Genomic DNA, 143,483 nt, shown 5'->3' with positions numbered 1-143,483 from the left:
TGGAACTTCCCCTCTGCCTCTTTCTGTTGCTCTTTTGAATTATTTCAAGTTTTAACAAAAACTTATTATGTATGAATGAGGGCAAGCTTATTATCTAAACATGCAAATTCCTAGCACTTTTCCCTGTGCTGCTCAGTTGACTATGCTAAAGAAACAGGCCATTACTCAGGTGTGTTCAGCTACCATCAATCCGAGAGTAGTTTCTCCCAGGTGACAAGAGTCTTCAATTTTCTGCTGAAATTGTATTCACCCTTCCAGCTCCAATTCATACATCACCCGCACGCTGTAACTGTACAGGGTTTGCATTTGTTTATAGGCCACAACCACTGTATAATGGCAGCATATAAAAAGGAGAGACTAAGCAATAGCCTGTATGTTCTTTACCATTTTTCACGGGGCAGAATGGCTGATAAAAAAAAGCACTTGTTTTCACTTAATTTGTGACACACATACATACACACACAAATCACAATCTGGAGGTGGATTTTAGTTTCACTGTCTGGATCACCGAAACATTACTCTTGATGGAGTCACATGTTGAAAGTGCAAATCAGTTTCAGTTAACAAAAAATATTTACTTAGCAACTGTGAAGAGCTGTTTATCAACAGCACTGTGTCACCATTTGTGCCGCTGCTCACTGGCACACAGAACCAACGGCTGACTGCCCAACAGCCAGTTGTTTGCAGCAGCTATTTGAGCTATTTTCTTTTACTCAATCAGTAAAAATGCAGACTTACTAGGTAATGCTGACAAAAAGTCACATCTTTGTACTCAAGACATACAATCCCATTAATGGCAGGTTACAGTACCAAATCCTTTTAGTGAATGCCCTGGAATATTATCAATATCAATGGAAACCTGGGTGCATGGAAATGCTTTGAAAGCATAAATACAACTACTGCTAGTCAAACTTATTTGTATAGCAGAGCGTATTCCATTACTGACCACTAGAAATGGATAGTGCAGGCGCAAAAGCACAGCTGTTGCAGCTTGACTTCGATTCAGCTGCCTGCTGCTGTGTCTGGGAAGCAGTGCAGGGCCACCCTTGTAGGAAACCTGGATAGAAATATGGGTTCCTGGACTGTGCCTAGACTAGCCCTGGCCACTGCAGCCACTGGGGAGTGAACTGGTAGAGAGAACTCCATCTCCTTCCGTCATTCTTTCAAATAATAATGAAAAAGCGCGTTGTTATCTACACAATGCAAGCTTGTCAATGGTTTTAGTCAGACTTAAAAATGCATTTTAAATTTTTTCCAAGACCGTTCAAATGGTGTACTGACCACAAGAAGGGAAAAGTTGGCTGACAAATGCAATCTATAAAGAAACTGCTCTGACTTAATGTTGTCATTATGGGAGACTTTCTTAAAATATGAAAAAAAAAAAAAAAGCTACATGGCATACATTTGTCTTCACTGGGAAACTTACATGCATCAGACGACCTGGTCTCCAGGAGGCTGAAGATAATTCAGAACTTTAAAGTTTGGATTCTACTAATACGCCACAAAACGACCAGTTTAATAAACGTAAGCCATACTGTCACTCTCTCTTAACTTTAAAGCCCCAGGGCTCTCCCCTCAATCCCCAATCACATCACAGAGCAGCTTTCTGCTAATCAGTCTTAGCTGTCACCTGAATATGGCAAATTTATGTAGATTAGAAAATTACAAATTTCGGGCCCAGTGCAGTAGCCTAGTGGCTAAAGTTCTTGCCTTGTACAATCTGGGATCCCATATGGGTGCTGGTTCTGGTCCTGGCAGCCCCACTTCCCATCCAGTTCCAAGCCTGTGGTCCGGGAGAGCAGTTGATGACGGCCTGAAGCGTTGGGACTCTGCACCCCCATGGGAGACCTGGAGAAAGCTCCAGATCGGCTCAGCTCTGGCCATTGAGGCCACTTGGGGATTTTATCAACATCTGGAAGATCTTCCTCTGTCTCTCTTCCTCTCTGTATATCTGACTTTTCCATAAAATAATCTATGCCCATTAGGGATGACAGCACCACAGGCTGAGTATTAGCTTACTTTGCCATTGCACCAGCCTCAAGAACTATGGTGTTTCCAATAATAACAAATTTTTTTACAAATCTCCCAGATTCTCACACGGACTTCAAACACCAAAGAAATAATCTACTGAGATTAAGCAATTTAAAAAATATGCTTATTTCACTTAAACCAGTTTATACTACTTAAATTTCTTAAAACACCCCAGGGCACATTAAGCTGGAAAACACTACAAATAATCAAGTTGCCTCCCATCCTTCACTTTACGTCCCTTTTTTGGGTTGCTTCCACAGAGGCCATGGATCAACTTTGAAAGCAATTGGATCTAAGGGTTTTAAAAACGCTGCACAAGAATGACTATCTCATTGTTTAGGCTTGAATTAAGCAGGCTTCCTTTATACCAAATTAAAATTCAATACTATCTGTAATTTGACAAATCTTAAGGGCCCAATCAGGAACAAAGTGTTGGATTTTACCTCATCTTGGCAGACTCTCTGGTAAGCAGGAACACATCTGATATAAACAGATTTAACAGAAACTCTCCACAATTGAGGCAAGCTCTTATTTAAAAACCTAAGGGGACTGAGAGTGGCGGTATAGCAGGCTTAAGATGTCTGCAGTGTAGGCATCCCCTGTGAGAACTAGCTCACCAGCGCTTCCTATTCAGCTCCCTGCTCACATGTCTGGGAAAGCAGATGTCCCAAATACTTGGGCTCCTGCACCCACGTGGGAGATTTGGATTTGCGCTTGGCTTCTGCTTAGTCCAGCCTCAGCCTAGTACTGAGTAAACCAGTGGATAGCAGCATTCTCAGTCTGTCTTTCAAATAAAATATTAGGGAAAAAACCCCAAGGGAACATAATCTAAATCTTATTCTTCGGTATCCTCATGTACAATTGGGGGTGGGGGTAAGGGCAGGATTGGATCTGCACCACCACATGGTTAAGACAAACCTCTGCCTAGGGTGCTGGCACCCCATACGGGCGCTGGTTCCTCCCAAGTTATTTCACTTCTCATGCAGCTTCCTGCTTGTGGCCTGGGAAAGTGGCAGAGGATGGCTCAGAGCTTGGGTCCCTTACCTATGTGGGAAACCTGAAAGATCCTGGTACCCGGCCTCAGACTGGCCCTGCTCCAACTGTTATGCCATTTGGGAAGTGAACCAATGGATGGAAGATCTCATAACTCTGCTTTACAAGTAAGATAAAACAAGGTGTGCGTGGAGGGAGGGTGGTAGTGGGAATAACGCTAGGAAGCTGATTAGGCAACTTTATATAAAGTACTCCACCAATCTCTGGGTTTGAAAAAGAGGTAACAGGAGCACTAGAATTTAGCCATATGAAAGTTAAAATGAGGTTTAGGTCCTGACTGCAAAATTACACCTAGGGTAGTCTCACACATGTAAGCAGCTTGCCTTTAAAAGGCTCCTGTTTGACATGCACCTTATGTTTTTTTCTTTTCTTCTACTGTGAGATAATAGGATATCCCTGTCTTCCCATCACAGGCCTAAAACCAGTCATTCCTCCAGGACCCTTAGCTCATTTGTGCTTAGCAACCATATACGTGTTACTCTTTCAGCTATGTCATTGCTTAATACTCTCATTGCTTCTGAGTATACCCCAAAGACACACACAACAGACTGGATAGCCAGTCTGGAGATCAATGTATCACTAGGGTGATGTTTTATCTTAAAATTAAAAAAAAAAAAAAAGTGTTATCTAAAAAGGACAGGCACTTGATACAGCAGTAAAGACGCTGCTTGGCACATCCAAATCCTATATAGGAATGACAGGGTTTCAGTCTTAGCTCAGCTTCTTATTCAAGTTTCCTACTAAGCCTCACCTTGGGAGAAAACAGGTGCTGGCTCAATTTTGCGAGCACCTGCCATCCATGTGGTTTTGGACTGGCCAACCTTGGTTGTTAAAAACATCTGAGGAGTGAGCCAGTGAATGGAATATATACTTCCATTGTCAGCAGTGCTTTTCAAGTAAATTTGCCATCAATAATACTCCAGAAGTGGAAGTTCTTGCGGAACACTTCCAAGATATTGTGAAGGTGGTATTCAACTTCTTATTTACTTATTTGAATGGCAGAATGACAGAGCGGGCGAGACAAATCATCTTCTATCTGCTGGTTCATTCATCAGTCAGCAGCCAATCCTGAACCCCTCCAGATCTCCCACACTGGTGGTAGTGGCCAAAATACTTGTTTGTTCTTCTGCTGCTTCCCCAGGTATATTAGCAGGGAGCTGGATCAAACTGGAACAGCAGGGACTTGAACTGGCACTCCGATATAGGATACTGGCACCACCTGCCCCACTCACTCACTATGAGCACAGAACAATACCCTCATTTTTTACTTGTGTGTACCATTTACTTTGCTTTTCCTCACATTTTAGTCACACACCAGTCAGTTCTGGTTCAAGTTCTGGCCAATCTATTTTCTATCTAACTTCCTGCTGATCTTCATGGGAAGGAGATGATGTTGATGGTTCAAGTACTTGGGTTCCCTCACCCATGTGGGAGATCTGGTTGTAGCTCTGGTTCTGGCTTCAGCTTAACCCAAAGCCAGTTGTTGAGATCATTTGAGGGATAAACCAGTTAGAAACTCCTAGAATTTAAGACTACTGGTAATGCAAGGACTAGCAGAAATAGAAAAAAAAAATCTCTTAATAAAAATGTTTTTGATGGAAAATAATAGCAAATGCAAACTTCCATATATCCATTTATAGGCCATACGAGCATAAGCACAACCATATGGGGGAGATAACCAGTCTCTCCCTTCATATATATTCTTTTTTATTTTCTCATTATACCTTCCCAAAACAGACATTCAACAGTAGTTAGAATGGCCATCTCCCAACATTTAAAAAAAACTGCACCCCCCAATGGGTGAACAAAGTAAAGAGTAGTAACCTAGAGTTCAGCTCAGTAAGCCACTGTGGAGCCTTAAGTGGTGAGGTCTTCCAATTTCAGAGTGATGTGTCTTCAACTTGTATCATCATTTTAGTGGAAAAACATAATTTTGGTGAAATGAGATTCATTTCCCGACAGGATTAGTAACAGCATTCACTGCATTTCACATTCTTCTTTTGTGAACTGTGAAGAAAATGAATGGTAGCTAGAAGATCAATGGGATTCCAGCTCCAGCTGCAGATGGAGTGACAATATACCAAGACAAAAAACACCTATATTTTGATTTACAAAGCTAACAGCAGTTTTAAATCTGCAACTTAATTACAGACCAACTACACCACAACCTTTTCAATGGCAAAAATACAAAAAAGTGTTACAAAAATATCTCAGAAAAAGTGCATAGTCTAAGTGCATAGTAAATGAAAGCACTGAAAAATATCTTGCTAGAGGGAGTTCAGCTTGGAAAAGTTCTTACCAAAGCTAAACAAATTTATTTTACACAAACTATACTCAAAAATAGCTTTATGAGACTGATTTCTGGCTAAAAGTATCAAAGGGTTTATTAGTCAAGAAACAAATACCTTAACTGACAAGGATGGTTAGAAAAGAAACAAAGAAGCTGCCTATCCCCAAATTCAGATCTACTAAGATTTCTTCAGCATTAAGGTCCACACTAACATATTCCTTCACGGCAGAATGTGGTGGTTAACCCATGGAATTAATTATTGCTAAAACAGTTTTGAATGAGAAATAATTTAAAAAAGAAAATTAAACCTGATACAATCTGACCAAACACATGTCAATTTACAGTTTCCAAGATTTTACAAAATACCTACATTTACACAATAGGCTCCTGGCAGCATTTCAGACAAGTATTCTTTTTTAATTTATCCTGATGTGCTATAAATGAATAAATTACACTATTCAAGGAATTATCATCAATACATTTCCTTTCTCTTGGTTCAGAGAAAAGAGCGCGCCAGTCAGATTGAGGGGAACGCACAGAGAATGACGGAGAAGCAGGGTGGGGCTAAGATTAGAGGGTCAGCACTCACTTGGGCCTCACACAGTGCGATGCTTTCCAAGGGTAAGAGTCCACTGCCTAGAGCCATTTCACATGTGGTTAAAAAAAAAAATCTTGTAGTCAAACCCTTTAACGCTTTCATTCTTACTCAAAATCAGTCCAGCTGTTAGTCAGCTGTAGCAGCAGATTCAATACTAAGTTCTGGCAGTTGCAGAACCAGGTACTGTATCTGCAAGTCATTAAAAAAAAAAAAAAAAAGAAAAAAGAAAGAAAAAAATTGAAAGACTGCCTATTCCCTTCAGAGGGGAAAAACCCAAAACATTTTTAAAATTAAAAAAAAAAAAAAAGTTTTTTTTTGAGGAAAAGTCATACATTTAATCTAACTCAACTTATCAAAGGAATATCATGTAATAAATGGCTTGAAGTAGTCTTATCAAAAAATCAGGGAGTTTTTATTTCATAGTGAGTCAGCAAGGCATTTTTGTTGTTGTTTAAAAAAATCTCATTTCCTTACAGAAACAGTTTTTAGTTTTTAATGAACTTGTAAACAAAAAAAAAGCTCCCATTTTCAAAATAAAAACAAAATCCCAGATCGTATAGATGTTTACAGTGATTACATTTATCTAAGCAACATACATACATGTTCAATTGTAAGATGTTAACTAAATTTCTGTGACAAATATGCTTTTTTTTTTTAATACCAAGAACATTATAGAGTTAATGCAGAGTCCTAAGGATTATCTAGTAGTCACTAAGTTTTTCTTAAGTCTTCACTTTAGATGCTGTTATTTCTAGCACAGTTAAGCAGGCAGAGTCTTTCATATGCTCAAACACTGGAATCTTTGGTTGCTACCATATCAGCTGGCTTGCAAACAGGAAGCCAGCCATTTTAAGAATGTTTTAAGTGAACAACTTGCAAACCCCAGGGGTGGAACAACCCTAAGAACGAACAGCTGTGAGAATTTACAACCATCACAACTGCCACTGAAGACTGTTCATGCCGTTCTTCTGAAATGAGATTTCAAAGCAGTATAGTTCAAAATAAAGGATCTTAACAAAAAATTGGCATATGCACAATGTCTCCACCAATTTGTGTGTGTCAACCATTTAGGTAACTTTTCCACTTGAAAAAATGCAATAGAAAACCGGACACCATGTTTCACTACCTCAGTTAATATTCACAATTACAGCAGCTACAACTCAGGATACAGCATCACCAATGCTGCCCAGAGCCAGTTTATAACGAAATTAAGTTCTTTACACCAAGTAAATGGTTGTCCACAACCACCGGCTAGTGCACATATGAACTAAAATTTCTAGATTTGGGGAGAAACAAATGCTGCTCCGATCATCTGCTCTGCTTCTTCTGTTCCACAATTCATGCTTAGAAACCTGTCAAAATGAAAACAGAAAAAATTATTAATTTTCCATGTAACAAACTACCCAAAACTAAACCCAAAAGAGAAGTTGGATCAAACTAGGCCTAAAATCCATCCTTAACGGCTCAGTTTTACTCTTTGAAAATCATTAGCTCAACTTTAAAAAACAAACAAAAAATAAAACCCTGAATCTATAATTAAAACTTTCCTGCTTGGGATGACTCAAGGAGTGGTGTACAGGGAATCTAAGCCACCTCTAACACCCTGTTCTCAAGCTAGGTAATTCATACTAATTCTAATGAGTACATTCTGTGCATTACACTGTTTCTAATACCTAGATTATATTGTTTGTGTTCAAATGTTCACTGAATGGAAAATTGCTTTACAGATCGTTTTGATCTTAGCATGTGCATTGTTTCTAACACAAAGTAATAATGGCAAATAGCAATAATTATGTATCAGGCATGTATATCAGCTGTTCCACCGAATGCAGACCTGAGAAGTTTATGTCTGTACAGAAATCTAAAAAAACAAAACAAAACAAAAAAAAACCCAACAACAACAACAAAAAAAAACAAAAATTAAATAGTTTTTAACATATATTAGTTGCTTTGAAAAGGCAATTTTTTTTTGTCACTAAACTGAAAATACACAAAATGATGTTTTGGGGGCTTACTTCAAGTCTTCCAACTCTAACCATTCTCCCTCTCCTCCCACTAGGGCTTCTATATAAAGGCAGGTTTGAATACAAGCGAACTTGTCTTCAAGGTAGATGTACACATTATCTATGATCAGTGGCAAAGACAGGGAATATGCCTGTCAGCAAAAACCTGAACATCCCACTGTCTTCTCTCACTTTGTCACATTTTCTTTGAGGCATTAATGTTTCTTTGATCTCTTTCAAAAGCTTTATTCACAACCAGAGCATACCTCATTATAGTCCACTGTGACCTGTTTGCTCACATCTTTAGCACAGAACATGTTTTAGTAACCATAAACTGTTCCTTGTATCTTATTCCTCAACACTTCATGGGACACACTATTTAATAAATACCTGTGCCAAGTATTTGTGCCAAGCCCTGAGGACAGATATGAGTACTTTATTCCTTTACTTTTCCAAAGTACCTAACAACAGAACAGTAGGATTAGAAAGGTAAACCTCAATAACCTCAACAACTTATATTGGACAATATTCTCTAATTTTTCCAGTATGAAAAACCATAGGTTAAAAAAAAAAGACTAGATTAGCTAAACAGAAATTACCACCTACCCAACAAAATGATTACATAATGTCACTGTTCTTAAATATGAGTGTACTCTTAAAGTTATTTGTTGGGCTTTCCTTTATCATAGCCTGTTTATGTGATTATAGTCTGACTGTTCAGTATCTTTCAAATGGAAAGTTATGGTTATTAACTAAAAAGATAAATTTTATTATCAGTCAAAATATTAGAAAACATATCTTTAATAGTGAAGTGCTAGATAAACTGTTTAGCCTTCAATAAAACATGTGAGGAATTTTTGAGTCAATTATTCACTACAATTCTTTAGGGACTGCTTAAATGCTGGCCTAATAACATTCTTTGTAGAACAGAGCAGTCAAATCTTTACTCTTCAGGTGGGCCAATGGCAGGATACTCCAGAGTTATCAACTTTTTCCAGAGAAACGTCCTAAATTGTTAGTACAGTTTGTTTGGAAGAAACCTCAGCAGGAATATCCAGCAGCTTTTCAATACTTGCTCTTCCAGCACTTAGGGCATTATGCATTCTCTGCTCCAGTGTCCTTTAGTTCTTCCCTCTTCCTTTGCAGATTCGGTGGCATATCTCCCAAGTTCCAAAAGTCCAAACAACAATTTTGAAGATAATATTATTTAAAATCAGCGATGAATCCCTTTGATCCTAAAACAAACAAACAGACAAAAGGTGTGTGTGTGGGGGAAGTACAAATTAGGACAGGATTATTTCAGAATCTCTAGCTTTCCAGTCCCACATGATAACCTAGTGACTGGAGTTCTCTAGCTTTGCATGAATGTGCTGGGATCCCATAGAGGCAATAGTTTATGTCCTGGCTACTCCACTTCCCAACCAACTCCCTGCTTGTAGCCTGGGAAGGCAATAGAGGAAGGCCCAAAGCCTTGGGACCTTGCGCCCTAACAGGAGACTCAGAAAAGCTCTTGGCTTTGGCTTGGCTTAGCTCCAACCACTGCAGTCAGTTTTGGAGTGAACCAGTAGACGAAGATTTTCCCTCTGTCTTTCCTCTGTAAATCTGACTTTCCAATAAAAACAAATAAATCGGGTCAGGTATAGTAACCTAGTGGCTAAAGTCCTCGCCTTGAAAGTACCAGGATCCCATTATAGGCTCTGGTTCCAATCCTGGCGACCCTGATTCCCATCCAGCTCCCTGTTTGTGGCCTGGGAAAGTAGTTGAGAATGGCCTAAAGTCTTGGGACCCCGCACCTGTGCGGGAGACCCAGAAGCAGCTCCTGGCTCATGGCTTTGGATTAGCTCAGCTCTGGCCATTGCAACCACTTGGTGAATAAATTAACGGATGGAAGATTTTTATTATCTTTCCAATTAAAATTATATTCTTTTCAAATTCCTTACACAGGAGGAGGGGACTGTGTTTATAATTACACAGGAGGATTTTATGATGATGATCTATAGCCCTCTATTTGAAACAAACAAACAAACAAACAAACAAAAAAGAATATTCCATTCTTCAACAAACTCTAAATGCTCTTGATTTTTTTTTTATTGGAAAGGCGGATATACAGAGAGGAGAGACAGAGAGGAATATCTTCCATCCGATGATTCACTCCCCAAGCGGCAGCAACGGCTGGAGCTGAGCCGATCTGAAGCCAGGAGCCTCGGGCTGTCCTCAACTGCTTTCCCAGGCTGCAAGCAGGGAACTAGATAGGAAGCAGGGACTGCCAGGATTAGAACCGGCGTCCATATGGAATCCTGGCGCAGGCAAGGCGAGGACCTTTAACTAATACGCCATTGCGCTGGACCCGCCCTTGATTTTTTTTAAGCAACAGAATTGACAAGCAGTTCAACAGAATGGTTAGGTAGCAGCAAGAATTGTAAGTTTGTGTGATGGGGGTTTGAATTCTATGATTCTTCCATAAGAGATACATAATTTTCAGTTATTTTGATGGCCATTGTGGCCACTTGGTGAGTCAATCAACGGACAGAAGATCGAATCTCAATCTAAGTGACAAGGTAAAGTTAAAGAAACAAACATCCAAATAACCACAACCCCTCTTCTTAAATCAGGAAAGACAAAGAAGTCCACAAATGAGATGTCAATTTGAGTATATCAGATGCACAGCACACATCATTTGCACTAAAAAGGCAGATTGAGGATTTGAACTCCTTTGTATTTCATGTTATAGCACAGGTTCTGTGAAGAAATCTGTAGTTTCTCAGTTTTAATACCTGTTGCAACTGATTCCTTCCTTCTTCAACTGGAAGGCGGTCTGCATCACACACATTGCGTCACAGCAACGCTGTATGGGTCTTCTTGTAGTCGTGAAATAATCCAGACAACTTGGTAGTTGCAAACTTTGGCAGTCCCAGTAAACCTTGGAGATGGAGCACTAGATCACCACAAATGAATTCCTGTGATTTCATCTTCAGCTCCTCCTGGGTTATTTAGTTCTTTTGTCGCCAGTTCTACTGTCCACAGTAAAAAAAAAGCTGACAAAAATTCAAGATTTCAGCAAGCAGATGCAGTTCCCTGGTACTTCTTTGGATTGAGTATACTTAAGGCAAATGAGTCTCTCCAGGTATTTTCAAGTTCTTCCCCTGTAGGGTTATATTGCTGAGTGACCAGCCACGCTCCTAGCAGCAATTGGTGGAAGCCAGAAAAAAGCTAGACATAAATGGTAGGTGAAGTCCAGTAGACATTGGAAGGCAATTCAAGGAAGATCATGGATATGGTAGGTTAATATGATGAAAAAATATTCCTAATCTTTAAATGCCACCAATTTGACATGTACTTCTACTATTACATACAATTTGGACCTCTGGCTAGAGGTAGTGAACAAGAGTGAAGATAATGGAAGTAGACCAGAATTACACAAAGCTCTGTATTTCGCTTCACTGCTTCCTGAATGTTCCACCACCTCCATTCTTAACTAAAGAAAAGATGAACTATATTTAAGTGTCTTAAAAATGTTTGCTTTCCCTTTGTTGCATTTTAAATGTCTTCAAAAGTAGTTTTTCGATAACCAAACATAGCTGGAGAGAATGAAATAGATTTGAAAGTGTGTCAGCTATGAAGCTATATATACTAATTAAGAAAAAAGGAGATTTTTGACATTTCTAGGGAATTGTTGGAACAACTTATGGTTATTTCTCTTGGTAGAAACATTCTTCAAAAATAACTGTATAGAATACATAAGTGAGTGCTATTATTGGGAGTGTTTTTCCAGGAAGCTATTCCTGTATTATAGGATGCATGTACAAAACTCATTCCAGGGGGCTGGCACAATGGCTCAACTAGCTCATGTTCCACCTGCAAGCACTGGCAGCCCATATGGTTACTGGTCCCCACTGCTAGCCTTCTAATCCAGTTCCTTGTTTACAGCTTAGGAAAGCAGTGGAGGATGGCCCAAAGTCTTGGGACCTAGAGCCCACCTTGGAGACCCAGAGGAAGCTCCTGCCTCCAGACTGGCCTTTGTGGCTATCTGGGTAGTGAACCAGCAGATGGAAAAATCTTTCTGTGTCTCTCCTTTTCTCTGTAAATGTACCTTTCCAATAAAAGCAAATAAATCTTTAAAAGAATAAACCCATTTCAGAGATGTAAAGCATCTTAAAGCAGTTATGGAAAACAAAAAATAAATATAATGTTCAAAAAAAAAGCACCTTCTAGGGTTGACACTGTAGCACAGCTGTTGACATCAGCATTCCATTTAAGTGGCAGATAAAGTCCTGCTCCTCCACTTCCTACCTGGCTCCCTACTAAGGCTCATGGGAAAGCAGTGAAAGTATCTGGGCCCCTGTCACCCATCCAGTAGACCTAGATGGAGTTTCAGGCTCCTGGCTAACACATGGCTGCGGCCATCTGGCTAGTGAAACAAAGGGAGGATTTGTTTCTTCCTCTCTCTCTGTAGTTCTGAATAAATAACACCTTCTTAAGACCTAAACTAGAGAAAAGTAATATTGTATTTCCATCATCATATCAAGGATTTCCTGAGCTCAATGAATCACTGAGTTTTCCTTAAACACAAAAAACTGCTGTGGTAGAGATTAGGCTTTTAAACACATTGACTGCTCAAGAACTGTAATTAGAAACAATACTGAGCAATTGTTGTCAATTCTCAGCATCCTAAGGGATTTCTTAAGGGATGACCCAGATAATGAAGTGGGGATGGAGATTAGGAGAATAGCTTTCATTTATGCTACCATCAAACCAACTATCCTTTCACAACTTTATATACAGACAGGAGCTGTGTAGGACTTGCTTTGGGCATTGAATTCTGTACCCAAAATAATTCAGATGTTTTCAAGAAGTCAAAGGACACAGAATTCTGTTGTGTATATTCTATGGAATGCATATTTTAAAAGCAAGCAAGACTCCACTAAGAATGGAAAAAAAAAAAAAAATCCTGAACTACACATCTTTGAAAGCTTAGAAAAAATTCAATTTTCATAATTATAATTTCACATTTATAATAATATGACTATCATGTCTAATGAGGCTACGCAATTCTTAGAATTTAAACTTACTTTTATGAAAAATAGCTACAATACAAAATAAGGATTTAACTTAAGTTTAATTGCAACTTTTTTTTTTCGAGGAAACATACTAACTCAGTGGATCCAACTTCTCATCTTTAGGACCTGGATAAGGCAAAAATTACGCTTGTTTATTCAATGACAAATACACAGCAAACTAACAATCAAACTAGCTTAAAATAAGGTGAATTCTTTCTGAAGGCTGCTGAATGCCTGAATGAAATGTTCTAGGTCAGATGAATTTCAATCTAATTTTAGTTCCAGAAACCACAACTCGTGATGATCCTATTATCCCAGCTAGCTTAGGCAAAAATTGGTTTTGTGAGAAAAAAGCACATCAAGTGTCAAAATCCTTGGTTTAGATTCTATTATTGATAAGACCATTTCTCAGTGCCCCAGCTACCTAATTCAAATCAACTTCCTGGCATTATGACTACACGGTGATGAAAATGCTCAAAAGAGGCAGTTAATTCCATACCGAGATGCAGAGGAAGATAATTAGATAATTCTATCCTGAACTTAAGTTTTATCACCTAAGAACACCCATTACAAAATAAAATAAGAAAGGGAAACCTATCCACTTCACTCCTAGTGATGAGCTGCTGGGATGAGGATGACATCAGTTGGTTTTACTTCTTGAAAGGTATTACCAGGTAAAATTCTATTTTTAAAATTAAAAATCACTTAAACACAACATTAGAAAATATTGATCAAAGACTAACTTGTAAAGGTCAAATTCAGACTAGAGCAGTAATTCAGAATTAAATTAGAATATAAAAACTCAATCTTTTTCTGCCAACCATTCCAAGTAGGCAGGCATTAAAAGTTAAGCCCCAGAAAGGGGGAAAAACAAAAATAAAACAAGCCATGAAAACTGGAGTCAAACTATATGGCAGTAGCAATTAAGAAATGGAGCCACGCCCACCAGTTCCTCTCCTTAGAGACAGAGTGCCAGAGACAAAGCATAAGACCAGTGGATCAATGGCATTAGCCCCAGTTATCTTCAATTGGGTAGGCCCAATAGCATACTTCCATTCCAAAATGAACCTTAAAGGCCTGATGTGTGACATTTAAAAAATAAGGCCAAATGCAAAGGAATTCTTTTGAAATTAAGGATTTCCATACTTAAATAGCAAGTAAGATGTTAATTTTTATGACTAATACAGATGCGTTGAGCTTTGTAGTCACTTGAGCATTTAAACAAAGCATAAATAGGATGCTTTGCAGCTGACAGACACTTGGGGGGCAATGCCACACTCCCATCTTCAAATTACACCAATTTCACAATTTTCCATTTTAAATGCTAAAGCACTGACATGCAAAAAAAAAAAAAAAAAAATTCTTAATACCGTTAGTCCAGAAGAAAGTCAAAATACCATGGCTAACCAGATTCATTAAAAATCAACAAGTGTTAGGTCTAGGATTTTGGATTGATTGATTATACCACATTCCCAGCACCAAATGTTTATTTTGGAAAAGGGTTAATGAATGAGTAAAAAAGATGCAATTGTTAAAAATGACCCAAAATCCCAAGAGAAATGATAAAATATACACACATATATGTATATACAAATACATATACATATATATATGAACAAGGACATTTGGGTTTAAAGTTAGTAGTCAAATTTTCCAAGGACGTCTTTTTTTTTTTTAAACATACAGCCAAATTTTTATGTTTTAAAACCACCTCCTTGATCTAACACTGTTAGAAATGAATGAATTACCCAATTTTGTATTCAAATTTTTTTTTCCCTGTAACGTCACTTGGTTCTTGGCTACTAACCTTTCATGTTACTCTTGGTTTTGTCAGTTTGCTTGCCTGTGGGGGTTTGGGCCTGCTGACCCTGCCCACTGGAAGATGCTGCCTGCTGTGCTGCTTTCTGCTTTAACATTGTCCAATCAAATGTGTAGTCATATTGGTGGTTTAGGGTCCTGAAAAACATAAATTTAAGCAAGTTATGCATATTACTTTTTAAATTTTGATATTTAATAGGGTTCTGTCTGCACCAAACATGGAGAGTTCCATGAAGCATGGATTAGCCACAATGATTTAATCTGACTTTCAGCTCCATAATCATCCACATCAGGGGCTGACACTATGGCCCAGTGGGTTAATTAAGCTGCTGCTTTTGATACACACATCCACTATTGAGTGTCAATCCTGAGCGCTGTGTTTCCAGTCAATCTCCCTGCTAATATGCCTGGGAAAGCAGTGGAAAATGACTACTATTTGAATCCCTGCCACCCATAAGGGAGACCTCAATGGAATCCCTGGTTCAGAACTGACCCTTGTGGCTCAACTAGAGTGAAACCAAAACGAAATACATACACACACACTACTGCTCACTTTTTCAAATAAATAAAAAAAGAAAAAGCAGTAAAACCCACCTGAAAAGGATGCGGAATAGCTGCCTCAGATACATGTAATCCGGGGCTTCTTCAAAGCGCAGCCCACGACAATAGTTTAAGTACATGGCAAACTCTGCAGGAAATCCCTATAGGTCCAAAAAATAAAAATCTTTTTTAAGACAGAAAAAAATACATGCATAGAAATATAGGCTTTTAAAAAAAGGAATATAGGTAAAAGAAAAAGAAAAAAATTGACTTGAGTAGGATATCTGTAAGAATATGAGTTAGAATAGCTTTAATCCAGTTTTCTCATCTTCTCATAAATTCAAACAGTATCTCATCATCCTACTCATTTAATTCTGTGCAGTATCTTGTTATACTGGTAGAAGACATAAACTAAATGGGCACTCTTCCATGCCTGATAATGCACTTTCTTTTATACAAAGGCTGGAATATATATATATATGTGTGTGTGTATGCTTAAACAGCAAAGCAAAATCACCAGGAGTGTAGCCTACAAAGCAAGCACTGTTAACATTTGTAATATATTACAAGTAGGCTTCCTCCTGGGCCTGGCATGATAGTCTAGTGGATAAATCTATGCCTTGCATGCACTGGGATCCCATATGGGCACCAGTTTGCATCCCAGCTGCTCCATTTCCCATCCAGTTCCACTTCTTGCCTGTGGCCTAGGAAAGCAGTAGGTCGGTACAAAGCCTTGGGACCCTGCATTTCCATGAGGGACCCAGAAGAAGCTCCTGACTCCTGGTTTTGGATTGACTCAGCTCTGGCCATTGTGGCCACATGGGGAGTGAACCAGTAGACAAAAGAAAGATCTTCCTGCAGTTCCTTCTCTATGCAAATCTGCCTTTCCAATAAAAAGAAATAAATCATTAAAAAAAAAAAAACCCATATTTCCTCCCATAAATATATCACCTTTTCTATTTATACAATTGTTACTATACTGCATTTATAAAATATTCTGCAGTTTTTACTAACACACTGCATGTTATCTCCAATAACTTCTGAATGGCTGCCTAATTAGTATATATACCCCATAAAAATGTATTCATTAGAAGGCACAGACACATAAATAATAAAAGCCTCATAATATTTCAGTTGTTGGCTGAACATATGAAACTTAAGTAACATATATAGTTCATTCATTAAAAACAAACAAACAAAAAAACCTTAACTGGACTTCAAAATTTTTATAAATGGAGGTTAGCATGGTGGCACCCTGGGCTAAGTAAGCCGCTGCCTGCAATTCTAGCATCTCATATTGGAACACTGTTTCCTTGCTATTTTAGCAATTTGAGCAGTTAGTTAACCAGCAGATTGAAGATCCCTGTTTCTCTCTCTCTCTCTCTAAAAGCAATCAATTAAATGAGGGGACGGAAGGAGGAATCTCTAAGCCTACAAAACCATAGCAAGGAAATAATAATAATAACAATAACAACAACACGACCACACAAAAGTAATCAATTAATTATATAACAGTTTTAGATACATCCATGATCTGTGAAAAACAGCATGACTATGAGACTGAAGAAAACCTTATTATTTGGTATAGTAGTAACTCATATCTTTCTGTGCTAATACCACCCTGCATTAATTATTCATAACTAATCTAGAAACACTGACAGAGTGCACAACTTGTTGATCAAAATTAATTTAACAGATGGTATTAAATTTTTGGTTTTAGTTATAAAAATGGACGAATTGCCCAGGAAGTCAACTGAACGTTTTGTATGGAGCTAGTGTAGTACTATTTGTTTCCTGCAAGACAGATTTCAAAATTTGTGGGGCCAGTGTTGTGACATAGCTGGCATCCCATAACCGTACCAGTTCAAGCCCTGGCTGCCCCACTTCTGTTCCAGCTCCTAGAAAAGGCAGCAAATAGCCCAATTATGTGGGCTCCTGCCACATACATGGGGAGACCCACACGGAATTCCTGGCTCTTGGCTTCTGCCTGGCCCAAACTCAAACTGTAACCGTTTGGGAAGTGAAACAGCAGATGGAAACATCTCTTCGTCTTTCTCCCTCTTTCACTCTGTCTCTCAAATTAATCATTTTTTTAAAAAAGTAAAAGTATTTGGATTGATTTGGTGCATTTATTAACCTAGAATGTAATTCATAATTTGAAATAAACTCAAAAGGTTCAGAAATGACAGAATCACAATCTCCTCCCAAACATCTCTTCCTCCATTGTAGACTCAAAGAGGAGGGAGATCAATTTGCAGATGGCGAGACACAAAGACATCTTCGTTTTCCCCTTCCACAAATCTGTTTCAGCTCTCACTGATTCTTCTGTTCTGTCACTCAATTGCTCAAATATACTTTAATATTTTTTAATTAATCTTACGTATGCAGTTCTTAGGATCCTAAAGTCTTCTTTCTGTGAAAATCATGATGATTCATTACAACACCAATCTCTCCCCATTTTAAATTCACCTGCCTTTCTATGAAGAATGAGATTTCACTGAAATGAGTTTGACTCAAATTGGCTTCTATATTGGACAACAGTTTTTTGTGTTGCTCCAATTTATCTGTATCTGACTGTTCCTTGACACAGCAAATGCTGATTTTTTTTCGGGCATCAGTATAGCAATATGAGAATTTCTTCATTTTCCTCACAGATTGATGGAGTTCTATTATAAAAAGTTTACTTCAAATTTCTACTATATTTGAACCTTTGTACCCTAACTAACTAACTATGTAAAGATTTTCAAAAATAAAGAAAAAAATTTATACCAAAAAATTCCTACTATAAAAAATTTACTTAAATTTGCCATGTAGCCAATTAGAAAGCACAAACCAGAGACACAGAACACAAAAAGTCTCGCCAATCACGCGGGAGACCTGGACTGAGTCCCAGGCTTCCAGTTTCAGCCCAGCCCAGCCGGCGGTCAGCAGTTACAGAAATATGAGAGTTCTCTGTCTCTATGCCCACTGTGTGTGTGTGTACACGCCGAGGATTGGAGGAGGGTGCCTAGGTCATTTACGCTCAAGCCAGTGTCATAATTAAAGCTATTCTGAAATATCAAAACATGAAATTTAAAATGGCAATAGCTACATCAAGTAGGATGTTTAACTTCTATGGCTGACAAGCAAAATGTTGTTTTTGTTCCTGGATAATTTACACTTAGTCAATAGTTACCTTACATAAAACTTCAACAGGCGTAGACATCTTCTTTTCACTAATCTTTTCATATTTCTGTTTCTTTGTTGCAGCCTATGAAAAAGAATCATATCACACAGACATGTATCAGTGAGAAAAAGTAGCTCAATACACTAGACTGATAAACGTACACTTGAGATTCACTAAAAAGAAACCTCAACCAACAATAGAAAATAAATTAAATACAATGCTTCTAATACTTTTTTACTTTTGAAATGACAGCTAATAGTGAATTCAATACGTGAGATTTAACTAAAAATATGTGGGGTTCAAGTTTGAAAGGAATTCCAACCACTTCCAACATAACAGCCAGCGTATAAACATGGCAACACACATAATAAGCCTATCATTTAGTTACACCAATAGTTAACCAAGAGTTACAGTTAATTGTGTAAATCAAACTAGTTTTCCAATTTGAAAACATTGATTTTGGATAAAACTACTCCTACAAGAACTGAATGTTTTAATTTAGTTGCTCAATAAAGTACAAGTTTATTGAGTGATACTACAAAGTCTTCCTATCACTAGTTTTACAACACATTTTCAACACAGTGGCAGCACATCAAAATGACAGTCTCATTTTCTTTGCCTGTGTCAACTTCCAACTACGTAATGCTAGTGACTGTCGACTCGTTCCAACTTACTATCTCAAAAGAAACTGTTCTTCAGCTGTTAACAGTGGACCTTCCATTAAGTTCTCACTAATCAGGTTGCTTTCAGTTACCAAATAAAAACCAAAATAAAGTAAAGGTTGTTCAATCTCAGATATGCAAGAGACCTTAATGGCTATCTTCTCCAATAGATATTTTTCTTAAAATACAAAGCAACTGGCAATGAGTCCTATTTACCTTTAATCCTTGCCATGGCAGGCTGGTTCTATTAAAATACATCAAAACATATCCTAATGACTCCATGTCATCTCGGCGACTAGAAAGAGAATGTAAAATATTATGAACCAGAATTAATATGAAAAAATATTATTTTGGAATATATATATATATATACCTAATGCATGTAAGAGGCCCTCAAAAATCAATGAAAAAAAAGTATCATGAAAAATTCCATTCTCAAAATATTTTTTACACCAAAACAATCTTCTAATTCTCTATTTCCATAAACATTTTCAAGCACACTCATATAATTTAATGTTTAAAACAAGAACAAAATAAATTTAGTTAAGTAACTAAATGAGTTGAATACAAACTTAAAACCAAGTAGGACACATTTGCAAGATTTGTAAGATTTGCACAGTTCATTAAAATAACTTCAGGGACACCAAAATCAATCACTGCTTTAAAGCTAACAATGTATTGATAAAATAAAGGAATTGGGGGCCAACGCCGTGGGGTAGCAGGAAGACATTGCCACCTGCAGTACTGGCATCGCACAGAGAAACTGATTTGTGCTCTGGCTGCTCCACTTCTGATCTATCTCCCTGCTAACATGCTTGGGAAAGCAGTGGAAGATGGTCCAAGTGCTTGGGTATGCACCGGGGAGACCTGGAAGAAGCTCCAGGTTCCTGACTGTGACCAGTCCAGCTCCAGCTGCAGTAGTGAACCTTTCTCCATCTGTCTATCCCTCTCCCTCCATAACTCTGCCTTTCAAATAAATAAATCTTTAAAAAACAAAGTAAAGGAACTTAATACAATAACATTTTCCATGTAAAAGCAGTTGATGAAGACACTTCAAAAAGTTTGGGGAGAAATGTAATAAAGTTTATTGTTCATTATTCTCATTTCCCATTAACTTCCGAAGACCTCAACAATCTCACCTAAAGCTGAACTTGCACCACTAAGATACATCCCTAAATTCTTAATATTTTCTTCCCAAGAGAACTTTCAATAAAGAAACAACAGACCTCTTGTAACTGGCTTCTGTGTATTGGCTAAACTAGCAAATAAAATAAGCATCCTTCAAACTCCCAGCCAAGATGGGTTTCAACACAGAAATGTAAACATTTAAAAAATCCAGCAATGATTTTGTTATGAAGTTGACAGCTTATTACAACTGTCAAACTCACCTTTGTTCAATACCAAGATGTGCATTGATGCTGGCATATCGGGCAGTGCCAGTGAGGTTTTTATCTTCTCTATAAGGTATATGTTGCCTTGTCCTGTTGTCTCTGTACTTTTTGGCCAAGCCAAAATCAATAAGGAATAACTTTAAAAGAGAAATAAAGAGACATTAGGTTTCCAGTCTTGTTGAGTAATATGCTTATTTATTTATTTAATAGATTATATCTATACTATGTATTCAAACACTTTAAAACAAACTATCCTAGGTGAAACAAGCAATGAACAGACTTAACACTCAAATATGCTTTAACTAGAGTTCATCAATAAATCTTTAAAAATACCATTAAAAACCAGTAGGTTTTATCTTTTTCATTTGTACAATTTCATAGGCCCATTTCATTATATAGTCATGAGCCTGACTTTATAAAGTAAAGAAACACATACATGCCTGATGGCAAAGTTGTCAAGTGTGCTGTTTATCATATAATGAAAACTCATTATATCCTATTACTACTGGCAAGCAAGCATGGAGTTTAAAAATCTAAACATAAGTTTTTTCAAAGCCCTCCTCTTATAAAGGCCACTCTTCATCATGCTAATAGAACGCTAAATAGCTAAAATAAGACAACCCTAAAGTAATATTGCCAACAAAACCAAGCCTTTTTATTATCAACCCCCCCCCACAACCAAAACCAAACCAAAAGCCTTTCCTAAACAAACATGCATTGCATTACATACTACTGCTTTACTTTACACTAATGTTACACAAGTGATCAGGTTAAACTTGTGGAAAATATGTTTCAAAATCTAAAAAAAAATCTCTTAGTATTAAAAGCAAGGCGGGTTTTAATGACCAATTTAAATGAGCCAATTTTTTAAAAAGCTAGTATTTTAAAATATTTTGTGCTATTCTGTCTAAATGGTACACAGAGAATAAGGTACTGATCTACAATGCAACTGATTTTTCTAAGTAATTTGTATTTATTCTTCAGAATGAAACTTTTAAAAGAAAAAAAATCCCTATTCTTAATAAAAAAAATCCAAAATATATTCTCATGTGTCTAATTTGTAAAGCAAAATAATCTTTATTCAAAATCTTGGCCAAATCTTAAAAAAAAAAATTTTTTTTTTTAAACCTTGGAAAGTGAACCACCAGATAGAGCAGATCTTTCTGTATCATCTCTTCTTTGCGCCAGGTAGGTCTGGGTGCCCTTGCATTATAGTTCTATGATTTGGTTGTACTCCAGTTAAGCCTAGATTTTATATTTTACTAGTTTACTAGTTCCCTTCTGCCACAATGCAATCTCACCTAACCTGTTAATAAAATAAAGAGTTAATGGGTCATTTAAGTTGAAAACATCTGAACAGGTGCCTCTCTTAAAGGGGGATGAATGACATCTATTTTAGCAAGGCTACAATCTATTCTGTTTTACTTAGGATGGTAGATATTAACATCTTAATTGCTGTTACCATGCCAACACTTAGTTATTTTCATTTGGTCTACTGTAAAGTCAAATGATTTGCAAAATGCAAATGAAAGATGAAGACTCTTTAAGTAGTAAGATTAAACTCCATGAAAAACCAAAATATTAAAAGGAATAAGGGAAAGTCATTCTTACATAAAACATTGAGATAAAAAATTTACACTGCAAAAGTTTTCAAAATGAAAACAAGTTCAATACACAAAATTTAAAAATGACTAAAATACACTTCTACCAAGCAAAATAAAAATTATACGTGTCAGCATACTGAGAAGAAAAGTATGGGAAATATAAACACAAAAGGAAATTCAGTATTTTTTAAAATAATAAATAAAATAATCTATAGATGTCTTCTAGGGTTATTTTCTGAGATTGCTTCCTCTAGCACATCAAAACAGGAGAGAAAAAGGAACAGCCCTGAAATGAATATATCTAATAAGTTTCATTTATGTTTAAATTCTACTTTCATAGCTCCATTTACAACTAAAATAACCACTTTCTCATAGCCAAATATAGCTTTAAATAAAGTAAGTATTCAGTAGAGGATTCTTTCCAACACTAAAGAGACTGTATTTATTAAAAAAAAAAATTAAATATGTGAATGCTACCTTCTTGAGCATTTCAATTTTTAACATTAGAAAAACCAACAGTGTAAGCTAATCAACATTAAATCTCCCCATCTCCTTGCAAAAACTAAAGAAATATCACTGCTGAAGAAAGGCATTTAATTTCCAGCAAACAATTAAAAATTACTTCCAATAAAAAAATTTAGAAAGCTTTTTGCTAAAGCTTCTTTAGTAGCTTTCCGAATACTTTCAATTTAAACAAATATCAATATGAATGATAACAAGGATACAAGCAGCTGTAACCGTTTTTAAAAGGTACAAATGAGAAAAGTATCAAATAAATATGAGAAATACTTTTTGTAAGCTTCCATATTTAAAGTAACAGGCAAATTCTTGGGTCAAGCTACTTTTCAGTGGATTTTTACTAATTTGTAAGTAAAATGTGTGCCTGTTTGAAAAAATACTGCCTGCTTACTTTTCAAAGGCATGTGGAATAAGTTAATATTTGATAAACTATGATAATTCATTCAGCAGAGGTAAATTCTCTTCAGAAACACTATTTCTAATTTTAGATTTTAGTACTAGGTGCAATTTTTCTCCTAACCAGGGATCATACTTCTCTTGATCCAAATTTGCAGGATCTCTTTATCTCACAACCTTACTGAATTTTATGTACTGAATATAAACAAACTAACATGTCAACTTACCATTAAATATTTATGTTGCTTTAAATTGTTAGTAAAATGTGTAAATAAATAATCTCAAGGTGTAAAATTCTGCCTTATAATGTATATCTTGCCTGACAAAAACTAACCATCAGATTGCTGGGAACTAAGAAGTGACAGACTGAGATAAATTCTACAAACACTAAATCTGAAATCTCATCTTACCTGAAGTTCATTAGGGAAGGGGAAGAGAGGTGAGGCACAATATGTTCATTTTACAGCACTGATGCAACTGAATTTCCGTGTATTAAGTTCTGCAACTCCAAATACATTTTTAAAAACTAAACAAGCTATCTCAAATTTACTATTAGATAAAGCATTTCAATACTAAACCAACACAGCATTTCTTCATATGAATGTTAGATCTAAACATAATATCCTATTTTCATTTAGATTTTCTCTAAAGTTTACAAATTTAAGCAAAAGCCACAAAGAAACATCTTAGTAATGTTATGTTTGCCAAGTATGTCTGAATAATGCCAACGTAAGAGGTGCTTGAGCAAGATCTACAATCTCCAGAAATTAAAACAAAACAAAATAATCGAAATAGAACAATAAAAAAGAAAAGCACATGAATTTGGGATTGAGGTTGGAATAGGAGACAGTTTCAGACCTGGTTTAATCCTGAGAAAGATGGGTCCTGAGAAGTACTAACAGTCATGCTTCTTTTCCTCTTCCCCACTGGAGATTCTAAACACTAAACAGACAATAGAGGGTGGCAGTGCATCAAACAGTATTGCTTACATTGCAACAATGGCCGGCGCAGACAGGCAACACCGAGGCATTAGAGAAAGAACAGGGTAGCCAAATGCCATCCTTCTTCCACCAAGCACTGTAGCTTCTCAGTTTTCCAAATAAGAATCACATGCTCAAGAACATTTGAAATCTAGAGAATACTCAGTTTTTTTAATGCCACTATATTGTGTCACTGCCTGAAACAGGGAGAGCAATGGTGACATTTGGCTCTATTTTTCTTTTTTAATCAAAAATGGGGAATTTGGAGCTGTAATCTTTAGTACCACAATCTGCCCTTCCCCGAAAAAAGTTTGTACAGGGGGAAAAAAAATCTTCAGTAAGGAAGAGGTAGAAGGCATTTAGTCACCTTAAAATTTATTTTCATAAGCATGCAGGGCTGATTACTGGAAGAAATGAGCAAATTCACTAACATTGGAGTGGCCACTCCTAAGTATCAAATTCAGAACAATTTTCCAATTAGAAATTTAACTTTAAAAATTTACCTCCAAAGTCCCCCCCAAATCTCCCCCCATACCCATGAATAAAAACTACTGGAATGAGCTGACCAAAAAAAAAAAAAAAAAAAAAAAACCAGTTTCACTTAACTGACATTTTTCAAACTACAATATAGGAAACACTAAAAGCCAACTAGGTAAACAGAAAAACAGAACACTAAAATATTCAAGAGCAACATTTAGTATCTTCACTTCACTTCTACGCCACAGACTCTGAAACAGGCAAAACAGCTCCACAAAAATCACGAAATTATTTTATTTTCTGTAAGGAGGACACATATTCTAAAAAGGTATTCACAACTAAGCAACATAAACTTAATAACACAACTACATATTAAAAGCTATTCTTGAGGGAAAAAATTATCAAAACAGAAAAAAGTGGCCCCCCACAATGCAAACTCCCACAGTATTATTATCTAATTCAAACCAAAAATCATGCACTGCACTGTCAACATGCAGAACAGGGATTAAATGGTGGAATACAGTCTTCATGGATAAAAATATGGTTGGAAAATGGCCAAAGACTGGAAGACAAACTGACAAAATTGCTACCCTTCCCCCAATCAAGACCAGCAAATTTTTTTTTCTGGTTAAATTACCAGGTTTTCACCCGGATGCTTCAAATGGAAAAATGTAATTTGGGGATGACAAAGCATGTCTATTTAAACATAATTCATTAAAGTTCAATGAAAAAAAATTATTTTCCTAAAACTTGATCATCTCAAGATTAATATCTTACACATTAACAAATAACACCGAGTCTAATGGCAATGACTCCAAGTTGGCATTCATACAGGCAAACACAGGTAAACATTTGTAGCTAGATCTAAAGTACCAAAAATTCCCTAGTAAGTTTAAAGAAAACAAATGGGGAAATCTTCCTTCTAAAACCAAAAGAAAACAAGAAATCCTAAAAAACAAAAAAATGTTCCCAGGTTGTCCTGAAGTTGAGAATTTCTATCAGGTCATCAGATTAGAACATGCTTAAGTGCACTGCCAATGCTGCCTGTCTGCCCGAGCTCAACATTGAATCAACAAAAAAAAGCAATTCACTCACATAGCTAATCATTGAAGAAATATATTTCAATTAGTTACTGTCTTCAACCATGCACCACTAGCTAGAGCCCAATCACCCATAAATTGAACCATTCTCAGAAAACCCAAAGAACACTATTTTGTGGTATGAAGGTTCATTTCACTTCTACATATTTTTCTTTAAAAGGAGGGAAGAAAGGCTGGAAAATTCACCCAACTTGGCATCCAAATAAGAAACTGTCAACTACTTTTGAAACAGGCCTAAAAGCTAGCCCTTTAAATACACAAATCCAACGACTGAAGAATTCTCAGTATCAACCATGCTGAGTCAGCAAATGTTAACGCCATGGTCACAGATGAGTCAGTGGTTTCCACACTGGCACAAGCACATATATTGTATTACAAAAACACACACTTCAGTGTCAAAGATTAAAATCTGATTTTCAGCATTTAGGAAGAAAAGTATATGGGGTCTTTCACTATTCAAGTGAATGAAAATTGGATACAACTATTCACCAGTTAAATAACAGACCATTATAGTTCATTATAAAGACCCTGGAATTTTACGTACCCATATAGATAACTAACCTTGGTTGGATAAGTTGGATAAAATTCATTTCAAGTTACTAAGTTAATAGAGTTAGCTTAGCTGATTAACTTTCTAGCATATTTTTAAAAGCAATTATCAACAGCCAATTTCTATTTTTTTAAAGACTGGAGATTTACCAAAGCAATTCTTGTGGATATTTTACTCGTTCTTCTTTCATGCAAAGAGCATTTGACTAACCTTATTACAGTGACGCCCAATACCCATTAGGAAGTTATCTGGCTTAATGTCTCTGTGTATAAAATTCTTTGTATGCACATATTCGATTCTACTGATCATCTAGAAAAAAAGGGGGGAAGAGACAACTTATTTAAGTGATAAAAGAAAGCAAGACATTACTTTAACTATTGTAGTATCTCATTTCCTTGAAGTTCACAAACATTAGAAAAAATAGAACAAGCAAGCACTACAATTATTTCTTCACCGACATATTTTTGTATACACCTGCAGCGTCCTCTGGTTCACCCTTCCAGGATTAAATGGAAGACTTAGCATTTAAAATGTCAAAATTTTAAATTTGCATTGTTCAAATCAACTTCTACAACAAAAGAAATAAAGTAAAAACTTTCTACCCTCAATACTATGCCTTAAAGTAGGTCCCACAACTATAACCATGCTAACCTTACATATAAATACAGACACAAACCCAGACTAATACACACACTTCTGAAGTCCCTTTGACATGCTGGGTCACTTTTTGTACTTTCTTTTTCCATAGTTGTATAATCAGATTCAATAACTGAACATTGAACAAATTGTTTTTTTCTCTTTTTAAAATAATATTCTTTAAAGGTTTATTTTTATTGGAAAGGCAGATCAGAGAAGGAAAGATCTTCCATCTGCTCATTCACTCCCCAAGTGGCTGCAACAGCTGGAGCTGAGCCGATCTGAAGCCAGGAGCTTCTTCCGAGTCTCCCATGTGGGTGCAGCATCCCAAGGCTTTGGGCCATCATCTGCTGCTTTCCCAAGCCACAAAAGCAGGGAGCTGACAGGGAAGTGGAGCAGTCATGAGAAGAACTAGCACCCATATGGCACCCTGGTGCTTTGCAAGGTGAGGATTTAGTCACTGAGCCATTGTGTCATGCACTGAATAAACTTTTCTTAATTTGTTGGGAATTATGTCAAGTTTAATGATATGGCTCTTACATCTGAGATCTTCAAATCACTGGCTCACTCCTTATATGTCTGCACAGGCCAGTGCTGGGCCAGGCCAAATCCCCATGCTTCATCCGGGTCTCTCACATAGGTGGCAGGAGTCCTAAGACTTAACCCTCTAATGTTGTTATTCCCAAACCATTAATAGCACTAACAGGACTGCAAGTAAAGTAGCTAAGACACAAACCAGCACCTACATTGGATGCTAGTCATTAATGGCAGCAGTCTTATCCACTATGTCACAATTTCAGTCCCTCTAACGTTCTTTCGAACAGACACATTCTGCTATAGTTTTACTATTATTCCCGTATGCACTTGGTGGCACTTTAAAATAGTATTTTAAGGTTCATGGAGGGCCCAGCATGATGGATCAGTGACTAAATCCTCGCCTTGCACACCAGGATCCTGAATGGGTGCCAGTTTGTATCCAGGCTGCTCTACTTTACATCCAGCTCCCTGATTGTGGCCTGGAAAAGCAGTAGGGCAGACTTAGTGATCTGTCAGTGTTCAGGAAAAGGTATATGCAATTTCTAAGCTGTGAATTGGTAAAATATTTTTGACTCAGAAATGTAACAGGGATTGGGCTTGGCACGATAGACTAGTTGACCAAATCCTCTCCCTGTACATGCCAGGATCCCATATGGGCACCAGTTCATGTTCCGATGCTCCACTTCCCATCTAGCCCTCTGCTTGTGGCCTCAGAAAGCAGTAGAGGATGGCTAAGGGCCTTGGAATCTCACACCTGTGTGTGAGAGACCCTGAAGAAGTTACTGGCTTCAGATCAGCCAAGCTCAGGCTGTTGTGGTCACTTGGGAAGTGAACCAGTGGATGGAAGACTTTTCTCTCTGTATCTCCTTCTGTCTATATAAATCTGCCTTTCTAAAAGGTTCTTGGAAAATGGAGCTAAAAGATGAGATTATCTTGGTAATTAAAAAAAGAAATCCATGTATACAACTAATCTTTAATTATGGATTTAAAAAGTTATTCTGCAAGTCAAGCTTAGCATTGTAGTGCTATGGTTTAAGTCACTTCTTGTCACATACATATACATCTCATAGTGGTTTGAGTCCCAGTTTTCACTTTTCTTTTTTAAGATTTATTTGAAAAGTGAATTTTTACAGAAAGAGGAAAGATATGGTCACAATGGCTGGAGCTGAGCCAATCCAAAGCCAGGAGAGCTTTGTCCTGCTCTCCCACATGGCTGCAGAAGCCTAAGGAGTAGGACTACTGTCTGTCGCTTCCCCAAGCCATAGAAGAAAGCTGGACTGGAAGTGAAGCAGCCAGGACCCAAACTCCGTTAATATGGGATGCTGGCACTAACAGAAGATTAGCTTGCAGCGCCACTGAGCCAGCCCCAACCACTCAACTTCTAATCCAGATTCCTATTAATGTGTCTGAAGCGGCAATGGAAGATGGTCTCAACCAGGGGAAACTGAAAAGGAGCTCCTGCCTCAGCATGGACCAAACTTAGCCGTTGAGGCCATTGGGGAATGTTTCGTTCACCAGTTTACCAATAAGGTATACCGGGGCGAGGAGGGGGCGCACAATCAAACACAGCTCAAAAAAAAAAAAGCAAAACAAAAAAAAGCAAAACAAAAACAAAATTTACTTGAAAGGCAGAAATACACAGAGAGCAAGACAATAATCTCCAATCTCCAATCTGCTTGTTCAACTCAGCCAAGTCTCCCTTGTGGGTGGGCAGGGATTCAACAACTATTTACTACTTTCCAAAGTGTGCATTAGCTGAAAGGTAGAATCTGAAACAGAGAGGACCTGGGTAGGTCCTCTAATATGGGTTGCAATCAACCCCAACAGCATTTTAACTGCTATGCCAACTACTCAGGCCCAAATATGTCTTTTAATTCCATTTTTCAAGAACTTTCTGAAATACTCCTGATTATTACTGTTCCCACTTGTTCACTATAACCAATAAACAACGGTGCCAATGTATTCTTACTTATTGATGCTTTTGTTTCATGGACTAAAAATTCCATATAATTATGCATTCAGTTGGCTTTACTGACAACAGGTATATTTTTCATTTTGATAATGTCAGACTGCCTTTCAAAATCATCTATAAAATTCTCATTTTTGCCAACGGTATAGTCTATACAACTAGCAAAACTACTTTAGCTGGGTTTTTTTAAAGATTCATTTATTTTGATTGGAAAAGAAGATTTACAGAGAGGAGAGAGAGAGGGGAAGATCTTCCAACTACTGGTTCACTCCCCAAGTGACTGCAATGGCTGGAGCTGGGTTTATCTAAAGCCAGGAGCAGGAACTTCTGCTGAGTCTCCCATGTGGGTGCAGGGTCCCAAGGCTTTGGGCCATCCTCAACTGCTTTCCCAGGCCACAACCAGGGAGATGGAAGAGAAGTAGAGCAGCCAGGATACACACTGTGCCCATATGGGATCCCAGTGCATGCAAAGTGAAGACTTTAGCCACTAGACTACTGCCCCAGGTCCAACTTTGCCATTTTGGTAAGAAGACTTGTCCTTTTTTTTTGTCAATATTCAGTTCTCTGTGCTCTGGGTTTTTATAGATATAATTTTTAAAAAATGTTATTACTTCTGACATTTGTGACATGTACATTTTATAATTTTTGAATTATCAAATTTTCCTATAAGATATTTGCTTAGGAAATATATTTTTACATATATTTCACACCTAAAGACTATCAATAGTATCTTCCTAACCATATGTTATTGCTCCCTAGTAGTACACGTCGGGATTATATTTTCTATTTGTCCTTTTTTTACCCACAGCTTTTTATTACTCTAGACATACAGATTTTAAATCATACTTCTCAATCTTGACAAGTACCAGTCAAAATTGGTAATCTCTGGCTTAAATTACCATACCCTGAAAGAAATAACTGTATATAATGTACAAAATAACACCTTTAGGTACAGCAGCAACTTATACTTTAAAGGGAGTAAAATAAAATATTTAGGTCACTTAATGTGCATGCTTGTCTTAGTTAAGTAATACCCATCATTAAAACTGTTGACTATTAAATCACTGGAAAAGGGTGAGTAAAGAATAATTAATGATACAAATTAGAGACTAAGTCAAGCACTATCTATATGCAAAGTAAGACTTGGTTGGTAACTGCCTCAGAGCAAACAGTTTATTTTTTTATCATGTTACTGGTGTGCTCAACATAGACTTCCAAAAGATCTTGGTTAAATACAACCAACAGCTAACAAACCTGTACTCTAAAAAGCACTAATCTGGCCAAAAAATATATTAGTTATTTAGTTATTTCAGCACAATACTTTGTCTTAAAAAGAGGAAAGAAAAAGTGTTTGGGGCTGGTGCTGTGGCAGATAAAGCTCTCTCCCAAAATGCGGATATTCCACCTGGGTGCCAGTTCATGTTACAATTGCGTCCACTTCCATTCAACTCCTTGTTATGGTCCTGGGAAAATCACAAAGAATGACCCAAGTGTTTGGGCCCCTAGAAGCCATGTGGTAACCCAGCAGCTTAAGTCCCTGCCTTGCATGCAGCAGGATCCCACATGGGCGCTGGGTTGTATCCCAACAGCCACACTTCCCATCCAGCTCCCAGCTTGTGGCCTGGAAAAGCAATGGAGGATGGCCAAAGCCTTGGGACCCTGAACCCTTGTAGGAGACCTGGAAGAGGCTCTGCTCTGGGCTCCTGATTGGCGCAGCTCTGGCCATTGTGGTCACTTGGGGGATGAATCAATGGACGGGCAATCTTCCTCTCTGTGTACTTGACTTTGCAATAAAAATAAAATCTTAAAAAACAAAAAACAGAGCAAAACAAAAAAACACCTCTTGGCTTCAACCTTGCCAGCTTGCCAGCCTCATGTTGTAGCCACTTAGGGAATGAACCAGCAGATGGAAGATTTCTGAGTTCTGCTTTCAAATAAATAAATAATCTTTAAATATATAGATACACATACAGTTCTCATAAAGTTTCCATACATAATATAATTACATTCAAATAGATCTTACAAGAAAACCTGCCATATCAAAGACAAACTCCATCAAAAGGAATATCTTGGAAACTAGTCCAGAGATAAGTAATAAACCAATTTACAGACTAAGTCATGTTAGAATGGCAAACTTAAAGAATACACCCAGAGAAAATTAAGACTATAAAACAGTCAACAGAAGTATTCCCAGTATTTTACTCTCACCTACCTGGTCAGCCAACATAAGTACAGTTTTCATTGTGAACCTTCTTGAACAGAAATTGAAGAGGTCTTCAAGGCTGGGTCCAAGAAGATCCATGACTAGCACATTATAGTCTTTTTCCTGTCCATACCACCTAAAAGAGCAAAAGGAGAGAATGAAGGGGAAAATTATCGTGAACAGCTGATCATATAATACCACCAAACTCCAAAAATCTTCATATTTTCCTGGATGCTTTCCTTTATTCTCAGATGCTGAACCCACTGATTAAAATTATCCAACACAAAACAAAGCTAACCATACTTTCCAATTTGTCAAGTGACCTCAATCTTGTATGGATAGGAGAAACACAAATAGCATTTATACAACTGTTACAAAGGCAGCTGAATTCCACTGACCATGGAGGAGGAGCTGATCCAAAGCCAAGAACTTTTTCCAGGTTTCCCATGCGGTGACAGGATATCACCATCTTAGGTCAACCCCCACTGCCTTGCCTCGCATTCTGGGAACCCATGTGGGTATTGGTTTATTTCCCAGGGTCCCTGCTTCCCATCTAGCTCCCTGCCTGTAGCCTTGGAAAGCAGTCAAGGATGGCCCAAAGCTTTGGGACCCTGTACCCACGTGGGATACCTGGAAGACGTTCCTGGCTCCTGGCTTCAGATCAGCTCAGCCCTCCTCTGTAAATCTGCCTTTCTAATAAAAATAAGTAAATCTTAAAAAAAAATTTTTTTTTTAGCTCACACTGAATTTCTTTTTAGTTCCAACTATGGCCAATACCAAGGTTTACCATATTTATACAACTGAGAAGGCAGAATACAACCTAGGTTCCAGAATCCCTGCCATGGGGGAGACTTAAAGCTCCTGGCTTCAGTGTAGCCCTACCTTGGCTGTTTTATTTATTTGGAGAGAAAAACAGTGGATGGAAGATCTCTATTTTCTCTCCCTCTCCATCATCCCTGTTTGGCTCTTTCAAATAAATAAATCTTAAGGGGGGGGGGGACAAATTAAATTAATTAAATTGAATTCTATTGCTTTGTATATCTTGCTTTTTTTTTTTTTTTTTAACTTAACTGCAAAAGCAAATCTGCCAGACATCAAGAACTGGCCCACAGAAATGCTCACTACTATTAAGTTACAGGAAGAAGAAAAACTGACATTTACTAATTTTATTGGAAAGACAAGTCTACATAGAAGAGATACAAATAGTATTAAGATCTATCCACTGCTTCACTCCCCATGTGGCCACAACAGCCAGAGCTGAGCTGATCCAAAGCCAGGAGGCAGGAGCTTCATCGGGGCTCCCATGCAGGGGCAGCATCCCAAGGCTTTGGGCCATCCTCCACCGCTTTACTAGGCCACAAGCAGGGAGCTGGGTGGGAAGTAGAGCAGCTGGGACACAAACTGGTGTTCATACAGGATTCCTGGCGCATGCAAGGTGAGAATTTAACTACTAGGCTATCATGCCGAGCCCATATACTTAACTTTTAATGTAAATGTAATTTAGGTGAAGAAAATGAGAACATCAAATAAAAAGAATTACATGAGAAGACACAAAAAGTCAAACCAGCCAAAGGGAAAACCATAAACCAAATCTCAAAAGACCACATATCTCGTATCTATAGATTCCCACCAATGGCTCAGACACAAAATTACAACAACAATTCTATAACCATCAAAGGCTTAATATAAGTCTGAAATGAAAAATGTGGTTTACAGCTTTAGGCAATGGATATCATAAAGTATTTATGATCATTTCATTCATTCATTTATTTATTTCAAAAATGGAGCGGCAGGAAAAGAGGGAAGGATCTCCCAGCAGCTGATTCACTCCCCAGTGCAACAGCCAGGGCTGGTCCAGGCTGACGCCAAGAGCCTGAACTCTGCACAGGTCCTCCCACCCAGACAGCAAGAGTCCAAAGTGAACATATCATAACACTGGCCCTTTGATAAAGCACTTTCAAAAAAAAAATATATTCATACCCTATATCTCTAATTAGAAGCTGGGAATCGGATAAATTGTGAAACACACTTTCAAAAAAAAAAAAAAAAAGCCTAACAAACAAAGAAACAGGTTAAGGATAGACAATATAGAACCACACTGAAGTTACTATTTGGCAGCATTGTGGCAGCCGGTAAAGTCCTAGTCTGCAATGTGGGTATTCCATGAGTGCTGGTTCCTGTTCCCTTCTGATGCGCTTGGGAAAGCAGAACGTGGCATCAGTGCCTGTTCCTCTGTATTCCTGTGGGAAGAATGGAAGAAGCTCCTGGCAGAGCTCTAGCTATTGCAGCACTTAAGGAACAAAGCAGCAAATGGAGATCTTTCTGTCTCAACTGTGCTCTCCCTGCCTTTCAAATAAAACAAATGGATGTATAAAACAAGTTACTGGATATATCTTTCTGAGTAAGTGTATCAGCATCAGACATGGTTATCACCCATTTCTCTCCCATTCCCTCCTCCAAAACCGAGCCAGAATAAGAATACTTCAGAGGTATTTTTCTCTAAAGAGCAACCACACAGCTTTAAGATAGGTCTCTCTGATCCAGAGACTGGTACTGTCAGCCCCTTAAGCCTAAGAGACAAGTGTTTCTACCTTTAACACTTCCTTTTGGTCTCAGGAATGTACAGCTAATTCCTCTAAAGCTAACACTTCAGTCTTTCACACGGACTTATTCACTCAGACATTTTTACAAAGATGGGGAACCCAGAGTGATCTGCTCAACCAAACCCTACTCCTTCTTAGTTTCTACCTTCACTTCCCTGTTTTTCATTTCTGACGAATTCTCTACTACCAATTCCAACAACCAAAAACTCAGATTAAAAAAAGTGAAAACCAACCCTTTATCATTTCAGTCTCCTATTTCATAGAATCTGCTCAGTAGATGCCGTGAATCCACAACTTAACCACCCAAAACAATATAAAACTTACACATTACTTTGGTGTTTGTCTGTACTCTGGTAGCATAATGTTAACTATTTCATTTTGAATAGTCTTTATGAAACACAAATAATGGACAAGCACTAACCTAATTCTGAGGTCACTTTAAGTTTGTAGACAGTCTAAAACCTCACTGCTAGCCTCCATTTTCCAGGAGCCTTGAAGCTAGAAATCAGCAGACGGAAGATCACTCTTTAACTCTATCCATCAAATAAATAAATCTTAAAGGAAAAAAAAATGATTGGCACTTATAGGGAGAATATTTGGCCGACTGGTTGGTACAGATTAGAGGGCCAGCATCCCATAACAGAGTTCCCAAGTTTGATTCTGGTTTGATTCCAGCTTCCTGCAAAGGCAGATACTGGGAAACAGCAGTGATCCCGAGTAACTTGGGTTTCTGCCACCCATGTTGGAGACCTAATCTGAATTCCCAGTTCTGGGCTTCCACTCTCCCTACTCAGGGCATTTTGAGAGTTAACCAGCCAAGGAATTGGAATTTGTAATTTTTTTTCTCTCTCTTTGATACATAAATAAAATGATTTAAAAATAAAAAAGAACAGAATTTTTGAAATGGTCTCAGACGCAGAACATTTTTTTTTTTAAAGATTTTTTTTTTTTTATTGGAAAGGCGGATATACAGAGAGGAGAGACAGAGAAGAAGATCTTCCGTCCGATGATTCACTCCCCAAGTGAGCGCAACGGCCGATGCTATGCTGATCCGAAGCCAGGAGCCTCTTCTGGGTCTCCCGCGCGCGTGCAGGGCCCCAAAGCCTTGGGCCGTCCTCGACCGCCCTCCCGGGCCACAGGCAGGGAGCTGGAGGGGAAGAGGGCCCGCTGGGATAGAACCGGCGCCCATATGGGATCCCAGGCGTGCAAGGCGAGGACCTCAACCACTGCGCCACCGCGCCGGGCCCCAGAACATTTTCATTAAAGAAACACAATATTGCTAACTGCTGCTCTGGGAAACTAGAGTAATCAGATTTAACAGTAAAGAAAATGGACATTGTGCAGCCTAAATAGCTAGATCGAAAATATAGATTCCACTGATTTTTTTTTTAAACTGATTCAGACATGAATAGAAGAAAAGACTTTTGTTTTTTAAGATTTATTCATTGCTTTTCAGCCGTTTACCTAAGATCAAGTGAAGAGTTATTCTATTTTTATTGGAAAGGTAGATTTACAGAGAGCAGAGACAGAAAAGTTCTTTCATCTGCTTGTTCACTTCCCAAATGGCTGCAACAGCTGAACCTGGACCAATCCAAAACCAAGAGCTAGGAGTCCAGATCTCCTACATGGGTGCAGGGTCCCAAGGCTTTGAGCGATTCTCAACTGCTTCCCAGACCCCAAGCAGGGAGCTGGAAGGAAGTGGGGCTGCCGGGACATAATATGGCACCCATTTAGGATTGCCATGGCTAAAAGAGGAGGATGAGGCAATTGAGCTATTGTGCTGAGCCCCACCACAATCTTAGACGTGAGTATGACTGATTTACCTGATTAATAATTCTGAAAACAGAAAGGCTTCAAGTCAGTTTAGATAGTAACCCAATCTTCTATGACACTGACCCTTGCGCAGGGTTGCTCAAACTCACAACTGGATGAATCCACCCTTACCTCTGCCTTAACAATGTTACAACCCCAAGGAGGGCAATAACAAACATGCAAGTAATTCAAAACAATACAGTACTAGAAAGTGAAAAGTGGCACAATGGTTACACCAGTAAATGATCTGCCTGCAAGCAACAACCATCCCATACCGGTGTTAGTCGGGTCCCAGACACTCCTTATCCATTCCAGCTCCATGTTTATGGCCAGGGAAAACAGCAGAAGATGATCCAAAGCCTTGGAACCCTGCACCATATGGAAGACCCAGAAGAAACTTCTGGCTGCTAGCTTTGGATTGACTCGGCCTCAGCCATTGTAGCCATTTTGAGAATGAACCACTTGATGAAAGATCTTTCTGTCTCACTTCCTTTGTCCCTCATCTTAAAAATAAATAAATAGGGCCCGGTGCGGTGGCGCAAGTGGTTAAAGTTCCCGCCTTGAACGCCCGGGATCCCATATGGACGCTGGTTCTATCCCGGCAGCCTCGCTTCCCATCCAGCTCCCTGCTTGTGGCCCGGGAAAGCAGTCAAGGACGGCCCAAGGCTTTGGGACCCTGCACCCATGTGGGAGACCCAGAAGAGGCTCCTGGCTTCGGATCGGCATAGCATCGGCCGTTGCACTCACTTGGGGAGTGAATCATTGGTCGGAAGATCTTCCTCTCTGTCTATCCGCCTTTCCAATAAAAAAAAAAAAAAATAAAAAATAAATCCTAAAAAAAACACTAAATAAATAAATAAAGGTGGGGGGGTGAAATAAAAGAAATACTGAATAAATCAATGCTGCATCAAGCACGTCAAGCATGTCATAATTCATTAAACTTGTCAAAACAAGTTGTATGTGATAGTGAGGCAAGAGCTAGCGGGGTTGGATAATTCATTGTACTCTAATAGTTTTTAAATCTTTCCAGCACAACAGGTCCTCCTTAGGTAGTATAAGGAAGTCTATGCATCTCTTCTCAAAATGTCTTTTATTTATTTATTTTTAAGATTTATTTATTTTTATTACAAAGTCAGATATACAGAAAGGAGGAGACAGAGAGAGAGATCTTCTGTCCGATGATTCACTCCCCAAGTGAGCACAATGGCTGGTGCTACAACGATCTGGAGCCAGGAGCCAGGAACTTCCTCCAGGTCTCCCACACAGGTGCAGGGTCCCAAAGCCTTGGGCCGACCTCGACTGCTTTCCCAGGCCACAAGAAGGGAGCTGGATGGGAAGTGGAGCTGTCAGGACCAGAACCTGCGCCCATAAGGGATGCCAGTGCATTCAAGGCAAGGACTTTAGCCGCTAGGCCATGCTACTGGACCCTCTTCTCAAAATGTCTTAAATGCAATATAAAGCAAAGCATTTAGAGTGAAATGCAGTTACTGCTACCATATAATTACTTTCTTTTTTTAAAAAAAGATTCATTTATTTTTATTGAAAAAACACATTTAGAGGGGAGACAAAGATCTTCCATCCACTGGTTCAACTCCTCAGTAACCACAATGGCCAAAGCTGAGCTGATTCAAAGCTAGGAGCCAGGAGTTTTTTCTGGGCCTCTAACATGATTTAGGTTGTCAAGGACCTGGGCTAACCCTGTTGATCTCCCAGGCCATAAGCAGAGAGCTGGATCAGAAGTAACGGAGCTAAGACTCGAACTGGCACCCATATGGGGTACTAGTGCTTGGAGGTGGGGGATTAGCCATTTACACTATTGTGCTAGCCCCATAAATTTCTTCTTCTTCAACAACAATCAATTCTAGGGGAGGACAGTAGATTAATGCCCCAACCAGTATTGTTAGGCCTAAAATCCAGCCCTACCTCCACTTCCACTTTTGAACCTTCTTTTTACTAATGTGCCTGAGAGGGAGATGATGATTCAACTGCTCAAAATCAATTTTGAGATACAGTAACATTTATGTTCTCCTTACTCTTTTATAAGGAGAGAGATGGTGAGAAACACCTTCCATACACTGGTTTACTCCCTGAATTACTGCAACAGCAATAGCCACGCCAGATTGAAGACAGGAGCTTGGAACTCCATCTAGGAGGGCAGGGACCCAACCACTTCGGTTATCATCTGCTGCCTTCCCAGGAGCACTAGCAAGAAGAGTATAATTAAATACATTTCCTTACTGGGAAATAGAAAACGCCCCTATACTCTTCACAATATTCACTGCAAAAGTATGATCAAAAGCCTAGGATTGTTCAACTGGCTAATTCTCCATCTCCAAACCCTGGGATCCCATATGGGCACCAGTCCATGTCCCGGTGACCCTGCTTCCCATCCACCTCCTGCTTGTGACCTGGGAAAGCAGCAGAAGATGGTCCAAAGACTTGGGACCCTGCATTCACACTGAAGACCTCGAAGAAGTTCCTGGTTTCTGGCTTTGGATTGGCTCAGCTCCGGCTGTTAGGGCCACCCGCGAAGTTAAGCAGTGGATGGAAGATCTTTGTCTCCCTTTTCCCTGAGATCTGCTTTTCCAACACAAAGAAATAAATCTTAAAAAAAAAAATTCAATATTTTCTAATAATAGGTGTATGTACAGAGACAGATCAGTGGTTGTATGGAAGTGACTGCTAATGGATTTAAGGTTTCCTTTTGGAACAATAAAGTATTCTAAAACCGTACAGTATATTATATCAATGACGATACATTTACTAAAAACCAAATTATACAAACAGGTCAGACTTTATATAAGTAAATCATCAATAAACCTATTATGTCTTAGTTTTTTAAACGAATGCCTCAGAGACTTTAAGGTGGATTATGTCAACCAGTGGATTATGCAGCAACCTCATCGTGCTTGAAATGGTGAGACTGGCAGCAATGCACAACTGTTGAACTATCAAAGCCACTTGAGCAGGACCCTTGGAGCATGCCCCACATCAGGAACCTGGGATGGATGGGAGACTGTGTGGGGCTTCTTCCTTTATCTATTCCTTTACCCCAGATGCAGAAAAAACAAATATGGGGGGAAAAAAGAGAAATTTGTAACTATTAAAAAAAATGAATGCTTCATTTAGCAATGGGTTATAGAAGAAATCATAGAGAAATTTTACAAACTTTTTCCTTTATCATGAAAAATACGTTAAACTGACTTTAGGGCCCGTTGTAACAGCTCATTAGCAATTATCTGGGCAAATGGAAACTCTTTAAGATGGACTATATTGGTAAACGGACCTTGGAAGGATTCCCTCAATCTTAGAGCAGTGAATCAATGGCATCTCAGAAGTACTGAAACCACTTGAACAGTATCCTCAGAACATGCTCCATCTCGGGAACCCTGGCATGACATCGGGTGGCCGTCCCCACTTCTGGGTACTGATGTGGTTGGGCTGCTGGGAATAGCTCTCTCCCCTTCTTTCCTCACTTTCCCCAAACAGAGGCAAAAACGGATTAGAAACAGTTGTCTCATCTACTTCCCCCATTCTTCAACCCTCCCCACCCTAATGGATGGTCCACACAGACATGCATCCCTCAACTATGCAAACATCATAAAAGAAATATTAAAACACAAAATGTATAAACAAGTCAACCATGGAAATCAGCCATCTGAGTAAACCAGCTAACGAAAAGATCTGTCTCTAGCTTTCAAATAAGTGTTTTAAAAAGTAAGGAAACCAGGCCCGGGGCGGCAGCCTAGAGGCTAAAGTCCTTGCCTTGTACACCCGGGGTGCCATATGGGTGCTGGTCCATGTCCCGGAGGCCCCACTTACCATCCAGTTCCCTGACTGTGGCCTGGAAAAGCAGTGAGGATGGCCCAACTCTAGCCATTGCATCTACTTGGGGAGTGAACCAGGAGACAGAAGATCCTTCTGCCTCTCTTTCTCTCTGTATATCTGACTTTCTAATCAAAACAAACAAACAAATAAATAAATAAAATTAAAAGTAAGGAAACCAAACAAATGCCTTTCAAAATATCCCTTACTATACTCCCAAGACACCAGAGTTGCACTTTAAATTATCACTGGGTTGCTGGCATTGTGGGTCAGCAGGTTAAGCCTTACTTTCAATCCAGCTCCCTGCCAATGCACCTGGGAAAGCAGCTGAAGATACTTGGTCCTTTGTCACTGATTTGAGACACACAGAAGAAACTCTGGCCTGACCCAACACTATGTGCCATCTGGAGAGTGAATCAGTGGGTGCAACATCTTTCTTCTCTCATCTCTCTATTGCTCTGCCTTTCTAATAAATAATCTAAATCTTTTATTATGCTATTTGCAAATATTCTGGCTGGCTGAGTCAACAGCACAAGCATATCCACCAACACAGCACCACGAATACTTGACTAACAACCAAAAACAAACTCTAGTCCTGGCTTTATCATGTTTTTGCTCTGTGACTCTAAGTTGCTTTTGTCTGCCGCTCAGATTCCGACCACAACCCTGTCAATGTAAGTACTTGGTAAATTAGAAAGTATTACACAAAGAAAGGATTGATACTTTTCCTACAAAAAGCAATCACCCAACAATTATGAAATTCTACTTCCAAGACAAACAGTATTTTCTTAAGAAAGTCTGTGCTCACTAAAATTTCCCACAACCAACAGCTCCATATAATGGAGTGCCAAAAAACTCAGTAAAGAACTTCTCAAAACATATTCCTTCAGCAAAAATTATACAAGGTGATTTGTTAACCTACATTTTTTTCAGTGGTGGGAGACTGTGAGAGATTAATTACTTTATTTGAAACATACAGCTACAAAGAAAGGTACAACCATTGGACTGGTTCAATCCCAGATGACCCCAACAGCCAACACCAGACCGAGTTGAAGCCAGGAGCCAGAAACTCCACCTGAGTGATCCAGGTGAGCTGGCAGGGACCCAAGTATTTTGGGCCACTTTCCACTGCCTTCCCAAGCATATTACCAGGGAAATAGAAGGGAGAGCAGCTGGGACTCCAACTAGTGCTCCTAAGGGATGCTGGTGCTGTAGGTGGCAGCTTAACCTGACATACCTATTACTGGCCCCTGTTAACCTACATTTTTAAAAGATAATTATATGATAGGAGTTTGAGAAATGGTGACTCAGCAGTACCTACATGAACACAGAGCTGAAATGTAGATCAAACCATTACTAGTAACAGATGCTAATATGAGAATTCTTCAGAAAGTTCAAAGAAAAAGAGAACTAAACACTTTCTAAGAACTCTTTTTTTTAAAAAAAAAGATTTATTTTTATTATTTTTTCATTGGAAAGGCGGATATACAGAGAGGAGAGACAGAGAGGAAGATCTTCCATCCGATGATTCACTCCCCAAGTGAGTGCAACGGGCCGATACTATGCCGATCCAAAGCCAGGAGACCTGGTTCCAGGTCTTCCACGCGGGTGCAGGTTCCCAAAGCTTTGGGCCGTCCTCGACTGCTTTCCCAGGCCACAGGCAGGGAGCTGGAAGGGAAGCAGGGCTGCCGGGATTAGAACCGGCGCCCATATGGGATCCCGGGCGTGCAAGGCGAGGACCTTTAACCACTTGCGCCACCGCACCGGGCCCTCTAAGAACTCTTAAAAGCAGCCAGGCCTTCTAGTGGCTAAATCCTTGCCTTGGACATGCCGGGATCCCATATGGGTGCTAGTTCTTGTCTTGGATGCTCCACTTCACATCCAGTTCCTTATTTGTGGCTTTGGAAGGCAGTAGAGGATGGCCCAAAATCTTGGGGCCCTGCACCTATGTGGGAGACCTGAAAGAAGCTCTTTGCTCGTGGCTTCAAGTCAGCTCAGCTCTGGCCTTTGTGGTCACTTGGGGAGTGAACTGGCAGATGGAAGATCTTTCTGTATTTCCTTCTTCCGGTATATCTGCCTTTCCAATAAAAAAGTAGCCTTGTAGGTACTTCACCTGATGAACATCCATAATCCTAAACCTTTGCTTTGAAGTTAGTTTGAACACAAAAGATTAAAAAAAAATGAACACAAAAGATTTATCAGAACAATAAGAACTTTCAAGAAATTTCTAGAATGCATCTGTACGAAAAATCTCAGTATGAAACAAATGAAGCAAATGGTTTCATACATTGGTTTTAGTCATTTGCTTAGTAATCAAACCATTTGTTTGGGATTACAGTATACTCTCCACTACCATGCTTCCTGATACAGGAATTCCTGGATTAATATAATTCACAGGGAGAATCATAAACCCAGCTTTATCAGATTACACTTCTAGGAAAAGGTGGATGGGTGATGATGGGTGGAGGTGGGTAGGGAGGCATAATCACCCCACCTCCAAATTTGGTATAGTATGTGGTTCCTGGACTTTGCACATACCAGAGTCACAGGGTTCTTACCAAAACCAATTAAATTAAAATGTAAGTTGAGGAGTTCAGTGTCATTTTTTTGTCCACCCTCCACTCCCGTGAAATCTATTGTGCTACAAATCTTGGGAATCATGGCATAGATGATTGAGGCAGTAAGATCTAGTCAAATTATATATTAACTGTGTGATTTAGCCTCTTACAGGATTGTCACAATGATTAAATGACCCCATAAGCTATGCCAAGATAATGTGATTCTTTTTGTTGCATGTCAAAAGGAAAAAGTGTTAACCACAATGAATTCAACCATCCAATCCCTTATAGCAATAGTATTCATCAATATTATTTGCAAATAAATAATTATACCTTAAAGAAAGAACAAATCTCTATGGAATACAAATCATCTTTAACCCTAATGATCCTATCAATTTATGAGATGTATCTAAAAACTACTGTTACCCGTTGATCTTATCAAATCCCATGGTACATGAAAATTAATATGGAACATTTTAGGATCCATCCTACATATCAAATCTTTATGATATGGCAGCATCTCACCAATGCCTTTCTCATTTTCTTTCATTTTGAGGATCAAAATGTACTTTCCCCAACTAAACATTTTTGTACAACACTTCCAAAGTCCCCATTAAAGTGGCCACAACACAACTCCTTCTCCATCCAGACCAGAGAGCATTCTTTTTTTTTTTTTAAAGATTTTTTTTTTCTTGGAAAGGCAAATTTACAGATATGGACACATAGAGCTTCTGCCTACTTGTTCACTACCCAAGTAACCACAAAGGCCAGAGCTGAGCTGATTTGAAGCCAGGAGCCAGGAGCCTCTTTCAGGTCTCCCACATGGTGCAGAATCCCAAGGCTTTGGGCTATCCTTTACTGCTTTTCCAGGCTACAAACAGGGAGCTGGATGGGAAGTGGAGTAGCTGGGACACAAACCAGCACCCATATGAAATCCTGGCATGTCCAAGGAAGGATTTATCCACTGAGCCATCAGGCCAGCCCGAAGGCCATATTCTAAGTGTTTAAACAACAGGGCAGAAATATCAATAACCAGAATATTCCCCCCACAGCCAATTAATTATTTTGTCAGATAAATCCTGTAGTCTATTAAATGGTAAGAGACTAAATTACTACTCTGCATATAAGCAAGTCAACACTAATCTGAAAGAAAAGTTTGGTTGCCACAAAATGTAGCTTAGAAGTAATTAGTTGTGTGGGTGTATTAAAAAAACTAGGATACTAGAACTCTGATACAGCAAATTAAGCTGCCACCTTTACTCAAATGCCGTAATGGTGATAGTTTTAATTCTAACTGCTCCATTTCTGATCCAGCTCCCTGCTAATGTACCTGGAATAGTGGAAGATTATTCAAGTATCTGGACCCCTGCCAACCACACAGAACAAGCTGCTGGCTGGCTTCTGGCTTCAGCTTGACCCAGCCCTGATCATTGTGTCTGGGGAGAGAATTAGCAGGAAAAAAAAAGATTCTCTCCCTCCCCCCATCTGGCTCTCCAATAAACATAAAAATCTTTAAAAATTCAAGTATATTACACAACACATGGAAGTATGGATTATTTGTCAATACAGATCCAAGCATACATCTGTGTGTTTTATGACATGTAAATTTCACCTCAGTTTTTAAAAATTCCTGAGAAATCAACAGTCCATGTTATGTTAATACTAGCCATACTAAATTGACAACCCTCTGAGACTGTACAGGGAACAAAAATTAACAAAAGCCTTTTTAACAAGGTATTAATTCACTGAAAACTACAAAAATCTTCAGAAAACCACAGAAAAACTGTTAATAACTGATGCTAAAGATTTCATTTATAACATTTGTCTCCAATCCTAGTTTGTTTACAGAATTCTTGACAGCAAGATCCCCTACATGGACAGATTCCAGCCAATGATACTTTTTGTTACAGCCTAAAAACCTTCTGTAAGAAAATGACCCTGCTCTAAAAACAAAGAAAGACAGGAAGGAAAACCATACAATTTGCATGTGTTCAGAAGTATCTACTTCAAGACACAAATTAATCATCAACAAAGTTCTCATCCTGCAATCTATGGATTCAAAAGGGAGAATATCCTCAACTATAAGCATCGAGTTAAATGTGAATTAATAGGCTACATACATTTAAAAGCTTTTCAGCTTCTTTATATAAAGCCAGATGTCATACAGTGAAGCAGTATAGTTCTTGAGCTTCAAACGGAAAGGTGTGGAATATTATTATCAGTCATCATCTGACCCTAACATAAAGGTGATAATGGCTCTCAAGAGAACTGGAATGAACACTGGTAACCCCTTCGACTCCCAATAGTCTAAATGGATGAAGAGTTGAGCTACATATGCCTACATCTTTCAGGTTTCATCCACCTTAAAAAACCATGCAGGGCCTGGCTTAGTAGCCTAGTGGCTAAAGTTCTTGCCTTGCATGCACCAGGATCCCATATGGGTGCTGGTTTGTGTTCCAGAGGCCCCACTTCCCACCCAGCTCCCTACTTTTGGCCTGGGAAAGCAGTCAAGGATGGCCCAAAGCCTTGGGACCCTGCACCTACACAGGAGACCTGGAAGAAACTCCTGGCTCTGGCCATTGCAGCCATTTGGGGAGTGAATCAGTGGATGGAAGATCTTCCTCACTCTCACTCCTCCTCTGACTTTCCAAATAAAAATTAACAAATCTTAAAATCACATCTCATACATCTAGTCATCTGTAACATGTTTCAATGAAGACACTAATACTGTTGCTCATTTCTGTTCTGACAACAGCATTACAACTTTATTCACAGGGCATGTTTACTGCCAAAAAGATTAAAGTGTATCATGTAAGTATCTTTTTAGAACATTTCACATTCAAAAAGTGGGACAAAAAGGCATTTAAAAAACAAGGTAACAACAATTTTCAAATCCTGCCCCCCCCCCATGGTTTCTGGAAAAAAGTACATTCTAATGTTTTATTCCTTCTAAACAGTCAATCAACGGTTTACCCAAGCAGATAATGTTTTTAGGTTGTATGGTCTCTTGTTGCTAGAATTAACATTCAAATATAAGCTCCAGACATAATTCCGATCAAACTCCAGTTACTAAATTCTTTCTGGCTGTTGTCCTCTGGATAATATTACAATTCCAGATATGAAAGGTCTGCAGTCAACTAGGTCAACAACTTTATTATTAAAATAAAGAACCCAACTTCTACTCAAAAGCTCAGTATGTGAAGCCCAATGGAAATGAATAGCTTTCCAGCAATATACCCTTTCCCTCCAAAATTAAAAACTTTGTAAAATTCTACTTTATAGATGAGAGCTTGGTAAGCCCATAGAGGTTAAGACACTAAGAATTTAACACAACCAATATCCCATGGTAAATCCAGAGCTTAAACTCCAACAGCTGCCTGGTTAATAACTCCTTTCTGTGTACCATAACCATTTACTCAGGGGACATGCTAATCTAATTCAGAATGGCACAATGAAAAGCAGGGGTGTCGAGAAACGCAGTAATTGAGTGCCCAAATGTCAATTTGTAAGGTTTAAGGACATAGAGTGTCTTAACAAGACCCTGGATGCTATTTCTCAACAACAAATTCCTAAAATTTACAAAGAAAGATTGCATTAGGCAGGCCAGTTTTGTAGGTCACATAGTTTTCAAATATATTTTAGGATATTTTAAAAGAGTCTTAAAGAAAATCCTATAAACAACAAAATAGAAGGGGAGTGAGGTTGGGAAAAGAAATGTGTACATGGTGATAAGATGCAGCAACTGTAAATTTTTAAAATTAGTGTCAACATTTCCAAAATGGTGAATAAAACACACTACACCTTACTTCATCTAGCTAAAACTACCCAGTTAACTTAATTCAATATTTATCAAGAACACTAGGAAGGGTAAAATAGAAATAGTGGGGAATAAACTAGGAGGTTGGGACAATACTGCCACCCAAGCAGAATGTTGTACATTTTAGCCTTTCTTCATGCTCCACCTCAAAATAAACGAACCGCCTTTGTCTCTATGTACCTGCCCTACCATTACTAAAATAGTTGCCCCCCCCCCATTTCTACATTCTGCTTAAAGACTACTTCCAGAAGTCACACACTACTCTCAAGCATTCCCCAACCAATTCACCAAGCTTTCACCTTAGAGCCAAATTCTGAAACCCCTCTCCTCTCCCAAAGAACCTTAATTTGAAAGCCAGATCAATTTATTCAACTCCACCCACAACTCTAACTACCATTAACCCTCAGTACTCTCCATCTTATAACACGCCCTCAGCAAACGTCATTCATTCATGTGCCAAAGCAGTATATTACTCATTGTCCTCACTGGTCTGTTTCAGTGTTGTTCTTAAATAAAAGCTAGCAGATAAAAGGGTATGTCCTGAACTTCAGCAATGAAAATGCCGATATGTTTAATGCGTTTTGCAAATTATTTAAAAGATATCTGTTTCAGCCTGATTTGTAAAATCTGTAAACACTCCTAAATTGGGTGAATTTCAAAAGCATTATGCTAAGTGAAAGGTGACAGACATAAGTGACCTCATAGTGGATGATTTCATTTATATCAAATTCTAGGAAAAACTAGTGACAGGGAAAGTACATCAATAGGCACCGGGGGTCTAATTTTCCCACAGGTTCCCCCCCTCAAGGATAATAAAAATTTTAAAATATCAAATCTGGATCGTCTCAAATTTCACATTAACCTTTGTCTCATAAATGTGGGATTTCTTTCCAAATATCTTATTAGTTGATAAGCAGTAGTACATTTCACCATTCTATTTTACCACTGGAATGTCCACTTGCATTGAAATAACTTTCAACAGTTATTTAGGTTGTTCCCCAATCAGAATTAAATAAACCTGCTCTGAGTTCAAGATTAGAATAAAAACTGAAGAATAAACATTCCATTTAATTCTCAATTATCCTGGATCTTTTTGCAAGCATTTTTGGGTGCTGCTGGAAAATGATTGGGCTCTAAACTATATTTGTTTATTAAGTAAATCCAGAGACTACAATGCCATTTTTATCTGGTCACCATTTATTTTGATTGCTTCTATTTGCTTTCATCAGTATGCCATACTGCAAAACTGCTCATTTCCCTGATATGGGTTTTACCGACAAAATTACTCACAACATCAAAATGATTTATGAAACTGTGGCTAAGTGATTAGTGTTCGAGCTTTCTTAATAAAAATGACTTGAGCAAATCTCAGCATAGTTGGTGTTACTCAAACTGCCTTTGCCATTACCCAGAAAAATTTAGTACAAACTGAAATGTACCTATTACCATCACTCAGGGAAGAAAACAATACTTAACATCTTTAAGAGGAACACAAAGGATTTTACATTGTAAAATTTAACAATTTGGGGTCGCATCTGCTGCAGACAGCACAAATATACTGTCAATATGCCATATCCCTCTTTGAACCCCACCGCCTCCTGGAGCTTAATTCTTGGGCTTTTCAAAGGGCTAATCCACCCAAGGCTGCTAGGGAGGAATCAAAGAAGCATGACTTGTGAACTCAAGCTGAGAAAGGGGCAGGAATATGGGGTTGAGTCATGTCGTTCCGCCATTTTCTAAGCGGAGGAGGAAGACATGTTGGAACAAAAACACAACAAAAGAGCAGCCATTTCCCAAGCCAGCTCCAATAGCAACCAGAACTGGCAGAGTCCGGTCAGTTCAGCACCTTCAAATACATTTCACTGGCCAACCTAAGAACATCAGAGGTGCCGCTGAAACGCGAGCAGCAGCCAGCCCTTCAGCGGAGGGATCAAAGACGACCTGCAGCCTTAGCTGCAAATAAGCCTCGGGAAGAGGAGGAATGACGGATGCTAAATGCAGCAGGGCGTAACAAGCTGAAATGTTAAACTAAGTTGGCAAACAAATGTACTCAATGACTGCGGTGACACGGTTCACGGAAAGCCACTCAGTATAGGGACCCGGATTCCCTGGTGCGTGTCCCTGCCTGCCCAGGGCCCTGTTCCACCTTCCCTCAGGGGTCGCCTCGGTGCTTAGGGGTTCTTACCGTATGTGGGGGATGCCAACCCCACCTTGAAGAATCTTATAGAGTTTGCTCTCGTACAGCAACTGGGGATGCCTGGCCTTCTGCGATTCTAGTTTCACTGCCACTTCCTGCGGGGGAAAGACGGGATGGTGGCATCAACAATCCCCGCGGATTCAATGTCACTCGGGTAAGGACGGGGGAGGGGGCAACAGCAGAGCTCTAAGTCACTACTACGAGCAAGTGAAAGGATGGGACGAGAAGCTGTCTTGGTAATTACAGAAGGAGGCAAAATAGCCCCCAAGGCTTCCTCGGGGGGGTAATGACGAAATCGGCAGGAAAATGATGCAGGCGAGAAAAAGAGGCAAAGCTTCACACGAAGCTGCAGATTCCGGAGGCACCAGGCCAAAGGAAACGGCCCTGAGGGGACCGAGAATCTTGTGGAGACACGAAGGATACAAAGAACAACACGGGGACCACAGGAATAGGATTTTGACGATGGTTGCGGAGGGCTGTGTGATGTGTGTGTATGTGTGTGTGGGGGGGGGGGTTGTGGAACGTTCCATCAGGGCACCTTTTCAACAAGCTGTAAAACTTAGTGGTTCACTCAATCTTTCTATCGGGTTCTTTTCCTTTTAGGGGAAAAAGAGTGGGGGAGGCTCCTAAGCCAGGAAAACTGGCTCCGTCCGGACTCGCCGCGGCGTGCGTGCGAGCAAGCGAGCGAGCGGGGGAAGTGGCCGGCCACTCGGGGAAGGGAGGTGGGGAGGGGGCCAGCCAAGAACCCCACCCCGGGTGATTACCTCGCCATTGGTGATGTTAATCGCCAGATAAATGTCCCCGAAGGAGCCGGACCCGATCTTCCGTACCAGTTTGTATTTCCCTCCGACAATGAATTCGGCCTTGGAGCCGCTGCTGCTCGCCATCCTGAGAGACTGGGGCAAAGCCCCGACACCTCAGAAGGGACGACGGAGGCCTCTGAGGATGATCCGCCGGGCAACGCTGCGGAGGAGAGAGGCAGCAACAGACAACGGAGGCCTTTCCCCGGCGTTACAGGGCCCAGAATCGGCCGACGCGGATCCCGATCACCGCAGCTCAGTCAGGGTTCTTTTAGCCCAGGCGCCGATTGTGAGGCAATTCTCGCGGTTACTAGGCTGGACTGGTTGTTTCTGGGCGGCTGCCGCTGTCTCGCTTTCGCGGCGACGTCGCGGGCTGGAAAAGGGGCGCGGTGAATTCAGGGTGGCGAGACCGCTGCCACCAGTGCCGCCGGCTCCGGCCCGAAAGGACCCCTGTCACTCTGCCGATGCCGCCATCTTGTTCCTCCGGCTCCAGCCAACACAAAATGCCCCCAGTCCCCGGGAGCCGCTTCTTCACAGCGCAGAGCACCCTGGGAAAGGGATCTCGGGCACTAGCCCCAAAGGGTCGGCAGCGAGAGAGAGGGCGGAACCGGATCCGTGAGAGTCTCAACCCACGCTCAGAGCGTCACCCCGCTACAGTCCCGCTGCGCATGAGCGCGGCTGCTCCTGCTGACTGCGCAGGCGCGCCGTGGCCCGGCCCCTTCTGCCCCCGCCTCCCCGAGAGCACGCTTCCACTTCCGTCCGCCGCAGGTCGGCGCCTATTATCAGCTAGCTGCGTCCGACCGCCCGGTGCCAGGCGTGTTTCGTGACTGTTGGACTCTTCACGTCTTCGACGTTAGGGCTTGAATATGGACTTGGGACGTCCGAGGAGGTTTTTAACCTTAGCTTTTTCCTCAAACTACCTCCCGGGACCGACCTTTTCCAACCCAATTCCAGTCAGGAAAGTGGCGGTCGGGTTTGCGGGACACGTTCAGGGCTTCTGGTTCAGCAGAGCCTTGCCGGATTCTCTTAATAATTGGAATTCTGCGCTTGGTTGAGTCTTAGAGATCCTGTTTTCACAGGAAGGGGAAAGGAGGAAAAATCTTCCTCACCGTTTTTGTCCTGTTGCCCCTACTGACACATTTGTTGGATCTTCGAGAATAAGACCTGCTTCAGAATGTTAGTGATAATTGAAATCAACAGAAATAAGGGTTGACAACAGTGTAAGTAAAACATAGCACGTACTACAACTTAGTAGAGCCGCCCCCCACCAAAAAGGGGGGAAAAAAAAAGACGAAGCCTATCTATTGTAGTAATGGTGAAAAAAAAAGGTGAAGAGTAGAATTAAGTTTACAGACTCAGACTGACAACATTGAAAACTTTACAACGTTTTGGGGTTTTTTGTTTGTTTGTTTAAACTCTAAACAGTCAATCAAGTCTTAACCACTTCTGGGTTTACAATTCTGAATTGGGAAGGTTAAGCGTTAGTGACCCTCACAAGAGAACTCCATGGTTGAGAGGCGTGTTTTTAAATTTACTGATAACGTATTTGAAAGGACAAGGACATGAGATCTTCCGCCGTGCTGATCTCCGCCCTACATGCCAGCCACAGCCAGGCGGAGCAGATACTCCCGAGGGAGTGGTAGGTATCAAAGTTCCTGAGCCATCAGCTGCTCCCTTGCGGGGTGCACGTTAGCAAGGAGGTGAATCAGAACTGAGTGAGAAGTGGAACCCAGGCCCTCCGTTCAGCACACGGGGATCCCACACAGCAGATGTTTGGCCTCTGCCTAACGTCCAGCCCATTAAAAAAATAAATAAATAAAACTTTAATGGAACCACCTCAAGTAAATTCCCTAATGCAGAAATGGAAACTTTGAGACAAAAAAGTTACAATTACATCTCTGAAAACTGATAAGGTAGTAATTAGCGCTCATTTTGTTATTTTGGTTAAGCCAAGGGGAAGAGACTTTTCCCTAAGGTTTAACATGAAGCTTTGAGGCAGTACCAAAACCCGGAGTGCCTGATTTCCAAGTCAGCTGTTAAGATGTTCTCTTCTGATGACTCAGAAGCATGCTGTAACTAGTTTAATACCTTGTGCTCTTAGATGCTGGCCTTAAAGATTGTTTTAAAGCATCTGGAAGTTTTCAAGAAATACTATCGACACAGCGATCCAGCATTTGTGCAATGGGTTCTTCAACTTGAGGAGTTCCTCAGGGAGATAGAGAGGAAGTATAGGTTTAAAGGTTTGATATTTGTTTAGGTGTAGTGGATACACATGCTCAATTTGTTGGAAGGTGGGTTTACATGATACTAGTAATTTTCATTAAAATGCCCTTTTATAGGTGCTAGTGCTTGATCAAGTCCTAGCTAATGTGCCTTGAGGCAGTGGAAGATGGTCCAAAATACATGCACCTGCTGCCTTCCTAGGTGTGCATCAGTGGGGAGCTGGGATCAGAAGGTAGGGCAGGACTCCAACCTGGGCCCTTGGACTCGGGGATATAGACATCCCAAGTGGCTTCTTAACCGCTCTTCCAAGCACTTGCCATGAGTTGTTGTTGTTGTTTTTTAATTTTTAAATCATTATTTTGGGAATTGATGACTTTGGAAGGTTGAGTGACAAAAAGTTCTTCCATCTGCTGCTTCACTTTCCAAATGCCCACAAGAGCCAGGGATGATCCAGGCCAAAGCCAGGAGCCCAGAATTCAGTCTAGTTTTCTCACGTGGGTGGCAGGGTCCAAAGTATTTGGACCATCACTACTGCTTTGCCAGGGACAGTAACAGAGAGTAAGACAGGGCAGGGTCCAATAGACAGGCCATGGACAATGCTCCCATATGGAATGCCAGCAATATTTACATAGGTGATAGCTTAACCTGTTTTGCCGCTGCCACACTCCTGGAGGTTGGTTTTTTTGTTTGTTTGTTTTTTGTTTTTTAAATATCCTTATTTGTCAAAAAGTTGACCTCCCTTCTTTGTTTTTTTTTTAAGCCTTTATAAACTCATAAATTGATTTTGTTCAAGTATTTTAAAGAGTTCACAGAAAGATAGAATTACGAAATAAGTTTAATTTGGCACAAAAAGATTCTGAAGTCCTGGCATAGTTTTTGTAATACTGTACATGAACCTGAACTTTTCGAAATATCCCAGTTATACATATTTAGAGTGTGCCCTCGTTTTCTTGCTGTCTGCTGTAGTTAATGCTCCAGTGCTGAATCGTCTGGCAAGATATACTGAACCGTTAGATGAGGACTCACAGCCTTTTCAAATGTGGTTTCAGTTAGATTTATCCTTGGATTTAAATGTATTAAATTAAAAAATGACAAAATTTTTTAAATATATAAAGTTAGATTTTTAGGTATTGATTGTGATACAGTCTTCTTGAAATAATTTGTTGTAAGTTTCAACCTAAGTGATTTAAAAATGATCTCTTTTTGGCGCTTCCGCTTGAAAGTTACAAAGCATCTGTAGTTATGAAAAAGCAACAGTTTTGGTATAATGCGAGCTGTTAAAATGTACCAATGTCCCATTCATGATTCCTACAGCCTATAAATGCACTTTAAAAATACAATTAAAAATGTAGGATGAAAATTATGGACCTAAAGGAAAGTTTGGAGATCGTTGAATTCTGTAATCGCTTTCTGCTGCTGTGCAGTTTACAGAGTGCTTTCACACAAGTTACTGATGTCTAAGTTTATACAGATCTTAGGACTTGACCCCCAACGACCTAACCAAAATAAAGGAGGAAAAAAGGGAAAAGTTGTTCAAAGGAAAGTCAAGCTGAATTGAAAAACTGTGTGTATTTTTTTTTAAGTCACAGTGTTTACTCAAGGATGGGTCACTGATAACCAGGGTGTGTTTTGAATAAAATGATAAGCAAAAGAACAAAAGGTTTTGATGTTATTTGAATGTTAAAAATGCAAGGGTAGGGGCCCGGCAGTGTGGCCTAGTGGTTTAAGTCCTCGCCTTGATCTCTGGTATCCCATATGGGCACTGGTTCTAATCCTGGCAGCTCCACTTCCCATCCAGCTCCCTGCTTGTGGCCTGGGAAAACAGTTGAGGACGGCCCAAAGCCTTGGGACCCCGCTGCATGTGGGAGACCTGGAGGCAGTCCCTGGTTCTTGGCTTCGGATCAGCACAGCACCGGCTGTTGTGGAATATCTGTCTCTCCTTCTCTCTGTATATCTGACTTTGTAATAAAACTGAATAAATCTTTGAAAAAAAAATGCAAGGATAAACTGCACATCTCTAGAACTGTTTGCTACAAGTGAGTAGAAAGTAAAACACCTTTAATTGTCAAACACTTTCTCTGGTATTTAACTATTTCACAGCCCGGTGTATAATCAATATCAGAAATTGATTTTTCAGAATTGATTGGTACAATGATTAAAAACGTGAGGATATCAGGAATGTGCTGTTGTGTCAGAGTGACACCTGTTTAGCCTTTTTTTCATTATTTACCAATGACCAAAATTTCTGTGTCCCTTTCTTTTCTCAGTCCTGTTCTCTCCAATGCACTGTGCATAGATTTTTGTGAATGGATTACTCCATTTGTGATAACAAGGTCACACATTTGAGGCATACTATAAGCATTTCTTATTTTTAGTAGAGTTATTAACCATAAATTTAATTTCATTCTTCGTATTTATTTGTCCTTTTCACTTACATAATTTCCAGATTCTAAATATTGATGTTTCATATATTTATTACCCAATGTTCATTTATTGATATTAAGTATTTACTGTTCCATTTAAAAGTGACAAATCTTCAATTGAAAACTTTGGATCAGGAAAAAGAAACCCACAAAACTCTCTTAAAGATATTCACTAAATATCAACATTTTGTTATATAAAAGTCCTGCCTTTTTTTTCTATGCTTACATACATATAAATAAATACATGCTATAGCCATGTTCAAACTTTGCTGAAGTGTCAATATTTGAGTCTGTTGAAGTTAGCTAATAATACACAAACGAACAGGAGAAAAGACATATCAGATCATTTATTTGTGTGACAGGGGAGGCTTCAGAATGAAGATTCTTTGACCCAGTATGAGTATCAAATTTTTTTTTTTTTTTGCTTAGATTCATGGGCCACAGTGTAGAAATGGGATTGCACACAAGGGGTACGAGCTGATGCAAGCAGACTGAGTGGGGTGACCCAGCTAGGCCTGTGGGTCCAGATTCTTCTTGGTTCCCTAGTTGCACCAGCTCCTGCTCCTGCAAATGGGGCAGGACAGATTCTGGAACAGAGATCTTATGACCTGCAGTCAACCAGCATAGGTGAGAGAATTTCATCATAGTTCCTAGACAGGAAGGGGAAGGTGAGAGTAAGAATTCTAGCTTTTATGGCTAGCTTTAGGGTAAAAGGGTCTGGTTTCTATGAACAGCCTTGGGGGAAAATTCTGCTTTCTATGACTTGCCTAGGGATGAATGAGGGACAAGAGCTTAGAGCAGGAGAAGATCAGAGTGACATCTTGCCTCTGTAATTGCTCCTGAGGCCTTTGTTTTCGGGTATCACGAATCGCAACATTGTATGTCACTGTGTATGTATTTATATTGGAAAGGCAGATTTACAGAGAGGAGAGACAAGATTTTCTATCTGCTGCTTCATACCCCAAATGACTGCAGCTGCTGGAGCTGAGTCAACCCAAAGTCAGGAGATTCCTCTGGATCTCCCACCTGGGTACAAGGTCCCAAGGCTTTGAGCTAGCCTCTGCTGCTTTCCTAGGCTGTAAGCAGGGAGCTGAAGATTAGCATGCTATACCACTGTGCCAGCGCCTGTATTTTAGTTTTTAGTATAGCTGGAGACCGCATCATATCCCATAATTGTCCTAAACTGTTGCATTTAGTTAAAAAAAAAATCCTGCATGTGGTGCAATGACTCAATTAGCTAATTTTCTCCTTCAAGTGTCAGGATCCCATATGGGCACTGGCTTGTATCCCGGCTGCTCTGCTTCCCATCCAGATCCCTGCTTGTGGCCTGGGAAGGCAGTCGAGGACAGCCCAAAGCCTTGGGACCCTACACCCAAGTGAGAGACCTGGAAGAGGTTCCTGGCTCCTGACTTTGGATTGACTCTGGCTGCTGTGGCCGCTGGGGGAGTGAACCAGTGGATGGAAGATTTTTTCCTCACCTTCTCTCTATACATCTGCCTTTCCAATAAAACCAAGTCATAAAATAATATATTTCTTTGACAGGCAGAATGATAGTATGAGAGAGAGAAAAGTTGTCCATATTCTGGTTCACTTCCCAGTTAGCCACAATGGCCAGTGGGGTCCATACTAGAACCTGCAGCCAGGAGCCTCATCTGAGTCTCTCACATGGGCCATCTTCTGCTGCTTTCTTGGACACATTAGCAGGAATATGGATCAGAAATGGAGCAGCTGGGACTCAGCTGATTTCTCGGGCAGTGGTTTAACTTGCTATGCCACAATGCTGGTTCCACAAAATGACTTACTCTTTTAGCAATCTTATATTTGTGGCATGAGTCAAATGAGATTCAACAGTAAAAATCCTACAGAATTTCTCTTGTGTCCTCTTAGAATGCAGTTTCCATTAGCTTCTCCCTTGCCTCTGAGTCACTCAAAATAACACCTGAGACATTAATTCTTTGGCGAGGAAGAATATACTTCAGTTTAAAATGCCCAAGATTTGTCCTGACACGAAGCATGTTCCAGTCTTCAGTGTGACATCTCCCTTTAAGCCTCCCTGAGATGAGGTCTGGAGAGACATTGTGCAAGATGAAATGCTGCATTTTGCCTGTTTCTCCTTCCCTCCCCTGGTCAGTCTGACCTGGCAATATTTAAACAATTCAATTGTGTTTACAGTTTTCTGCCTTAATCATACAAGACCATCTAATTCCTGGAAATGTGCTTTCATGTGTGGCCTCTGGGAATATCTGTGATAGCTACTATTTTTATTCAGAAGGATTTATGAGCCTTTGGCAGTTCTGCCATCTCTGGGTCCCTTTCTTTGCATAGCCCCTGTGCTTTTCCTCTGCATTGTTCCTTTAGCAAGGGCATGAAACTGGGCTCCTTGTGACTCATTATTGCTCACTGGAGTAATCTGCTCTTCTTTGTGAGACTAAATTTGGAAGGCACTTGAATCTTTCAAAGGGGCTGGCCCTAAGCATATCCTGTTAACTCTCTGCTCTCGGGAAGCACTGATAACTACATGAGGAAGAGCTAGTTTGCTCCATTGGACCCACTGCAGTGGATGGAGCTATGGCCATAACTGGATAAAAAAAATTTTGTTTTGGATTACAGGGCCCTAATCTGCAAAGTATAAAAGATCAGGTTGTGTCTGCTTAGCCCTTTCCTAGTTCTTAGAGTACTTTGCAACACACCAGCTCCTGTTCTTGACCAGTGTATGAACAAGATAAAATAGCTATTGCCTTAGGTATGTGAAAGCCGAGGTTCTGGACAGGTGTGGAGATTTACCCAGGAACACCAGCGTCTGAGAATTCCCTGTGTTCCACACATCTGTTCTAGAAGGAATACTTGGTTGTCTTAATTGGGAGTACTTCCTGTCCACACCCCCACTGCCTGTTGCAGATCTGGATGGGAAGCAAATTAGCAGTTAATTACCACTGTGGGTCGACATCTGAAGTCATCTCCTCTCCATCTTGTTTAGCCAGTCCATCTGCAGCTCAGTTTATCTCTCAGTATCTAAAGTCTGTCTCCTTTCCAGAATCAGGACCTGGGGACTGTCTTCACTATGCCTCAACTCCCACACTTTTGAGGGTTAACTCCCATCTCTTCCAGGTTCAAGCCCGGCTCTCTTCTGGTTCCTTGATCCAAGCTGACCTGTCACTTTTCCTCCATCCGTCTTTCCCAGCAGCCAGCCAGTGTAGACAATGCTGCTTACTCCGGTCTTGTCAGTGTTCATTTCTTCCGCTTGTTTCCCCCAAAAGATTCTAAAGCCAATTGACCTACTTAAATCTTAGCTACTGATGAAACTTTCCAGGCTCTTCCTATTGAACTCTGAACCTGACCCAAACTCCTTTTTTTTTTTTTTGAGGTGGTTTGATTATTTTTTAAAACGTTAATTCATTTTTATTTGTTTGAAAGTTAAATCAGCTGAAAGAGAAAGGCAGAGATCTTCCAGCTGCTAGTTCACTCTTCAAATGCCTTGCAACAGCCTGGGCTGGGCCAAGCTGAAGCCAGGAGCCTAGTATTCTTATCGTCGTCTCCATGTGGCAAGAACCCAAGACTTGGGCTGCCGTCCTCTTCCCAAGCACAGTAGCAGGAAACTGGATGGGGGAGCAGAGTAGACGGGAATTGAGAATGACACTGATATGGGATGAAGGTAGCTTAACCTTTACCACAAAACTCACTCCTCAAACTGCAGCTTAATGTGTTCTCTCAGCCAGGTAGATGATGGACTTTGGATCTTTCCTATTCATGTTCTAACTCCCTCTTGCCTATATGAAATATATACTTTTACTTTTTTTTTTGCTTGGAATTTCAAAGTCCATTGTCCTTTGTAGCCCTTTTTTTTATTGTCCCACCCTGTATCATGGTTGTCATCACTTCTGCCCTCGTTGAAACAAGATACAAGAAAGCACTTTGTTTAAGCCGCAAACCTATAGAAATACACCCTGCTGCTGTTATTATTAAGTGACTCAAGCCAAAGGTGACTTTCTCTAACCTTCCTGGTGGAGGGAACTGTCAAGTGAAACAGGAGCTTCACAGTTATTGTCCACAGCCAAAAATAAGTAAAGTGTAACAACTGTGATACTACTGCAGCTGATTTTTTTTAAATGTAGACAATTCCTTTTGATATGGTCAGCGTGAGAGACTTTTATATGTGTAACAGGAAACAAATCAAAATTCCTAGGCTTTTCTAAAGGTCTCAGGCAGACCTTCTAATCAACATGAAGATACTGTTTTAAAATTTAATTTATTTACTACTTGAGAAGCAGAGTCACAGAAATAGAGAAAGAAAAATTTTTTCGTTTTCTGATTCAATTCCCAAACGGCATTAATAGGCAGGGCTGGGACAGGAGGAACAGGAGCCTCTTGCAGGTCTCCTGTAGGGGCCCCGTGCAATGGCTCAAATGGCTAATCCTCAGCCTCTAAGTGCTAATGTGCCATATTGGTCCCAGTTTGTGTCTTGAATGCTGCACTTCTCACCCAGATTCCTGCTTATGGTCTGGGAAAGCAGCAAAGGAAGGGCCAAAGCCTGCACCCATGTGGGAGACCTGGAAGAAGCTCCTGGTTCTTGGCTTCAGATTGGCTCAGCTTTGGCTATTGCGGCCATTTGAAGAGTGAACCAGCAGGTTTTTCTCTTTGTCTCTCCTTCTCTGTAAATCTGCCTTTCCGATAAAAAATAAATAAGAAATATAAAAAGGAAGGAAGGGAAAAACGGAGGGAGGGAGGGAGAAAGGGAAGGAAGAGTATGTTTAAAAAAAAAAAAAAAAACAAAACCCTAGTTGCTGGTTTTCAATGGTTATACAATGCTGCCACCTTGTGGATGTGAGTAAGCATTGTTACTGCAACCACTGTCAGCCAAATGTTTATTTATTTATTAAAGATTTATTTTATTTTTGTTGGAAAGTCAGATATACAGAGAGGAGAATGAGAGAGAGAGTAAGACCTTCCATCCAATGATTTACTCCCCAAGTGGCCACAATGGCTGGAGCTGCGCCAGTCCAAAGCCAGGAGCCAGGAACCTCTTCCAGGTCTCCCAAGGATGGTCTCCAAGGCTTTGGGCCATCCTTAAATGCTTTCCCAGGCCACAAACAGGGAACTGGATGGGAAGCGGGGTTGCCAGGATTAGAACTGGCACCCATATGAGATCCTGGTGTGTTCGAGGCAAGAACTTTTAGCTGCTAGGTTTCCGCACCAGGCCCAGCAGAATGTTTAAATGCCAGGACTGGGATTGTCATCAGGAAGATTAAAATAACATTTGGAAGCTTGGCATGTGTCAGAAGATTGCACAAACCTATGGTATTTTAGGACAAGGTAAATAAAAAGAGCCAGTCCAGACACCATCAAAAGTATGTGAAGATAAAAGCCAGTGGATGTTTTCTATAGTCCACATTCTGTTCCTCCTCCGTATAACATGCTTTCACACTGTGTTGTGGTCACTGTGGACTGGTTTTGTTCTCCAAGGAGAGCATGAGCTATGAGAGCAAAGAATCAGTATTTGCATTATACTCCCGGCATTACCACACTATGTGATAAGTCTCCAGGAAATGTTTTCCGACTCGATGAATAACAGGATAAAGCTGAAGTCATGGCAGAGCCAGTTTTCCAGGTTCCCAGGTCACTGTTCTATCCATTAAATATATATATACAAGGGCAATTCATAAAATTTGCTGAAAAATGGAACGAAAAACTAAGCTTACTTTGGTACAAAATATTTTTGAAATTCTGTGCATTTTTCATAATATGTCTTCCTTGAACTTTAAAAAAGGATTTATTTATTTCTACTTAGAAGAGCTACAGAGAAAGGGAGAGATAGAGAGAGATTCTACCTGCTAGTTCACTCCCCAAATGGGTGCAACAACCAGAGCTGGACCAATCCAAAGCCAAGAGCCAGGAGCTTATTCCAGGTCTAGCACATAGGTGCAGGGGCCATCACTATTTTTTTTAAATTTATTTATTTTTATTACAAAGTCAGATATACAGAAAGGAGGAGAGACAGAGAGGAAGATCTTCCATTTGTTGATTCACTCCCCAAGTGACCGCCACGGCCGATGCTATGCCGATCCGAAACCAGGAACCAGGAACCTCTTTCTGGTCTCCCATGCAGGTGCAGGATCCCAAAGCTTTGGGCTGTCTTCGACTGCTCTCCTAGGCCACAAGCAGGGAGCTGGATGGGAAGTGGAGCTGCCGGGATTAGAACAGGCACCCATATGGGATCCCGGCATGTTCAAGGCAAGGACTTTAGCCACTAGGCCGTGCCGCCGGGCCCAGGCCATCAGTTTTGATTCTGATCCCATTCCATATGACTACTGGCTCAAGTCCTGGCTGTTTCACTTCTGACCCAGCTTCCTGCCTGGGGAAGTAGTGGGGCCTGTTGCCTGTTTGGGAGATCTGAAAGGTTTCAGGCTCCTGGTTTCCTTCTGGACCAGCTTTGGCCATTGTGGCCATTTGGGGCGTGAACCAGCACCTAGAGGCAGCCAGGATGGAATCACCACCCATATGGAATGCAGGTGTCACAAGCAGCAGCTTAACCTGCAGCCACAGCACTGGTTTATAGATAAACCTTTTAAAGAATACATTAAAAATTTTCTGCCAGCTGACTGCCTTTGAATTCAGAATTCATTCTCAAGTCTCCAGGCTGCTGGCTTGCACTGCAAGTTTTAGATTTACCAAGTCTCCACAATGGTGTGAGCCAAGAAGTTAAAAATAAATCTTTCTCTTTTTGCATATACACACATCCTGTTGGTTCATTTTATCTGGAGAACTCTGACTAATACATTCCCTCACTTCATTTAGGTCATTGCTAAAATATTTTCTCCTAAGAAAAACTTTTCCTGACCGAATTATTTTAAATAGCCCCTTACCTACATACCCTAACCAAACCCAGTGAATCTTCAACTCTTTAAGCTGTTTTGTTTACTTCATAATACTTACTAGCATCTAGAGTTATAAATACATTATAACATACATGTACTGTTGTTGACTTTTCCTCCTGTAGAATATTAGCTCAGTGAGACAGTCTTGTTCACTAACGTAAACAGAAGCTACGGTTTCCGCAATAACAGTTGAATGAATGAATTGTTTACATGCTTTATGTATATTCATATGTGTACATACTAGGCAGATACTTCCATAACTTTAAAGAAAAATGTTTATTTTATCTGAAAGGCAGCTATGGGGTGGGAATGGGGAACAGAGAGAGATCTTCCATCTGCTGACTCTTTCCTCAAACGGATAGATTGGCCAAAGCCAGGAACCAGGAGTTTCCTCCAAGTCTCCCATGAAGGTACAGGATGTAGGCCTTTCTCTGCTGCTCCCCCATGTGCACAAGCTGGGAACTGGATTCCAGGTGGAGTAGCTGGGACTCAAATCAGCCCTGGTAGGGGATGCTGGCACTGCAGGCAGGGTTTTACGTGCTACACCACTTCGCCGGTTCCTGTAACCTGCTTTTTTCCCACTAAATACAGATCTTATCTATAACATGGACATCTTTTTTTTCTTTAAAGATTTTTATTTATTTATTGGAAAGTCAGATATACAGAGAGGAGGAGAGACAGAGAGGAGGAAGATCTTCCGTCCAATGATTCACTCCCCAAGTGAGTGCAACACTGATGCTATGCTGATCCGGAGCCAGGAGCCTCCTCCAGGACTCCCACAAGGGTGCAGGATCCCAAAGCATTGGGCCATCCTCGACTGCTTTCCCAGGCCACAAGCAGGGAGCTGGATGGGAAGAGGGGCCGCCGGGATTAGAACTGGCACCCATATGGGATCCTGGCGTGTTCAAGGCGAGGACTTTTAACCGCTAGGCCACACCGCTGGGCCCTATTGTGGTTCTTGTAGAGACCTGTGTCTTGTATAAGGTGACAGGTTGGGGGAGGGGTCTTCTTACCTCTGCAGGCTGCTACCCAATTGTTCTAACACAGTTACTGAAGAGACCAGACTTTTTCCTAGATTGTTTTCAGTTTTCTTGTCAAAGATTAGTTAGCTATACATGTGTGGGCTCCATTCTGGTGCTTCTGTTTGTTTCACTGATCTCTGCTTCTGTACTAGTTCCAAACTGTTTTGATGACCACTGCTCTGTAGTATGTCTTGAGGGCTGGAACTGTGTCTGCTACTCTGCTTCTGACCCAGCTTCCTGCTAATGTGTACCCTGGGAGACAGCAGTACCAAGTACTAAGGTCATTGCCACCCTCATGATGGCAAGTAGTGGTTCCAGCCTTGTCTAGCTCCAGCTATTGCTGGCATGAGTGACCAGCAGATGAAGGATCTTTCTCTGACTCATTTGTCTCTGCCTTTCAGGTAAGATGAAAGAAAGAAACAAAGATTGTTATTGTAAAAAGAAGAGGACTGAGGTTGTGAATCTGCTGTAGGAAGAGGGAGCCAGTGGAGTTAGCAGGGAAGAGAGAGCAGCTGCATCTGTAAAGAGGGTTATTACACCCATGAAGAGCCAGGAAGCTGGATGAAAGCCCTCAGGAGCAACGAAGAGATCCTAGAGGTATTTTATAGATACAAATTATAAAATGGGTCCAGAGGGGGCATGACATGCTGGAAGAAATGCTGGCTTTGAAGTTATACTACTGACAACCACTCCCAGTTCTGTCACTTCCCAGCTGTGAGACCCTGGCAAGTTTCTAAAAATGTCTCAATTTCATGGTTTTTATTTGTAAAAAGAAAATGGTGATACTTACCATTTTAGGGCCATCTAGCGGAGGGCCTGGCATATAATATGGCCTCAGTAAAGCAGACAGTTGAAATTACTAAGCATATTATCTGATAAAAATTTAATTAGGTTAAAGACATAGCAGCCAGTGATTTCTGGTAATCTTATGTCTTGGGAGACAAAAGAATAGTTTTTAAAGCCTACATTCCAGATTTAGTGGATTTTTTTTTAAAGGATTATGGGAATTTCTGGAGAAAATAACCAGCTACAAGACAGTGCGGTGTGCCAGTGCACTCGGCTTCACCCCCAGTTACCTAAGTCATTTTGATGTAGATTATTTCATCTCAGAGCCTCAATTTTGTCATATCTGAAATGCAATGGTGTCTAACATGTAAGATGGTAGAAATAATCAACAAAATGTTACATGTATTAGGCCCTAAGTAAGTAGCACCTATTTTTATTATTATTTTTGAAATTAACATAGTATGCTTCACAAAACTGACTAAAAATAGCTATGAATGGGGCCAACATGGTGGTTTAGAGGCTAATCCCATGATGGGTGCTGGTTCATGTCCTGGCTGCTACACTTCCCATCCAGCTCTTTACTTATGAATGGCCAGGGAAGGCAGTAGAGGATGGCCCAAGGAGGTGAACTCAAGGGGGTGAGCCACAAGAAGCTCCAGATTCCAGGCTTTGGATCAGTTCATCTCTGGCCTTGGCGGCCACTTGGGGAGTGAAGCAATAGATGAAAACTCTGACTCTTCTTCTTGTCTGTAAATCTGCCTATCAAATACAAATAAATAAATTTTTCTTTAGAAAAAAAAGCAGGTGTGACTAAGACTTTAAAAGAGGTAGCCAGGGTCCAGTGCCATAGCCTAGCAGCTAAAGTCTTCTCCTTGCATGCGCTGGGATCCCATTTAGGTGCCAGTTTGTGTTCCAGCTGCCCCATTTCTCATCTAGTTTCCTGCTTGTGGCCTGGGAAAACAGTTTAAGACAGCTGAAAGCTTTGGGACCCTGTATTCACGTGAGAGACCTGGAAGAAGCTCCTGGCTCCTGGTTTCAGATTGGTTCAGCTCTGGTAGTTGCGGCCACTTGGGGAGTGAACCAGTGGACAGAAGAACTTTCTCTCTGCATTTCCTTCTCTCTGGAAATCTAACTTTTTAATAAAAATAAATCTTAAAAAAAGAGAGTCTTGGCTGCTCCACGTCCCACCCAGCTCCCTGCAAATGTGCCGAGAAAAGCAGCAGAAGATGGCCACAGTTCTTGGACCCCTGCACCCACATGGGATACCTGGAAGATTCTCTTGGTTCTTGGCCTTGGACTGGCTCAACTCTGGCAGTTATGGCCATTTGAGAAGTGAGCCTGCAGAAATAGTCCAACCGCTGGTTCATTCCTTAAATGCCCACAATAGCTAGGGCTGGGTCTGGTTGAAGCCATGAACCAGAAATTCTGAGTCTCCCTCAGTTGCAGGGACTCACAAGTTCTTGAACTATTTTGGCTGTCTCCAACATGTTTTAGTAGGGAGTTGGATTGAAAGTGAAACAGTCAGGATTTGAACTAGACACTCCTGCATGGGATGTCAAGCAGCAACTCAGCCTTCTGTGTCATCATGCCTGTTCCTACAATGTCTTGGTTCATACCCACTCTATGCATTCAACATACACTTACTCAGCAAATATATACAAGACGTTTTGCCAGGCCCCAAGAAGGATTCCAAAATGAGTAAGCCATAACCCTGATGGTATATATTTTAAATTTTAAATTAGGCAAATGTATATATATATATAAATTTATTCTCATTGGAAAGACAGATTTACAGAGAGAAGGAGATACAGAGAGAAAGATCTTCCATCCACTGGTTCACTCCCCAAGTGGCTGCAATGGCCAAAGCTGAGCCAATCTGAAGCCAGGAGGTTCTTCTAGGTCTCCCACACAGGTGCAGGGTCCCAAGGCTTTGGGCCATCTTCCACTGCTTTCCTGGGCCACAAGCAGAGAGCTGGATGAGAAGTGGAGCAACTAGGATATGAACTGGCACCCATATGGCATCTCGGTGCATGTAAGGCGAGGATTTTACCTTTAGGCTCTCACGCTTGACCCAAATATATTGTTTTTAAAAAATAAAGTTTAGGACCAGCACAGTAGCCTAGCAGCTAACAGCTCTTGCCTTGCATGTGCTGGGATTAGTTCTAGTGAATCAGAAATTGTACTCAAAATAACTCAGAATCATAAAATAGAATCAAAGAACAGTTTCCAGGGAAAATATTCTCCAGCTTACTATCTTTTCCTTAAAATTTCAATTAATACTGAGGGCTCAAAAGTACAGTAGTTGATGGGCCCGGCGGCGTGGCCTAGCAGCTAAAGTCCTCGCCTTGAACGTGCCGGGATCCCATATGGGCGCAGGTTCTAATCCCGGCAGCTCCACTTCCCATCCAGCTCCCTGCTTGTGGCCTGGGAAAGCAGTCGAGGACGGCCCAAAGCTTTGGGACCCTGTACCCGTGTGGGAGACCTGGAGGAGGTTTCTGGCTCCTGGCATCGGCATAGCATCGGCCGTTGCGCTCACTTGCGGAGTGAATCATCGGACGGAAGATCTTCCTTCCTCTCTGTCTCTCCTCCTCTCTGTATATCTGACTTTACAGTAAAAATAAATAAATCTTTAATTAAAAAAAAAAGTACAGTAGTTGCCTAGTATGGGGGCAAGGACAGTTGACACTTGAATCTGAAAACCAATAACACTCAACACAAGCTGGATAGAAGCACACACAGTCACAGGGTGACACGGAACACACCAAGCAGGTGATTGCACACACCAGAGAAACCCTGACACACCTAGACACAGTTCACACAGCATGAGCAGAGCGTTGAGCGTGCTCAAGACCTTCACCCCTCCAAAATGAGAAAGTCAAAACCGAGCAACCAGATTTGGTTTGGACCCAGCGAAGCCTCTTATCCACTGTGTCTCTCTCAGTGGGTGAGTACAGATAAAACATCAGAATCAGATGCACTCTGGGTGATCACGTAAGTTAGTCTTTAAGTTTTACATGATTCTGCCTTAAAAAGTTCTAAAAGCCCCTCTGCTTCAGTGTCAGTGACAGGCCACTCACTCCAGGCAACTGACGGTCACTTTTTCACATAAGCTTATTGTTAAACGAAAGTGTTTCCTTGATATTGAATGGCAATGTGTCTCCCCGTGGTGCTCGCCATCCTGGCGGCCCCTGAGGCCACACAGGTGAGATCTAATCTACAGGACTACTCTTTTGAAATGCTATCTCTGCCATGAGTGTTTGGCACAGAGGATAATGCCATCCTTGGAACACGCACATCCTGCATCGGGGTGTCTGCGTTTGAGACCCAGCTCCATGCCTGCTCGGCACTTCCTGGGAGGCAGAGGTGGTGATTCAAGCAGTTGTGTCCCTGCCATCCACAGGTGCCACCTGGACTGAGCGCCAGGCTCCTGGCCTCGGCCTGACCCTGGCTAGTGAGAGTACATTTGGATAGTAAGCCAGTGGACCAGGGTATCTCTTGCTATACTTATTTATTTTTAAGGATTTCCTCCATCCACTGGTTCGTTTCCCAAGAGGCTGCAATAGCCAGAACTTAGCCCGTCTGAAGCCAGGAGCTTTTCCCAGGCCTCCCACACAGGTACAAGGTTCAGAGGCTTTGGGCCATCCTCCACCACTTTCTCAGGCCACAGAGAGCTGGATAGAAACTGGAGCAGCCAGGACACAAACCAGTGCCCATATGGGATCCCAACATTTGCAATGTGAGGATTTAGCCACTGAGCCATCATGCTGGACCCATTTATACCTTTCAAGTAAATAAAAAATAAAATATAAAAATGCCCAAGTTCTTGACTTTTCTTGCTCCTCTCTTCCACTGGCCCTAAATAACCCACCCTTCTCTCCTCCAGTTGCCCTGGAGGTCAGGGTTGTTCTGGTCTTGGTTATTTTTGTGAGTGTAGAGTGGTGGTGCAGCACCCTGAGGCCATGGGCAGTTCGAACACTGGTCGCATCACTTAGTAGTTGTGTGACCATGGGCAGGGTATTTTCATCTCTCTAGCTTCAGTTCCTAAGGCTGTGAATGCGATAAATGAAAACACACAAGTGAAATGTTTAGCGTAGTTCCTGGCTCTTAGTAAAGACTACTGTTATGACCAATAGTCCATAAAATTGTGAATAAGCCAGAGTAGTGAGAATAAGAATAAAAAACTAGAGTTGGCAGGATTAGGAGAGTTCAGCTTGTCCGTTCCTGACTCCACCAACAAGATTTGGCTGCCCCATAAGACATTTTCCATTGTTCCATAGCACTTATCAGATTCACAGGAACCCATGAGGGCGGCACCTGTTTGGTGCTGATTGCTGGGTTCTCAGTACCCACAACAGCGTGGGGATCACGGGGCAGAAGATGGCCCAACACTTTCCTGCGCTACAAGAGGATACTGGCAGATTTGTTAAGACCGTTCAGGGAATCGCCTTTCCCATCTCTGAGGCAGAGCTGGGATAAGACACGAGGGGTCCCAGGCAGCCGACCCAGAGCCAAATGAGAGCCCAGCCCTGTCTCCTGGCGATTCTGCCAGGAGCACTGATACCCAGTGATCCTAGGGCCAGCGTTCCACAGAGTGGCATGAATGTCGATCCCTGTTTTCGGGGTGATGAGGCGATGCGAAAAGAGGGCGGCTTCACAACGAGGCGAGAGGGTAGTATCCTGGGGCGCGGCGCTAACCCCGCCCGCACAGCCACGAATTGGCTAAAGGCCAGAGGAACGCCTCAAGGGCCACCAGCTGCGGCCGATCAGCGAGCGAAAAAACCACCCTGCTGCAGAACCACCATCAACAAAGCCTGGAGGCCAGCCGCTCCTTCGCGGCGCGCACTCATGCACGCTCGCAGAGGGGTGAGCACCGCGGCCCGGGGCGCGCGGGTGCCAGGAGCTGGCTACGCAGTTCTCCGCTGGGCCGAGCCCTGAGCGCTGGCGCGCAAGCACCTGGCACGCGTGCGCGGTGAGTGCACCAGGGCCGGCCCGGAGCCGACCGGGACGAGTGCGGGGAAACAGCTGCTGGGCAGGTGGGAAAGAAGGCGGAATGTCGCTACCTGCCGGGTGCCGGACTGCTGCGGAGTTTCTGTAGGTTGCCTGATCTATGGAACCCAACCAAGTCGTTTTCACAGGTGAGAAGCTGAGGTCCATGGAGGTTAGCTGAGCTACAACAAAGTAATTACTGTTTATCTCTGCTTCCATGTAGGATTCGGGGAGGCTTTTAAAAATGAGAAGCTGTATACAAATATAAATATAAGCAATGGTGAAGAAAATGGGAGAATATAAGCGATGGTGACGACTCCTTCCCAGGAAAATTGAATGAGGCGTGAACAATCAAGGCTGGGGTAGAGAGAACAGAAAGCTGCTATCCCGAAGGTAACAGTGACTTGTCTAAAGACTCTCAGAAAGGCACGGTGGGGAGGAGGGTAGAGCTGGCGCTGGGAGTGGCCAGATCAGGCTCCTGTGGTCCAGAAACTTGGAGGAGAACGGGGAAGCTGGCAGCCTGCCCAGGCAGTGGGTCGGAACCTTCTTGAGGTCAGGGACCTGGGAGAAGGCTGTGTCCATTCCTCCGGTGGAAGGGTTCACTATTAGCCTTTCCCCAGTCTCAGAATCGACTGGAAGCCTGCTGGGAAGAATGACTAGGCCGACATTGGACTCTTTCAAAGCTGTTTCTTTGCTTCTTTAAGAAGAGCAGCTGGTGGACAAGTAGCTGCTATAGTGTAGTGTCCGGAACAGCTGCTGGCTGTGTGCCTGTGGACATGCATTTCAACCTTTTTACGTTCCAGTTTTCTGGCAAACTGGAAATAAAAAGGCCTGTTTAAAAAAATATTTATTATTTTAAATGTTATCTATGTAGTTGACAAGGATATATGCCCATGTGGGTCACTGATTAGGGTAGAGAGGATTGAGGTATGGAGGAAGGAGAGTGGGACAAATGTTTCCAATATGTTTCCTTTTCTCCTATATCTGGGGAGGTGGGAATGAGGAGAGAAGAGCAGGGGGCTGCTCCCTGCTGCCAAACTACGGTCTTTGTCCTCCAGGATAACTGTCAGATGTCGAAGTGACCCAAGGTCCAGGGCCTGGTGCCTAGTAGTTGTAGGTGCTTTGTGAAGGTGCTGCTCCCCCTAACCCAGTGAATCACAGCTGTGCTATTTAGGGGCAAGGGAGGATCTGGAGAGAAGTAGACTATATCCAAAATAAAATAATGTTAAATCCTAAACAGGATTATTTAAAGTCAACCTTATTTTGACTTATCAAACACAATGCATACATTCCTTGGTGATCTTACCCTAACCAAGGGTGCAGTGAAGCACAACACCCACTAGTTGACCCAGAGTTAGGTCCTGAAAGTAAAAACGAATGGATATCCTAACAAAGACTATTTATGGGACCTCCTCCCTTCTGTCAAATGCAGCCAGTGTGCATCCACCTGATTTGTTTCAAAACTAGAGAAAGAGGGCATATGCCGGGACCTGGATAACACCCAGTCTTGCCCAGCAATGAGTTTCTGCTAGTGTGCGGGAGTTGCCCGCGGCTGGCTCACATCCTCCTTGAATCAGCAGATGACTGTGGTAAACAGTGCCTTGACTGATTCTGCCCAAGATCAAATAAATGGCTTTTCATTGAACTGATGAACGGGGAGCCTGTCTTTGGGTGCTGTAACAGAAGTAGAATGGCATTTATCAAGCTTGGTTGTCCAAAGCCTTGTGCTTGTTTATTGACAATCTTAGGAGTTTTGCTGGATCCAAAATTGTGAGGATAGGGCCTGGGCAGAGCCACTTGTTTAAAAAACAACTGCTCTTAAAAAAAAAAAAATTACTGTACCGTCTCCTTTCTCTACATTTTTAGCCTTGTAAATAGAGCCAGGGAAATATGGCTAAGGGTAAACAGTTGCTATTTAATTTGGGTGAAGACACACACCACCTGTCTGGTGGTAACATTTTTCTCCATGTACATAAGGAGGGGAGCTTTTCCTTGAGGCGAGACTGTGAGAGACAATGTGGTATGCCTGAGATGGCCCTTGTCCTCTGGCCACATTACTTTTTCTCTTCAGCCAGTATTTTCTCAACCCAGAAAAACCCTTTATCTACAAACAGTCTGGCTCAGTAACCTCAGTGATTTTTTTTTAAGTTTATTTTGAAAGGCAGAGAGAAAAAAACTAGATGGAGAAGAGAGGAGAGACAAGGAGGGAAGGGAAGGAGACATTCCATCTGATTCACTCCTCAAGTGATTGCAACAGCCAGAACTGGTTGAAGTTTAGAAACTCCATCTGCATGCAGCATCGGTGGCAGGTGCCCAAGCACTTGGGCCATCTTTTGCTGCCTTCCCAGGCATATTAGCAAGCAGCTGGATAGGAACAGAACAGCCAGAACTGGAACTGGTACTCCAGTTTAGAATACCAGCATTGCGACAGTGGCGTAATGTGCTGGGCCACAACACCATCCCCTCAGTGGCCTGATTTTGTTTCACAATAGTTTCTAAAATATCAGAATATTTTCCTGGCACTGGTATTGTGGCACAGTGAGTTAAGCCACTGTCTGTGACACTGGCATCCCATACGAGCATTGTTTCAAGTCCTAGCTGTCTACTTCTGATCTGTCTATCAGCTAGTGTGCCCAGGAAGTTAACAGAGGATGGTCCAGGTACCAGGTCCCAGCTACCCACACGGGAGATCCAAATGGAATTCCAGGTTTCTGGTTTCCACTTGGCTCAGTCCTGGCCACTGCGGCCATTTGAGGGAAAGAACCAACAGGTGGGAGACATCTGGAGCTCTTCCTTTCTGTAACTTCCAAGTAAGTAAGTAAGGTTTTTTTTTTTTTTTTTTTTTTTTTTAAAGTGCTTTTTCTGAACTATAGGTGGGTGCTCCATTGGATGACTTAGAGCAAACAGGCTTACTATTTCAGGCAAGGACTTTCTTACCTGAAGGCAGACCTGCTCCCTCTATTCCTCAGTAAGGCAAGGTTAAAAGCAGAGATCCTCAAGAAATGATTTACAGACTGCTTGCCTCAGAATCACCTCGGACGCTGTTAAAATGTCTCATACCTGACCTAATGCATCAAGAACTTCTAGAGTGGAAGCAAGGACTTGCATGCTTAATAAGTTCTCCTGGTGATTTTTACAAAAGATGTATTTATTTTTTATTAGAAAGTGAGATCCACAGAAAGAGAGACAGAGAGAAAGATCTTCCATCCCCTGGTTTATTCCCCAAGTGTCCGCCGTGGCCGGAGCTGAGCTGATCCAAAGCCAGGAGCCAAGAGTTTCTTCAGGGTACAGAGTCCCAAGGCTTTGGATCATCTTCGACTGCTTTCTCAGGCTACAACATGGAGCTGGAAGGGAAGTGGAGAATCCAACCGGGATATGAACTGGTGCCCATAAAGAATCCCAGCACATGCAAGGCGGGAACTTTAGCTACTAGGCTACCATGCTGGACCCTTCCTATTGATTCTTATGAAACCTCTGATTACTTCAGTGGATCGGGTTAGTAGTGAGCAAGAGCATTTTACTAATTTAAACAAAAATTTTAGTTTTTTTTTCTAAAGAAAAAAGTATAAATGGCAAGTGAGCACTTGAAAAGATATTTGAAAGCATTAAACATCAAAGGAATGCAATTTCAATCTGTAGTAAGGTATTACTTCATGACCATTAGGCTAAAATAAAAACAATAATCACATCAAGTGTTGATCTGGAGGAAGAGGAACTGGAAGATATAGATATATGTCATATATCTATCTATCTATCTATCTATCTATCTATATCTATCTATCTATATATGACTTACAGGTGAAAATTCACCAAGGACTTATGGCTTTCCTTAACAAAACAGGATAGAGCCTGCAGGTTGACCCTGCTCAGAACCCTGAGCTTAGTAGTTTTACCACTTTTCAGTGCCTGGTTCTATTCTATTGCCTTGGCCCCAGTCTCTAGCACCACATCCTGTTCCATATTTGTAAGATGTCACAAGGGTGCTGACAACACCTTGCTTGTCCAGATCCACTGGATTACAGCTTTCCTTTGATCTATGGATACAGAGGACTTTGAGTAACAGAAAGAGGATAGTCTGGCATGACCTGTTTTTATTTTTTAATTATTATCATTAACCCATGCTGATTCCAAGTAATCTCATTTTCCTTTTTTCAAAGCCTGACAAATCTTTTTTTTTTAAGATTTATTTTATTTTTATTGGAAAGGCGGATATACAGAGAGGAGAGACAGAGAGGAAGATCTTCCGTCCGATGATTCACTCCCCAAGTGAGCCGCAACAGTGGATGCTATGCCGATCTGAAGCCAGGAGCCTCTTCTGGGTCTCCCACGCGGGTGCAGGGTCCCAAAGCCTTGGGCCGTCCTTGACTGCTTTCCCAGGCCACAAGCGGGGAGCTGGATGGGAAGTGGGCCGCCAGGATTAGAACCGGCGCCCATATGGGATCCCAGGCGTGCAAGGCGAGGACCTTAACTACTGCGCCACTGCGCCGGGCCCAGACAAATCTTTTTAAAAAAATTGTTTATTTATTTTTATTGGGAAGTCAGATATACAGATAAGAGAGACAGAGTGGAAAATCTTCCATCTGAGGATTCACTCTCCAAGTGGCCTCAATTTATAGGTGTTCCAGAACTAAGTCAATCTGAAGCCAGGAGCTTCTTCCAGGTCTCCCATGTCGGTGCAGGGTCCCAAGGCTTTGGGTCACTCTCGGCTGCTTTTCAAGGCCACAAGCAGGGAGCTGGATGGGAAGTGGGGCTGTCACAAAAAGAACTGGCACCCATATGGGATCCTGGCACATGCAAGGCAAGGACTTTAGCCACTAGGATACCACGCCGGGTCTAACAAATTGTTTTAATGAAGTGACAGACACCCAATACAGAGTGGCTCTGCCCGAAGGGGATCAAGAGTGGAATTGCATAAGCTCGTGTAAATGACAGCAACAGCAGCAGCAACAACAATAACATCAAACCACTGATCCCAGAGGAATCAGTCTCATCGTGGCTGAACTGGTGTTGTCAGGGCATTGACTCCCAATCTCCCGCTCTTATTTCTGTGGTGTTAACAGCTCTTGTGCATATTGTTTGCTGGAGTGTGATTGGAGGCATCTAAATCAGGCAAGGGTTCTTAGACCAATTCTTTATCCTACCAATCCATAGGAATGTTACTTTTTCCAATTTAAACGGAGTAGTAGCAAAACAGAACAGGTACTTTTACTGAGAGTTTACCCCATACCATGGGCTCTGCTAAGCATTTCACATGGATTATCTTATGAAATCTTATGACAACCCTCTGAGGAAGATTATATAAGTATTCTAGGAAAGCCAGCCAACTGATAGTAGAAATAGAATTTGAAATCAGGTTTTTCTGGCCCTAAGACCTGGGCTGCTAAGCATCACAACGTCTTCTAATCATTCTTTAAGGCTAAGAGAAGGAAAGCAAAGCCATCGAATGGTGTGCCTTGTGCTTATGCGTTCTAAACATGAATCATGGACCTGTTGCTTGCTAGTGGTGATGGCAGGCAGAACTTGGAGGTGATCCTTGGAGTGTTGTCAGTTTGAAGTCTGTGTGGATTTTATAAATCTGGAAGTTCTTTGTACAGGAATTGTATGTATCTTTTATTTATTTGTTTATTTAAAGTTTTTTATTTTCTATTTTATGGGCAAATTTACAGAGAGAATGAGAAATAAGAGAAAGATCTTCCTTCTGCTGGTTCATTCCCCAAATAACCACAACAGCCAGAGCTGAGCCGTTTCAAAGCCAGGAGCCAGGAGCTTCTTCTGGGTCTTCCACATGGTGACAAGGTCCCAAGGCTTTGGGTCGTCATCCACAGCTTTCCCAGACAGATTAGCGGGGAGCAGCCAGGACACAAGCCAGTGCCCATATTGAATGCTGGTGCTTGCAGGTGGAGGTTTAGCTGGTTGAGCCATCATGCTGGCATTTGTATGTATTTTTAGGAGTCAGGTTTATTGTCCAGGGCCCATCCCTGTGTATATTGGTGCTCCTCCCCACAGCTCCCTTTATCCTTCAGGAGGTTGTTTTGCTGTTGTAGTTGCTGAGCTTCACCACTGACAGCCTTCATGTAGCATCCCTGGAGTCTCAGAACGGAGGTCTTCCATTTTTCTCCCATTTCTTCTTTAAATGTTTAAATTGGTCTCTCTCTAAGCCTAAGGTGAGCTTCTGTAGATGCTGCCCTAGCCCTGCTATGCCATTTTACTTTCTGCGAGAGCTTCAAGGTGATGGTTTCATTTCTCCCAGGATGGAGGGGGAGGTCCGCTTTAGGTTCTTTTCTCCAATCGCTTTGTCTGATTGGTCAAGATTATGTTCCGAGCATCACTTCCTTGTAATTTATTTATTTATTTATTTTTGTCTTGCAAGGGATGAAATAATCTGGATGTCCGTGGTGTTTTAGTTTAGTCAGCACTTATGCTTATATCGGAGTGAGACTTGGAGTAAATAATCAAGGATTTTAAATATTCAGTTCTTATTGTAGAGCTATTTATCTTAATCTTTGTGTCTTCAGAATCCAGCAAAATACTTGACATGTCATAATCATTCAAAATACTGGTTGGATAAACATGTGGGTGGCCAAATTTCCTTCCTCTTACCAGTGTGGATAGAAGAGAAGGAGAAGGGACTTAGCTCTCTTTTATCTAGTGCTAGAATCAGAAGCAATAGATTGCTGAAGCATTAATTGCTGGGTAGTCAACTTTTTTTTTCAAGCATGAACTATGTGTCACGTTGATTTTAGCTGTTGATTGCATATCAGAGGGCATCATGTAGATTTCAGAATTGGGCATGGACTGGACTTTAGAGATTCTTTTTCCAAAGCTGTCCAGGCACCTGACGTACGTTATGCAAGCCATGTTTCTGAGCGTGTTCTCTGAGACAAGCCTCCTTATCAGGACAGTCCAGCAAATGGCACAAGGGCACTCAGCCAGCTCTCATGAGATCTTTAAGCTACAGTTTGACCTGCGTGTCACATAGATAGTTGATAACTGAAGGTGTACCATGTTGAATTAAAATTTTTTTTATATTAAAATTTTTTTCTTTTGTATTAAAATAATTATAGGGGCAACACAAAGTTGCAAGCATAGTACAGACAAGTCCCATGTAACCTTCATGATGATTCCTCTAATGAGACATCTTATTTAAACACAGAACAATGTCAAAACCAGGAGGTGGGCATTGGAGCAATATGGGCATATGATTGTTCTATCTGATTTTATCCCACATATGGATTTAGATCCAGAACTGTCACACCAGGACAACATGCTCATTCCTGCTCTTTCTTTGTTGTCACACATGCCTGCTCCCTGCCCCATCCCTATCTGTGCAGCCATTAATCTGTTCTCAAGCTCAGTCATTTTCTTTGTAATTAAATGAATCACACAGTATGTAACCTTCTGAGACTGTTATTTTCACAATGCATCATTCCCTGTCTCTGTGCATCAATAGCTCATGCTTGTTACTTCTGAGTATTTAGTGGCGTGAATGAGCCGTAGCTTGCTTAATCATTCATCTCTTAAAGGACATTCCACATTTTAAGTATTACAAATAGAGTTGTCATGAACAGTAGTATGTAAATTTTTGGTAGAGCTTTCTTTGGGTTACAAGCAAAAGGTATGATTTCTTAGTTGTATGGTTAAGTGGATTTCATATTTTTTAAAATATTAATTTATTTTCATGTCAGTTGAAAGGCTTAGAGATATCATCTACCTGCTAGTTTATTTCCCAAATTCTTGTGAGAACCAGGGCTGGTCCAGGCCAAAACTAGAGAGCTGAAACTCCATCTAGTCTCCTACAGGAATGGCAGGGACTCAAGTACTTGTACCATTCCCTGCAGCCTCCCCTGATGCAGGTTAGCAGGAAACTGGCGTCAGAAATGGAATATTCCTGACTCAAATCAGATACTCTGATATGGGATGCCAAGCAGCAACTTAACTGTACCAATCCTGTATGTTTAATTTTTTTAACTTTATTTTTTATGTGAGTTACAGGGCCTGGCGCAGTGGCCTAGTGGCTAAAGTCCTTGCCTTGAATATGACAGGATCCCATTTGGTCGCTGGTTCTAATCCCTGCAGCTCCACTTCCCATACAGCTCCCTGCCTGTGGCCTGGGAAAGCAATCGAGGACAGCCCAAAGCCTTGGGACCCTGTACCCACGTGGGAGACCCGGAAGAAGTTCCTGGAACCTGGCTTCAGATCAACGCAGCACCGGCCGTTGTGGTCACTCGGGGAATGAGTCATTGGACAGAAGATCTTCTTCTCTGTTTCTCCTCCTCTCTGTATATCTGACTTTGCAATAAAAATAAAATAAATCTTAAAAAAAAAGAAAGGTAGAGTTAGAGAGGCAGAGATAAATCTCCCATCTGCTGGTTGACTCCCCAAATGGCCACAATAGTTGGAGCTGGGCTGTTTTGAAGACACGGGCTAGGAGTCAGGAGAATACAGGTTCCCCTGTGAATGCAGAGGCCCAAGGACTTGGGCCATCATCCATTGCTTTCCCAGGACATAAACAGGGAGCTGCATCAGAAATCAAGCAGCCAGGACTAAAACTGGCACCCCTATGGGATGCTGGCCTCATAGGCAGGGGCTTAGCTTGTTCTGCTAAGGTGACAGCCCCTGGATATTTAACTTAAAAAAAAAATCTTTATTTTCTTTTTAATATTGTTTACGTAGTTGAGAGGGATGCGCATCCATGTGGGCCTTGGAGTAGGAATGGGGAGGCTCAGGCACAAAAAAGAAAAATAGGTGGCACAAATGTTTCAGTCTTCCCCCTCACCTCCGGTGTCCACAGGGGAGGTGAGAGAGGGGGATCTGCTGTCAAACCACATCAGGGATGTAGGGGACAGTTCTTTGATGACACATCAGAGACTCCAATATATGGAAGAGTGTCCGAGAAAATATTGTTTCTTGAGTAATTTTCATAGTTCTGAAAAGTTACTGATTTTCTTGCTCCATGGTTGATAAAATAAAGTTCGCCTTAGTGCATCTGTAGATCCAGGAACATGCTGCAGAACTTGGCCCAAAGACTTGTTCAACTTATTCTGCTTTCCATCCTCTGGCAAGGCAGTAGACATCTCCTGCTGGTCTACATGAGCTGGCTGTCATGTGCCCCATGTGCATCTGGGCATTACTGTCCACTGCACAGACATCAGCAACTAAGGAGGCCCAGTCCTGATATATGTACTCCAAGGTTGGACCACACATCATGTGATTTTCCCTGTGGTTGGGGTCTGAGTCCAGCAGTTTTGTTTGGGAGTCCCCCAAGAAATCTTACTGGGGTGATCTCCAGCTTGATTCTTGTATGTGCCAGCTAGTGCAAGGTCAGGTGCGTTCTATCACCTGTACCAGCTAACACACAAACCAGGGGATGCAGTTGCCTGGTCAGCTCTGTCCCAGCCCAGTATCTCGCGTGAACTGACAGATACAGTGGCCTTGCCTAGTCAGCCTGCCACAGACCCATTTCTCATGCATATCAGCGTGTGCCATGGTCTAGTTGGGAGACGCCCCAATGACACCCACTAGGCCCCTCCCCCAGCCCTGGTTTTTGCACGTGCCAGCCTCTGCTATGGCCTATCCCATTTCCCCCTCTAAATCACTGTCTCAACTTCCTCACATACCTATGAGTACAGGAGTCCGGTCTGTGGAAGACCGTAGAAGTCATTCCTACCCTGTCAAACAAATATTCCGTAAGTTGCTCCCATTCTAATGTGTCCCCAGTGTGTCCCCAGAATACCTTCCCTGGGCAATCTGCAGCCCCTGCCCCACTGCTTACCCCCACAGGTGTGCCCTGGCCTGGTGTTTCCTGCCTTCCCCACTTACCTTTAAAAAAAGAAGAAGAATAAACAACTGTGCTAGCATTCTGGTATAGTTAACACAAATTTGGCTTTAGCCAGGTCCAGAATGCCCATCAGCTACTGGTTGCTTTTCTGTCAGCAGTATAACAATTGCCTAGGTACAAGGCACTCTAGACTGTTGCCTACCACTGGGGTGGATATTTAATTTTTAAAGAAACTGACAAACGGGATTCCGGAGTGGCTGTCACATTTTAAATTTTCCTAGCAGCAGTATATGAGAAATCCAGTTTCTTCTGCTTTTGGTATGACATACTTTTTGGTAACAATTTTATTGAGATATAATTCACACAATATAATTTGCTCATTTAGAGTGTGCCTCATGGTTTTTAGTATATTCACAGGCTTGTGTAGCCATCATCACAGTTAATTTTGAACATTTTCATGGCCTCCAAAGGAAACCTCATGAACATCAGTCCTCTGCTCCAAACGCCCACCCATCAGCCCGAGATAACTACTGCTTTCTGTCTCTATACATTTGCCTATTCTGAACATTTTGTGTTAATGTGCTCATATAGTATGTGATTCTTGTGACTCCCTGCTCTCAGCATAATGTCTTCAAGATGTTTTCATGTTGCAGCGCATTATCAGCATTCATTCTTTTTTGTTGCTGAACAGTTTATTTTTGAAGAAATAAGAGTGTTTACTTCTTGTAAAAGCACAAATTATATAAACTGTAAACTGAGGGATTATAAAATGCTGCTACAGAGAGTTTTGTCTAGGCCTGCTTAGAGGTCTAGATTATAATTAACCTAAGGGCAAATTAATGTTTTTTGCAATGATTTTGCAGTTCTCTCGAAAGTATTGCATACGCTTTTTGTTTATTTAGCAACAGTTCTGAACTGTGGAACATGAGTAGCTCTCCTGGCATTCTAAGTGAGCTCTTGCTAGGGAAGCTGTGAACAAGGGAGTGAATGTTGCAGCCCTGGGCAGATACAGATGAGCAGACCAGGGCAGGATTCAGAGGCTGGGACAGAGCTGTCAATCAGATGGATCCATTCCAGCATCTCTCTGAGCCTCTTGCCTTCAAAATAACCTTGCCAGCATCACTCAGTTTAAGTACAAGTACCATGAGTCATAGCTTATAGTCCAAGACAGAAAGTTTAGGTATCACTAATACATCCACAAGAACCCTTTATTTGGCAAGTGCATATTTTTTGTCTGTGTCATGAGACACAGGGGAGCATATAAATTGGTATTCCTTTCACCTACAAGAGCTAAATGTCTAGCCAGAGAGATGAGCTTCATCATAAGCAACCCAAGCACAGGACTAAATGAGATGTAGGCCACTTTAAATATTATAAGGCATTTTAATCACCCAGAAAACAGCAAAGAATGATGCACTCAATACCCATCCTTACCTCCTGGTTTATTTACTTTCAATATATATTTTTTTACCATTCTTTTTTTTTTGCCATTTTTGATCTAGATTTTCTCAAACAAAAACAACATTTCAAAGACTCAGCAATAAAAAGGAAGAGACTATGGAGGTCCACCCTCCCCTCTGAATCTGCAGGGAATTATGTTGCTTGAGTAAAGCCAGTCCTAAAGGGTGATAACCCTGTAGGAGTCGACTGAGAGGACATTCTTTTCAGAAATGTGACTATAAAAGTAGAGGACAGTTTGTGGTTTCCCAGGGCTGAGGATGGGATGGGGGCTGCAGCCAGGAGGGTAGGAAGGCTACACGAGGGATGCTCAGACAAGTGTTCTCTACCATGGCAGTGTAATTATTGTACTGTTGTCCTGGTTGTGTCTTTGTGCTGTAGTTATGTAAGTATTACCATAGGGAAAATTGGGACAGGTATGTATATGGAGCTTCTCTCTTTCTTTTTAAAGATTTATTATTTTTATTGGAAAGTCAGATTTACAGAGAGAAGGAGAGACAAAGATCTTCCATTCACTGGTTCACTCCCCAAGTGGCAGCAACAGCCAGAGCTAAGCCGATCCAAAGCTGGGAGCCAGGAACTTCTTCCTGCTCTCTCACATTAGGTGTAGGGTCCCAAGGCTTTGGGCTTTCCTCCACTGCTTTGCCATATCACAAGCAGGGAGCTGAAAGGGAAGTGGAGCAGTTGGGATTAGAACCAGTGCCCATATGGGATCCTGTTGGAAAATTTTCACTTTTATAATATAAGATCTTCCTGTAAATGTTCATCTTATGTATCTGCTTGTATTTAGTTCTTACATGTATTTCAGTGAAGTTTTATAACCTCTTTCATAAACATATATCTTTTAGTATACTTAGGAAGTTATAAATACTATTATTATTACCACAAAATTGCATCTTATGCTTTTATTTTCTAATATGTACTTTTTTAATGTAGAGAGAAGTAAAGCTATTTTTTAATATTAATCTTCATACTCCCAGTTTTCTTACATTTAGTTGTTCCTTTTTTTTTTAAAGATTTATTTATTTTTATTGGGAAAGCAGGCTTACAGAGAGAAGGAGAGAAAGAAAGAAAGATCTTCCATTCACTGGTTCACTCCTCAAATGACCACAATACCAAAGCTGAGCTGATCTGAAGCCAGGAATCAGGAGCTTCTTCTGGGTCTCTGACATGAGTGCAGGGAGCCAAGGTGCTGGGTCATCCTCCACTGCTTTTCTATCCACAAGCAGGGAGCTGGATGGGAAATGAAGCATCCAGGACATGAATCGGTGCTCATGTCAGTACTTTAAGGTGGAGGATTAGGTATTTGGGCCAGTGCTGCATCCCCACATTTATTTTTTTAAAGATTGTTTTATTCATTTGAAAGGCAGAGAGATTGGTGGGTGTCGAGGGAAACAGAGAAGAGATATTTTCACTGCCTGCAATAACTGGAGTTGGTTAAGTGGAAGTCGGGAGCCAGGAACTTCATTCTGGGTCTGCCATGTGAGTGGCAGGAATCCAAGTACTTTGTGCCATTATTTGCTGCTTTCACAGGTGCACAATAGGAAGCTGAATCAAAAACATAGAAGCCAGGACTCAAATCAGTGCTCCAATATGGGATGGCAATGATCCAAGTTGTGATTTAACTCACTGTACCTCAAGTCCTGCCCCTGATTTTTAACTTTTATCAAAGCATAAAATTTCAAAAATATGGTTATTTGTGTGTTTGTTATGAAAAGTCAAGATGAATAGACTACAATATATTTTTTATGAGAAACAACTTGTTCCACCCTTCCTTCCTGTTCCAGCCAGCACCGGACCATTTCTTTTGTCTTTTTTAACCTAACTGCTTGAGCATTTCCCTTGGTGTCTTTGAGTAGGGAAGTCCAAGCTTTCTCTCTGAAGGTCTGATATTTGAGCTGATGTAAACTGGCAGGAGGCAGTTGAAGAGGAGGAAAGCCCTAACATGGACCATAGTTCTGTGTGATTGAGCTGAAGACCCGGGATGAATAGCCACCCTCATTGATAGGCTTGCTGGAGCATGGGCAGCCGTGTAGAAATGGGAGTGGATAAAAGGATATGAGCTAATGAAACTGAATGGAGTGGGACATCCTGCAACAGCTGTCGTCCAGGTGTGAGGATACAGGATCCTTTTGCTGGAATGACCTACAATCAGAGAAAGTCCTAGGTCAGAGATTTTTTTTTTTAATAGTGAACTATCCAAGGAAGTCTATTGTTGCGATTTTATGAGTGGCTTTGAGCTTTTTCTGTGACCTATTTTGAGAAAGAAGGGTGGTCCCTGTGGTTTGCCTCTGGGGAGAATGTGAGGTGTGAGCAGGAGGGCTGAAGTTGGGGAGCTTTGCTTCTGCGGCTGTTTCTGAGGCCTTATGTTTTGGATGTCATTTTCTGGGCCCAACACCTACATGCGCTGCTGCTTCTCTTAGGCATTGGACTTTGACTCCCTACTGTGGACTACAAGTTTTTAACATTTTTTTTTAAACTCCACCATATTTGCCCACTCTTCTCATCTCCCTGGCCTTTTAGTCTGTTGTCCCTAATGCTAATTAGATCATGTGCCTTAGTGTATGAATGAATTCTGTTTATAATGAACCATGTAATAACATATGAACAGTTCATCTGCAGAGATTTTTGTTATATAAGTTACTTATTGGTTTTTTGGTTACTTATTGTTTTATTATTATTTTTTAAGTTCTAACATTTATCTCTGTAATTATCCCTAACTAGACACTAGAGTCTGTACTAAGTAGATATGCTCCCAAGATATTCTAGAACCTTCTGGAGTTCTCCCATCCAGAGTGCCCTCTATCTATAATCAACCCTAGAATTTATCTTCATCTATCCTAAGAGATCCTTGGGTCCCTCTCCAGCGTTCAGTCACCAGTTTCCTACAGCTTTGTCTATTTTTTTTATTTTGTTTTGATGTAGGATTGTTTCTGGTAGTTCCCTGGTAATAAAAGTGTAGGAGGTAAATTCTCTGTACCTTCAGAGTTCTACAATTTTTCCTCTGCGTGTTAAGAAGTGGAATTTGTTTTAACCTATTATGTGTGGGATTTGCCTTTCCTGTATCTCAGTATTCATCTTTTATAAATTCTATACAATTCTTTATCTTGTATATCCAAATTTAGCCTCTCCTATTCTGTTCTTGCCTTTTAAATCTCATGTTTGTTGCACTGGCCTCCTTTTGTCTTTTTTATTTTTTATAAACTTAGCTTTTAGCTCCATTTTTTCAAAGATTCTTTTGTTGTTTGTTTGTTTGTTTGTTTCTTTATTTAAATTGGAAAGGCATATTGACAGAGAAGGAGAGACAGAGAGAAAGATTTTCCATCCACTGGTTCACTCCCCAAATAACCACAACAGCCAAAGCTGAGCTGATCTGAAACCAGCAGCCTGGAACTTCTTCTGAGTCTCTATGTGGGTGCAGGGGTTCAAGGATTTAGGCCATCCTCCACTGCTTTTGTAGGTCATTAGCAGAGAGCTAGATTGAAAGTAGTACAGCTGCAACTTGAACTGATACCAATAAAGGATGCAAGAAGAGCATTAACCTGATAAACAATAATGTTCGCCCCATTGGCCTTCTTTTGATATCTGTGTCTCTTAATTTTTTTGGCCATATTTTCCATGCTGTTCTCTCTCTGTTGAGCAGTTTGAATAATTTTTCCTTATAGTACCTTTCCTAACTTTTCCAATATAGTACCTTCATTTCAATTTTTCAAATTCTTTATAAAGATTTTAAAAATGTTTTTGAAAGGCAGTGTTACAGAGAGAGGAGAGATACAGAGATTTTCCATCTGCTGGTTCCTTCTTAAGTGGCCATGATATCTAGGGCTAGCCTGAGGCCAGGAGCTTCTTCCAGGTCTCCCGTGTGGTACATGGGACCAAAGACTTGATCTGTCTTTCATTGTTTTCCCAGTTGCATTAGCAAGGAGTTGGAGCAGTAGTGATGCATCAGAGACTCAAACCTAAAGCCTCCTGTGTCACCTAAAACTGGTCCAATAAATTTGTTATGCTAGACTCAGCTGTGACTCCTTTTGATGGGCAGGAAAAGGATCACGCTCCCTGTACCTGTTGTCAGGAATTTTCAGAGGAGATTTTTTTCCCCCTTACCTGTGACCCAAACCAAGATGGGAAGGTACTTTTTGTTGTTTTCTGTAACACAATTCATTGAAATCCTCCGGAGTCCCCATTTGATGAAGGAAGTTGCCTTGTACTCCTGCCTGGCACTAGTTCCCAAGTCTCTGGGTCAGAGATGGACAGTGCCCCTGCCCCTCATCCTTTGGGCTACAGCTGCATCTACCTCAGGTGCTTGCTGCTCTGCTTCAGTGTCCTCTGGCTGGGAGCTCTGTGATTTCCTGTCCTCCCTGTAAACTCCCTTTGTATGCTCTCCCACAGAGTTGCAAGGAAATGTGTTCTGGCTGATCTAGCATTTCTAAGTGCTCTTTTTTCAGGCCACCTGGTCCACGATATTTCCCTTTATATTCCTTACATTACAGATGAAAAGTTGTGGGAGTTTCAGTGAAGAAAAGTACAGGGTGATCCAGGAAGACCAGGAGTGGCTTTAGTGAAGGTTAATGTTGGAGGACAGAAGCGTGGGGAAGGGCCCAGCAGGTGCAGGGGCACAGAGCCAGGAAATGGTTCTGCAAGTGGAGAGAAAAGCCTTTTACTCTATTTTGCTGGAGGAGAAAGCCAGGTTGGAGCCAGACCATACATCAGCAGGGAGCAATTTAAAATCTTCCAGCAGAGAACACCACGATCACAAGCTTGATTTTCCCTTGGAAACATGTTACAGTTGAATGTGTGTGGGCGGCAGAGGCAGACTGGGGATTGAATTTGAAGGAATGATCCCAGAGGCTATGGAAATAGCACAGGTTATTGCTAGTAGGACTGATAGGGGTGGTGGCAGGAAAGGAGAGAAGGGATTCCATCCCATGGGAAGAGAGGATGAGAAACTGAACCAGATAAAGAAATCTAGGTCACGAGCTAGGGAAACACTGGAAGAAAAGCCAAGCAAGCACACTGCCTGAATCCTGGGAAATGGATTTAAATGTCAACAATCATCTGAGCTGTTGTTGCCTTTACAATTGTCCAAGCACTGCCCACAAGTGCTCACACACGGTTCAGCTGTTGCTGCTGCTGATTTCTTTAGGCCTTTTGGTGAATTGTTGTCTTTAAATCAGAAGCAGTGTTGCTCAGCAGAAATGACTTGGATGGTTTTTGCTCTTCCCAGAACCTGCAGACATGGCCGATCACGGGGCAGATGAGCCGTCCTCTGGGTCAGGGAGTCCAGATGGGGAGGGTCCAGATTCTGAGGACAGATCGTCGCTGCAGCAGAGGCTGGCCATCAGGGAGCTCATCGACACCGAGGTCTCCTACTTACACATGCTCCGACTCTGCGCCTCCGACATCAAGAGCCGGCTCCAGCAGGTACATACATGGGGCCCCACACAGCTGTTCTCATAAGGGGCAAAGGTGGCTCTTAGTTCCTAGATCTCACATGCTTTGCTGGGGCAGGTTGGATGAAAAGAAAGAGTGGTAAGTGTGAGATTGGACAGATTGGACATTAAGTCCCAGTACACATTTTAATGGCTGTGCCACCTTGAGCAAAGCCTTCAATGGCTCAGTGTCTTAATGTATTCATCTGCTAAATGGGAGAGAAATGATCAACTCTCCCATTTAGGGAATTAAGTGAGCTAATGAGAAAGCTTTTCCATGTCTAGTATTGACCTGCATACTGGTTGTGATGTTTGCAGGGGGTGGTGACATGGACAAATGATTACTGCAATGGGTTTCAATTATATTAGTCATTAAAACAGGTAACCTAGCAGCTAAAGTCCTTGCCTTGAATGCACCAGGATCCCATATGGGCACAGGTTCTAATCCTGGCAGTCCTGCTTCCCATCCAGCTCACTGCTTGTGGGCAGGGAAAGCAGTCGAGGACGGCCCAAAGCCTTGGGACCCTGCACCCGCGTGGGAGACCTGAAAGAGGCTCCAGCCTCCTAGCTTCGGATTGGCTCAGCTCCAGCTGTTGCGGCTGCTTGGGGAGTGAATCAGTGGACTGAAGATCTTCCTCTCTGTCTGTCCTCCTTTTTGTATATCTGACTTTGCAAAAATAATGTTTTTTTAAACTTAAAAAAAAACAATATAAAAATTATTTGAGCGGAGAGAGGAGAAAGAGAGAGAAAGTGAGCTTCCCTTCTTGGCTCACTGCCCAAATGGCTGCAGTGGCTGGGGCCAGCTCAGCTGGTCCAGGCTCAAGCTGTGAGCCAGTACTCAGTCCTGGTCTTGCATGTGAATGGGAGGAACCTAATGACTTGAATCATCACCACTGCTTCCAAGGGTCTATTAGCAAGAAACTGGAGCAGGAACCTAAGGTAGGAGTTAAATCCAGGTGCTTCCATATGGAGTGTAGACCTTTCAACCAGCAACTTAAGCACTAGATGAAATGCCTGTCCTGGGGTTCATTTTTCACATTTTTATTTTTCTTACTTTCCTGTATAAGAGGATCTGGGATCAAGTCCCACTTCTGCTTTCTATCCGGCTTCTTGCTAATGTACCTAGGAAGGTAGCAGATGATGGCTCAAGTACTTGGGTCCCTGCTACCTACATGGAAGATCTACATGGCTCTTGATTTGGCTTGATATATTCCAGCACCAGATGTTGTAGGCATTTGGGGAGTGAATCAACAGATGACATATTCTCTCTGTTTCTCTCATTGCTTTTCAAACATATATGCTTTTTAAAAGATTTATTTATTTTTGTTTGAAAGGCAGATTTTTATTTAAAATTTTTTTTTAAGATTTATTTTTATTACAAAATCAGATATATAGAGAGGAGGAGAGACAGAGAAGAAGATCTTCCATCTGATGATTCCCTCCCCAGGTGAGCGCAATGGCTGAAGCTGTGCCAATCCGAAGCCAGGAGCCAGGGACTTCCTCCAGGTATCCCACATGGGTGCGGTATGCATTGGGCCATCCTGGACTGCTTTCCCAGGCCACAAGCAAGGAGCTGGATGGGAAGTGGAGCTGCCGGGATTAGAACCAGTGCCCATATGGGATCCCGGCACGTTCAAGGCGAGGACTTTAGCCACTAGACCACGCCGCTGGGCCCTATTTTTAAAATTTTTAATTTTAATTTTTTTTCAGAGACAGAAGGAAATACAAATAAAGAGGTCTTCCATCTGCTAGTTTACTCTCCAGATGCCTGCAACAGCTGGGACTGAGCCGATCCAAAACCAGAAATTTTGGAGCTCCCTCTGGGTCTCTCATACGGGTGCAGGTGCCTAAGTGTTTGGGTCATCCTCCACAGCTATCCCAGGCCATAAGGAGGAAACTGGATTGCAAGTGGAGCAGCTGGGGCTGAACTGGTACCCACATGTGATGCTGGTGCTGCAGGTGGTTAGCCTGCCATGCCAGTGTGCCAGCCCAAATAACTAAACTTTTAAAAAGTAAATAATACAGGACCTGACCCGATGATTCAGTTGGCTAATCCTCCACCTGTGCGAGTGCCGGGATCCCATATGATTTGTTTCCTGGATGCTCCACTTCTCATCCAGCTTCTTGCTTGTGGCCCGAGAGAGCAATAGAAGATAGCCCAAAGCCTTGGACCCTGAACCCACATGGGAGACCAGGAAGAAACTTCCGACTCCTGGCTTTGAATCAGCTCAGTTCCAGCAGTGTGGCCACTTAGGGAGTGAACCAGCAGATGGAAGGTCTTTATCTCCTCTTCTCTGTAAATATGATCTGCCTTTCCAGTAAAATAAATAAGATCTTTTAAAAAGAAAAAAAAAAGAAAGAAAATCTAGATGTTTTACTTCAGGGAGTATTTCCACTTAATTGTGTACTTAGCACATCCTCCATGCTCATGCATGTGTGTATTTATGTACACACACACATATGAACTTTCTGCATCATGCTTTTAACAGTGACATTTCTGGAGCTTTGCATGCACCTGAGATGATTAATAGTGATGAGCCCTGTGTGTGTCAGAGCTGGAAAGGAGCCTAAATTCCCATACTCATGTGACAAAAGGGGAGGCAGAGGAAAGAAAAATGACAGTTGGCAGTAGACCTTGGGTAAAACTCCAGTTACCCCACCTCCCTCACTCCCTAAGTGCTCCAGCTCTTCCCTTTGTTTTATAGAGTAATGAAAGTGCTTAATTTATAACATTTCAAACTGCTTGCAAAGATTCCCCTGGGGCAATCAATCCTCAGAGTGATGGGACCCCAGTGGAGAGAATGTTCCATACTATGTTCCAAAGCTTGCAAATGCAGTCACGGCAGGGAATGCCTAGCCCCTCCCCTGGCTTCTTTGTCCCTTCCAGCTGCCGCAGGGAGACCTGGATGTGCTGTTCTCAAATATGGATGATATCATCAAGGTGAACGGCAGATTTCTTCACCATCTGCAGGAGTCGGCTTCTGAGGAAGAACAAGTGCATCTAATAGGTAAGTCAGTGACCAAGGGACTGTCTGAGGTGCTCAGCATGTGATCAGCACTGAAATACCCAGTGACATGGAACATGCAGCTAAACGAGGGTCTACCCAGGAGTCCCTGAAACACAATTGTTGGGAGCCAGCAGGGCCCTAAATGATGTTGAGTTCAATCTGGGACTCTGACCCAGAGACAGAGGAAGAACTACAGGATTTCTTGATTGGCACAGCTGCTGTATGGATGCCTTTCATGCTCATTCATTCCATGGTGCCTTACCTGCAGTTTTTTGTGCCATCACTATCCTATGTGCTGTGGTTATGAACACCATGAGATAAGGCAGATAAACCAGTGGAGAAGAGAACTTGAAGGAAATAAAACTTACTGGATGTGAGGGATTGCTTCCCAAGGAGAGAACATTTGAAGTGAGAGCTGAAAGTTAGGAAGGGACCTTCCATTAGAAAACCTGGAGGAATAGGAGGGGGAATCGCTGAGCAAAGGCCCTGATGCAGGGATAAGCTTGGAATGGTTGAAGGGCTCCAGGGGAATTAGTGAGGGGAGATTGTTAGGGGATAAGATAGAGACAACCAGAAAGTACCAGGTCCTGCCCAGCTCTATAGGCCAAATACATTGAGAAGCTATGGGACGGTTTTGAGCAGAGAAGAAACACAGTCTGCCTTATGGTTTTTGGAGCTCTTCTGTAAAGTGAGAAGGTGGTTAAGTTGGGAGCTTCCCAATGGCCCTGTTGAGAGATGAGGATAGTCTCTGAATTCTGGAATTGTTATGGTCACCAGAGAAGAAAGAGAGGAGGAGAGGGTATGAGTCTCATACTCGTCTTCCTTTTACTGCCAGAATGTCCATGGTCAGCAGCTTCCTAGTGGAGGTGGGAAAGAGGGTGAATTGGCACCAGATTTTGTCAAAATACAGAGAAGAGGAGCAGGTGAAAGAGCTCAGTTCTATGGTAGCCAAGTCACCTGGCTTCCACACCACCAATCTTTCCTGGACAAAGATGTTGGTAATGGGATTACCAAACAAACGTGCCAACACACTTAGAAGACCAATTTCTGAATGTTTACTGACTGCTCGGTGCCACACTGATGAATGGTAACTCATCTAATCTCACCCACAAGTCAATCCTCATTGTTGTCATCCTGATGCCAGTTTGAGGGAGCTGAGGCACAGAGGGAGAAAGTCACCTGTGGAAGGTCACACAGCTTGTGGCAGAGCCAGGAGTTGAGGGCAGGCTGTGGGGCCTCCAGGAGCCAGGATTCTTGGCCAGGGCACCGAGGCACTTCCATGGAGTATCAGATGCAATGGAAGCTGCGGTTACTAAAGAAGCAATAGGAGTGAGTTATTTTTGCTGATGAATGATAGCTGAGTACAAAATTAAAGAACAGATATTGGTGCCGTGGTGTGCGGTACAAGTTAATTCTTTGCCTGTAGTGCCGGCATCCCATATGGGTGTGGGTTCATATCCTGGCTGCTTGTTTTGAACCAGCTCTCTGCTGCAGAAGATGGCTCAACACCTTGTACCCTTGCACCAGTGTGAAAAACCCTGAAGAAGCTCCTGCCTTCTGTCTGACCCAGTTCTGGCCGTTACACCCACTTGAGGAATGAACCAGCAGATGGAAGATCTCACTCTCTGTCTCTCCTTTATTCCTGTAAAATCAACCTTTCAAATAAAAATAAACCTTTACAAACAAAAACCAAATTTAAAAAACAAGAGGCCCACATTGTGGTTCACTGGGTGACATTGCTGCCTCTAATGACAGCATCTGGCATCCCATAGGAAGGCTGGTTCGAGTCTGGCTACTCCATTTCAAGTCAGCTCTCTTCTCATGCACCTAGTAACGCAGCAGAAGGTGGCTCAAGTAGTTGGACCTCTGCCACTCGTGCGGGAGATCCAGATGGAGTCCTAGATTCCTGGCTGTGGCCTGACCTTCCCCTAGCTTTTGTGGTCATTTGGAGAGTGAGTCAGCAGGTAGAAGATTACTCTCGCTTTCTCTCCCTCCCTCTCTCTGTCATTACTCTGTCTTTGATGTTCTGCTTCTCAAATCAATCAATAAATTTTTTTAAAAAAATTAAAGAACAAAGGCCCGATATAATGGCTCAATGGTTAAACCTTCACGCCAGGATCCCATATAGGTGCCAGTTTGTGTCCTGGCTGCTCTGCTTCTCTTCCAGCTCCTGCTTGTAGAAAAGCAGTAGAGGATGTCCCAAGGCCTTGGAACCCTGTATCTTCATGTGAGACTTGGGAAAAACTCCTGGCTTCTGGGATCAGATAAGCTCTTCCTATTGTGGCCATTTGGGGAGCAAACCAGTAGATGGAAGCTCTTTCTCTGTGTTTCTCCTTCTCTCCATAAATCTGATCTGTTTTTCAAATAAAAATAAATAAATCTTTTTTAAAAAGTAAAGAACCAAGATTTAAGTGCTTGTAGCTATTCCTACCTTTGATTGGTTTGTTTCTGTTAATGATTATCAGCTATTTGAGTGAAACTGATATAGCTCCAGGGCTGAAGACGAAGGGTTTGGGACCCAAGATTGGGCTTCTGTTGCTGTGTTGTTTTTTTGTGTGTGTGTGTCAAGGTCCTTACTTTGTCAATTCCTGCCTTCCTCCCAGACCCACAGTCTGGGTGCAGCATTGTGAGCACTCCCGTTAACATCTCTGTTAGCTGCCCTTGGTGCTACTGCAGTTTGGTTTCCTGCTAGAAGCAGAGTAATCTACATCTGCATTCCAAATAAACCCCGAGCAAGTTTTTAAAGTACAAATATGTTGTCACTGTTACAGTAGATGTACTTGTGCTAAGAATGAGTTTGTGTTTCTCAGCAATCCAAATTTCACTTCCCATCCTCTAAGCTGGTGATCCTGTGCCTTGGTCTTTATGCAGTCTTCAGAAAATGCCCTCTTATCTCAGTGCATTTTGTGCTGCCAGGATTGGGTAGCTGAGACTGGGCCATTTATAAAGAGTAGTGATGCATTTCGTACCACTCTGGAGTATGGGAGTCCCAAGGCAAGAAGCCTCCTGCATCTGGCAAGGGCCCTCTTGCCGGGCTATAACACAGCCTAAGGCATCATCCAGTAACACAGCAAGAGAGGACTGAATTTATTTTTGTTTTATTCTTTAACAATGCATTTATATATCAAGTGACAGAGACAGGAGACATGCAGAAAGAGAGAAAGACAGATATATGGATTTTCAACCTACAGGTACACTTCCCAGATGGCTGCAATTGCCAGGGGTGGGCCAGGAGGATGCCAGGAGCCAGGAACTCCTTGATGTTTTTTCCAATTTGTGCCAAGGCAGAAACACTTAGGCTGCTTTCTGTTACCTACCCAGGTACACTATCTGGGAGCTGAGTAGCCAGAACTCAAACCAGTGCTCTGATAGAAGATGCTGACATTGTAAGTAGTGGCTTAACCCACTGTGCCACATTAGCAGGGCCCTGGTTTTCTTTTATAGCAAACTCAGTCTTACAATAATGAATCCATTATGATGATAATGACATCTAAAGAACCTGTTTCTCAGCTCTGTTACTGGGAATCAGATTTCCAACACAAGAACTTTTGAGGAGTGCATTAAGTTGCAGCATGTCTTCACCCTTTGTACCTTGCGGTTAGCTGAAAACACACAGAGAACGCATGTGGCTTGGCTTGGTTTCTTTCTTTTAAAAAAATATTTGTTATTTGAAAGGCAGAGTTACAGAGAGATTTTACATTGACTGGTTTACTGCCCAAATGGCACAGTGGCTGGAAAAGGGCCAAGCTGCAGCCAGGAACCTGAGTGGCAGGGGCCCAAGTACTTAGACTAGTTCTTCTTCTTCTTCTTCTCTCTGATTTATTTATTTTTTTATTGGAAAGGCAGATTAACAGAGAGAAACACAGACAGAGAGAAAGATCTTCCATCCACTGGTTTATTTCCCAAATGACTACAATGGCTGGAGCTGAACTGGTCCAAAATCAGGAGTCAAGAGCCAGGAGCTTCTTCCAGGTCTCCGATTCGGGTACAGGGCTCCAAGGCTTTGGGCTGTCCTCATCTGCTCTCTCATGCCATAAGATGGGAGCTGGATGGGAACTGAAGCAGCTGGGACATGAACCAGCATCCATATGGGATGTAGTGCTTTGAGGAGGATGATTAGGCAATTGAGCCAACACACCAGCCCTAGACTAGTTCTTTAGCTTAGTTTTGGTTCAGGGTTTTTTTTTTTTTTTTAAAGATTTATTTTTATTATTTTTCTATTGGAAAGGCGGATATACAGAGAGGAGAGACAGAGAGGAAGATCTTCCGTCCGATGATTCACTCCCCAAGTGAGTGCAACGGGCCGATACTATGCCGATCCGAAGCCAGGAGCCTCTTCCGGGTCTCCCGCGCGGGTGCAGGGTCCCAAAGCTTTGGGCCGTCCTCGACTGCCTTCCCGGGCCACGGGCAGGGAGCTGGAAGGGAAGCAGGGCTGCCGGGATTAGAACCGGCGCCCATATGGGATCCCGGGCGTGCAAGGTGAGGACCTTTTTAACCACTTGCGCCACCACGCCGGGCCCTTGGTTCAGGGTTTTTATTACCAACTGACATGTTATCACTCCAGATTGTTACTTAGTATCCATGGAGATTGACCCCCTTGAATACCAAAGTCTACAGATGCTCAAATCTGATATATTAAATAGTGTAGTATTTGCATTTGGCTTATTTAATTTTCCATTTTTTTTTCTTTTTTTGCTTTTTTGGTTGTTTGAAACACAGTGACAGAGAGAAAGGGAAGAGGCAGGGAGAAAGAGAGCCTTCATCTACTTGTTCATTCTCCAAATGATCATAACAGCTTGGGCTGAGGCAGGCTGAAACCAGGAACAAGGAGCTCCGTCTGGGTCTCCCACATGGTTATCAGGAAGCCAAACTCATGGATCATCATCCACTGGCTCCTAGGATGTGTGTTAACATGCAACTGGATTGGATCATTGTGACTATAGATATGATCTATTAAGTACAGGTTGAGATTTCTAATGCAAAAATCCAAAACCCCAAATCCCAAACATTTTATATGTCAACAGTGATGCCACATGTGGAAAAGTCTCTCACCTGACCTTGAGTGCAATGGCAGTTGAAATGCAGCCACACAAATGTTCTTTTATAAAAGAACATTATATGTGTAAGGCTACATGTGTAAGGTGCATATGAGACATAAAGGAACTTCAGATGTTTGCTTGGGTTTCCTCTGCACAATGTCTCATTGTGGATATACAAGTATCTCCCAACCCAGAAAGTCTGAAACACTTTTGATCCCAAGCATTTTGGGAACTCATAGCGTACGAGCCTGTGATTTACACCATTCTATTCCTAATCCTCACAGCAAGAAAAGACGGACACCTGGGAAGATGGTGCTTTTGCTGTGGTGATGCATTGGATAACTCAGCAGTCTCATGTGGAGTCAGAGCTGAGTGGTTCACTTGCTACCTCCCCATTCCAAGCCAGAGAATGTGTAGACATGCCCTTGATTATGCCTTGTTGCTTGTTCATCATCAGGGAACTTGTTCCTGGACTTCCAAGAGGAGTTCGAGCAAGTCTACAAGGTCTACTGTGTCAGCTATGACCAGGCCTTGCTGCTGGTGGAGACGTACCAGAAAGAGCCAGAGTTGCAACGGGAAATCCAGAGCATCGTTGAGGCAGTGGTGTGAGTACAATGGCCTAGGAGCACTTGCTTCTGCTCCTTTGACCCCAGGGCTTGGGGAAAGTCTCGGCCCCTGTGCAGTGCCACTCACACTATGTCAGGTGTGTATCAGTATCATCGCTTGTATCAGAATAGGCAGGGCTCTGCTGCAGACACAGACATCTCCCAAATCCCAGTGGCTTCTTTGGGCACCACTGAGGGTTGGCTTAGGGCTCTTCTCTTCATCATCCTCATCCCAGGGTATTGTCAGGAATTGTGGTAAAGGAAAAAGATCTCCCAAGGAAGCTCTTGGGGATTTAGTACTGCTAATAAATGCTCTAGCCCAGACATGGTCCCCACTGCTTCTTTTTTTTTTTTTAAAGATTTATTTTATTTTTATTGGAAAGGCAGATATACAGAGAGGAGAGACAGAAGAAGATCTTCCGTCCGATGATTCACTCCCCAAGTGAGTGCAACGGCCGATGGATGCTATGCCGGTCCGAAGCCAGAAGCCTCTCCCGGGTCTCCCACATGGGTACAGGGTCCCAAAGCTTTGGGCCGTCCTTGATTGCCTTCCCGGGCCACAGGCAGGGAGCTGGATGGGAAGCGGGGCTGCCAGGATTAGAACCAGTGCCCATATGGGATCCCGGGTGTGCAAGGCAAGGACTTAACCACTTGCGCCATCGCGTCGGGCCCCCCACTGCTTCTTGTGTTGCTTTAGCCAGGACCAATCCCAGCTTCATCCCTCTGTTGTTTGGTGAACAGTGCTCATGACCACTGCAGGCAAGGGCAATAAGAGGACAGGAACCATGTGTTGTAAACAACAGTGGCAGCAAGCAAATGTAATGTTTGCATATAACTTATACACTTCCTCCTCTACATTTTTAAATTTATTTTTAAAGATTTGTTCATTTGGGGCCCGGCGCGGTGGCGCAAGTGGTTAAGTCCTCGCCTTGCACGCCCGGGATCCCATATGGGCGCCGGTTCTAATCCCGGCAGCCCCACTTCCCTTCCAGCTCCCTGCCTGTGGCCTGGGAAAGCAGCTGAGGACGGCCCAAAGCTTTGGGACCCTGCACCCACGTGGGAGACCCGAAAGAGGCTCCTGGCTTCGGATCGGCATAGTATCGGCCCGTTGCGGCTCACTTGGGGAGTGAATCATCGGACGGAAGATCTTCCTCTCTGTATCTCCTCTCTGTATATCCGCCTTTCCAATAAAAAATAATAAAAATAAATCTTTAAAAAAAAAAAAGATTTGTTCATTTGAAAGGCAGAGTTACAGAGTGGGGCAGTAGTGGGAGACAGAGAGAGATCTTCCGTTTACTGGTTCATTTCCCAAAGGATCGGGCCAGGCCAAGGCAGGAGCCTGAAACTCCATGGGCGTCTCCTGCTTAGGTGGCAGGGGCCCAAGAACTTGGACCGTCATCCACTGCTTTCCTAGGGGTTCTAGATCAGAAGTGAAGTAGTTCAGACTCTTAATCTGTGCTCTTATGGCATGCAAGTGTTACTATTGGCTTAACCTGTTCTACCACGATGCCAAGCCATACTCTATGTTTCAGATCATCTCCAGATTGCTTAAAATGCTTAATAAAGTCTTAATACCAAGTAGTTATACTGTATAGTTTAGGAAATAATTTTGAAGGGGATAACTCACATTTTGCTCTTTGGAGCTTTCTGAAATTTTGTTCCCAAGTATTTTTGATCAGTTGTGGGCTTGAGTTTGTGGTTCAAGAACCTGCAGATATGGAGGCCTGACTATAAACGTGCATACATATATACATACTCAAACATATTTACATACATGTATATATCTTAGATGTGTTTCTTTGTCAACATAAGACATTCATGACTCTTGACCTGATTGTATTATCTTCCCACCAGCTGTCTGGGCCACAGTTTATTTATTTATTTTAAAATTTTTGTTTCCTTTTTAATATTGTTTACATAATTGAGAGGAATGCATGCCCATGTAGGTCTCCAATTAGGGTGGGGAAGGTCAGGTATGTAGGCTGGTGGGTGAGGCATATGTTGCAGTTTGCTTTTTCTCCTGTACCTTCATGGAAGGAGGAGGGAGAGGGCTGCTGACTGATAATTGCTGTCAAACTGTATCAGCACCCAGGTATGGAGGACAGTTCTTTGATGACACATCAGACACCCCAATGTAGGGAAGAATGTTCTGAGGATATTGATACTTTGGTGATATTCATAGTTCTGAGATGTCATCAGCTTTGTTGCAGCAAGGTTGAGAAAATCTTTCCAAGGGCTGTTGTTGACAAAAGTTCACCTTAGTGCATCCACAGACCCAGGAACATGCTGCAGAACTTGGCCCAAAGACTTGTTCAACTTATTCTGCTTTCCATCCTCTGACAAGGCAGTAGACATCTCCTGCTGGTCTACATGAGCTGGCTGTCATGTGCCCCATGTGCATCTGGGCATTACTGTCCACTGCACAGAATCAGCAACTAAGGAGGCCCAGTCCTGATATATGCACTCCAAGGTTGGACCACGCATCATGTGATTTTCCCTGTGGCTGGGGTCTGAGTCCAGCAGTCTAGTTGGAGAATCCCCAAGAAATCGTACTAGGGTGATCCCCAACTTGACTCTTGTGTGTGCCAGTTAGTGCAGGGTCAGGTGCGTTCTGTCACCTGCACCATGAGCCACAGTGTATTAAACTGACCTTTGTTGTTAGAATTTGGTTTGCTTCTTCTTTTTCTAACAATACAGATAGTGCCATTAATGATTATTCATGAAACATGTCAGTTACTTGGGTATATGTCAGATGAAAGTCTGCATGCAAGTTAAATGGCCAGAAGCATTGGTAATTTGGATACCTTATAAAATTCCCTCTATAAAATCTCAGTGAATACATATTGTCATTAGCAGCATGGCAAGGTGACTGGTCCCCACTGGTTCTGCAACAGCATTCTCCTGGGCTGGCTGAAAACTGGTCTCTGGTTTCGTTTTGTGCTTCTCTGACTGTGGTTTAAGTTGATCACCTTTAATGTATTCCAGAATCATTTAAATGTTTCTTCCTATGAATTGTTCTGCTTATTTTCAAAAAGATTGTATTTCTCCCAACGAACACACTGAACGGAGGTAGATGCAGGCTGTTTTCTGGAGACCAGAACAGTGTAGGAAGAACTGAGAGTGCTGTTGCCAGTGTTACTTTATCTGACTCAGATGTCCTTTGTACACCCTAGAGAAAGACAGTGTGGACTTAGACCTTTGAAGATGAGATCATCCCAAGTGGAATCTCCTGCCTCCTTCCCTATAGCACTTCTCCTCCCCCTTCCTCATTCCTCAGTCCTCTCTCTTCATCCTACCAAAACCTCATTTTCAAGGATCCACACCCTAGTCCCCACTCAAGTCTTACCTTTAATAGCGCTACAGTGCTTTCCCCTTCAGTTCACCCCTTCATGGGTTTTACAAATTTAGGCTTTTGCAAGTGTTACTAAATACATTTTTCTAGGAGTGAGACAGGTTATAGAAGTGAAAGAAGCAATGTGCCAATGTGCGATAAAAGGGAGTATGTGATAAATGTGAGTATAAGTGGTAATGCAGAGACAACACACTTGTATCAAGTGTAGCCGTCATGAAGCTTTTCCTAAATAACAGAAAACCCCAGATGCAGTGACTTTGAACATTTGTTTAGCTCACTCTTCTGCACTTTAGCCTAGGAGTAGGGCTTAGGAAATGGTTTTTTGGGTCCTGGCTGAGCACCTGCAGGCAACTGCAACCTATTGCAAGTCAGCCTTGCTGACCTTGGCTGGCCTCTTTATGCATCTGGGAATAGACGCTGAGCAGGCTCTGGTTACATGGTCTGTTGGCTAGCAGGCTGGCATCTGCCCATGGTGGTTACAGGGTCCCAAGATAGTAAGGCTTTTGGAGGTCTCGGCTGAGAACTGGCACAATGTCACTCAAGTCATAAGGCCAGCCCAGACTCAACAGGTAGGGAAATGGATTTAGATTTTTGGTTGTAGGAGCTTTAGAATGACATTCAAAAGGTCATGGAAAACACAGAGAGAAAGAACTGTGATTACAATTCTCTTTCTGTTTTGGAAACTACCTGCCTCAGAGTTGTCATGCAGGAATGTGAGTTTGCCCTGGCCAGAGCCTCTGATTTTTCAAGAGAAGCTGGCAAACATGTTGGAACACCAGAGAGGAGCCCTGGTAGGCAACTGGGCTGCTTGTGTCAATCCTTTGCCCTCTAGCCTCTCTTGGCCAGGCCAGCCTGGGCTTTCTCGTGGACTCTGGAGCCAGGCTCTGTGGCGGCAGATCTAACTCTGCCCTTTCCTTGGCATGGGACAGCCATTTCCCATTGCACAACCTTGTTTCCTTATGTGTAGGGAGGGAGTAATAGTAGCACCTTCTGGAGCAGAGACTCATTGTACACAAATGACAGTTGGTAGATATTTTTAAAGGATTTATTTATGTATTTATTTGACAGACTCACAGAGAGAAGACTTCCATCTATGGGTTTACCCCCAGCAACAATTGGGACTGGGCCAAAGCCAAAGATAGGTCTAAGAACTCCAGCTGGGTCTCCTACATAAATGGCAGGAACACAAATACTTGAGTCATGATTTTCCACCTCCAGGCACATAAGCAGAAAGCTGGATTGAAGGCAGAGGCAGGACTCAATCCCAAGCACTCAGGTATAGGATATGAGCATCCAAAGTGGCAGTTTCACTCACCGTAGCTAAGTGTCCCCCAACCCCCACCTCCTGGAAACCTAGGAATTTTCCAGATGCCCTCAGTGAGGATGCCTGATCTGGGGCCACTCCAGGAGTGGCCTTCTCCCTGCCTGCATCACTCCTCCCCTTGGGAAACAATCATTTAGGTTTCCTTGTGCCTGTGATCACAGACAGGCAACCTCCCTGAGCGTGGCCAACTAGAATTGTTGGGTTTTTCTTTCTTCGTGTCTCTTTCTTTCTTTCTTTCTTTCTCTCTTCTTGTCTCTTTCTTTCTTTCTTTCTTTCTTTCTTTCTTTCTTTCTTTCTTTCTTTCTTTCTTTCTTTCTTTCTTTCTTTCTTTCTTTCTTTCTCTCTCTCTCTTTCTCTCTTTCTTTCTCTCTTTCTTTCTTCTCTCTTTTCTTCTTTCCTGCCTTCATCCCTCCTTCCCTCTGCTTTCCTCCGTCTTTGCCTATCTAAAAGGCTGCAGAAAAAGTTTCCTCTGCATTACTTTAGAAAACTCCCACATGTGAGAGGCCACTGTCATTCCGTGGTGGTTGGCTCCTTGGTGCTTGTGAAAGGCTGTGGCCATCTCTCTAAGGATCCTGCCCTCTGCTGTGGAAGGCAGTGCTTGTTCCTGGGGAGCAGCTTGCTCTTTGCCACACAAAGTAAGCCCAGAGCGTGGTGTTTTGCAAATACCTGGCAACTGCTTCCTTCTTGCCTGGCTGCACACTCAGTCGGAGCCCTTGGGAAAGCAGATGGTTGGCTTGGGGCTCATGCCATCCCTGCCTGCCCTCTCACTGTGGTTTCTTAGCGGCTCCCACCTGCTCTGCCTATTCTTAGCCTGGTGGCTGATCTTCCCTGGACATTTGGTCTATAGGTTTGTCCTTAAGAAGCAGAAACAAGGGAACCAGCCGGAGGGGCTGGGACTGGTCCTGAGCTGAGTTTGTGAGTCTCAGAGAAGGCATGCTTGGAGAGTTGACGCTTTGAATCCCTTGTGGGTTCCTCAGAAGCGGAACTAAGGTCAGATGGCCATAGTTAAGGAAGTGTTGGAATCTTTTTCCAGATTTCCTCAAATTGGAGAATTCTGGATAAAATTCTAAACAGTGGCAAGAAGGGGACTAGGAATAATCATATATGGAATGTCTGAAAGGAACCTCACCACTGTTCATTCTAGAGCTTTGTTTTGCTTTCTACTTAAAAAAAAAAGTGTGTGTGTATATAATTTGAAAAGCACAATTACAGAAAGGGAGAAAGGGCCTGATAAATGAAGATCTATCTTCTCTCCACAGGCTTATTCCCCAAAAGCCTGGAGCCAAAAACCAGGAAGCAGGAGCTTTGTCCATAGCTCCAACATGGGTCATTCTTTACTGTTTTCCCAAGTCATTATCAGGGAGTTGGATTGGAAATAGAGTAGCCAGGATACAATCCAGCATCCATAGGGGATGCTGGCATTGTTATAAACAGCATTTTAATCTGCTTTGTAACAACGCTAGCCCCTCTCCTTTAAAAAAATTAAATAAAAATTTCAGACATATAGAAAATAAACATAGGCTAATGTAGTAAATGCAGTTCCATCACCCACAATGAGCAAATGTTAACATTTTGCCATTTAATTCCCCTATTTTAAACTATGATGTTTAAAGGAAATTACAGACATTATGTCCTTTTAACCTCTGAATATTTTAAGTGAATTTCCAAAAAATTAAAATTCTGTGAATTTAGAACTTATTTTATATAGCCACCCATCTCATTAAGTAAAATATGTAGATTCTTGGTGTGTAGAGTGATGCTTGGGATACATCTGAGTGGAGATGCCAAATGGGTGATTGAATCTGCCTCCAACGTTACGAGCATTAGCAGAAACCTGGATTGGAAGTAGAGGCGCTGGGACTGGAAACACACACTGTGATGTGGGCCACGGGCGTCCCTCGCAGCATGTTAGCTGCTGTGCCAGTGCCACCCCCGCCCCCAGCATTATCGTTTGCTACAGACGGGGACGCAGGCCCAGGATTGTCACTGCCTGTCTTGTCTAGACCTCACAGATCACTCAGGGGAGAGCTGAGGCCCGTGGGGGGAGGGCAACTTGCCCGAGTTCACTCAGTGGACTAAGTGACAGGGCTGGCACTGCAGCCCAGGGCCCCCAGTACAGGGTGGGATGTACCTGGCTAACACAAGCCTTCTCCTTCAGGCCCCAAGCTGGACGTTCAGGCCTCAGTTTCTTGCTGGTAATCCCTCTGCAGAGGATTACCAAGTATCCGTTGCTGCTGCAGAAAATTCTGGAGAACACACTTCCCAATGCCCAGGCCTACGCTGTCCTCCAGAGGGCCGCCTCTGCCCTCCGGGATGTCAATGCCAACATCAATGAGTACAAGATGCGCAAGGAAGTGGGTAAGGATATGGGGTGTTTAGAAGACTCATTCATGAGACTGCTTCCAGTGGCTGAAATCTTGTCTTACTGGCTTTACCAACAGAGTATGGTTGCTCATGTAACTAATGCAGAGACAATGTGGGCTTTAGGTAGGGTTTGATCAAGGTGCTGGCTCCATTTCCCGGTAACCCTCTTTATTGCCACTCATTACTGTGAATCAGCTTCATCTTCAAGTTAGTTTCCCTCATGGTGGTAAGTGGCTGTGCTGTTCTAAGACTCATATCTGCATTCTACATCCACTAAGTTTCAAGATAGGACTTTTCCTCCCCTTAAGCATAAACAAATGAGAGCTCTTGGATAAGACCCAGTTGGTCACATGCTCACTTTGAACACATCGCCGCGGTTAGGAGAGTATCATGAGTGGATTGGCTTGGGCTAAAGCTGTGTGCTCTCGTTTGAACCAGTCACTGTTGCCAAGGATTGGGAGCCTAGGACCCCTAGCTAGCCACAGACTGCCACACTGTGGAGGAGAGGAGAATGCTGGGTGGCTCGAGGGCTGTCTGCAAAGACCCAGAACCTCCCCACAGGAAGGTCTAGAAGATGGAGCAGGGTCTGAGAACAGAGACATTTGGCCTTGCCGCCGATATAGCGTCATAGTGGGTATTTAGCCAGTGTTGTCCGGGGCCAACTGGACACATCCTCCCCTTTGTTGTCTTCCTTGCCCCTTGACCCCGTGATAGCTTGGTAAACTACATTTCGTGCCACTTGCTTCTGGTCCCAGAGCTGTGAGGGAGAGAGCCAGGTACAAACTCAGGTGTGTGCTCTTTCTCACCATGCCATACCGTATCTAGTGGCTTTGTGCAGCTCCCTGGCTCGCTTCTTCCTCCAGAATGAGAAACTGCCTGCCAAGGGGTGGGAAGTGCAGCTCCCGGCCGACCTGGCCAAGCCTGCCTGAGGAACCTGGGGCCAGTGGCTGCCTGCTGGGTTCTTCTCCAGGAAGTCTTGCCAGACCTGGCCATCCTACAAGCTGGCTGACCTCCTCTTCCAGATGAGGAAAGTGAAGCCCCCAGGAGCAGCCCTGCACCTTGTGCCCATCACTCACGCTTCTGAAGGGTGCCATCCTGATGGAGAGGGGACCCAGCCAGATGAGTCAAAACCCTTGCTTTCCTAGAGCAGTCTGGGTCACCTAAGCTATGCCCCATCTTCTCTGTTGGCTCAGCTTCCAAGTACACCAGGGTGGAGCAGCTGACCCTCCGGGAGCGGCTGGCCCGCATCAACACACACACCCTCTCCAAGAAGACCACCCGGCTGAGCCAGCTGCTGAAGCAGGAGGCAGGGCTGGTGCCCAGGGTGAGTGTGGGCCTGGGAGGGAGTTCACCCCCTAGTCACATCCGGGCTGTGCATAGTAGCAGGGGTGGGAGGCTGAGGCAGCTAGAGCTGAGGGAGAGGTGCTGGGAGGTGGCAAGATAGGCATCCATCCTGCCTCCAAAGAGCTGGTGTGGGGCTTTCTCTGCTGTGCCTGGTGCTGCTGCTTTTCTGGGCCATCTTCCCACAGAAAGGAGAGAGAGTCTCCGGGGCTGCTAGGAGCCACTCAGGTGTCTCCATTTTATGGGCGAGACCACAGACTCCAACAGACAGCCAAACACTTGCTGGGGATCACACAGTCAGGGAGTGGGCGTGTGTGATTACGTGGTCTGAATAGAAAAGCACCAAGCTGCACTGCCTCTTACTAATTTCACTCTCCACTTTGGGGCTGGTCTGTGGAAAGAGCGTGCTCAGTAAAGTCTTGGGGTACAGTGTGCACTGCCCCCTGGCGGATCTCCACGGCACTCACTTTGCATATTTATCACCAGACGGAAGACAAGGAGTTTGAGGACTTAGAAGAGAGGTTCCAGTGGGTGTCAGTGTGTGTGACTGAGCTAAAGAGCAACGTGGCTGCTTACCTGGATCATCTGGAGGTGAGGCCCCCACACAGTTGATTTCAAGTAGGTCTGGGCTGGGTCGTTAGCCTGGGGTAGCTCTCAGCCTTGCTGGGATTCTTGTTGGGCAGGATCACAGCAAGGGGAAACTCCAGGGGGACTTGGCTGAGCCAGCACTTAGAACAGTAGAGAGACAAACTCAGGTTTCTAAAGGGGCCAGGCAGGTAATGGTACGGAGTGACACCAGCATGCAGTAGGAATCTAATATCAAGCTGACTGCTTAAATAGATTTTCCCAGCCGACTTAAATGGTAAAATAAGATTAGGCTTTTGACTAGCTGAATGAATGAATGAGTCTGAGAACGCAGCCGTCACTCAGTACTGGGGGTGCTGCTGCTGGCTGGGGATGGGGGCTGAGGGTGTCCTGGTCGTCTGGTTTTGAGCAAACAAACTCTAGAAACTCTGACTTTGAGGCGACATCTCCTGATGTGTCAACCTGAGCCATTTATTTGATAAAAATCTCACTGCTGGGCAGGCCCAAGAAAATAGATCTCTTCAAACTAACTTCAGCCACAGGGCTGCCAGTTTGCCCGCCCATCCTGCACAGCACTGCCCTCTAGCCTTGTCATCCGGGCTGGCTCAGTTTATCTACTATGCCCCCTTTACATGGTTTTGTTCTCAGTCATGTCCATTTGCGCAAGCCAGTTCAGGCAGTGATAATCACGGGGCCTTTTGGATGACGGGAGCTTCCTGGGAGCGTGTGATTCTCCAAAGGTTTGCGCTCCACACTGGGCCTCCAGGGTGTCCTGACACAGCGCTGGAAGGGAAGCTGCTCTGAGCTGCCCTGAGCTGGAGGGAAGAGCCTATAGCTCCTGGGCTTGGGAAAAACAAAGCAGGGGACATCTGGCTTCTTCATGCCAGATGAAGATTTGGAGCTTCTGGTGCTGCATTTCTGTGGAGGCAGAACCTACACACTAGACACAGTGTTAAGGTGGAATCTCCCCCAGGAGACAGGGCTCCCCTCCTCTCAGCTGCCAGGACTAGAACCAGCCCCGACATGGGACACTGGCATTGTAGGAGGCAACTTAACTCATTACGCCACAATGCCAGCCCCAATGCATTGATAGGAACAGTTGGTTGATTTAAAGAAAAATATTAATAGAGCACATGCAATATGGACTTGGGAAGAAAAATCACAGAAGTGGTCGGAAGACACCTGATAAGACAGGGAAACAGATGTTGGTTTGTTCCAACATCTGGTATGAGGCGAGAGTAAGCTGGAGTGTCCTGACTCTGGGGGTGTGTCCAGGGTCTGGATGGCCTCTGTGGGAGGTTATATGAAAGGGCAGTGAGGCATGAGACAGCCCCCATAGGTCATGACTGTGTGTTTCCCACTGGCCCAGGCTTTCCTTCACTTCAGGCCGCATGACTACGATCTGGATGTGTCCGAGGGGCCCGTGGCACACTACCGCAGCCTGGCCAGGGATCTACAAAGTGAGGCCTTCCTGGAGTTTGTGAGTGCAGCTGTTTTCTCCTCTCTGGCTGGGGCAGAGGTTACAGGAATATTTAGATGGCAGTTGCTTTACAAGATTCTGATGTCCATGTTGGCTGCTAAGAAGCACCAGTAGTACATTCTGGGTCTTCCATGTGGATGCAGTGTCCCAAACACATTTGCTGTCCTCTACTGCTTTCCCAGGCTCATTAGGAGGGAGTTGGATGGGACTTGAACCAGCACCATATAGGATACTGGCTTCACAGGCAGCAGCTTGACTTGCTATGCCGCAACAATGACCCCCTAGTAGTGCATTTTATGAGCAAAATGGCCCCAGCTGTATGTGTTGAGCCCCTCTACTAGAAGTGTGCTAAGCCTCCTATGTTCTCTTCATCCTTTCATTCACACCATGTGGCTCCTGGAAGGGACACTATTAATAGCCCCATTCTACAAATGGGAGTTTGAGGCTCAGAAGGATGTCCTCCCCTGTTGTTTATCTAGATAAACTGAGGCAAGCTGAGATCTGAGCGCCGTAGGGTATGCCCTTGCCTCTATTCAGAATCTTTTTCAAGATCTTTTCATAATAATAATATGAAGACATATGGAATGTGCATGCACTCTGTTAAGCACTCTACATGCTCCAGTTTATAGAGGAGCAGACTGAAGTCGGGAGGGGTTCAATGACCTGCAAAGGGTCCTGGCTAGTCTGTTGGGATGCTCAGGCCACTGGTACCCAAGCCTTCCTGCTCCAAAGCCCCTTCCCCCAGCACCCCTGCCCCTGCCCCTTCTCCTCACTCTCAGGCTCACCTCTTCTCCACAGAAACAGCGGCTGGAAGGCCTGGTGTGGCAGCCGCTGTGCAGCCTGGGCAAAGCCCTAGCTGGCCCTCAGAACCTAATCAAGAAGCGTCTGGACAAGCTGCTGGACTTTGAACGGGTGGAAGAGAAGCTTCTGGAGGCAGGCAGTGTGACCTATGAGGAGGAGGCGGCCCGGCACACGTACCAAGCGCTTAATGCCCTGCTGGTAGCCGAGCTCCCACAGTTTAACCAGCTGGCTATGCAGTGGCTGGGCCAGCTCCTGTGCACATTCGTGGCCCTCCAGAGCGACCTGGCAAAGCAAGTGCTGCAGAAGGCAGAGGGCAGCATGGCTCAGGTAAGGCCACAGGGACTGTGGCACCTCTGGAGAGTAGCCAGGTCAGGCCTGGCAGCTCCCTTCAGCTGGCTGTTGGCAGGGGCTGGAATGAAATGAGATAGGGTCTTCCGAACAAGTCAGCAGGTTCTTAGAAGTGGGCAATGGGAACTTCTAGATCTCCCTGGTCTCCCTCCATTGGTGGAGTCAGACCCTGAAAACAAGGGTAGGACCAGAATTCAGGCCATTTCCAGATTTGGGCTCTGAAGTTGACAAGGCTCTGCTGGTCAGATAGGAGACTGGAACCCATCCCTGGAGTGCTAGCACAGGTGATGACAGGGACAGAAGGCCCTTCTATGCAGGCAGAAGTAAATGTCTCTGGCTGGCATTGTTTGTACTCATGCACCCACTAGCTACCTCCTCCAGTAGGTACAAGCTACCTATTTCGAGAACTTCCCATGGAGCGTTAGGTATTTTCTCGTTAAACCCTTGCAGCACCCCTGTACTGTCAATTTTGTTATTATTCTCCTCCTTTAAAAAAAATTGAAGGAGCCGAGGCCAAGAGAGGTTCTGTATTTAGTCTGAGGCCACACAGTAAGTAGCAGACTTTGGACACTGGCAGCCTGGGCCCTTGGACCATAGAACTCAAAAGCCTGCTTCTGCTGAGCACTGGTCAGAGCCCCTTCCCCAGTGCCCCTGCCTGCGGGGCGGGGAAGAGCTTAGCTTCCTCCCAGCCCTTAGAGCATTCTGCAGAGTTCTGTCTCAGAGATTTTTTGGAGGTCAAGTTGATAGTGGCAGGAAGCCAGGCTGTTTCCCACCCTGCTATGCACTGTAGAATGTTAGGGCAGCACCTGCCACCAGCCTGCCTTGACTTCATCCCTGTGGAGCCCAGGGAAGGCCTGCAGAGCAGAACCCCCGTCCTGTTTTTGTGAAGTGAGTCTGGTGACAGGCCCATGAGCTTGGACATGTCTCTGTGAGCCATAGGGTCTTCCCCACTTAGTCCCAGTGGTCACATGAGTGTGCAGAAGGCTCTTCTCCTGGGCAGACCCCTGTCAGGGCACAGTCTGACCCACAGTTCCTTTGGCTACAAGTACCACAAATCTGAACCAGACTGGATTGAATATGAAGAGAAGATAATGATGTAGGGGCCTGGAGGCCCAGAGAGGATCAGGCCTGAGGCATGGCCCTGTGCAGAAAAAGTAATGTTGAGAGGGTACTGAGCTTTGCTCTGCCCCCTGTCTCTGCTTCCCTCCCTGGGCTGGCCTTACTCCCAGGCAGGCGCTACCCTGCATGCTGCGAGAACTGGCAGCAGAGAGCACCTCACATGCCCCTGAGGCAGAGCAGTGCTCTTGTTCTCAGCCTGCACGAAGGGCTCCCCTGCCTGGCTTGGGTCCATTGTCAGCTTGTGCCTGGCCTTGTGGGTGAGAGGAAGGGATGCCATGGCTGACAGACCCTCAGACAGAACATCATGGTAGGTAGCAACCCTGAACTCCATGGAGAGATGCATCCTCAGAAGAGAGGGGATGAGTGGGCAGCCAGCACCCACAGCAGGCTGGGAAGGGAAGACCCCTCTTGGCTCTCTGTTGACTAGGGTGTGGGCAGCCAGTCTCCTTGTCTCTTGTTTCCTGAAGAAGACCCCATCTGTCCCACTCCCCTCCCCATAGCTGCCCCACCGCCACCTCTCAGAACCTGCCTTCAGGAAGCTGGTGGAAGACACCCTAGGCCAAACCAGTGCCTGGCTTCACTCCTTCCAAGAGGGCTTTGAGAAGGTGCTGCCACCTCCCACCGTGCAAGTAAGTGTCCCTGCCTCTCCCCCACCCCACAATCTGCCCAGGTTTCCATGTGCCCCCAGTGAGGCTCAGTGCTCACCCCTCCCTTCCCTTTGTTTCTTCCTGCTGTTGTGTTATCCATGGACACATATCCTGGGTGGGATTGGGGGTGGTTAGTCTGGGTGGAGTGCATACCCACATACACAGTAAGCTGAAGAGCAGAATGGAACTCTTGGGTCCAGAGTAAGAATACCCTAACACTTGAAGATTAAGTGGAGTTAGTCATAAGCATGGGCAAATGGCATCATCATCAAAAGCATGGGATTTGGGGGGCTGGCCTTTTGGTCTAGTCGTGAAGAGGCCCATCTCAGAGTGTCTAGGCTCAAAATCCAGCCTTGGTACCAGCCTTGTAGCATATCAGGTTGAGCCACAGCCCGCAGCACTGACATCCCCTATTGGCACTGGTGCAAGCCTGGCTGCTAAGCTTCCAATCTGGCTCCCTGCAGATGTGCTCAGGGAAACAGTATCTGTACTTGGGTCTCTGGCGCTCATGTGGAGGAGGACCTGGGCAGAATTCCTAGCTTTGGCCTGGTCTAGCTCTTGCCACCGCAGCCATTTGGCGAGTGAATCAGCACTTGGAAGATTTCTTTATCTATATAACTCTGCCTTTCAAACAATAAACAAAACCTTAAAAAAAAAAAAAGAACCCAGTTCTGCTTGTGCCTCTAACTTCCTGGTAATGTGGACCTTGGAGATGCTCCAGTGGGTTCCTGTCACCCGCAGGGGAGAGCTGCTTCAGCTCTTGGGCATCTTGGGAGTGAACCAGTGAATGGAAGTGTACTTGCATGTTCTCTTTCTCTCTCTCCCTTTCTCTCTCTCTGCCTGTAAAATGAAAGCAAATCAACCAACCTGGAACAGCCTCAAGGTTTTCATCAAGGTGTGTCCTACTTCCTCACCACTTTTTAAAATAAGATTTATTATTATTTTTTTATTGCAAAGTCAGCTATACAGAGAGGAGGAGAGACAGAGAGGAAGATCTTCCATCTGCTGATTCACTCCCCAAGTGGCTGCAACAGCTGGTTGAGCCGATCCAAAGCCAGGAGCTTCTTCCAGGTCTCCCACGTGGGTGCAGGGTCCTAAGGCTTTGGGGCGTCCTCAACTGCTTTCCCAGGTCCCAAACAGGGAACTAGAAGGGAAGCAGGGCCACTGGGATTAGAACTGGTGCTCATATGGGATCTCAGGCGCATTCAAGGCGAGGACTTTAGCTGCTGAGCTACCGTGCCGGGTCCTCCTTACCACTTTCTAATACCAACTTCCATACCAGCATTGAAGATGAACAAAAAGTATGAGTAAGAAGTCATTTACATTTTACCTATTGCTTTGGTATTTTTAATATGTATTTAAATTAAGCTTTGTTTATTTTATTCAAAAGTCAGTTACTGAGAGAAAGGGAGAGATAGCAATCCTCAATCTGCTGGTTCACTTTTGCTGCCTTCCCAGCCATAAGCAGGGGGCTGGATCAGAAGTGGAGCAGCTAGGACATGAACCACTGCCTCTATGGGATGCTGGCACTACAAGCAGAAGAAGGATTTGCTACACCACTGTACCAACCCTATACTATGGCATTTTTTTTAATAACAAAGGGAACTATATAAACTGCATAATGATTTCTAAAGCTTTGGCTGGACAAATGCTTTTTTTAAAGCATTTTTTTTCCTCTAAAATGGAAAGAAACAAACTGTTCCAGTCACTTGGAAAGCACAGCTGGCAATCTGTGTTTCACATGCAACTGCAGTAGCTTTAGGAAGAGGCTTTTTCTGAGCTTTTACCCAAAATGTGGTAAAACCCAGACTGGAGAAAGCAAAAGTGCATGTTTGGTGGCACAAAAGATTTGGAGTAAGGGGTCACCAGACAGTTCCGAGGAACACAGAGAGATAGGGAAGGGGCCTAGCAGAGCCGGACAGATAGTGTGACCTTCAGCCCTGGCCACAATGCCAAGACTGTCCAGGACTAGCAGGGACTCATGTCTGTTCCATGGGAGTCATAGCAGACTCCTCCTTGGGCCATAGCTGTTCCCTTCCTTCCCTGTACTCTACGCCTACACCTCCTCAGGGCTAAACCACAGACCCTATACTGATATCAGGGTAAGGGGAAGTGTACCAAAAAAGACTTACAGGTGCCAGCTTGTGGTACAGTAAGTTAAGCCACTGCCTGCAAGGTTGGCTTTCCATATGGCTGCCAATTAAAGTCCTGGCAGCTCCACTTCCTAACCAGTTCCTTACGCATGTGCCTGGAAAAGCAACAGATGATGGCTCAAGTGTTTAGAATCCTGCTTAGTCACATGGGAGACTCAGACGGGAATCTCCTGGCTTCTGTCTGGCCCAGTGCTAACTCTTGTGGCTATCTTGGGAGTGAATCAGTAAATAGAAGATCTCTCTCTTTAACTCTGCCTTTCAAGTAAATACATATTTAAAAATAAATTTAAAAAGAAAGAATTGGGCCTGGCTCGGTGGCCTAGCAGCTTAAGTCCTCTCTTTGAACACACTAGAATCCCATATGGGCGCCGGTTCTTGTTACAGCAGCCCTGCTTCCCATCCAGCTCCCTGCTTGTGACCTGGGAAAGCAGTCAGGGACAGCCCAAAGCCTTGGGATCCTGCACCTGTGTGGGAGACCTGGAAGAAGTTCCTGGCTCCTGGCTTTGGATTGGCTCAGTTCCGGCTGTTGCGATCACTTGGGGAGTGAATCATCGGATCAAAGGGCTTCCTCTCTGTCTCTCCTCCTATCTGTATATCTGACTTTGTAATAAAAATAAATAAATCTATTAAAAAAGAAAGAATTGAAGCCCCTCAAATTTGTGATGGGAACCTCCTCTCTGTACTTAAAACAAGTTAGAATGACATTTTTCTTACTGGAATAGCGAACTGTACTCATTTTAGGAGACTGAGAAAATGTAGAAACATAAGCCAAATAAACAGGTGAAAACATCTGTGATTCTAGAGACTGCACGTTTACCCTTCCCATTTGTCACACACATCAAACCTCCCTTCACTTCTTGACTTACTTGGCTCAGAGTCCAGAGCCCAGTGGAAATGCTGTGACCTAAGGACAGGAGCAGTCCTGATGATAGCTTTATGTGTCCTTCCCTGAGGGACTGCCAGGGGTGCTGCTGTTCTCAGTACAGATCTGGGGCATCAAACTTAAGGAGGCAAATGTTTACTATACCACTGACTTAATAATAGTAATAATAATGTTTTTTGAAAGTTTATTTGCATCAGCTTGAAATGGAGTGACAGAAAAAGAGGGTGAGAGAGATGAGATTTTCAATAGGTTCATTCCTCAAATGGCTACAGCAGCCAGAGCTGAGCCAGGCCCAAACCAGGGGTCAGGAACTCCATCGGGGTCTCCCACATGAGTTACAGGAACCTATGGTCTTGAACCACCTTTCTAGGCACACTGACGAGGAGCTAGATTGGAAGAGAAGTAGCCACAACCCAAACTGGCACTCATGTAGGATGTTGGCCTTGCAAGCGATGAGTTAGCCTGTTGCACCATAAGGCTGGCCCCTTAATGCTTTCACTCCCTGACCACACCCTATGCTGGCTTTTTTTTTCCTTATGATTTATTTTTTTGAAAGACAGATACACAAAGAAGGAGCTACAGAGAGAAAGATCTTCTATCTGCTGGTTCACTCCCCAAATAACCGCAATGGCCAGAGCTAAGCTGATCCAAAGCCAGGAGACTGGAGCTTCTTCCAGGTCTCCCACATGGGTGCAGGGTCCTAAGGTTCAGGACCATCCTCCACTGCTTTCCCAGACCACAAACAAGGAGCTGGATGGGAAGTGGAGCAGCTGGGATACAAACCAGTGCCCTATGGAATCCCAGCAGTTGAAAGGTGAGAATTTAGCTACTAGGCCAAAGGGACAGGCCCATCATTCTGGCTTTTATACTCACATTATCCAACCACTCTCCACCATTCTATTTAAGGGTCTGTTTAGAGACATTAGGCTCTCTGGTTCTTAATCCTGACCCAGTATTTCCAATGGGGTTGGGATATGGCAGAGACTATGCCTGAATGTCCCCAAATGGCACCTCTGCTTACCTCTCCACACTTAACTTCTCCCCCTAGAAGTAACCTTATACATCATGGTGAACATATTTGTGCATGCGTGTGTGAGTTTATCTAAATACTTGCACAGACAAAGTGCAGTCGATACACGTTCAGCTTGTTTACTTCCCTATTGGTTTTACCAACAGGAGACGCTCATGCCTAAGTCCCTTCTTGTTGACGCTTGGCTGGAGGCAGTGAGTAGGAGAACTAAAGAAATGCCAAGAGAGTCAGGGACAAGCTGTGAGTTTCCATCCAGGCAGACACCCTCCTGTGTCTCTACACCATTCACAAAGCTCATCAATGGTCCTTTGCTTGTTGGGCACTTGGTGAATCCTTGTGGGCTGAAAACTCACCAAGTTGTGAATGTGTGAGGGTTGCCATGTGTGCCCCATGCAGGCTGCAGGGCCAGCTGCCTAGGGTTTGGTGACTGCATGAAACTTATAGTCTCACAGAGCTGGAAGACCTGTACAAAGCATTTCCTGGGGTGTAACTTAGTTGGGCATTTTGGACTGGATTTAGGGCCAGAAATTTCAGAATTTGAATTATGATTTTATAGGATCCCAGAAACTGGACTTTTAAAAAACTTGTTTTTGCATGCTAAGAGCCAACCCTCTGGTACCCTGCTTGCTCAGCAGAAGGAGGATGGGGCTGGACATAGCTTTCAGAGCACGGGCGAATGTTCATGTCTGTACCTATGCCTGACTCTCTCCCTCTCCCCCAGCCTCTGCTGCCAGGATCTGAACGCCAGGTGCAAGCTCTCCTGAGCAAGTATGGCCCTGGGAAGCTGTACCAGGTGACAAGCAACATCAGTGGGTCAGGGACCCTGGACCTGACCCTGCCACGGGGCCAGATCGTGGCCCTGCTTCAAAACAAGGACACCAAAGGCAACAGTGGCCGCTGGCTGGTGGACACCGGGGGTACGTAGATCTTTGCCATCCATTCTTTTCCTGGGATGAGACTCGAACAGGAGCCGTGGGATGACAGAGGCACTCTTGTGGACCCTGTCTGGCTGTCACAGCAATGAGCACAGGTGACATGCAGGGTAAGGGACACAGCTTGGTGTGACCCAGTGCTGCACAATGTGAGGAGGAATTCAGTCTTTCATTGCAACATGTGTCATCAGATTGTGCAGGGTCCTAAGAAAAGGGCCTAGCTTTGGGGAAGATAGAGACATAGGAGAGAATTCAGCACCGCTGGGGGCCCCAGGTACTTGATTGAAGGCTGATGTAGGGATTAGGAAATGACTGGCCGTCCTGGCCTTAGGTTGTTATTCAGTTCTGGGTGCCACAGGGTAGCTGGTCTGGAGTGGCACCATCATCTGAAGGTAATTCACCCAATAGAACTTTCCGGAGAGGAGTGGAGAGACCCACAAAGTAAGGGTTACACAACATTCCTGTTAGGAAACCCATGGACTTTTATTTTGTAAGACTTTTACTTTATTTGTTTGAAAGGCAGAGTTAGAGAAAAGAAGAGACAGAGATGTGTCTGTTACTTTACTCCCCAAATGGCTGCTGCAGCCAGGACTTGTTCAGAGCGAATCCAAGAGCCAGTTGCTTTATCCGTGTCTCCCACATGGCTGCAGGGGCCCAAGCAGGGGCCATTTTCTGCTGCTTCCCCAGGTGCATTAGCAGGAAACTAAGTTGTAATTAGAATAGCTGGGACTCAAACCGGCTCCCATATGAGATACCTGCATTGTAGTTGGCAGCTTTACTTAATGCAACACAGCACCAATATCAATGTGAAGTTTTTTGTTTTTTAAGACTTAGCCTGTTGGGCCCGGCGCGGTGGCGCAGTGGTTAAGGTCCTCGCCTTGCACGCCCAGGATCCCATATGGGTGCCGGTTCTCTCCTGGCAGCCCCGCTTCCCTTCCAGCTCCCTGCCTTTAGCCTGGGAAAGCAGTCAAGGACGGCCCAAGGCTTTGGGACCCTGCACCCATGTGGGAGACCCGGAAGAGGCTCCTGGCTTCAGATCGGCATAGTATCGACCGTTGCGCTCACTTGGGGAGTGAATCATCGGACGGAAGATCTTCCTCTCTGTCTCTCCTCTCTGTATATCCGCCTTTCCAATAAAAAAAATAATAAAAATAAATCTTTATAAAGACTTAGCCTGTTGTGGGAGCCTGGTGGCTAAAGTCCTCGCCTTGCATGCGCTGGGATCCCATATGGGTGGTTCTAATCCCAACTGCTTCACTTCCCATTTAGCTCCCTGCTTGTGTCCTGGGGCAGCAGTAGAGGATGGGCCAAAGCCTTGGGACCTTGCACTCACATGGGAGACCCAGAAGAAGCTCCTGGCTCCTAGCTCACAGCTTCCGATCAGCTTAGCTATGGCTGTTGTGGCCCTTTGGGGAATGAACCAGCAAATGGAAGATCCTTCTCTCTGTAATTCTTACTTTCCAAAACAACAACAACAACAATAACAAAAAGATTTATTTATTTGGAATATAGAATGAATGAGAGAGAGACAATTGGCCTCAATAGCCAGGCTGGGCAAGATTCCTGGCTTCATCTGGGTCTTCCCATGGGTGGCAGAAACCAAGTACTTGGGCCATTAGCAGCTTTCTTTTCAGTCACATTAATGGGGAACTGATTCAGAAGCAGAGTAATAGCTTAACCTGCTAGACCACAACACCTGCCCCCACAATGATGGCTTTTTCTACTGTTAGACAGCTTATTATAATTGCCTCTTAAGTACATTAATCTGAATCAGAAAAAATAGGACAAGTCCCTAAGCTTGCTGTTGTACATTGTGGTTATATAGTGCTAGATCAAGTTTTAAAAAGAGCCGGTTTAAAAAAGTGATGGGTGTCAGGCATCTAGCACAAAAGGGCACCCTTGGGACTCAGGAAATAATGGACTGGGCATTGTAGCAAGACCCATGGGGTAGGAAGGCTGGGTTGGGATCCCAGCTCTGCTTCTCAGCCAACTGCTTGATCTTGGGCAAGCCAAGCTGCTTTTAGCCCAGGGAGCTCAGCATGAAATGGAGTTAAAAGCATTTTGCCTGCTGACCTTAGGAGCTGGTGTGTGATCCAGTGCTGGAGCTGGCACCTTGGGGAGCGATAGCCATTGTAGCCATCGCAACCAGAGCAATGTGAGAAGGTGCTGGGGCTGCCTGCAGGGTACAAGACAGTCTCTGCCCACGGGAAAGTCAGTCCTGGTGGGAGGCAGCAGTCCAACTCTGGGCTGTCCCCAGAGGAGCATGGGACAGTAGTGTTAGCATCTGAAAAGCAGTGTTCACTATCATTCCAAATAACAACTTGTGGATTCATTCGAGCTATTCACAGCTCGGTGGGGAGTGAGCTCCTGTTGTTATGGGGTATGGTTCCTACATGACCTTGTGGGGGTCCACTGGGACGAGGAGTCCTGGGAAGCTGCATTGGGGGCATTCATATCTGTTGACATGTGTGCCACAAGGGGTGGGAAGACAGTCCATAGATGAATGACCTTCTTCTTGTCTACTAGGCTATCGAGGGTACGTGCCAGCTGGGAAACTGCAGCTATACCACATTGTTCCAAATAATAAGGAGCCCAGAGGACAGGCGGGCCCACATGTGGACTCCCAGCAGCCAACACTGCTGCCCACCCCAGCCCCTGTCCCCTCTGTCCCTGCTGTGACCCAGGTAAGTCTTGGGCAGGCCTGGGTGCTGGCCTCCCCTCAGCCACCTAGCCTGGGGCTGGAGTTGGCTCTGCCCGTCTGGGGGGAGCTACCATCCTGTGAGGTTGGGGTGTTGAACAATGGCCACATCAAGTGTCCAGGTCAGGGAGAGACCCAGAAAAAAGGACCTCTCACTCCTGCCACATAAGCACTAGAAAGCTGACCCCACCCTCATCCTCTCCCTACCAAAGAGCAAATGGGATTTATGCATTCCCTGTTTGCCAGACACTGCAAAGATAATGGATATAAAGACGAATAAAGCCTCATGTTCTTTCCACACCCAGACCCATGCTCTCGGGGAGAACTGTGAGGAGTAAAGGGACAGTGTGAATAACCCTAAAGGTGATGCAGTGTCGAGTGTGCAGAGGCTCAGGAAAGGTTTCTCCGAGAAGATGCTGTCTTTCTCAGCCAGGAGTGAGTAGAATTGATCAGATAAAGGGTGTGTAGATGGGAGGAACAGAAAATGTGCATAGCACATGCAAAAGTCCAGTGGCAAGGGAGGACAGACGGTGTGTAAGGAAGAGAATGAGGCCCATGTAGGCAGGTTGGAGAGAGAAACTGCTGGAGATGAAGGTGAGGCCAGGCCAGCAGGGCCTTGGGATCCTGGTAAAGGTATCAGTCTTTGTCGCAAAGTCAGTGGGAAACGTGTGTGTGTTCACGGCAGCTTGATTCATGGGAACTGCGAAGCAGACAATCCAAACGCCTCACAGCACCAGTGAGTAGACAAAACATGAGAATCTAGGCAATGGGATATATTCAGTTGTAAACAGGAATGGCCTGGGTGGCTTGAATACAGAATGCCAAATGAGAGAAGCTGGTGGCAAAAGACCATGCATGATGCCCCTGGCAGAAATGTGTCAAGTCGGCCGATAATAAAGACAGAAAGCTCATCAGTGGTGGGCAGGGTCTGGGAGTGACAGAGGGTGTGTGCTAACACTATGCGGTCTGTCTTCTGGGGTGATGAAAATGTGAAACTAGTGGTGACCATCGTGTAACCTTGCAAACGTGCTACAAACATGGCATTGCACATTTTAAAAGGGTGAATAGTGTGGTTTGTGAATTATAGCTCAGAAAAAGGAAGGTGGTAGGAAGCCATTGCTGATTTGTCTTTGCGTGGGTGGGGGTCCTTGTAGGGATGGGATGACCTGGGAAAGCCAGGGTGGGCCCCTGGACTGCAGCGGGCACGGAGGCTGCTCTCACAGTCAACAGCAGCAGCCATGGTTACAGCGTTGGGTGGAACAGCATGAACGGCCTCTCAGAACCAAGTCTCTGTCCTCCCTTGTGTGTCCCTCCTATGTGTTTCAGGTGGTGGCGGTGTACCCCTTTGTGGCCAGGAGCCACCATGAAGTGAGCCTGCAGGCCGGCCAGCCTGTGACCGTCCTGGAGGCTCAGGACAAGAAGGGGAATCCGGAGTGGAGCCTGGTGGAGGTGAACGGACAGAGGGGATATGTGCCCTCCAGCTTCCTGGCCCGGGTCTCAAGCCCAGCATCGTGGGGCTGGAGTCTCCCCTCTTAGCACGTTCTCCTTGGAGCCCTTGTTGCCTAAAGAGGAGAATAGAGGCTGTGACCCTGGAGGAAGAGAAAGAGTCGAAGGGAAGCCCAGGCCGGCGTGGGGGAAGGGCACTGGAAAGCAGACAGAACAGGGGGGTGGGTCACAGAGGCTTAAGGCAGGACCCCTCACTTGGTCTGCACAGGGAAGCCTCACCCCATGCTGAGGTCACACACCCTAGACAGCAGGTTGCAGCTGATTGACCGGTCTGGTTGACACCTCCATCAAAGCCTGCCAGAGGGAGTGGGCTACCCAGGTGAATGTTACGTGTGTGCTATATGTTTACAGAACTGCCCTGCTTCACAGTTCACTGCCTGTATATGGCATCAAAACACACTCTGGCTGGTGGTGGTCACTGACTCCTTGATTTGAGCTTTGGGGTTCTGGACAGTGAACCATGGGGAGCCCTTCTGATCCAGGACACTGTGGGTTCATCCGTGCAGTGAGGAGTTCCCAGGAGAACTCTGGACTGGGCCATGAGTGGGTGTGACCAAGTCACAATTCTGGAATGTACGTGGGCAAATTCAGAGGTGGTTCCCAGGAAGAGGGGACTTTTGACAGAGTGTCTGGTGCGCCAGGGGACAAAGGGACATGCAAAGCAGCCAGGAACCTGAAGTAAGCTGTGGTGGGTGGGGGAAGTCGAGTCATGCCTTGTTTCCCTGTTTCTGGCAACAAGGGGAGCCAGGGGGCTCTGCGGTGGTTTCGGGTTGCTTCCAAAGGCATAGAGGCAGCAGTGATGTGATGTCAGCTGGCTTTGGCATGGCCGCAGCAAGTGTTTCCCCTCTGGGAAGCCCTGACTTACAGGGTGCTGGTGAGAATAAAGTGAGGCTAAGAACATGGAGGCCTTGGCCGCCTGTGAAGTGTGACACCAATGTCAGAGGCCCCAGCCGGCCAGGCTAGTGAGTGGGAGTGGCCCATCATCCTGCCCTCCCTGGGGCAGCAGGCATTGGCACCAACACAATGTCCTTTCCTATTGTCCCGGAATCTATCTGGGGTTCTTCTCAATACTGCATTCAGGGTAGCCCTTGAACTTGGAATGTGAGTCATTCCCCAATTACACCATAAACAGTTCTGCTTCCAAGACCCTGGAGGCTGTGATGGCCATGGTCACAGCTGCCATATCACCTCTAGGCCATTGCCATGGGCTGGGATACATGACAGGATTCACAGGAAAAGGAAAAAGCATGCATTGTGATTCTTGCACGGCTTGGAAGGTTCTCAAGCAACCTGAGTCAGTGTGTGTGAAGCATGGTGATTCAGACTCTGCTGAGAACACCTCTGTAGCATAACTGGGGTGCCTAGCTGTTAGCCCTGCTTTTGGAAGGGCTTTTGTTTGATGTCTGGGTCAGTCCACAGCTCGACACCTCGGAGCTCGGAGGCTGTACAATGCAAGACAAACTGAGTTGTCACAGTGCCTGCCCCAGCACCACATACCTTTTATAGGATTCTCTTGACTCATTGTCCTTCTCCTCTTTGATAAAAATAGTTACCATAGAGGAACAGGTAATAGAATGGGAAGTCTACTTGCAGGTTCCCCAGGGCTTGCTGGGAGCACATTGTGAGCTGGGCTCAGGGCCCCCCACCGTGGCTGCTCACTGGGCAGTGGGGGGGTGGGGAGGGTGGGAGGGCAATGAGGGCAGCCAGGATCTCTGTCAGGGTCTCATCTCACTGACCAGGGGGGCAGTCCAGGCCCTGGGAACTCAGGGATCTCCCCAGGCTCTTCCAAGGTGTAAGCCAGGCTTGGGGACACATAGCCCTGTGCTCAGCAGTGGCTGGTTGCTGTCACGCAGGCTGTGTTCCATGCGCACCTCGTCCTCACTCTTCCAGACAGGGCAGCGCCAGAGGCAGTTGGAGAGAGGACAGCCTGTTCTGTTAGGGCCCAGAATGTATATTAATTAAGTGCCATTAAAAGGGACCTGAGCAGAATCGGATGTTCTTATAAGGAGAAAATTGTTCTTAATGTTCTTAAGGAGAAAATTGGAATAGCACTTGGAGTCAAGTCTATCTTGTGGCGGGAAAACAAAGATGTCGTCAGTAGCATGTAGGTTATGGTTCTTGTAGACCTGGGGATAAGATCAAAATTCACTGCAGGGTAAGAAAGTGCGTGTTAGGAAGCTGGAATGTGCTCTGTGTTGTCTTCAGGGGACTCTGTGTGATGTGCCTTGCTCCTCCTCCCCCGCCTCTGCCCTGGCTGCCTAGAACCGTTGCACTGTTTCTTATTTATTTCACTGCTGAGCTGTTACATACTAAACTGGCTAAGAGATCCATGAGCTGAAGACTGCTCCTGGAGCGGGGCAGTGAGACCCTTTAAGCCATTTGCCTTCTCCTCCCCACCCCACCCCACTCCCGCTCAGTTTTGGATGCGAGGACGAGATTCTATGGTATCAGAGGACAGATGAATGAATGAATCCGTGGTTCATATGACAGATATCAGCTTGATGAGTAACTGATGTGAACTACTCGGAATAAAGGCTGGCGAGGATGAATGTGTCTGGGATGTGTGACTGTAATCACTGGGTAGTCAGGTGCCGATTCTTCACGACACTTGCCAAGAATAAAAATGACACCGTGTCCGTTTGTGTTCGTTTACTGAATGCCTCCTGCGCATACTGCTGATGCCTCCACAGCTTGAAGTGAGCCTCGGAGATTACAGCCGGTGAGAAGCCACTGAAGGGTCCAAAGCAGAGGAATGTCATGCCTTGGGTTGTAGTTTGGGATCCCTGGGCTCTGGCTATGTGCCTGATGTGCTCTGTGAGTGCAAGGAAGCTCAGACACACCCCAAGCCTCGCTCTGCCTCCGCCCCGTGCCACAAGTCATAGATGGGCAGTACACGTCCCAGGGATAAAAGTCACATGGTGGGGCCCAGCTCCAGTTAGCCTCCTGACTGGTGGCAGAAACATTTACACAAGCATCTGACCCCAAAGGGAAGGATTCTATGGACCAGGCTGATAGTTGCCCAGATGAGGGACAGGGCTGTTGTAGGCAGGGAAGGCGTCCTGGAGGAGGCAGGGCAAGTGCTGAGTGTCACAAGAGAGTGCTGCGTAGTCTAGGCCTAAGTGAGCTTTCTCACCTGCATGTCTTATTACAGCAAGCTTCCGTACCCATATGTCGTGTTACAGCAGCAGAAAACAAACCCAGACAGAAAGATTAGAAAGGAGAAAGCATAGAGAGGCTTCCTCAGACCCTGAGAGGCAAGCTTGTGTGGTGGCATGAAGCATGTCCTGGCCTTGGCCTTAGAAAATCTGAGTCTAGGCCCCGCACAGTGGCCTAGTGGCTCAAGTCCTCAGCTTGCATGTGCCACAGTCCCATACAGATGCCAGTTTGTGTACTGGCTACTCCACTTCCCATGCAGCTCCCTGCTTGTGGCCTGGGAAGACAGTTGAGGACAGCCCCAAAGCCTTGGGACCCTGCACCTGCGTGGGAGACCCGGAAGAGGCTCCTGGCTCCTGGTTTCAGATCAGCTCAGCTCTGACTATTGTGGCCGCTTGGGGAGTGAGCCAGCAGATGAAACATATTTTTATCTCTCCTTCTCTCTGTAAATCTGGCTTGCCAAGAAGAATAAATAAATCTTAAAAACAAACAAACAAACAAAAAACAACCTGAGTCCGGGGCTAGCATTGTGGTACAGGGGGTTAAGCCACTGCTTGCAAAACAAAACAAAACAAAATGCATCATGAGCCTGTGAGAAACATGGCTGCTTAGCTTCCAGTCCAGCTTCCTGCTTTTTTTCCCCAGGAATGCAACAGAGACCCAAGTACATGGGTCCCTGCCATCCACCTGGCAGACCTGGGAGGAGTTTTTGACTACTGGCTTCGACCTTGCCTAGCCCTAGCTGTTACGTCATGTGAGGAGTGAACCAGCAGATCAAAGATCTCTGTGTCTCTGTTTCTATTGCTCTGCCTTTCAAATAAATAACTAATAAATAAATTAATAAGACACCGAGACTTGGGGCCAGCACTGTGTCTAACATGTTAGTCCTCCACCTTCAAGCACTGGGATCCCAAATAGACATTAGTTTGTGTTCCTGCTGCTCCACTTCCCATCCAGCTCCCTGCTTATGGCCTGGGAAAGCAGTTGAGGATGGCCCAAACCCTTGGGATTCTTTATACTCAAATGGGAGACCCAGAAGAGGCTCCTGGCTTCAGATCAGCTCAGCTCCAGCCATCATAGTCACTTGAGAAGTGGACTAGCAGTTGGAAAATGTTTCTCTCTGCCTATCCTTTGCAATGTAAATCTGAGTTTCCAATTAAAAAAAAATCTTCAAAAGAAAGAAAGAAAAGAGGGGCCCAGTACAATAGCCTACTAGTTAAATCCTTGCCTTGAATGTACCAGGATCCCATGTGGGCACCAGTTCGTATTGTGGCTACTCCACTTCCCATCCAGCTTGCTACTTATGGCCTGGGAAAGTAGTGGAGGACAGCCCAAAGCTCTGTGACCCTGCACCTGTGTGGGAGACCCGCAAGAAGCTCCTGGCTCCTGGCTTCAGAATGGCTATGCTCCGGCTATTGTGGCCATTTGGGGAATGAGCCAGCAGACAAGATCTTTTCCTCTGCCTCTATGTAAAAAATCTGACTTTCCAATAAAAATAAATCTAGAAAAAAAAAGAAAGAAAAATAAAGAAGGAAAAAGAAAAGAACCTGAAACTATGGTATCTTGACTCCAGAAAAGCAAACCCTTATCCTGGCTTCTGCATGTGAAGGGGTGGGGACAGCCTGCTCTGTTCTCCTCTCTTAGCCCTCAAAGCCCTCATTGCAGAGGCCTGACTTGCCTCAAAGGGTCCCCATCTGAGGTCCCAGTGTTAATGTGGAGCATCATGTTAGTGTCTGTCAGGGCAGGAAGGAGTTTCTGACACCCTGGACCAAGGGTGAAGAAAGTGGGTGCCACTGCAGGTAAGAGCTTGGGAGCTTTGATCCCCAACAAACTGGTCACTTACACTTCCTCAGGTTTGCTTATTGGTGTTTCTGAGTTTGCCTTTTCTGTGTTCTCTCTCCACATGGCTGCAACAGCCAGGGCTGAGCTGCTTTGAAGTCAGAAGTTAGGAGCCAGGCGCTGCATCTGGGTATTCTCCATGGGTGGCAGGGACCAACATACTTTGGGGCCATCTTCCCCTGCTTCCGCCAGCGCGTTACTGGGGAACTGGATCAGAAGTGGGGCAGCTAGGACTTCAGTCAATGTTGCATGAGATACCAGCATGGCAGGCCACAGCTTAATTTGCTGCATCACAGTTTTTCCTCAGGGTTGGTAAAAGGATTAAATGAGAATGGTTGCAGACGGCATTGGAGTGTCATCTATGTTGAGGGTAGATATGCTCTGTGACCACCAGGGGGCAGCAGGACTCTTCCAGTCAGCAGAGGGGTGGCTGGGTGGCACCTTTGCTGTCCAGCTGAAGGCAGAAGGGCCAGGTAGGAGTGAGGGAGTGGTGGGGCCTGCAGGACTGCGGCATACTCAGTTCAAAAAGCTGCAGCTTCTTGTTCTAACCAGCAGGGGCCACCTCAGACAGTGGGCCCACTGCCCCCTGCTTCTTCACAGACTAATGCATTGTCCCAGCGCCCAGGCTGCAGGATGCACACCCTCTGTTTATGTGGTTTGCAGCCTTCTCAGGGTACTCAACCTTTGCTTTGCAAGCTCTAGTGTTGGTCTGCAGGTTGTATGTCAGTGATTCTGTCCTTTTCTGAGTCTGCTGTGGCTCTGGCCCCTGTGCACTGGTCCCCTCCATGACCGTTTACCTGAATGTAACAAAAACAGCCAGGAAGACCTGCTGTGGATGAAAAGGTCCCTCAGTGTGCTCATTGTGGGAGAGACGCCAGAGAGCTGCTTATGTTACTGGGTTTTTAAGATCATGGCGTCTTCAGTGAGGAGGTTGTGTGGCCCCTTCATAACTGACTGTCCTGTGTGAGGGATCCTCTCTGAAGTGTCTGTGATGCCATCACACAGCCTCCCCCACCCATCGCTTCCTCAGATGTTAATTTCCCTTCCTAGGTCTCTGAGAAGCTTCATTTCCTTCTATGTTACTGTCACTGCTACTGTTGTCTTGGAAGTTTTATTAACCATTGGCTCTACTTCCTGACTTACCTGTGAGGACACCCACAGGACTCGTCCCTTCTCACAAGGTTTTCATGAGCCACTCATGAGACACTGATACAGATCACTTAGCCTAAGATCTGCTCCATTAGTACTCAGTGAATACAGTCATCATCATTGTTTTTTTAGATGTATTTATTTTACTTGAAAGAATTACAGGGAGAGAGAAGGAGAGGTGGAGATCTTCCATCCACTAGTTCATTCCTTATGTTGCTGCAACAGCCAGGGCTGAGCTGGCCTGAAACCAGAAGCCAGGAGCTTCATCCAGGTATCCCACATGGTTGGCAGGGCCCCAAGCACTTGGGCCGTCTTCTGCTTTCCCAGGCATGTTAGCAGGGAGCTGGATGGGAAGGACAGCAGCTAGGACTCGAGGCAGCACCTGTGTGGGATGCTGGTATTGCGTACCATGGTTTAACCCCCCGTACCACAGCACCAGCCTCCAAACACAGTCATTATTATGGGTACTTTAGAAGAGACATAGGAAACCTGGAGTGCATTTTGCAAGGTCTGTCTGCCTCTGTATGTGGGACTGTAACAAGCCTGGCCACTCCCCTGTGTAGGAGCCCCCAGGTCTTGAGTCTTGAGGACTTGCCTGGAGTTGGACACAGCTCTTTGCTTTCAGGCTTGCTGCTGTCCAATGCATTCCTTGGCTTGCCTTTGGCTCCCCTTGCTGGTATTGCCAGACTAAAGCAGTGCTCGTCGGCACAAGCTGGCCTGTCTCTGGCTGGTGAACTTGTTGACAAGGCCAAGGTGGGGAGGAAATCAGGTCATAATCCAGTCAACAGGGTGCTGCTGGAGCCCTTCCCCTGCACACAGGCCCAGGGCTCTTGGCTGAGTCACCAGGAATCCTTGGTGATCCTCACTGGGTGTAGGCTCCCATCAAAGAGAGAGGAGGGCTGAGACTGTTGGCCCACAAGAGACAACACAGGACGTCCAAGGGCCATGGTGTCAGAGCAAAGGCTAGAAGCTGTGGTCTGCAGGACTGGGGAGAGGAACATGGTTTTTCAGCCACTGTGCCTCAGCAACCTCAGTGTGTGGCTGCAACTTGGGAAGGCAGTATTCCCCAGACAGAGGAGATGGGGAGTGGGGTAAGGATTCTGGACAGTGAAGAGGCTGTCTGTCTTTTCAAAATTGTTATTCATGAGAGACAGAGAGAGAGATTCCATCCAGGCTTTGCTCCCCAAGTATTTACCTGCAGTGGATCCAGGCCTCCTGCATAAATGTTTAGAAGCCAATCAGTTGAGCCACAACCACAGCCTCCTAGTGTCTGAGCAGAAGTTGGAGTCAGGAGCAGAGCCAAGAATTTAGCCTAGACATACAGGTAGAGCATGCAGGTGTCAATCACTGGGCCAGATGGCCACCCCCAGGTGACTTGTCTTGAGTGAGGGTCTCCAGGCACCCAGGCCTGCAGCAGAGCCTGTGAGGCAGACTTGAGCAGCATTAGTGGCCCGCTTCTGTAGTCTGCTCCGGGCTGCCTGAGAGTCCTGTAAGGGAACTTCGGGTCTGGCACCTAGGGAGCCCTCAAGAGCTGCAAGCTAAAACAAATCAGACACAAACCTGTCCTTCAACCAGCTGGAGGGCCTCACTCTGAAAGCATTTCACAGAACAAGCAGTTGGGATTGAGCCCCCAGCCTTTCCCCTGGGGCAGAGCCAGTGGCCAGGGCTGGAAGAGGGTCAGGTCGGGTGAAGCAGTGGAGAGGTTGGAGGGCTCAGAGATCCCTAGCTGCACTCCCCAAGGGCATGGTGGGGAGGCAGCAGGTGTCTGCCCAATGGGCACTTGGGGACAGGCTGCTTGTAGTGCCCAGTCAGAACAGAGGTTGAACTGGGTCACAAAGTGAGCAGCAGGATTCTTTTCTTTGGATTGGGGTTCAAGTGCAAGGCTCTAGAGACCCAGACCTATTACAGATACAGGGGTCATAGCAAGACGCACCACTGAGAATAGGGCACAAGGTTAGGATCCTGGGAAGAGCACAGGGGCTTCCGACCAGCCACTGGGGCTTTTTGGACCCCTCGCACGGGAGCACAGGTCCTGGAGAGCAAGGACCAGGGGCCAGACTTGGGGGTGAAGAGATGGACAGGAGCCCAGGCTTCCTGTGCAATACAGCTGAGGTCAAATCCTAGCCCACACTCCCAAGCTGTATGGGTTACATAATCTCTCTCAAAGTTCCCTTTGCTCTTTGTGGGAGACCAGGAAGCAGCCCCCATCTCTGAGAGTGATTGGGATGTCTAAGTGGGATCTGGAGCAATGACCCCCGATCTGGTCCAGGTAGTACTTAATAAGTCATTGATTTCCAGGTGACACAGGGCAACCCTGATCCCTCCTGTACCCTCCCAGGACCCCTCTGGAGCAGTGCGGACAGCAGCCACACACTCCGGGTTTCTCTCCCCTGGGCTGCTGTTGGCTGTGCTGTCAGCCTCTCCCCTAATGCCCGTGGCCCCAACCCTTTACCTCCTGTTGCTCTGAAAACATACCCCATGGGTGCGTGAGTTCTTCCAGAGCTGAAAACAGGTGCAGGTCACAGAGGCAGGTCACCCCCTTGGGACTGGGACAGCAGCCATGTCCTCAGATACCCTTGGCCCAGGAGACAGGACCATCTTGACCAACTTAGGCCTCTGCAGCCTTTCTCAAAGCTGTCCTTGTGAACACCCTTGTCCCAGGGCAGACATTCATACATTTGTGAAATTTCTCTTCACATTCTAAGTACTTGTGTTTCATGTTGTTTTTGCTTTTCCACCCCTTCTGCCTCCAAAACCATGGTGCACACACATCGCATAAAACTGCCCAAAGCCCCATCCCATGCCTTCCCCTGCATACCCTCCCCCACTTCTCTGAGTCCAAAGTGTGTGCCCTTTGTGGGAGCTGCGTGACCCATTCCCGCATTTAGAACTCTCTGACCCAGCTGCCCTGCTTTTGTCTGTGTTGTGGAGCTGCCATGTGTTTTTCTTGGTACCCAGCAATAGGCATAAAATGTGTTGTTTGTAGCGGTATCAAATTTGAATCATCTTACTTCCCTCCCCGCCCAAAGTCTGACACTCTGCTCAGCCCCCTGTGTCATGCATGGGTCAGCAGACGCCCAGTCTGCAGCTGTGACCCTGACGCAGGACTGCTGCTGGTGCCGGAAGCTGAAACACACACACACACACACACACACACACACACACACACACACACACACACACGCGCGCGCGCACGCGCACACACACACATACACACACACACACACACCCGAGCTCTTCGTCCTCTAGGTGCTTCACATTCACTGCTGCATCAGCCTGCTTCTCCACACCCACCTGGCTGTATCACTCTCCCTTGGCCACACCTGGCTTTTCTCCATCGAGGTCACTGCTGACTCAGGGTCTTGATGTTGGCCATTCTCTGCCCTGGGATGCTCTTCCCACAGATCTGCCTGCGGGTGACTTCCTTGTGGTGTGTGGAACCTGGCATTAGCATCAGTTTCTCATGACATCACTCCATCTGGGTACTCCCCCAGTGCCGCCTCATCACTCCTATTGCTAAGCTAGACCCAACACTTGTGCCCATGTCTCTCTGTTTGCAAAATAATGGTTCATTCTTCAATTTCCAAGTTACATGAATTGATATGTTTGTGACTGCCTGTTCACTTATGAGGAAGCAAGCACAGGTGGAGGCATTTAGCCTAGCAGTTAAGAGTTCCACAGTTGTGGGGCTCAGCATGGTAGCTTAGGCTAAAGTCCTTACCTTGCACGCGCTGGTGTCCCACACTGGCGCTGGTTCTAATCCTGGCAGCCTTGCTTCTCATGCAGTTCCTCACCTGTGGCCTAGGAAAGCAGTTGAGGACAGCCCAAAGCTTTGGGACTCTGCAAGCGTGAGGGAGACCAAGAAGAAGCTCCTGGCTCCTGGCTTTGGATTGGCTCAGGTCCACCTGTTGTGGCCATTTGGGGAGTGAATCATCGGACAGAAGATCTTCCTCTCTCTCTCCTTCTCTCTGTGTATCTGACTTTGCAATAAAACACATACACACACACACACAAGAAACCCTGTAAAGATAGAAACTTTATCCATCTTATCTAATACTAGAGTAATTTTTCATATACTGATTTGAAAAACTTGTTTTTTATATGAAATTGAATGAGGCGGCCTGTATTTATTCTGGCAGCCCTACTTGAGGCCAGTGGTTCTGCATCTTGGGAACAGAGAATGAAGCTGGGAGAGAAGAGAGAAAGTGACATGGCTAGTGGACACAAGGAGAGCAACATGGAGAGAGAGGGACAGAGTGAATGTGACACGCAGAGAGGGCTGAGTGAGCATCAGAGAAGACAGAGAGACCCAACCAGAAAGGCAGTGAGAGTGTGAAGCACAGGGAATGAGAGAAACCAAGCAAGTCAAAGAGAAAGAGCTACAAGTAGAGCAACAGTTGTCCTCTGGCTGTGCTCTGCCTCCAGTAGTTCAGTGGCCCAGGGCTCTCTCCACCCAGGTCTTATCTCTCAGTTGTTTATGGGCACCAATAAATTGTCCTTTCACTTCAAATTGAAAGCCAGCTTTGCTTGGGCCTTGGTGTGTGCCAGGCAGCGGGCCAAGCGCCTAGGGGGCCCTGCCTCACTTGTGCCTGTTTGCTACTGGGATTCAACGACATGGCCAAGGTCACAGAAACGCTGAGCCGCAGAACTGGGGCCAGATCCCTCCAGAGCAGTTTGGCTGCCAGCTCGCTGGCACTGGGTGCAGGAGAGTAGAGAAGGTACGGCGATGCTGAGCCCAGATCCTCTGCGGGGATAATGTCCCTTTGGGCCTGGATGTGCAGGGCCAACTGCAACTTCCCCTTCCCTGCAGCCTGACTTGGGGAAACCTCCTTTTCCTTCTCTGAACCTTTGCTTCCTCTTTGGTCTGGTGCAGCCAATAACACAGCAAGTCATGCCCGAGTTGATCTCTCTTTCTCTTTGTCTTTCTCCTTCTCTCTGTCTCACACACACACACACACACACACACCACTTAAAATATTGGCAGATATTTTCCTTGCTTTCTGTTCTTCTCTGACTCCCAGCATGGAATCTGGCACAAAACCATGGCTCAGCTTACCTTGGTGGGTGCTCGTGAGACTGAAGCGTGTGAATGAGAATTCCAGTGAGTGCATATTTAACACCTACTGTGTAGCAGGCTTGTTGCTAAGCACCTTATACAGCTCTTAATCTTCCCAGCAGCCCTGTCAGGTAAGAATTGTGAGCCCCATTTTTTTTTGTCTCCTTTTGTTTTTCCACTGGTTTTTAAAAAATTTTTTATTATATTTTTGACAATCTTTACATAGTTAATTAGGGTAAAAGGTTCAAGGGCTATAGGAAAGTGGGTAAGACTATTATTTCCATATTGTTTTCCTTCATGTTTAAAGGGGGGTATTAATGGAGAAGGCCCACCCAATTTCCCACCCTCCCCAGGTCCCGGATGTAGGGTATGCTCCGAGGTTCTTGCTCAAATGGTTTTGATAGTTCAACCGTTATGAATCGCTGCCAATCTTGTCACTCCAAGCACTATGAGGTCTTTGAAGAATCCACTGATTGACATAGACCATCATAGAGTCTCTTTTTGCCCTGTATTTTGCTGCCAACATGTAGCTGAGGTGGTTGATTGACCTGTTCTGTCTTCTCTCTCTTCTTGGTTAAGGTTCTGAGTCCAGCATTTCAACTGGGGAGATCTCCAAAGAAACTTTGCCTGAGGTATTCTCAGACCAAATTCTTGAATGTACTAGCAAGTACAGGGCCTGGCACAGTCCATCACGTTGATCAGCTGGTGGTTGCGATTGTTGGGTTGGTTCTGTTTTCAGCCCCGACTTCCACTGGAACCAATGGGTGTTGCATTCCAGCCCCTGGTTCTGCCCAGCACGTACTTGGCCCTCGCATAAACCAGTGGGAGCTGCAGCCTAGTTGGAGCGCCCCACAATAACCCTCACTAGGCCCGCCCCCTACCCTGGTTTGCCAGAATGTGTAGCAGTACTCCAGTCTGTCCCACACCCCATTCCACCCCAGCTGCTGTCCTGGTTTTTGTGCCCTCTCGTGAAAGTGGTAACCCAAGAGGGAGGAACCTACTATTTCCCTCCCAGGCCTCTCCCACTCCCAGATTGTGTGAGTCCCATTTTTATAGAGGACAAGATTGGGGCTTCAGCAACTCATGTGACCAGGAAGGCCACAGAGATAGGTTTGTGACTGCTGATCTAAAGAAGCCGGGAAGCAACTGGGTTGCTTTACGTTGCCCCCTCCCCTGCCCTGTGTCTTATCATCCTGCTCACACCGTTCTAGGGCCCTAAGTGCACTTCCCCACCAGATGGGTGCTCTGAGCCCAGTCCCAGGCAGGAGCACCAAGGCCCAGAGCTGGCCACGTGGGAATTAAGAATAGAGAAGGTTTTTAAGCCTGGTTTGTTTGAGTAGAGTCTGTGTCCATGGCTCTCAAATGTCTAACCTCCAGGGAGCCCCCTCAGAGCATGATGACACCCCCAGGCCTCTCACAGAGCACCCCCTTATCACACCCACTGCCGATGAATGCCCCCACTGAGGTTTTGTGAGCACTTACATGTGACCCAGTAAGAGCCTCTGGAGACCTCTTGTGCCTTTCCTATTTTCTGCACAGACCTCACCTCACCCTGCCTCTCATCCCAGGGCTTCTGACCTTGGCTTTGTGTTCTAATCCTTCCTCCTTCAACACTGCACTCCAGCTGAGCTGACTCTTATCTGATCCTCTGGGGCCCCTGCTCTTCCCTACCCAGCCTCCCCTGCTAAGCTCTCTTCTCAGCATCAGGAATGCAGCTCTGCCTCCAGGAAGCCTGCTGTGATGCACCTCTGCTAGGCTGCTTTTGCCTCTGTGTTGAAGTTGCCTTTTTGCTGGATGATCTCCCCTCTGTCTACTTCATGGGCTAGGGCCATGCCATGTCTGCCTGCTAACTTGGCATCCCAGAGCCTAGCACTGTGTGTAGTAGGTGGTAGGTGCTCGGTGAAAAGCTACTGAGTAAATGCCTGAAGGAGGAGGCTCCATTAGGATACTCATTTTAACTTAGCACCCAACCGAGTTTGCTGGCCCATAATAGGCTTCTGCACGTGTCCACTGAACAGATGATGGGAGAACGAATGAGTGAATGAATGAGCACATAGCAAGCCCCACCCTTGGTTGTCGGCTCACCTCTGAGCTCTGCATGCCGCTCTGGGCTGCAGCAATCTCTCGCTTCTTGTTTGGATGCTGTGGGTTCTGAGCAGAAAGCAGCGTTGCTGCCTCCTCAACAAGCATTTCAGAGCCGCCTTTTCTGCTGGGGAGAGAAGGAGGGAGGAGGCAGGAGAGCCTGAGCCCAGTTTCAGGATGGCCTCAATTGGCCCTGAACCAAACTAACAAAGTGTGAAATTGACTTCATTCTCCAGCACCTCTCCCCAGCCGCCATGGCCTCATAGCCTCTCCCACTACTGCAATGGATGCGGCCTGGCCGCCATCCCCTCCGTCACCGTCACCGTCACTGGCAGACGGAGCGTCAGCAACGCCCACGCAGCTCTGCAGAGCCCATTTGGCCTCAGGCCAGCATAGGCTTTCCAAGCCAGAGCATCCCGAAGTGGGGCTCTCCTGATGCACCTGCACCTGCTGAGCCAGCCAGCCCCTCCCCCTCTGCTTTTGAGATGGGAGCGAGGGCGGGAGGAGGGAACAGCACCAGGTAGTGCTGAGCTCTCACCACTGCCCACTGCACCAAATGCAAGACCGCTGAGCCAAAACCAGAGGAACCTAGGGAAGCAGTGAGATCCCAGGGACTCACGGGGAGAAGGGTGAGGGGTGGGCAGGGACTCAGGTGCCTTAGGGGTTACTTGGGGGTTGGTGAGAGGTCTCAAAGCCCTCTTTCCACCAGCACAGGGTCATTTGGGTGTCTGGTTTTTGTTTTGATTTTTTTTGTTTGTTTGTTTTCATTTCTGTTTGAAAATTTCCTAGGAGGAAAGGGAATGTCTGGCTCCCATGAGCCCTAAACCAGCCATCTTCCCAGCAGTTGACCCCATCCTTGCTTGTAAATCAGAATGCACCAGACAGCTTGGTGAGAAGTACATATTCTGTACTCCGGAGTGCCTTGCTGCTCAGCACCCACTATGCTTCCACTGAGCAGAGTACCCCCCCCCATCTTCCTCCAGAGAGCCAGCCAGGCCTCCATGGCCCCCAGCTGGTATGAATGGAGGCCCCATGCAATCCCCTGGAACTTCAGGGGGCAGATTTATCCCAAGCCCAGCCAGTTGCAGGCTGAGGGGTCAGTGCAGGGGCAGGAGCCAGCTGGAGTGGCACCCCCAGGGATTTGTGAGGACTCTGAAAGAGGGGTTGCTCTGAGATCCTGGACTGCTAGCTGTTGGCTAAGAATAAAGCCAACATAGAGGCAGGTCTCAATGTGTATGTCTGTGCAGGAGGGAATAGGCATGGCTGGTGATAGGTTATAAGTTCCTGGATCCAGCCATGCCTGAAGTCTATATGGGCTATTCAGGTACATGAATCAACCTATTCCTTTTTCTTTTTATTTTATCATTTTTTAAAATGTCTTTGCTTCAGCCAGTTTAGAAGCAGAATCCATATCAGATCTATTGAAGCACCATCTCCACAGGCAGAATTTCTCGGAAAAATTTTTAAGGAGATTTATTTGAAAGGCCAAGTGACAGGGAGAAACACACACACAGATCTTCTATCCACTGATTCACTCGCTAAATGACATCAGCAGCCAAGGTGGGGCTAAGCCAAAGCCAGTAACCTAGAACTCCATTCAGGTCTCCTGCATGTGTGGCAGAGGCCCAAGTACTCAGACCATCTTCTGCTGCTTTCCCAGATGCATTAGTAGAGAGCTGGATCAGAAGCAGAACAGCTGGACTCGAACCCAGATACTTGGATTAGGACTGTGAACATCTTAATTGCTGGGCCAGATGCTCACCTCATGCCCAGCTCTCCTGTGGCCTCCTTTCCCAGAATGTACACCTTTGGCCTATTCCATTGCTGTGTGCAAAGCCTTTTGCCCAAGGCCCGATTTAGAGACCAAAAACTCCTGCTTTGTTCCGTGAAAGGCAAGTCCTAGGCCTCATGTTTGAATTCCTTAGGGATAAAAATTCTATTTCCACCAGCTATCAGAAATGAGCCTGGGGATTTCAATCACCCCTAGGGAAAAGCTTCTCTGAGAATGAAAGCTAACACAAGGCAAAGAGATAGAGAAACCCTAAACTACGGGACACAGCCGGGCCTAATGCCAGAAAATCTTGTTCATGTCACACACATAATCAGGAAACTTCCCTTTTATAGTGGAGTCAGGCTATATTAGCACTCTGCCTGTTGTGACTCAAAGCAACCAACATAATAAGTGCTATTTGGACTATCCAACGAAGGCTTGAGATGTATGCCAGTGGGGTACTGTAAAGGGAGTGGCTGTGGGAGAGCAGAATTGGACTCCCAGGGTTCTATCAAGAGCAAATGCCCCAACTATACCAGATGATGAGCTGGAAAGTATTGCCTAAGTGCAATACTTGGATGCTTGGTCACGATTGAAGAATCAAAACAAATAAACAAGCAAGCAAAAACAAAACCTATAAATGAGAGCTAATTCCTTGTCTGCTCTTTGATCACCGCTGTCTTCCAAGAGGACAAGACTTTTAACTCTCAGAGTCTTAGAAAGATTGCAATGTCAGGTTACAAATGGTTCTGCAAAGGTGGGAGAGAAGTTGGAAGATCTCCAGTGATCAGAAGAGAGACCTGACTTATTAGCAGCATATACAAAAACCATGTAAATATAAAGCATAATGCTTAGCTGGAGTGAATGCACTGTCAGGCTGCATTAACAGAAATAGGTCTTGTAGAAAGAGGGAGGAGACATCTTGGCCTTTACTCTGCTCAGCTCACGTGGCATTCGGGGCAGGTAAGAGGCATGTGGATACAGCTGGAGATGTCTCCGGACCTTCCCATCAGTCCCCCACTCCCATCATCTCTTGCCCCGAGAGCAGCAGATGGACTGGCATTGGCTCCTGGCTTGCACATGTTCTCAGGTAGAACTCACCCAACTCTTCCTTGGCCAAAGTGTGCCCAGAGGATGTGCCCTGCTGCAGGGAAAGAATTCTACTTTATCAGCAGCCGGAAAAACCTTAATCTGCTCCCTAGGGGTGAAAGTGAGCCTATCTGGCGACTCCTGGAATCACCCAGCCTTGGGATATAATTACATTCCTTGTGGTCTCAGAGACTCAGGGGTTGGGTGTCCTGTCCGAGTCCCCCTATCCCTCACCCACAGCCCACTTAACTTCCTAAACTTATGCCGCATTTTGCCCCTTTACATAGACTGAGAGAAGCACACTCCCATATAGATAGAAAGTATGCCCAGGATAGTACTAGGGACAAAGCCACTGTTCCTTTTGATTCTGCTCCATATCAAATCCAAAACAAGTTAAAAGCTTGATTCTTCATATACATAATCTCATTTCTATATTTGCATAATATTCTAAGCAGACATTGGTCCAGTGCTTTATAAATTTTAACACATATAGTCCTCAAAACCACCCATTATAACAATTGCTATCTCCATTTACAAATTATCTGGAAGACAAAGAGACAGATCCCATCTACTGGTTCACTCCCCAAAGTCACTTGATGACTGAGAGGGCTGAAGTTGACCTCAACCCAGGCCTCCAGGGGGCGGCCCCTGTGGGGCCCTTGGACTACCCCACTGTCTCCCAGGGTCCACCTGAGTGGGAAGCTGGGCTCGGGGGCTGGAGGTGGGGGTTGAGCCATGGCACCTTCAGGTGGAAGACAGGCATCTTGACTGCTAGGCTGAATGTCTGACACATTGTCCTCATAGAAGTTGATGCACGTGGGAATTAATTGACGTTTCCAAAGCCACACAACTAGTAAGTGGCAAAACAGATAGCTTGTACTCTTAACCCTGTGCCATGCATACTGGCTCATACAACCACTTGACTCTTTGCCACTATAGTACAAAAGTGACCATAGGCAATATGTCAGTGCATGGCAGAGCTGTGTGCCAACAAAGCTTTATTGATGAAGTTTGAATTTCATATCATCTTAACTGTCATGAAATAATGCTTTTTGACTTTTCCCTCCTACCATTAAAGATATAAAATCTATACTTAGGTTCATGGTGTTGTATTGTAGTCAGTGACTTTGACATCCCACGTAGCACTGGTTTGTGTCTCAGCCACTCCACTTCCAATCCAGCTCTCTCATAGTGGCCTGGCTCAGCTCTGACCACTATAGTGGCCACTGGCACTGAACCAATAGATAGAAAATGCTTCTCTCTCTCTTTCTCACTCTAATTCTGATTTTCAAATGAATAAATAGGTATTTAAAAAATTCTACCCTTAGCTCACAAGCCATACAAAAGCCTGTGGTGACTAGATTGGTAGATTCCACTCCATATCAACTCATTCCCTAATTATAGACATTTCCTAACCAAGAAATTGGAGTTTGAAGAGATTCATGATCTTGCCCCCAGTGATCCCGTGAGTAGGTGGGGGAGTCAGCATTTGTACCAAAGGCTGCAGATGGGGCTGAGTTAGGGGAACTTGTGTTGTTAGAGTAGGCCTGAAAGTGCCCACCCACCCACCGAGAGCTGGCAGAACCTCACCACCTCTACAGAGATGGAGTGTGGTAGCCTGGAGCCATTTTGCCCTAATCTGTCATGGTGGTCCTGTGTTGTACCCTCCTGAGCCTTGTCAGCCACTCATAGGCTCTGCCTTCTGAGCCTGGAGCTGGAGGCGGTCTTGGCTCGGTCTGATCTTGTCAACCACAGCTGTGACAGGAAGGCAGAGCTACTGGAAAAGGGCCCCGAGCTGCCACCCATGCAAACACTCGGCTGAGACAAGGTGCGAGAAGGTTGGGGGCAGGGAGAGCCAGAAACTCAGGAAGAGCTGACAGAGGGATGGAAACAGGCAGGGTCACAGAGCCACACACAACGCACATAGAAAGAAACTTTCTACCAGCTGCCTTTCTTTTCTTCTTAATTTTTAACTTTTAAATTTATTTTTAGTTTATTTGAGAGGCAAAGAAATAGACACACTGAAATATTCTATCTGCTGGTTCACTCCTCAAATGCCTGCAACAGCTAGGGCTAAGCCAGGCTGAAGCCAGAAGCTGGGAACACAGTCTGGGTCTCCTGTGTGGGTGTCAGGACCCAAACTACTTGAACTATCACCTGCTGGTGCCCAGGGTGTACAGCAGCAGGAGCGTGAATCAGAGCGGGAACTCTAAGCAGGTCCTCACATGTGGGCTGTGACTTCCTCAGCAGCATCTTACCTGCTGCACTGACACTGACCCTCTAAGGACTGTTTTGTCTGAACCCAAACCCTATCACTCATTTCCCAACTGCAGACAACAAAACAAAACAACAAAAAACAAAAAACACCTACACCACAGTGGGAATCCTCCCTGCAATTACTTATTGCCAGCACTTGTTTTGTCTTTTCCCCGCCTCTACAACCTGAATGCCATTCAGACTAATCAGGCTTCTCCAGTGGGCCAAAAGCAGAATTATTTTGACTGAGTCTGGATGTGGGGTTCAGAGACCTCCAGCAACTTACTCAAGGTTGTACACCAAGTTAGTGGTGACATTGGGACCGAGGATCAGGACTCCCAGTGCAAAGTGAGTTTCATATAAATCCTGCCCAGGATTAGAGGGGATATGAAGGTCAAGGGTTTTTATCTCCTTTCTTATCTCCATACATGAACACCTAATGTCCCTTTTTGATGAAGGAAATAGCAATGACACAGTGTGTCTGACCTTGAGCAGGGCAGTGGGCAAGCAGGAGCATGATATCCTCATGGTCAAACACACAGACAACTGAAATGGATTGGAAGGCAGCTGGACGATTGTTGCTAGTAGGAGTCAGTTTCCAAGTGAATCTAACAAGTCTGTTGTCACTTAGACGCTGTGTCACTATTTATTTATTTTACTAAAAATACAGAGATTTGAGACCTGCTCCCACCTCCTCTCCTTCTTCCCAACTTGGAATTCTCCTTTCCCAGGATAGGTACTTAGGACAAAGGACTGTTCTAATTCCTGTTTATCTCGAAGGAAGAAAAGTTCGGAAGCTGGAAAGGTTGGCAGCTTGTGGTTGTTGGATCTACCACATGAGGGCGCTGTGGAAGAGAGGCAGCTCAATTGCCCCTCTAAATTGAGTCCTCAGTCCCTTCCCCGTAGGTGAGCCCCAAGTGTCATCCCAACTTCCTAAACAATCCACTTCCTTTTTTTTTTTGAGATTTATTCATTTTAATTGGAAAGTCAGAGTTACACACATATACACATGTGCACGTGCTCAGAGAGATCTCCTGTCTTCTGGTTTTTTCCCCAAATGGCTGCAATTGCCAGAGCTGGGCTGGTTCAAAGCTGAGAGGCAGGACCTTCTTTTAGACCTCCTACGTGGAAGACTTGGGACATCCTCGGCTGCTTTCCTGAGCCAAAAGCATGGAGCTGGATTGGAAAGTGCAGCAGCTAGGATATGAGTGTATGCCCATTGTGGTGCTGGCATCAGCAGGCAGAAAATTAGCCTGTTACAACACTGCACTGTCCCCAACACTCCCCTTTTTTGATCAAAGTGTGTTCCATTCAGCTGGGTCTTCATTTGTTTCTCGGGGAATTTGGGAAAGGGAAAAGACACCTCACATCACTATGGTGGCTCCAGGACATGTAGATATAAGCAGATAGCTCTTCATTCATGTGTACACACTCCAGTGCTGTGCTTGATTGCCCTTGGTTTGCCAACTGTGGTGCTAGGGGAGCTGGATGGGACTAGTTTGCAGCCTCAGCCACAAGCTGACTCTGAAGGTGCGGTCTCCCAGCTCCTGGCTATTTGGGCTGGCTGGTAGGCAGCTCTTAGTTAAGGTCTGCAGCAGGTCTTGGTCCTCCTCAAAGCACCTGCCTTCCACAAAGGGGGATTACTTCTCCCACTGTCTAGGAGCAGGGAGAGTTGTTGCTCCTCCCCACCCCTCCCCCAGCTTCCCAGCACGTTTGGAGCTGGAGGGGTCAGGTCCTCCTAGATGCATGGGAGGTGAGTGGTGGCAAATTCTCTGATGGTCTCTGTTGGCAGTGCCCATTTATAGCTGACTTTTGTCCCTATGAAAGGCAATGCCTTCTCTTTCTGCTTCCTGCTGCTGGGCCCTGCAGGGCTTCCTGCTGGTCCAAGCCTGCTGCTCGAGTCTCAGACCCACTGGGGCAGCTTGCATTTGCCTTCCCAAGTCATCCTTCTCCAAGTGTTTGGTGCTTGCCCTGCGAACTCCACCTGACACAGCCCATAAGAACAGAAATTCTCTATCCCATTGTCCATTTGAGACTGGTCCCAGTATGTTTCCCCAGAGGAAGCTTTAGTCCCCTACCCCACCCCAGGGTGTGTCAAGAGGAGCCCCACCTTGCCTGAAATCAATCTTCATAGAAAGAACTTGCTGCCAACATCCAGGCAGCATTCACACAGGGCAATGGGAATCCTGGAGTGTTTCCTTCCCCTGCTTTCTGTCTCCTCTGGAAAACCCTTCTGCTTGACTGAGACATGAGAAAGGACATTGGGGTCCCTTTGCACAAGGAGGGGGCAGTCATCTCTCTGCAGCAGGTGTCCTTGAGAAAGAGCCTTTGCCACCACTTTGGCACTGCCTGTGGCTGTTATCGCCCCGTGGTATGGGTGTATCTGTTGACAGAGGCAAGGCACAATACCCCAGTTTAATCTGTGTGTTTGTCTCAGGGCAAGTCCTTGCTACTCTTAGGCCCTCAGTCTTCCCCATGTAGACAAGGAGGAGAGGACAGAATGAAATTATTTGCGGAGGGGGTTCTGCTGTTTAACTCAAGGGTCTTGTCGAAGAGTGCCTCCTGATGGACACAGCACCCAAGGAAGGAGCTTGCATTATACCCTTGGGGTGGGCAAGTGCTTTGCATGTCCCATGTAGTCAGCACTCTCTGAGTTGAACATGTCAAATAGCCACCCCAGGTGGCTCATGGATCTGAAGGATTTACTGTCTACCCTCAGGCTTGGCTGTATGTAGCAAATAAAGGGTGTTCTCCCGGTGTTCTGCCTATCTTTAATGTGGTTGGGTTTGGTGGGTCATGTTCCCACCTCTGAAGTCAATTTTGGATATAATTTCATGTGTTTTAACAGACTCTTAAAAAACAAATTTTTTTGAAAGGCAGAGTTAGGACCATGTTGAGGGAGGAGAGGGAAGGATGTCATTCTTCATCTGCTTATTCACTCCCCAAAATGGCTGCAAAGGCTGGGGCTGGGCCGGGATGAAGCTAGGACCCTGGAGTTTTTTCCAGGTACACTGTGTGGATGCAGGGGCCCAAGCACTTGGATCATCCTTTGCTGATTTCCCAGGCCTTTAGCAGGAAGCTGGATCAGAAGCACCTGTGCTTCAGGTGGCATCATTTTGTTGTTGTTTTAAAGATGTATTTTAATTGAAATTCAGAGTTACAGAGAGAGAGAGAGAGAGAGAGAGAAGAGAAAGACAGATCTTCTATGGGTGCAGGTGTCTAAGACCTTTGACCATCCTCCTCTGCTTTCCTAGGCCATTAGTAGGAAGCTGGATTGAGAATAGAACTGCTAACACTTAAACCAGCAATGTGGGAAACCAGCTCCAGCAGGAGGCAGCTTAACGTGTAATGCCCCAGCACGGGCCCCTTTAGCAGCCTCTCATGTGCAGTTAAGGTACCATGAAATTCAACCCTTTAGAGTGTACATTTCAATATCTCCTAATACATTTACAGAGTTGCACATCTAACGCCACAGTGAATTCTAGAAATTCCCAACTCTTCACTCTCCTCTCTCAGCACCCCTTTCCTTCTCAGCTCTAGACCACCAATAGTGTGTTTCTGACTCTGGCAGATTTTACTCAATATTCATACCAATGGAATCACAGAATGAGTGGCGTTTTGTGACTGACTTCCTTCTCTAGCATAAGACTCACAAGGACCATCTATAATGTAGCTTGCATTGGTAGTCTATTTCTCTTTTTTTGAGAATATTCCGTTGTATGTTAATAACTTTTATATTATTCAGTTCATAAACATTTGCATTGTTCTCACTTTGGGATTATGATAATGATGTCACTATGAACATTTTAGAATGAGTTCATGTATTGTGATTCTGTGCATATTTGTTTTTGACTTCTGTTGGCAGGAGTGGAACTGGTAGGTTGCCATGGCAGTTCTGTGTTGAACCATTTAGGAATTACCCGGGTGTTTCTCGAAGTGTTCACATCATTTCACATTCCTGTCTGTGGTCCCAGTTTCAGGTTTACATCATGTCCGAGTCTTCTGTAGGAGGGGCCCTGTGAATCCATGTGTCTAACAAGCTCTTGTGTCACGTGGATGCCACCCATTATGGACATGACTTACGGAACTCATGGAACTGACTGTGGGCTTTTTCCTTCTTAGCATCCTCCCCTGCTTCCCATGTGGGAGGCCTAAGAGACATGTGTCAGGAGTGAGTACACTGAGTAGTGTATGCAGGCTGTGGTGGAAAAAGGGCAAACCAGAGGACCCAGCGCGATGACCCAATGGCCAAATCCTCACCTTGCAAGCACTGGGAACTCATATGGGCACCTGTTAGTATCCTGGCTATTCCACTTTCCATCCAACTCCTTGCTTGGGGCTTAAGAAAGCAGTGGGGGGCCCGGCGCGATGGCGCAGTGGTTAAGGTCCTCACGTTGCACGCCCGGGATCCCATATAGGCGCCGGTTCTAATCCCAGCAGCCCCGCTTCCCATCCAGATCCCTGCTTGTGGCCCGGGAAAGCAATCAAGGACGGCCCAAAGCTTTGGGACCCTGCACCTGCGTGGGAGACCCGGAAGAGGCTCCTGGCTTTGGATTGACTCAGCTCCAGCCGCTGCGGCCGCCTGGGAAGTGAATCATTGGACAGGTCTTCCTCTCAGTTTATCCGCCTTTCCAATAAAAATAAAATAAATCTTAAAAAAAAAAAAAAAGAAAGCAGTGGGATGACCCAAGCCTGCATGAGAGACCCGAAAGAAGCTCCTGGCTCCTGTTTCCCAGACCTGCCACCTGCCATGAACCTTTAAGCTCTTTATGACCAAGATGTAGACTGAGACCTGACTTTCTTTCTTTCTTTTTTTTAAAAAGATGTATTCATTTATTGGAAAGTTAGATCTATAGAGAGCAGGAGAGACAGAGACAGGTCTTCCATCTGCTGGTTCACTCCCCAAGTGGCCACAGCAGCCAGAGCTGAGCTGATCTGAAGCTAGGAGCCAGGAGCTTCTTTTAGGTCTCTCATTCAAGTGCAGTGTCCCAAGGCTTTGGGTCATCCTCTGCCGCTTTCCCAGGTCACAAGCAAGAAGCTGGAAGGGAAGCGGAGCAGCCAGGATATGAATTGGCACTGATATGGGATTCTGGTGCTTGCAAGATGAGGACTTTAGTCACCAGGCTACCACGCTGGGCCCCTGACTGTGTTTGTTCTTTAACCTTTATTGAACATTTCCTGTATCGTAGATCCAGTGCCAAGAACATTGGCACATAACCTCATCTAATCTTCCCAGTGACAGCATCAAATAGATTTTTTATGATACTTAGTCCTGTTTTTTCAAGAAATAGGAAGCAGTGGCTAGGGAGATGAAGTAACTGGTTTGAGATCAAACAGCTGAGTCATACCCAGGACAAGACAGGTCTGAGACTGGACGGTGAGCGGGACTGCATTCCAGAACCTGGGCTCTGACCACCACATTTGTGCTGCTCACCTGAATGAGCCCCAGGCTCACCCCATGTGCAGATGGCCCTGCCAAAACCCTCGTCCCTTGAGTGAGGACTGAGTAGGTTTGGGAAGCTGCCATGTGACCCAAGCGTCCCTAGGATGTCCATGCATGAGAGCCCCCAGGTTTCCCCCGAGAGTGGCCTCCGCCTCCCTTCATGGACTTTGGCCCAAGAAAGGAGTTTGGCTTTTCCAGAGTTCCTCCAGCAGAAACTGAAGCTCTGCCCAGGTTAAGGAATGATTGCAACACACGGCACATTTCTTTGCTGATGGAAGGAAAAAAGAGACCAAGGGCATGTGAATGAGCAACATAGGCGAGGGGAGAAAACACAAATTAAAGAATAACATCACTGCCCTCCTCAGCATGTGGGTTACAATGGGAGGGCTCTAAGAGGTAAGAGGTGTATGCCTGGGAGATACTCAAATTCTATGGGCTTTTTTGACCTTTCCCTGGTAATGAATGGTTCTCACAGCCCCAAGAATGAAGTTCCAGGTTCTCAGCAAAGCTTAACACCTAGCAAAGCCAGGTGTCTCTCTATTAGAAAGTCAGTATTAGAGAAAGAGAGAGATCTTCTATCTACTGGCTCACCCCCCAGATAGCTACAATGGCCAAGGCTAGGCCATGCTGAAGCACAGGAATCAAGATGTTTATCTGGGTCTCCCACCTGGGTGGCAGGAACTTGGACAATTAGACTGTGTGCTTTCCTAGGCCATCAGCAGGGAGTGGTTCAGAAATGGAACAGCCAGGGCACCAACGGTGCCTGTATGGGATGCCAGTGCTTGTAGATGGTGGCTTTACACTGTGTGTCACAGGGCTAGCCCTTAGTGTGCTTACTGTCTTGACACCCGACTCTTAGGCAGGCTGCTCCCTCTGTCTATAAGGCCATCCTTTCCCCTCTCCTCCTTTGCTTAAAAAATGTTTGCTCACCCTCAGACCCAGCATTGATGGCACTTGGATTACGACCCCTCCTACCTTATCTTCTTGTTGCTCCACGTGTATCTTGATCTACAACTCATATTTTATGTAATTGCCCCACTATGCAGCTCCTGAAGGAAGGACCCTCTCTTGTTCTCTATTATGTTCACAGCATCAGACACTCTACAAGTCATTGGATGAATTAATGAGTTTAGTGAAACCAAAATAGAAGCCCTGGGGTCAGTTGCTTGCAGTAATCCTTTCCACCACAAGGTGGCCCACCAGCATGACATCCCAACTGAAATGGGCTGGCTGCCCATTGGGGTAAAGCTGGATGGAGGATGAGTAGGTTGATGGGGTGAGCAGGGATTTCCCAGGAGGCCTCTGTGCCTCTCCAGACTCAGGTGTGAAGATCTAGTGATCCTTAAGTGTGTGTGTCTGGAAAGGCTTCACTCCAGTAATTGCTCTACACCCAAACTCTATTTCCATTGAGGGTTCCATTTTCGTCTTAGGGGTCAGATGCTTTTCAACATCTTGAGTTTTTTTTTTTTCTTGGTCAACTGAAATGTTGCTTGTTTGTTATTGTGGTTGTTGATTGCTCCAAGTGATTTCATAGACTGCTTTCTCCTGTTATTGTTTAGGAATTAGGTGGATTTTGTCCCTTGTAAATTTGAGTGCCCGTTGACTTAATCTTCTACTGTATGGTTTATCCTAAACTTTCGGGTTTTTTGGCTCATGAACTAACACTAGCCTCCACTTCTTATCTTTCTCTCCCTCCTATTGTCAACACATGTTGGCTTATTTTTCAAGGAACTATCCTCCATAGAAAGTCGTTCTTTGTAAATGTGACTTCCTAAGAAATCCAGGGAAGGTGACAAGTGATGCCAACAAAGCCATGTTGAAATATAGCCACTGAGCAACACTTTCCTTACTTACTGGAGTGCTTATTTCCAGTAGTTTGGACCAGCCTCCCAGTGCTGCTATAAGTTTGGGCCCAGCAAAATGACAGATGGATACATGCCGTGAGCATTCTGATTCACTTGCAAACAACTAAACCAAAACCTTCAATGGAACCATGCCATGAGACTAAGGTAGCGAGCCAGTGGCTAGCTTGTTTGTCCATACGCTCTAATGAGTTCCATGCTGTTATTATAATGGTGAGATCACTTAGCAATTTTTTTCTCTGTCTAGGAGATAATGAATACCTCAGTTGGGGAGATTCAGTCACCCAGAGCCTTTAAGGGTTTGTGAACTGAGTGTTAGCCCCCTGTGGTTAACTCCTGACTCCCCTGTGAATGTCTGCATGGCTCAGTTACCCTTTCTATGCCTTTGCTTCCTTATCTTTCCAGTGGAGGCAGCGAGGTTATCGCTGTAGCCAGGGACGGGGCTGAGCCTGCTCTGGGCAGGGTATATGTATTTGACTTGGAGCTGGTTCCAGACCTGTGGGGCTGCAGTCAGCAGTTACAAAGGCGTCTGGCAATCTTGCACCACCCTCTTCCCCAGTCAAAGCCAATCTTTCCCCATTGCAACCTTCATCTCTGAGAAACGGCCTTATGTGTGCTTCTGCAGCCCAGCCAGTGTGATAGCCATAAAAGATGGCTTTGTGGTTCCTTGAGCTGTTGATTGAAGGGTGTGGGGGGAAGCAGAAGCTGAGTTACTCAAGGACTTTGCTGCAGGGCTGGCCAGCACGACTACCTTAGTGGCAAGGGCCTAGTTAGCACCTAGCTCTGGGCAGCCCAGACAATGTGTTTACCCTCCTGTGGGCTGTTTTCAGGCCATGCACATCTGTGCATGTACGTACATGTATGTGTATGTGTGCGTTGGGAAGAAGGGGTAGAAATGAATGATTCAGTCATAGTCCCTCTCACCACAAGGATGTGATGGGCCATCACACACCACAGTACATAGCACAATAAACACAACAACTGAATTTTCTATTTAACTAATATCTCACACTTACGCTATCAACTCCCTTCCCAACTCCACCAACCAACAACCCCACAAATATCACCCCCCCTCCCCCCAATCATTATACTCCATCCCTCCCCCTCCATTTCCCCAACACATCACTAACAACCCAACAAAAATTCAACCATACCCTACATATAACATTATTACAATCCTCACACCAACACCAACCCCCCCACATCAAAACACCAACTTTAACTAACAATCCCACCCAAAAAACAACTCCTCCATCCCCTTTCATCACCTCCCCCAACCCATCATCATACCACACCCCAACATCCCTTTTATCAATCCACACACACCCCCCTTCTCATTCCTATCTAACAACCCACCAATCAAACTTATTCATCCCATCCCAAAACACCCCTCATACTCCCCACCCCTCTATAATTAACTTCTAACTCCCCCCACTTCACCCAATAAAAACATAATTATTTCAATACAAATCATACCACCATATCCCATCCAACACACCCCCTACTCCATTCTTCCCTCCAAATCACACTCCAACTTTATCACCAACTCCCCCCCTACACACCAACTCCATCCCTTTTACATTACCCCTCACATATCATAACCACCAACCATCCTCCAAATATCCCATCTCCTTCCCCCTTCCATCTCCCACCTCCCTCATCTACCCATCAACCATATATATCTCATCCTCCATTAACCATTAACCATTCAAATTCACCCCCCCTCCAATTCATAATACTTCTAAATCTTTCTATCTCACCACTTCAATTCCTCACCACCACACACCAAACACAAAATCTACCCACCCCACACCCTACCACCCACCTACAAACCCCACTTCAAACCCTTTTCATTCCTTTATTCCCTATTAACCTACACTCAATCTCAACTCACCACAATTTTCCTAAACAACCATTCCCTCACCCCACCCATCCAGCTCCCTGCTTGTGGCCTAGGAAAGCAATCGATGATGGCCCAAAGCCTTGGGACCCTGCACTCACATGGGAGACCAAAAAGAAACTCCTGGCTTCGGATTGGCTCAGCACCGGCCGTAGTGCTCACTTGGGGAGTGAATCATCTGACGGAAGATCTTCCTCTCTGTCTCTCCTCCTCTCTGTATATCTGACTTTGCAATAAAAAAAAAAACTTTAAAAAAATAGGATTTCCATAGGATTGCATGTTGCATTTGAGATTATATGCCTGATAGATGGCAGTCTTGCAAACATGAATGTGTACCCATGTTCCCAGCAACATGTTCCCACTAGCTAAAACAAGGAAGCCATTCAAGTCTGTACTGATGGAAGAGTGAAGCATGGTACACATGCAACAGGATATGGTTCAGGATTATAGAGGAAGGAAATTCTAAAACATGGTACAGTCTGGATGGACCGTACAGGCC

The 143,483-nt window shown here is 44.3% G+C and overlaps 2 protein-coding genes and 2 long non-coding RNA genes across 27 annotated transcripts; 1 reads left to right on the top strand and 3 right to left on the bottom strand.

Annotated features, from left to right (window-relative positions):
• Positions 1–4,774: 4,774 nt before the first annotated feature.
• CSNK1A1 (casein kinase 1 alpha 1) lies at positions 4,775–49,822 on the bottom strand. Of its 11 annotated transcripts, XR_005883178.1 has the most exons (13): positions 49,157–49,822; positions 48,381–48,487; positions 31,590–31,716; positions 26,446–26,544; positions 23,987–24,070; positions 20,607–20,746; positions 19,435–19,513; positions 18,566–18,640; positions 15,445–15,551; positions 14,840–14,988; positions 10,750–10,895; positions 8,366–9,210; positions 4,775–7,324 (listed from the first exon to the last, which is right to left on the bottom strand). XR_005883178.1 is itself a non-coding variant. In XM_040972891.1 (11 exons), exons 1-11 carry the CDS (start codon positions 49,277–49,279, stop codon positions 7,317–7,319), a joined length of 1,062 nt encoding a protein of 353 aa, XP_040828825.1. In that variant the 5' UTR covers positions 49,280–49,821; the 3' UTR covers positions 4,775–7,316. The 11 variants fall into 11 exon arrangements, 10 of the variants coding, with proteins under 10 accessions (XP_040828825.1, XP_040828816.1, XP_040828860.1 ...); XM_040972891.1 differs by lacking the exons at positions 8,366–9,210; positions 10,750–10,895 and having other exon boundaries at positions 14,876–14,988; positions 49,157–49,821; XM_040972882.1 differs by lacking the exons at positions 8,366–9,210; positions 10,750–10,895 and having other exon boundaries at positions 49,157–49,818.
• A 17,472-nt stretch (positions 49,823–67,294) lies between these two features.
• Positions 67,295–138,096, top strand: ARHGEF37 (Rho guanine nucleotide exchange factor 37). Of its 12 annotated transcripts, none has more exons than XM_040972742.1 (14): positions 67,297–67,653; positions 83,965–84,161; positions 87,057–87,177; positions 92,674–92,821; positions 99,656–99,855; positions 101,055–101,185; positions 101,689–101,793; positions 103,157–103,267; positions 104,066–104,395; positions 106,036–106,164; positions 110,970–111,165; positions 113,707–113,864; positions 115,205–115,327; positions 137,754–138,096. In XM_040972742.1, exons 1-14 carry the CDS (start codon positions 67,626–67,628, stop codon positions 137,799–137,801), a joined length of 2,025 nt encoding a protein of 674 aa, XP_040828676.1. In that variant the 5' UTR covers positions 67,297–67,625; the 3' UTR covers positions 137,802–138,096. The 12 variants fall into 12 exon arrangements, with proteins under 12 accessions (XP_040828746.1, XP_040828676.1, XP_040828677.1 ...); XM_040972743.1 differs by lacking the exon at positions 137,754–138,096 and adding an exon at positions 67,728–67,897 and having other exon boundaries at positions 67,297–67,609; positions 115,205–118,018; XM_040972758.1 differs by lacking the exon at positions 137,754–138,096 and adding an exon at positions 83,231–83,304 and having other exon boundaries at positions 115,205–118,018.
• LOC121151445 lies at positions 87,071–96,252 on the bottom strand. 3 transcript variants are annotated; one of them, XR_005883174.1, is made up of 3 exons: positions 96,168–96,252; positions 94,449–94,529; positions 87,071–87,150 (listed from the first exon to the last, which is right to left on the bottom strand). It is a non-coding gene; the product is annotated as an uncharacterized LOC121151445 (long non-coding RNA). The 3 variants fall into 3 exon arrangements; XR_005883173.1 differs by lacking the exon at positions 87,071–87,150 and adding an exon at positions 88,363–88,489; XR_005883175.1 differs by lacking the exon at positions 87,071–87,150 and adding an exon at positions 94,221–94,240.
• Positions 121,850–126,692, bottom strand: LOC121151454. The gene is made up of 3 exons (XR_005883176.1): positions 126,582–126,692; positions 122,721–122,945; positions 121,850–121,888 (listed from the first exon to the last, which is right to left on the bottom strand). It is a non-coding gene; the product is annotated as an uncharacterized LOC121151454 (long non-coding RNA).
• Positions 138,097–143,483: the final 5,387 nt, after the last annotated feature.

This window comes from Ochotona curzoniae, unplaced genomic scaffold (assembly GCF_017591425.1).
Source record: "Ochotona curzoniae isolate NIBS_2020 unplaced genomic scaffold, NIBS_Ocur_1.0 contig_1, whole genome shotgun sequence".
Classification (NCBI taxonomy): domain Eukaryota; kingdom Metazoa; phylum Chordata; class Mammalia; order Lagomorpha; family Ochotonidae; genus Ochotona; species Ochotona curzoniae.
This window is presented reverse-complemented; position numbering and strand designations above follow the sequence as displayed.

What these genes read in the sequence shown, in the direction of transcription:
- CSNK1A1 (XM_040972851.1), bottom strand. Translation starts at nt 49,279, where the DNA reads ATGGCGAGCAGCAGCGGCTCCAAGGCCGAATTCATTGTCGGAGGGAAA. An exon ending in GTTGGCATCCCCCACATACG is followed by an intron (nt 31,717 to 48,380) that starts GTAAGAACCCCT and finishes TTGCTCTTTTAG; the next exon opens with GTGGTATGGACAGGAAAAAG. An exon ending in CTTTCTCAGGATTAAACCAG is followed by an intron (nt 20,747 to 23,986) that starts GTCTGAAACTGT and finishes TCTCTTTTAAAG; the next exon opens with TTATTCCTTATTGATTTTGG.
- ARHGEF37 (XM_040972733.1), top strand. Translation starts at nt 67,626, where the DNA reads ATGGAACCCAACCAAGTCGTTTTCACAG. An exon ending in CAACCAAGTCGTTTTCACAG is followed by an intron (nt 67,654 to 83,964) that starts GTGAGAAGCTGA and finishes TGCTCTTCCCAG; the next exon opens with AACCTGCAGACATGGCCGAT. An exon ending in AGGCAGGGCTGGTGCCCAGG is followed by an intron (nt 101,186 to 101,688) that starts GTGAGTGTGGGC and finishes ATTTATCACCAG; the next exon opens with ACGGAAGACAAGGAGTTTGA.